The 144,179-nt window shown below is 43.2% G+C and overlaps 2 protein-coding genes and 1 long non-coding RNA gene across 7 annotated transcripts; 1 reads left to right on the forward strand and 2 right to left on the reverse strand.

Annotated features, from left to right (window-relative positions):
- The first annotated feature begins 2,898 nt into the window (after positions 1 to 2,898).
- On the forward strand, positions 2,899 to 83,306 carry RIN3 (Ras and Rab interactor 3). 3 transcript variants are annotated; one of them, XM_021531960.3, is made up of 10 exons: positions 2,899 to 3,722; positions 22,232 to 22,418; positions 25,328 to 25,442; positions 42,933 to 43,005; positions 46,469 to 46,560; positions 50,417 to 51,895; positions 54,703 to 55,011; positions 63,558 to 63,689; positions 66,767 to 66,930; positions 68,844 to 83,306. In XM_021531960.3, the coding sequence occupies exons 1-10, from the start codon at positions 3,676 to 3,678 to the stop codon at positions 69,150 to 69,152; spliced, it is 2,907 nt and encodes a 968-aa protein (XP_021387635.3). In that variant the 5' UTR covers positions 2,899 to 3,675; the 3' UTR covers positions 69,153 to 83,306. The 3 variants fall into 3 exon arrangements, with proteins under 3 accessions (XP_021387635.3, XP_085438398.1, XP_085438399.1); XM_085582272.1 differs by lacking the exon at positions 46,469 to 46,560 and having other exon boundaries at positions 2,900 to 3,722; XM_085582273.1 differs by lacking the exons at positions 2,899 to 3,722; positions 22,232 to 22,418; positions 25,328 to 25,442; positions 46,469 to 46,560 and adding an exon at positions 25,449 to 27,268.
- On the reverse strand, positions 14,263 to 20,214 carry LOC146767390 (uncharacterized). Its single transcript, XR_014956077.1, has 2 exons — positions 16,813 to 20,214; positions 14,263 to 16,722 (listed from the first exon to the last, which is right to left on the reverse strand). It is a non-coding gene; the product is annotated as an uncharacterized LOC146767390 (long non-coding RNA).
- LGMN (legumain) lies at positions 75,778 to 102,453 on the reverse strand. Of its 3 annotated transcripts, none has more exons than XM_085582290.1 (14): positions 101,912 to 102,453; positions 95,722 to 95,899; positions 87,988 to 88,085; positions 87,082 to 87,163; positions 86,483 to 86,568; positions 83,819 to 83,894; positions 83,305 to 83,367; positions 82,360 to 82,426; positions 80,639 to 80,757; positions 79,905 to 79,994; positions 79,016 to 79,213; positions 78,260 to 78,430; positions 77,319 to 77,386; positions 75,778 to 76,543 (listed from the first exon to the last, which is right to left on the reverse strand). In XM_085582290.1, the coding sequence occupies exons 2-14, from the start codon at positions 95,857 to 95,859 to the stop codon at positions 76,504 to 76,506; spliced, it is 1,296 nt and encodes a 431-aa protein (XP_085438416.1). In that variant the 5' UTR covers positions 95,860 to 95,899; positions 101,912 to 102,453; the 3' UTR covers positions 75,778 to 76,503. The 3 variants fall into 3 exon arrangements, with proteins under 3 accessions (XP_085438416.1, XP_021387627.1, XP_085438415.1); XM_021531952.3 differs by lacking the exon at positions 101,912 to 102,453 and adding an exon at positions 101,744 to 101,809; XM_085582289.1 differs by lacking the exon at positions 101,912 to 102,453 and adding an exon at positions 98,057 to 101,809.
- Positions 102,454 to 144,179: the final 41,726 nt, after the last annotated feature.

Consider the following 144,179-nt stretch of genomic DNA (forward strand, 5'->3'; position numbering starts at 1 on the left):
TTTGCAGCAGTTCTGAAACACACAGTTTGCTCTTTTGGGACTAGAAAACTGAGAACTCAGTTTGGTGAGAGCACAGTTTGCTGTACTGAGGCACTGATCCAGAAGCAATTCTTGCAACCTCAGAAAAAAAACCCTGATTATGAGCATTTTGGCTGCCTCATCCAGTGATATATTGGTGTCCAGCACGTTCACACTGAGTACTGCATGCTGATGAGAGGCTGGAAATAAGGTCCAAAGGCCACACAGTGCTATTTTCCTTTCCCAGTTCCTCAGGCTCTCAAAATACTCCTTCTTACCCTTGATTTCCCATTTCCAGCATGCCTGTAGTCCATGTCAATGTGTGCGGAGACTCCCAAGATACTGTGTATAGCCTGTGGTGCAATCTGTGCTGGACTTAAGAAAAACTTTAAATGCAGTTCTTGGAAAAAGAGGAGCTAAGAGTTTACCTCATTTCATGGCATAGTGTGTTAACAGTTTCATTAGATAAGTCTTCTCATGAATACTCCTAGCCAGTTTACTACCAGGAGATGCAAGTTAAAACAAAGCTTGATCTTCTTTTTCTTAAGCACTGTGCATGAGACTGAAATCCCTACTCCTGTATAAACCTGGCATTAGCCACTGTGGGCTTTTTGTGCATCTACAGAAATGTCTTATGGGAGTGGAGAAAAAAGATATTCTGCATTGTCTGAATTTTGAAAAAGATTTCATTCTTTAGTGTATGCTAGGCTAAATTTTTCTAAGCTGGGGACAGAAAAAGATTCCTTCTTTTACACAGAATTAACTTTTAAACATCAGAATCTGAATGTGAAAAGTGCCTCTTCATTTAATCCTTCCATCCTTGACACTGTGACCCATCGTGATCTGTTATGTAATAGGCTCTATAAAAGGCACGTAATCTAAGGATTAGTGACACAACAGGCACAGCAGTTCCTCAGGGCTCCTGTCACAGGCCGTGGTATTGATGCAGCCTCTCCCTCCTGCATGGAAAGCAGAACTGTGCTGTAATCTGGGCATATTCTGAAAGCCTTTTACTCTAGCTCAAGTGCTCATTGTACTTAATGGCTTCCCCCATAAGCCATTTTTAAACCTTTCCAACCCAGCTGCATGAAACTACAAAAAAAGGGCTGCAGGATGCTGTGGCTTAAGATGGAAAGAGTGAATCAGTCCTAGAAGAGAAATGAATTCCTCCCATTTGGCTTGGCTTTATAACAGAGGAATGTAAATTTGAAGTAACTGGATATTATTTTGTCATTTAGCTTTTTTGTAATTGTTTCTTTCCAAAGCCTGATTCTAGAACACATTGTCAATACTAACCCTGTCAAATCTCTGGCTCAAAACCACACCTAGTAAAGCTTGAATAAAATGTGTCTTCTTTATAATATTTTAAATATTTTACAGAAATACTGAGTGTTTTGCAGTTAATATGGGACTTTTAAGATTTAATTTGGTCAATATCTTTAACAAAACAAATTTCAAAACTTCAAATTTCTGAAACTGCATTTTTTACATTAGAAATAGCATGAAAGATTTCACTCAAATCACATTAAACTGAGATAGCACAAAAATACTGGAATTTTGTATTTGGCAATTTTTGCCATTTTTTCCTGGACCTTTTTAGTTGTTCTAGTAATATTTTTTCTTCTTCCCTAAAAATATGATTGGAATTTTCTAACTGTTGTGTTCTGCATTTGTAAAATCTTAAGTCTTTTCCAAGGATGGCTGCCTATTTGTGTGAACAGTTTTTGTGTGAGCAGGTCCATGCAGACAGCACAACTTTGCATTTTTTTGTCTCAGAAAACCTTTTTTTTCCAGCAGAGCAAGGGCAAATGCTGAGTGGGCTTGGTCCCTGCTAAATTGTGAGGAATGGGAGTGGAAACTGGGGTAGAGTTGAACTTGTGTGATGCATGTAGGAGATTGTTCTCATGCCAATACCTGATGTGCATTTCAAAGGTGTCCAGCTGGTGAATAAATCAAGAAGATTTTTTTTTTTCTTAGACCTCTGAGCCCAGAATCCACAGAACGATTCAGAGTTGAGATCTGACAAGTCTGGAGTAAGGGATGAGTGAATCTCAGCCAACCAGTTTGTCTAAGAGGACTAAATTTTAATGAATGAGTTTGTTGTTGCCTGAAAATTACTCCAGGAGTTGGGGCAAGGAGATTCTTAATACAGTAGAAAAGAGCATTAGAAGATACAGTAATTGAAAATTAGATAAGGCAAAAAAATCAGGTATTAATTTAAATAATGTCAGCAATTAAGCACTAACATGCCTTACTTAGAATGGTGGTGAATTTTCCATCATGCAATCTTTCAGGAAGGCTCTTTCTAAGATAATAGAGTTTCTAAGATAAATCCTTATAAAAGCTAGAAGATAAATTTCCTAATGTGAACTGAAGTTACAGTATTTATTAAAAAAAAAAGTGGGAAAATTTTGTCTTATGTTACATCGAAGGTGTGACTTGGTGATGGTGGAAGTCTCTCTGACTCTCTAGCTCAGTGCCAGCAGAACCGGCTCTGTGTTCTACACTGAGGTCTAGTTTCCCTCTTGCCAATACACTGCAGCTCCCAGGCATTTGCATTTCTTCTGTGAACTGTATGGCACTGTCTATTTTCAGAAGGCTGAGAAATTCCTTCTAAAGATAAAGGGGGCAAAAAATTACTTTTCGTCTACCATGCATTCCATGCAACTGCTTTTCTCCACCTCTCCTTTCTACTTTTGCCTTATTTTTTCCATTATGTATTCTCCTAACATCAAGTGTTTCTGGAGCCACGGGGCTGCCAAACAGGAGTGCCACCAGCCCTGCCTGCCAGCACATCTGGCAGCCCCCAGCCTCCACAGCTGGAGCGTGTTGGGTCGTGTTTCCCGCACGGCGAACCCTCGATGGCTCCAGTCAGGGCAGGTCAAACGTGCGCCGAGCCCGGCGGGAGCTTCCCGGCGTGCAGAGCTGCTCATCTGCCAGCAGCCACACAGCCTTATCCTTAGCTTTTGCTTTAACTGGGAATGCTTTGGAGAAGCTGTCCTCTGCCAGCGTTAGACATTTCGTTTTCTCAGGTCCTGTGTAAATATAAAGGTTTCCAAGCTCCATCTGGTTCCAGTTACTCAAGCAGTAGAAATACACATGCTTCAGGAATTTGCAGACGGAGACTTACTGCTTTGCTGCCTTACAAAATCCTTTACAAAGTTCACTGTGCTCTGTTGCCTCCTGATATACCTGTAGTCTGTAAAATTATTTCCCCTGAAACTTACTTAGGTTAGAGAAACAAATTAGTTGAAAGTCTCAAGCCCTTCTTTCTAATAAGGTTAACCTGCCTGCACTACTAAATATGGCTTTATAACACACACACTCTCACACACACTCACACCCTTGACCACCGAAGACTGCCTCTTCCTGAAATCCCCCGTTCATATAAATACAGGAAGTAGAAATAAGAGAGGCTAAAATCGGATCTTCTTGGTAGTTTGCTTTCATTTCAGTGCTTGTTTAGTCCTCTGCCCTCCGACACTACTGAGCCCGAAGCTGGTTTTAAACATCTTCCCCCTCATGCCCTTGAAATACCATCTTCACTGCGAAACCTGAGGATGTGGAAGTTCTGCTCAGCGATGGGAAGGAATTGCTTTTCTGACCGAGGAACTCTCAAGCCACTGTGATACAGAAAGTGACCTAAAGTTTGCTGTAATGATGAAAACATCAGCAGGAGAGAGGGGAGCCAGGGATGACTCAGGGTAAGTCCTGAATCTTTAGTGACTGTTCATTTTTAATAACTGTTGCTTTCCTTTTCCTACTTAACAAAGAGTTCTCGGCTGCATTTGTGAGCTGACTGCTGAGTTACACAGTCACAATGGTGTGGCATGACTGTGTTGTAATTTACAGTATTTCCTTTAACTGACATGTTCAGCTAAAAGCAAACTGCAACAGCTTTATTTAGCTTGAGCCTCAGCTATTTAAGCAAGAAGGATGAATCCAAATCTATAGTTTGGAACAAGGACAGAAAAAGGGACTTTTTTGATTTTGGAAATGTGACAAAGGTGTACTGGGAGGCTTGCTTTGTTTCTGCTCAAATGCAGAAGTGGATAAGGGCTCATCCTTATGAGCTGATGGTCACTGCAGCGCCTGCACACTGGGGTGTACACAAACCCTGTCCCCATGCTCCCAGGAGACTTCAGGTGTACTTTTTGTCAGGAAAAGACTGCAGGCTTCCCTTGCTTCTGGCTGAAACACTGCACCCTGCAGGACCAAATCCCAGGAAAACAGTGGGAGAGAAAATGGGGTTTTGACACAAAGGACAGTCACCAAGCTACTGGGATTCCAGGATAAGGCTGGAATCCTCCCAAGGCTTGGTTGTATCACAAAGCCCATGCTGAAGCTGGGCATTTCTGTTTCCTGTTTTAAACAAGCAAGGGAAAATTACATAGCTTCTGAAACTGTCAGTCACACACTCCCCCCTTCCCGCTTGGAAAACCATAATAATACCAGATACTGAGACTTTTCCTTATCTGTCTAACACAGACTATTTTTTGTGAATAAAGGTTTCAGATATTTCTGTGATGCATTCAGTAGAAGCAGCTCTGTGGATGGGTGGATAGATATGGGATAGTTGCACTTCCAGTTGCTGAGGGTGCTGCCCTACTTGGGGTAAAATTTTCCCCTACAAACAGTGGAAAATTGCTGCTGAGAGGCTACTGTGTGATGGTTTTACTGTAGCACTGTTCCCAAATAACACACATGGAGTGAGGGGATGGAGGCAGAACCCTGCATTGCAGTTGTCACTGCTTTCGCCTTGTTCAATTGTTTGCATTAAGTGAAACAATGCCACTCCTGTTTCAAGGTATAATTCCTCAGTTCCATGTAATGTTAAACACTGAGGGACAAAGATCACACAGCTCTCAGGAAAAAATTTAATTATCCAATCCCTGTGGACTGGTAAGAGGAACTTATTATTTGCACTTTGCAGATACTCCCTGCATTTGTGACAGTTAAGATGTTAAGTATGATAGAGTGGAAGATACATTCCTTTATCTCTTTCTGAGATGTCTGAAAGGAGTCACATGCTTGCAAAGGTTTGTTTTCTGTCTAGAGTTGCAGGAGAAAGTAAATAAGCTGTACACCCTAGGTCAGGACTGTAAATCAAGTGGTTGGAGGAATATTGAAGCATCAATGGGTATGCTGCATGCATTCTTCATAGGTTTTTGAGTATCTGAACAATTTAACAGAATTGTCTTTTATTTTATTAACTGATTGTCTTTATTTCCAATCTATCTTCCACTTATAAAGAGGAACTTGGGTATTTTAAAATCTATTTTAACTCTGTTTACATGCTATAATATTGCTGAAGATCCTCAAAATTACATTTTAGCATGCATACGTTGTGGTTTCCAACACATTACAGAATTAGAAACATTTCTAAGTTGTGTTTAGCTGATTTCCTGTTATGGTTACACTGAATTAGGCACAAATTATACAAAGTATTTGGAGTTCATGGCTTTCAAAAGAAATGATGACCTAAGGCAAGGTGTTGATGGAGAACCTAGATCTGATTTTAAAATTCTTTGCACCAAAATTGCATGAGAAATTCCTGAGATTGCCCCTCTGTTCACCATGGTTTTAACATTAGTTAAAAGGGAAAGCTTACTCACATGCACAGAAATGTTGGCAGTGCAAACTATCATGGAAGTACCCCAGCAACTTGGATTCCTAGTAGAGACTAGGGTTTATTCTCCATGTAGTGAAGCCATAAACAAGTTCTGCTGATTTATATCTGTCAAATGTCAGAAGGACACTGGGGAGAAATCTGCCTCCAGAATTAGTAGCCACTCAGAGGGAAATGAGGGAGAAGTGCAGCTAGGGGCTGGATAGAAATCAATCGAATCAAATTCTTCCAAAATGCTATGAGAGAGAAGCAGGGAAATTTAACCATTAATTCTCACCTAGAGTCAAGCTAACTCCTTGGAACATTAATAAGTGGTGAGATCACAAAACATCTGGAGAAATGTGAGCTGCTTGCCTGTGGTGACCATAGTTTCATGTATAGATACATGCCTTCACTCCAACATCTGGCAAATGTATGGGGGATATGATGAGCAGAGCAGGCAGGAGCTGAGACAGAGATGGTATATGCAAATACTGAATCCAATTTTGGGAAAATGGCTGTTTCGGGTAGCTGGTTTGGGTTACAGTGTTTCTCATTTCTGGGACACCAGATTACCTAATGAGGTAATGATTGTGCATCTTATGGTGACAAGTATTTTTTGGCACAAAACCCACATCACAGTTGACAGATTTCATGTGATGAATGTAGACATAAAGAGGTCAAGCACTGGAAGAATCTGTAAATTGAACCACTTTCATTGATTCACAGATTTTAGCTTCAGAAGGGAATGTTTTGATTGTCTAGTCTGATCTCCTGTGTAGAGCAGGCCATAGAATTTATGAAGCATGCTATGAAAATCATGACTTCTGCTGGAATGGGCGTTTTCACAGAATCACAGAGTATTCTGTGATCCCACAAGGATCATTGAGTCCAACTCTTGAGTGAATAGCCCTTACAGGGACCAAACCCATGACCTTGGTGGTATTAGTTGGCCACAAGACCCTTGTTATCAAGAGGTCTTCTACCCAGACTATACATATGTCTCTGCAGTGCAATAAATAAATCTTATGCCAAATTTTACCAGGTTCAGGTTTGAACTGAGAAAAAAAATATTTAAAACTCAAGAGCCATCCTTTGTAAAGGACTAATTTGTTTGCCTCAGGAATTCTTGTAAAGCACTCCTCATAGAAAAGAAGTACTTCCACCAGAACCTGAGAGATGTGGTGTTTAAATGTGGAAGGGACAGTTCAGGCAACTGGAAACAAATCAGTGTTTTTAAATCCCTTCTGTTTGTCAAGCTCTCATAAGGGATACACTTTCCAGTTCAGGGGGATGGTGCTTCTCAGGAGGGAAATATCTGTGCTGAAGATGCATTGCACCAAGACTGGGATATCATTGTAAAGATACAATAAAGGAAGAGCTCTTCAAAGCTACCTGAATTTGGCAAGGAGGAGACAAAAATCTCCTGAAATTCATTTCACTGAAAAGAATGTTTACAACCACACTGACTTGTTACATGGTTTTTTCAGCACTTCTAGTACGTGAGTCCTTGCCAAGCTTAGTGGATGCTTGGAACACGTTGTGCAGTGGTTCTGGTGGTAGCAGAGAGGGTAGCAGAGACCACACTGGGAATATTGCCCCTGTGCAGGAACCTCTCAGCACTGCAGTCTGATACCAGTGCTCACAGGAATGGAGGCACAAATGTAAGCAATATTCTCATCATCTACTTTCTACTGCAGGTTGGGCTAAATATAGTTTTTCACTTCCTGTCCTAAATGGCTACGTGCTGGTTTGTATTGTTGGCTTTACAACCTAGAGGCAACACAGGCTGAAAAATGTGCACGTAAGTTGCACACCTCTCCCCTGCTCTGTGTGCACAGGTATTCATGTAAAGCAGTGGGTCCTGGAGACCAGCTGGGAGGGTTGCTTGACACAAATTTGGGCTGGCTCCATAACTTATCAAACCATGTGTACATAGTCCAGGTACTTTAGAGAGTATCTATTTTATAGCATATTTCCAAATGAGAGTAGGACCATATTTCCACTCATTCATTGGTAAATATAAATTGTTTCTCTGAGACCAGCAATATAGGATTGTGAGACTCATAAAAATCTTCAAAAATACCTGAATAATAGACATTAAAGAAAACACCTAAACCAAATCCATTAGGAAGAAAAAAGATGGAGAATTTTAAATGCTTTTCTGGGTCAATTGATAAAGAGCACAGAAACTAAAGTGCCATAGTGAAACTTAGAAAAAATATTGTCCATCACAGACCTTCAACCTTTATAATTTTGAAGGGAGAAAGTTTTTTGCATTTGGGAATATAAATAAATAGCATTTTGGAAGGCAATTAGAATGAACAGGCAGCTGTTTGGAATGACTGGTCAAATTCTAGTGCAGATGGATCTGTGGGCAGACTGATGATATAGTCATCAAAAGCCCTTGGTGCCCCAGAAGCTTATCACACTTTTCCAAATATATCAAGAGGCATTCCCCATACATTCTGTATATTTGTGATTGTTTCAGTTGCCCTTTGTGAGGAATTACAAATTAATAAAAATTAATTTAGGTATTTAATATGGCATTATGATGCCTTGTGAAGGCTGACCTAGACAGAGACTAGACGGAGCATAAGAATCAAGTAGGTATTTATTAGGAGGCCTCAGTAGATCCACCTTGGGCAGCACAAGAGCCCAGCCAGGACTACACCCCAGGTGAACCCAAAATGGTCATAAAATGGACAACCAGTCACAGGGTCTCACACTTTTATAAGTTCTGGTCCATTTGCATGTTGGAGTTAATTGTCCAATTACAGCTTTATGTTATGAAGTCCCATCCTTCTTGTTTTTCTCTCTTCAGTCCACGATGTTTATGCTCTTGGGCCTGACATCTGGATTGGCTATCCTTGGGTCCCCAGCTAGAGAAGGAATTGTTTTGTCTACCTACTCTGTGAAGAGAGCTTACTATCCCCTTATATGAAGCCCAGACCCACACACTAAAGCAGCACAGAATCTGAAAAATATAAAAGCTAAAACCTGAGGCTTCAATTATAATCTTTATAATTATATTTAGGATTAGAAGGAAGCAGTGAAAAGCATGTTTAGCACATGGTCTTCTGTAGAAGACCAAAGAGAGGTATGATGTCTCTTGCTATAGTGTCATCAGTTCTGGGTGCTCCTAAAGTCACAGGGGATGGAATGTGCTGGGAGGGACCTGCTCTTGGCAGTCCCAGTGTTCAAAGCAGTAGCTGAATCACAGATAATTTTGCTGATCTGGAACCTTTAATTCCTTCTGAGGAATAAAAGCAGAAATAGTTACAAAGCTGAGGTGTTTGATCATTATTAAAGAAAAATTAATTTTAAAGTATTCATACTACCAAAGAAGTCTTTCAGATTTCTCTAGACCAAAACTGAGACAATAAGAATGGAAGGAGGCTGCAGAAGAGAGTTCAAGAACCAGTGGAAGCAGTTAATGCAAAATCATGCTGCAAGGGCAATGAAGTTGTAATTCTTGGATCTCAAAGCAGGCATTGGTCTGCAGTGGTCTGCAATTCAGTTTATGTCCTACATTTATTCCTAATCTAAATTTTGAGATTAGTTTTTTTTCTGTGGCACTGTGTAGATGTTTCATGATCAGCCAGAAGCAGAATCTCTAAAGTAAATCCTCATCTGGAGCCAGGTAGGAGCTAGACAAAATCATTCATGCCTGTGTGCCTGTATGAGAAAATGTATTTTTAAAATGTAGGCACAGATACATGAGAGATTTAGTGAAGGTGCTTTCTTCCCTAGGATTTGCTGAATGAGAGGAGGCAGTGCCCACACAGCCCTGGTAAGCATGGCCTGGGTTCCTGACTGTGTTCTCTGAGCTGTAGAACTTGTTCAAAGCTAGGTCAGATTACCAGAAGAACTGGCCATGGGTCACAGAGGACATTGTATGGCATTTGTGGGGTGAAATCACTGGGGGCCACCCATGGACGTGAGGAGCAAAGTGCCTGCAGGGCCTATATGTGACTGAGTCCTGTCCTGGTTACAACCACTTGAACAAGGGTGCACAGCTGCTCCAGGAGAGCCAGCCAGCATTCAGTGTGATGAGCTGGGACGTGTCTATACTGCAAAGTGGGAGATGCAAGGGTGCTGGGCACACCCTGGCTCTGACACTGACCTAGCTGCACAAAGGTGAGAAGACAGCTGAACAGGCAGGCAGGTACCCATGGAGAGCTATCCACCAAAAAGTTGCACAGGGTCAAAATCTGTCAAATGATTTCTATGCTTCCCAGCCAGAGAGGGCTGCCTGTGGTACACGAGGGAGAGGAAAGCTGTCCTTGTGCAGCGGTTGCACCCATCTGCTGTGGAGGGCAGGGCTGTTGCACAGGGTTGCTGTGTCTGTGCTGTGTTTTCTCCCTCCACCACTCTGTTTGGCAGCCCTGATCTGCTCATACAATGCAGGAACACAAGTGCCATTCCCTTCCCCCCATCTTGGAAAGGGGAATTCCTAAACCACACAGATGCACACGGCTTAGTTGGAGCCATGCTCTGGTGTCAGTCTGGAGTAACTCTGCAGAGCTGGAGCTGGCTGAGCTCAGAATCCATCCCAGGCTGTCAGGTGGTTGTATCTTGGAAAGGTAATGCAAGCTTTCAGCTGGTGTCCTTTAATTGTCCAGTTTGTGGGGGAGGGAGGGGAAAATGTGTCTGTGAAAATACCTGGTAACACAGCCTTGTGAAGCAGCTGTGGTCGAGGGAGCAGTGCTGTTCAACCTGTGCAAATGAAATAGAGCTACAAGCATCACCCAGTATGGTAAATATTGTAGCCACAAGCCTTTCCTCTGTCCATTATGTATCTGTCTAAACTGTCTAAAGTAATTCTACCTACCTCCAGAAATGAGATGCCTCTACCCTGCTGAAGGGGACCATGAAGGCAGGGTTTCACTCAAGATAATCAGTTGCAAGAATTTTGAAGTGCTTAGCTCCTCTTTGCCTGCACCCAAAGTGGTATAAATCTTTTTGCAAGTGAAGATGATTACTTGAGCAGTAAAGGATTAGCAGATGTGAGCATTGCATAGCTGGTTGTGCTAGTCACATTTTCCTAAATAGATATTCTCTTAGATACACGCAAGCCAGGGAGTCCTATGGAATGCAGCTCTTTTCAAATAGATGAATACATGCATGCCTGTGTGTGTGTGCATTTCCCAGACTTTCTATTACCTTTTTGCTAAACAGAGAATGTAGCTGTGTCTGCGTAAAGGATTTCTGCTTTCTGAATTACTGGTACTTTTAAAAGGGACAAAGTGTTTTCAGTAACTGTAATCATATTGTGTGATTAATATAAAGTCCTTGTCTTTATGAAAGGATCTCTGGGTGTTTCATGGATATTAAGCCTCCCAACAACCAGCTAAAGACAGATGCTGTTACTATAGGAAGGGAAACTGAGGCACAAATTTATGGAGCTGATTTGATTCTAGTCACATATGTCATAGCCCAGTCCCCTGGATCTTTGTTAAGCAGTGAAACTCTGGTCTTCCTCAGATCATCCTTTAAGTTTGGGTTGATGCTAGGAGCAGAATCCATTTTTCAAAAACCTTTTCTCTTTGGTGAATGAGTTCCCTGCTGGCTTATGGAGCTATACCAGCTTCCTCAGTGATTACACACCTCTACAGCTGAAGCAGAAGTGGTATGTTGGGAGGATGTGGAAGTGGTACTCTTCCTGCAGCATTCTCCATTGCCCTGGATGAGGAGGAGCACAAAACCCCACCCTGAGAGCTGTTCTCTGAGGCTGGCCTGGAATCCTGGCTCTGAGAATGATCCTGCAAGAGGTGTGGCTGCTGGGATTTGCTCTAGGTGACCCAGGGTCTGTGTATCAGCACTGCTCCTGGTAGGGTTGGAAGACCTGTTTTACTGCTTGAAATTATCTCCTGACCATGTTAATTAATATGTTCTCTTTGCTTTTGCAAGGCTAATGAATTGTTGGGGAATTTCAAGTGCTTTGTTGAAAGCAACTGAATACAGACAATCTTCTGGATGCTGAAATTGCCAAATACAGGGAATCTGCACAGCTCACATACATCCCTCCCATGGCCCTCCAGAGAAAGCCAGTCTTTTGAAGTCTCTCTCTTGTAAAAGCAGCTGTTGGGCAGAACAGAAAGCAGCTGCAGCCCCTTGTGAACTGGATTAAATTTTCTGCTTCTTGGAAAAATTCACCAAGGAAACAGAAAAAGACCAACAAATAGCAGAGTCTGGAGACGGACAGCACTGCTGGCTACCTGCACCACTGTTCTCCAAATTGCTAGCAGACTTCTAGGCAAAAAAAAGTTGTCACACATACTTGGCTAAATGACAGACTGGGACCCAGCCCAACCTTTCATCTTGCCTGCCAATAATCTTTCTCTTCTCTCTTTCCTTTTATGCCCCCCTTAAGTTCTCTTCAAGGACTTTGTCACTACTGATACCCTGCACAAAACAAGAAACCAAGAAAAGCTCAAAGCTTCTTCTGCTGAATCAACAGGCAGGAAAGAGCCTGGCTTTGGCCAACTTTCCTATTTGTCTGTAAGACAAAAATGTAATACAAAACATTTTTGTGTAATTGTGTCCTGAACTTCCATTCTAATCCTTTCTTACGATTAGAAAGTAGTTAATTTTAGGCTGGATCTCACTGATAACCTTTCCAGCCAAAAGGGAAAACAACTGTTACCCTCCCAGCAGGGTTCTCAGTGCTGGAAAACCAGTAGAGATTGCAGGAGGGGCACTGTGAGCAGCAGCCTGAGACAGGGATAGATGATGGGCTTAGTCCCTTAGCCTGGCATTCTGCTGTCTCCCTTTTCTGTCAGAGCTAGCTCTCTAGATCTAGTCTGGATTGCCCCTGCCTGACTTTAGGTGTTTAGTTGTGTCCATTTAGCAACCCATGCATCCATGGTGATCTCTGGTCTTACTGGAGAAGCAGCAGTTCCAGGGAGTAATTCAGGGTGACTGGTGCCAGTGGGCTGAATCCAAGTCTTAAATTTGTTCATGCCTCACCAAGCTGAGCAGGGAGCCAGGCCAGAGAGCTGTGTCCAGCACTAATCCTCTTTCTTTCCCCCTCTGGCCCCCTGAGTCAGAGTGCCCCAGTGTCAGACAAGCAATAGCAGCCTGGAGGTAAGGGTGGCTGCAGCACAGATGTTTTGGGCAGGACATGACCAAGACAGCCATGTTGTGGATTGTCTTCAACTACCTTGTGGTCTTTGAGCACAAAGCTTGTGGCTCATGACTTACCTACATTTTAGCCCAGGCTACGCAGTGACCATAAACACAATTAAATGAACAAGCTTAAGGTCCCAGCAGTGGTTTGGTGGGGTCTGGGGGAGCTGAAAGTTTAATCTTGCTGCTTGGCAGGATCTGTAGTCACATGCTGAGCTGCCAGTCACTGCAGGGACATTTTAGCATTTTCTGACACTGCTCCTCTAACCAGCCCTTTGGTCCCAGGCTGTCCCACCAGCACAGGAGGACGAGGGCCATGCCTACCCACAAGACAGGTTGCACAACTTAGCAAACTAGAACACCTCTCCCACTCTGAGTTGTTTCCAGGTGTTCTGGAGGTGTTTACCACTAGAAGGGGGTGAGAGATCATGTCATTTCACCACCTTTCTGTATCCCTGAAATACCCGAACGAGTCCTTTTCTTCTTCCTCTCCTTCCCTCAGGAAGGCAGATCTCTAACCTTGCCACAGTGTAAATGCAGGCAGGGCTCCCATCAGGTAATAAAGTAAGAAATAAACCCATTTCTTTAATGCCTAATCAAAATTAGAGGCATATGAAATTGCTGGAGTAAGGCTTAAGGAGGACAGACAAAGGATAGGTTCACAGATTTAGATATTTGTTTTTTTTTCACTAAGAGCACTGCATATTTAAATCCATTCACACTGAAACTGGAAGGAAATCTTACCCAAAACATGAATATTTGTGTGTGAGCAACCCACTTTGTGTGGTGCCTTATGAGAGGGGAGATCTCAGAAGTCCTGTGCTCTGCTCCTTCAGATGCTGCAGAATGAAATACCAGTGGATTTATTTCCCTTGGCAAAAAAATCATTTCTAGTTGCAAATTATGACTGAGATAAGCATTTGCAGATATTTCTTAGTGGAGAGGAAAACTGCTCAGTGCTATGCAAGTTTGTGTGGTTAGCCTCATGTCTTGTGTGCCTCATAGCTACACTCAATCCCCCCACAGGGTGAGCAAGGCCATAGCTTTTTATCATTAGTCTGACGTTGCTCTAAATATTTTGCCCAGGTTTTTTGCTTTAAGACATTATGCAGATTTCAAATAATTTTTAATATATAGGGTTTGAAACAGAATGGCTTTATGAAAGCTAAACTGCAGTCTATTCTTAATGAAGTTTGAATTAGAAATTTGTCCCTCCCCTTTATTTTCCGTTTCCTTTTCCCCCCTTTGTTAGGTGATTACAATATAGAAAAGCATTCCCTGGGTTTCCATTGCCATCTTCCTTCCTGTCCAGATGAGCTGGAAAGGGGCAAAACCTCTGCCCATCACCTTGACCCCGCAGTAAAAGCAGGGGTGCTCTGTTCTTCCAGCATTCAGGTGTTTTTGGAACGCAGAGAATGATCCTTTCTCTCCAGATCGTGGCTCAGCTGGGCCCTATTGTAAATGCAGGTGAACCCAATGGGAAGAAATGACAATGTCTGACTCAATTCAGAAGGCTGAATTATTTCTTTATTATAACTATGCTAAAATACATTAATATACTACATAAAAGGAGGATACTCAAACTACATACTACTTTCTCTGACTCTACCTCTCCCACAGCTTGTGACCCTATCGTGAGAGTCCAGCCACAGGTGGGTTGGATTGGCCATCAGGCTCAAACAATCCTCACCAAAATCTAATAAAGAAGTCACTCCAGGTAAACAATTCTCCGAACACATTCCACATGGGAAAAACAAGGAGCAGAAATACAAATTGTTTTCTCTTTCATTTCTCTCTGTGCACCTCTATGAAAAATCCTGAGAGGGAGAGAAATGTGCTTGCCACAGGGCCCTCTTGAGCACTGATGTGGGGGGTGAGGGAGGTCTGGGGTTTCCTTATGCTCTTAAAGCCTAGGAAGCTGTTTTTCTCCTTCACAACATTTGCTTTTGGTTTCTGCACTGCACAAGCCTTTCCAGAGAAGTTGGATTATCCAGCAAACATGTTTGCAGTTTTTTGTTGAGGAAAATGTCTGTTCTCTAGCCACTCTGACCCTGCCTTGGCTGGTGTTTCAGCAGTTCTCTTCTCTTTGCACTGAAAGGGCTGTGCTGAAATATAAATGATCCTTCCTTGCCTGCACACAAAGAAAGATCTTCAGTTTTGCTGATATGCTGACATTCCTAAGAGAATAATTTGGGTTTGAAATAGGCAAAGGACAAATGCCCTGAATATCTCTGATTGTAAATATGGGGGAGAACAACTGACCATTAACTGATTGTTGTTAGGAAAGGAGTACAGCTAATAAAACCTGCAAAGTGGTTTTGACTTGACAAAGTATGTTTTGGCTGAGTAAAAAGAAAAATACAGTTGATGTTTGTGAGACAAATTGTTGACTGCAAAATATGTATGTGAAATAAATACAAAATAAATTTGCAAAAATAAATATGCAAAGTTACATAATGGCAGCAGTACAGTTTGTGAATACTATCCAAGACATATTATACAAATAGGATATAATAGCCCCAGCCCAGTGTGGGGCCACAGGCAGCATATTCCATTGGTGTTAATAAATGCAGGAAATGGCTAGACTGAAAGGGGAAACAAAGCAGGGGAATCTTTGAAAGAAGGGTTCTTCCTTCAGGAAATGTTTGGATGTCTGTTTTTTATGTTGTTTCTGTCCATGCCATGGCTGTGAGTGTGTGAGAAGGCTTGTTTGTTAGCAGAGCTGACCTGGGAGCTATCAGTAATGAGAATTAGCTTGTACTTTGTTTGGGGTTTTATGCATATTTATGTGGTTCTTTATAGTATGCATGACTTTGTGTATTTAAACATAGGGGCATTAGACCTAATGAACCTAGGAAACACAGAGAAGCTGGGAACTTAATAAGCATTTAGTTACAGCATCCCACCCCTTGAGAGAACTCTTTGCTGAAAGATTGTTGACAAGGTCAAACAAGAGGGTCTGACAGGGATATTGCTGCTGCTTCTCTATAAGCACTTACAATTAAGCTTGATTAATTTAGGAAGAAGAAGCATTGGAGGGTTCATGGGAAGCACTGCAGGCACCCCTTAGTTCTTTGTTCCTGAGTTACTTGGCCCTGCTGCTCCTGCCCTAAGAGAACCACCTGGGCCTGAGCACCAGGTCTGTGCTCTGTGAGGGACAGTGGTGACATGTCCTTCACAACACCAGCAGCTCTCACCCAGCCAGGCTTCTGCAGAGCTGACCTGGCTCCCCACCTTCCAGTGGGGGCAAGGCTCTACAGAGCTCAAAGGCAGATAAGCTGCAGTCACCTCCTTTGCCTGCATTATGAAGTAATGAGGAAAACACATGTGTTAGCTTTAAACCTGGTGATGGCAGCAGCCAGGGCACCAGGGCTTAGCAGAGCTCAGTCACTGTGTTTGTGCAGAGCCTGCTCCTGAGGCTCAGCTCCTTCAAGCTAGCCCAGCTGTCCTTGCTGTGCTCTGCAGTGCATGGCCACACAGCTCCTCCAGTGTGCTGCTGACCCCTCAGACCTTCAAACCAAGCCATGTACTATAGAAGACACCAGTCTGGTGTCACATGTGAAGAGAAAACTCTGTGGCCATTGTTACTTAATAAATTGACACATGATTTAGAGCTCTTCTACCTGCACAAGTGACCATGACACCTTTTTGCCCCATGAAGTGTAGTAGAACTTGTTCATTTTTGTAACTTCTTCTGTTGGTTTTCACTGGTGAGTGGTTTAAGGGTAGATGAGCTGTCCCACACCTGATTCCTCTGTGCCTTTAATGGAGCTCCCTAACAGGGCAATGACTTGCTCTGCTTTGGCAAACTTAGATGAACATGAGCAAACAGGGCCCAGATGCTTGCAAACCTGCTAGTCCTCACAGAAGTGGGCACTTGGGAATCCCTGGCAGGTACAGAAAAGCTCACTGGAACTGAGACTTCAATTGCAGAGTGCAAAATTCACTGCTGAAATTGACAGCACCTGTAACAGAAAGCAGAGGAGGTGGGAGACAGAGAGTTTTGCTGAGCTGTGAGGTGTCAGGATATTTAGGAGACCCTTGGTTTTTCTTACCTTTTGGCAGCTGGAACAGCTGCTGCATTGGCTATTAAACTTGGTCCATCCCAGGCTGAACCAAAACTCCTGGACGTGCAGAGCATCAACTGTAGACCAAAGACCAGAGGGTGGAAGGGTGGACAATTCAGCAGAGAAGGAACAAGGGGACCAGTGAGCAGGAGGAAATGCTCTGCCAACCACAGGCTTTCCACAGACCACAGGCTGAGAAGCACAACTTCCTGAGCTATAAACCTGTCACCAGGGTGGACCAGTAACACAAGCATTCTGCAAAGTAGGGAGGACACTGGACAGGCAAGCCTGCCTCATGGGACATGCCAAGCTTCTCACATCATTTCCATGATCCAATTTTTCTGTAAATCCAAGAAGCTTGCAATTCAGGAAGATCCCATGGCTTGCTTTACATCCTACTTCTTTTCCCCCTTTTTCTGCCTGTCAGACAACAAGAAATTCGTTTATTTCTTATTAGAGGGTGACAATTACCTGAAGATCTCAAGAACATCTCTTTCTACTTTTGGGTTTTTCATTGTTGGTCATTTTATTCCAGTTTGTTGGTTTGACTTAAGTAAGATCCTTTGGCTCTGTTACAAAAAAGCACTTATTAAAACCTGAATTTTCTGCAATTCACGGTTCACATTTGGTGCACAAAATTAGCTTTCGTGCTATGGGTTTTTTAATATATCACTTTGCTGCCCTCCCATCTTCCTAATACTCTTTTTATGATGAAACGAGAGAATTTCAAAGATGTTGGAGCTCTTTCTGCAGGTAGGTTGGGTTCAGGGTCTCACTTCCAACACCAGTTGGAAGAAAGAAGAACGCAGCAAAGTGACCAAAGGCAAATCCAGAGGGTAAATGAATTCTTCCCCTCCATCTCAGATTAATTCTATCTGAACTGATGAAGTGATCAACGATGGACTGGCTTATGAGAGTAAGTAGATGGTATAAAAAATTGGCCATTTCTAGGATGGAAGCAAAATGAAGCTTGATGTCCTCTAGCTGTGGCACTGCATAATTTCTCTCAGCTAACTGAAAGTAACAGCACATGAATTCACATGTGTCTGAACAAAGATTTTTAGTAAGTCTGTGCAGTATGGACACCAAGATCCCTCCATTCAATGTGTCCCTCAACACCTGTCTAATCAGAAGTGATACTAAACCAAAGAAAGCCTAGGCAGCTCTGTTTTGTGCAATGGGTAAAACCTTGTACTTTAGTTTCTGTTCATGAAACTCCTATTCCTGGAAGGAAAGAAGGTGACCATGAAAAATAAAAGGATACAGAGATCTGCCTCTATTGCCAGTGGCACAGAGCCCTGCAGCTGAGTGCAGCTGGGTTGGTTGTGACACAGGATGTAAACCAGCCCTGTGAGTCTTCTCCCAGTCTCACCCATCTCAGCACTGTCATCTCCCCCATCTCCATGAAGCTCCACGCTCCCAACTGTCTCTTTTAAACACAGGAAATAACAGCACTTCCTATCAGTTCCATCAGGACTGCTCTGTTGGCTTCAGCAGCTTCTATGTTTTCCTCCTGTTTCAGGTGCTCCTTATAACCATTGGGCTTGAAGGGTTTCCACATGTCAGATTAAGTCACAAGCTGGTTTATCCCAAATGATATCCCTTCAGGTACCAGGTAGCTTTGGTGTAAAAAGTTGCACCTGGCACATGGAGTTTGTGACTGGGTGTCTGTATTTCTCCCTCAGTATCAAGCCAGCTTGCACATATTTTAAGATCTGTGGTTCCTGCTTAAATATAAATTAAATAGAAATAGAAATATGTCTCTCTCTCCTTGAGGACAGCACAGCAAACCCTTGCTCTTGCACTTTCTTGATGTCTTCTCATTTTCAGAGGGAGAAGCAAAAGCAATAAAACATAATAAAAAAAGACTAGCTCCTAAATCTTAAATTGGGTCTGTTTAAACAATACTAAGGCACTCCGTCATTACTTTACCAGTGCACTACAGAGCATTTGATTTACAATTTAAGATTTAATTTTAAAAACACATTATGTCTCTTCTCAGAACAAATGTGCAGGAGTGAAGACTTAAGTGAAGTGTCTTAAGTGAAGACTTGGCAATCCCTGCTGCTGTTTCACACAATTGCTGTATGTCCCAGCTGCCTCAGGGAAATTCAGAGTGACCAGCCACATATAGTCCAGCCAGGAAGCCCTTACTATCAGCAGGTTTGTTGTGACAATATTTTTGAAACGCCTTGCTCAGGCTTTTACCTGCACAAAATTCAGTGGATTATATCTCCTTGCCAGTCTGCTGATTTCTGGGAATATTCAATTGGCAAGTGTGGCTCCTGGATTTTAAAGCAGTGAGTCATGGTGGTCATTACTGCAGTGTACAGTCACTGTGCTATAATTCAAACCACCATTGTCATTATTATTGCCTCCAACAAGCAACCTGATACCTTCTGCAAGCCCGGGGCAGGTGTGTGAATGTAATCACTGTGTAATTAATTAGCCTGTGCTGCCAATCAGTATGCAGCACACAGCTCCCTGCTTCCCAACTGAATCTAATTTAGCCTAGAACCACTGTAAGATTTAAAAGAACTTTGCATTAAGAACTCAATAAAAGGAAAGCAGTCAGCTCTAGTGACAGCTTTTCAGCTTCATGTCACACCTAGCAAAATGAGCCCCTGCCTCTATCAGCCAAAGGGTTTTGCAGGACTGTGGGACAAGAACAGAGTTTTATGTATTTTTGAAAATGGAGGCTTTAGAAATCATCTGATGCATGAATTCTGAGTGAGCAAACCAGAAAGGCCAGCTGCTCACCATGGTGGCCCTGGAAATTCCTTCAACTAGCAGCACAGCAAGAGCCCAGGAGCTGCCTGGGCTCCCTCCTCTCTGTGCAGCCACAGAGCTACCCCAGAGCCAGATTAAATTGCTGGATTAAGCATTCCCACAGCCCCATCCAAATCTTTGTGACAGCTGTGCCCAGGACAGAAGTCAAGCGTCGGTGCCATAACTGCGTCAGCTGCTGTGTCATGGGTCAGAGCATGACAGCTGAGGAAGGTCTGGGAGGTCATTCACTCCCTTTCCTTAGCCAGTACAGATTTGATTCAATAAAGTATGTGCTACTGCTCCAAAGCCAGCATTTTAAGAGATTTCAGCAATGCAATCACCTTCCTCTTCTTTTGGGAATTTATCCATCATCTCTTATAACTCACTCACAGGAAACGTCTCACCAAATATTTCCCTGATTCCATATGATCCCCTTAATGACTCTTCCTGACTCTCCTTTTGCCACAGTCTCCCCTTTCACTCATCCCTGCTTTCCTCCTTTGCTACAGGTACAAGAGTCTGCTTAGCTCCTTTCAAGCTGGTCTGGCTTTTGGGAGAATACCTCATCCCTGAGGGCTTACAAAATATTGGACTGGCTGTTCTGCCAAAAAAAAAAAAAAAAAAAAAAAAAAAAAAAAAAAAGCCTTATCCACTGCTCTAAATTTGCTGACCTGAAAGACTCCACCCACTCAAATAATGAGATTTTCCATTAGGGCAAGCACTTTCAGGCTCTTACTTCTTAATCTTGTAAGCCTGAGTTTGGAATTATTTTCAATTTTCTATCCATTCTCCAAAAATTTAGACCTTGCATGCAGGCACATGTATTGGAAGGTCAGTTCTGTTATTTTTCCTCACCAGTCTGTTCTTGTTGCCAAACTGCAGCAGGTGCTGTGAGCAGGGCTCTCACAGGTTGTGCCCGTGGGAGGGAGCAGAGGGCTGGATGCCTGCACCTCCTGTGGGGAGCCCTGTGCCAGGGTCGCTGTGTGCCTGATGCTCAGCACGTCCAAGCTGGTTTGGTACTTTCCTGACTTTGTTAATAACCCTCATTTCCCTCCAGGCAACGGGATTCCTGAGCATCAGAGCTTTGCTGACCCCACCTTACATAATTAATGGTAACAAAGTTCCTCAGGACAGGAACTAAGGCCATAAATGCACCTTTTGGTGACACAGCAGGACATTATCAGCATTGACCTCCTTTTGACTGAGGTTTCACGCATCATTCAGATGTGATCAGGTTCATGTCTTTGTGACTAATTAGGGGAGTAATTTTTGCTGTTATGGAACATTTCATTATATGTCAACTTTCTTTCCCTTCATTACTTCTTTCCCACTACAGAGTATGAATATTGCCATCCAACACATATTTTCCTTTCAGATAATTAAAAGGCTTTTTTGGTTGTTTCTTCTGCAAAAAAACCCGAAGAGATGACTGAGGGTAACTTCCAAAAGCTGTATTCCATTGTTTTTCTCAATATGTTCAGATGATATTGATTAAAATCACATGCTGTTACACCTAAAAGAAATTCCCTCACCTATGTGACAAGCTGGGCTTTTATCACAAGTAGGGAGAGCGTTTCATTTATTTCAATTTGCTTTTTTTTAAAGGACAGTTCTCTCATTCCTACTGTCTTGAATATGATCTTTAAAAAGGATTGATTAAAATCAAGATTCTGTGAAATAATACCCTTAATCTACAACCTGAATTACAGAGGCACCTGTATTTTCTGAGAAAGCTGTCTGTGAAGGGCTCAAAAAGAAAAAAAAAAACCAGCTAAAAATAAAATCTCTGTGTTGCTTTTGGGATTTGAAAGGCTATTTTTACACAAACTGACTTTTGGGACAGACTTGCTGTGTTAGGTTAGGCCTTTGAAATTACTCTCTTTTAGAATTTTAAGACTGACCTTATTTGAAATGTAGTACCTTAAGATCTGTATCTTTAAAAATAAAAGGAAAAGGAAAAATATTTGAAGTAAGACCAAATAAAAAATGAGAGTCCTATTTTCAGTTCTGACCTCTAAGCAGGAAATTAGAGCAGCAAAACACTTTTTGTGTATGTTCCCCTACCTTTTCTTAAAATATAAAATCAATTAATCAAATGAATGACAAGCCTGTATCCCCATGAGTCCATGGTCTTATCCAGCAGAGCTCTTGTGACCAGACTTTTCAGCACAAGTATTTCCACTGCCTGCAGAGCTAAGCACATGTATAAATTGACTTCATCAAATCAGCACCATAGCTTGAAGCCAGTATTTAACGCCAGTCTGCCATTAGACTGCAGGCACTCCTCTGCTGCATCACTCCTTTTGAAAGCACGAAACATCTCCAGGGGACAGGCATGCTCAACCCTCTGTGGCCCTGGCCACCACTGTGCATCCCTTACTGTGTCTGTGGGCACCTGGACTTCGGCAGCATCGATGGGCGAGCCAAAACCAGCAGAGCTCAGCACAGACCCTGCCAGCCTGCTGTCAGAACAACGTGCCTGTGCTTTGATGCCCCTCAAGGAGCATTCCTGATGCCTAAGAGTTTGCACTTACAGTCCTTACATCCTTTGATGTCTGTGTTTGCACTTACAGTCCTTACTCCCCCCAGTTTTCTGTTTGCAGCTCTGCTTACCAGGGACTCCCTTGCTGTGTTTCAGCCCCGTTGGAGATACCAGTGAAGAGGGGAAAGAGACACATCTCTGCCAGGCCAGTGCTGTGCGAAATTGCCTCCAGCTTCCAGGGATCAGCATCCTTGACAAACTCATCAAGACGTGTCCTGTCTGGCTTCAGCTGAACATGAGCCAGGAAACGGCTGGGGCGATCCTTGGCAAAGAAACAGCAGGGGTAAGTCCAAAGCAATTTCAGTTCAGACAACCACATTTCCTGTCCTTGGTTAGGAGAGAAGTGCTTTTTTTAATGTGGAAGCAAAAATATTTACCAGACTGTTCTCTGTTTCCATTACCATTTGATGCTTTACCTCTCTCAACAGCACAAAACAGATATATTGGCTTTGGGAAAACAAGGAATATTATCTCCGGTTTTATTTGTTTACCACATAGATTAATGGAGATGGCTTCCCATTAAACACCATACCCACAAGTGTGGTGATTATCCTGATATGGAGCAATGAAAAAAAATCTGTGAAGGAAAGGACCTTAGATTCAGGGAGCTGCTGGGAGTAATTTTTAGTGCAACAATTGATATTTGGTTTGCATAAACTGAGTAATAGAGAATTATACACTTGTGCAAAGCTTAGAGCTTGCTTAAGGAAAACAGCTCTGTGCTGAAGGGAGCTGCTCCCCTTTCCTGAGAGGTCTGAGAGGTGAGGCACAGCTGGCTGTGGATGTCCTGGCTGGATCCTTTGGGAAGGGCAGGTGTAAATGACCTGAGCTGATGTCAGGGCACAGCTGCTCTGAGGAAGTTTGGACCTGTCCCTTGGCCGAGTCACTCTATCCCAGGGCTAAATGCTGGCACAGCCGAGTGACACCCTCCAGTGGGATTCACCTGAGCAGCCCGGACTGTGCAGTGCGCCTCACCCTGAATCAGATTTCTTCATTAGATGAAGTAATCCTCTTTGTTTTTCTGCTCTGTCTGTAAGTGGAGATGTGCATGACTGTGCTGGAGCCATGCGTGGCCCCAGGCCTCCTGAGGCACTGTCCCTTCCCTGCAGGCAGGGATTCCCAGCGCTGAGTGCTCTGGGGGAGCATCTGCCTCTGCTCCTCCTGCTCCCGCTGTCCTTGGGCACAGCCTCCGGCACAGCCGGCAGGAGAGGCGGTGCATCACCGCTGTCCCTCGGCAAGGGCAGAATCTCCTGCCCTCTGGGAGCCCACCTGAAACTGGGCAGCACCATTCCCACCTGTGGTGAAAACAGAAGAGGCTGGTTTCAATCCCAGCCCTGACCCAGGGGAAGTACAGTACTCCGGGCTACGTACAGCTCAGAAAAACCATCTCCTACTTCTCTGAACAGCCAGAGTCCAATTTTAGCCTCTGGATCCATGGCAACCAGGCGTGCCGATCAGGAAAAAAGAAGTGATTCATTTCCAGGTTTCATTTCCCTGCTTGCTTAGATTAAATTTCAGATGTAGCAATATAAGATGGTGTTGTCTGGCAGTCGTGGGGACAGCGCTGCCATGTGGGTGGTAGGACCTGGCCAAGGAAGAGCCTCTCCCTGCAGGTACCTTACCTGCAGACATTGCAACAGGAGGTGGGGACTGTCTTGCACTAGAAATCAGCCTGTTTAGGGCACACACCTGTGCAGTTATTTGCATTTTTCTCTGCCATGATGGTGGACCTGAGCCCCTGAGGCTCCATTTCTCCTGAACTCAGAGGCCATGTTGACAGCACCGTGTTCACACATCCTGTTGTGAAGCAGCCCCAAAGCTGTGTGTTCAGCATGGGTGCTTCAAAGTGACTGGAAACACCCTTATGGCTGGGACTCATGCAGAGAAAAGTCCTGGCTTCTAGACAAGCTTTTTAAACATTCCTCTGCCCAAGAAATTAATGGTTTTTTGCTAAATTTGTATATATTACAGTTGATTAATGATTTTATCAACTCGCACTTCTCTTTCTAAAATTAATATCCAGGCTACAAAATTAGCTTGATTTTTTTAATTCAGTTTTTTAAAAATTTGACTCCTTTCTCCCTAAGCTTACTGTCAAAGAACAGATGAAAGTGAAGATTATTTTGTCTTTGTATTGGCACCTTCAAAATAAAAGCTAAAAATATCCCTGACAATGAGCTTTAATTAGAAACACACTTAGGATCTCACATAATAGATTTCACATAATACAAAGAATGAGGCATTTTTTCCTTTTGCTTGGTGGAGCAGCTCTGTGGGAAAGGGCCTGTAGGGATGGTGGCCAGCGAGCTGGGCACAGACCCACTGAGGAGAGGCTGTGGAACCAGGGCTTGTTCAGCCAGAAACACCTTCAGGGAACCACACAGCAACCCCTGGTACCTGCAGGGAGGTCACGGCGAAGATGAAGCCAGGCTGTGCTCAGTGCTGCAGGGTGGGAGGACAAGAGGCAGCAGTGTACATTGAAACCAGAGGGGTCCAGACTGGGTGCGGGGAAGCATTTTGTCCCTGTGAGGACAGTAAGTGGTGGGACAGGTTTCCAAGAGGGCTGTGCAGTCTCCAGCTTTGGACACTCTCCAGACTTGTACATACAAATCCCTGAGAAACTTGGTCTGGCCTCATGGCTTCACCCATGGCTTCCTTTGGAGAAGGATTCTCCCAGGATATCTGCCAGGCTGAATGATCTTATAGTTCCATAAAAAGCTCTGCCATGGACACTGTGGCCACCAGAGCCTTTGGCCTTATGTTCCTCTCATGGACATTCAAATCCCTACCAACTAAATGTACAAGTGACTCCCTTGCTTTAGACCTGGACTGGGACATTCTAGGGTGACTCATCTGTGATTTAGGGCACTGGTGTGAGGACCATCACTTAACAAACTGGGAGTGCAGTTTTAAATCTTCAGTTAGTGAAATAGTTTGCTTTAGGCATAAGTGGGACATCAGTGATGCATAGAAATTTTGTGAATCCCTTCACAGGTCTGAATTTCACTTAGATGAAATGTCCCTTTCTCCATTATTTTTTGTTGTATAAAGCTTAGCTAAGTGGAATGAAGCTAAAATAAGGCTATTTAAAGGTGGATTGAACTGATAAAATCTACATTGCCAATGATCTAAAATAAAGTTTAGAAGCTCATATAATGTAGCTGAGCTCTTGATTTTTTTCTCCTTTTTCAGATATTCTTAGTTAGGAAAGAGGGCAATGTGAGCAACATGGTCCTTGCAGTCCGCCTGCCAGTGCAGAACGAGGCTCCTGGTGTGCTGGAGTACAACATTAAAGAAGAAAAATCAAGTAAGGTCTTTACATTTTCTGGTCTTGCTCTGGTTAAGGTACTCTGTCCTCTTGTGATCACCAATATTTATGTAATCTCACTTGCTCTGAAAAGGTTCCTCTTGTGACTGGCAGCAGGTCTTGCTTTTATGATGTAGTTCAGTTAATATTTCCTGCAGATGCTTTACTTCAGCTCCCCTGTGGTTCTGCACCTTCTGTTATCATTTACAGACTCACAATAGGGAAATAAAGCACCTCCAGATGAGGAGGCCAGTGCTTTGATCCAGTGAGGGGAGCTGCCTTTCACCAGCTGGAAGTCTTGAGGGAAGTGAAAAGCATTGGCAGATTAAGCCTGGTTAACTCACTGACTCTCTCTATTTAAGGCACTGAATTTGGGGGTCACCAGTCATCTAACATCTGCTACGTTGCCTTTTCATGCACCTCAAACAGTCACACTGAACAACAATTCACTCCTAAACTGTTTCCAACCAGGGAAGCAAGTGGCTGCTGGGATCGATGCTATTCCCAGCTGGATAGCCAAGCCTGCCATGAGCAAGTGAAAATTAACCCAGTTCAACATCAGCCACGTCTAATCCAGCCCTCTATGTAAATGGATGTGTAAGGTACATGATTTCCACTTTCAAAGGAATATTTGGAAATACCTGAGTTTTAGAATAGTCATAGAAACACACACTCAAAAGAGTTAATAAAAATAACTTCATGCTATTTATTTATCTGAACACATTTAAATCATCTGCCACTGAGCTCTGTCCCAAAGCCAGCTCTCCAGTGAAACTGTTCTATTCTTTACTAAAAACCTTGTGTTTCTGCAGATCAGTGTGCAACATCACTTTCCCCTTGTTCAAATGAACTTTTACAGTTCCTCAAATAGTTTTTCCTTCTCCTATATTTCTTCACATACCTCTGCATTGTAAACAGACTTTAAAGCCAGAATCTCTTAAACTGTTCTAATCTCAAGACCAGACAACAATCTGTCACAGCACTGCTCCTGCACAGGGTGCAGTTCCCTGGCTGCTGCATCCCCCTGGGAAGCTTTCTCTCTCATCTGCCTGCTCCTGGGAGCACCCAGCTGCAGAGGAGTTCAGTGTTCAGTGCTACCGTGGGAGGGCAGGAGCAGTAAACCTTTTGCCACAACTTCAGGTGTTCAATTAAGAATACAAGGGCAAGGGCTAGCTGCAGGGTAGAGAAACCTTTTCTTTATTTAGCTATTTGAACTCGGCTTAGGACTTAAATTTTTCATGGTGGGGAATTGGTTTTTGATGATCCAAGTTTTCCTTTGGATAAAAGTTTAAAAAATCAAAGCATGTAATCCTAAAATATGTAATTTATAGAAACGTTACATCTTCACTCATGTCCTGTGCCATAAAATCAGATTTCTTTTAGGACAGGCAAAGTAAAAGGTAGTACAAAAATGTCACTGAGCTAGGCTATCTAGAGAGATTTTGCTGCCATGCTTTTCCAACTTGCTTGCATTTTCTAATTTATCACTACCTTATTGCAAAGGATGTACTGGGACAAAAGCTTCCTGGTGGAAGCAAGAATTAAATCAGTTTCCACCACATTCATACATGTTGCAAAGTGGAGGAGGGTAGTTAAAATTTATCTCTCATTTGTAAAGCAGGAGAGCTGCCTTCACATGCAACAATCCCAGCAGCCACGAGGCTCATGCATTCCTGTGGTGGATATTCACATTATTTTTAGCTTGAGTTCTGTCAGTGTTGCACGTCAATTGGTAGAAAGCCTCTCAGTTCTCCATCCTGCACTGTGTTGACAAGAGCACACTAGGTACAGAAGTGGTCTCTCCTTTGCTTCCTTTCTCATTTAGGGTAAGTACCCCAGATTTTAAGTTTAAAGGAAATTGAATTAATTTGTGTTAAAAAAGCCAAAGGATTCTACCTAGTACAAGGGGAGATGGTAAATCCTCTGTGTCACAGAATTAATTAGTTTTTTAGCTTTTTAACTACATTACTATACTGCCTTCTAAACTATTTTCAGAAATAAAATTAAAATATATCTAAATGCTTTAAAATAATTTGGAACTTGACCTTCCTTGACAAGTAAGCTGGTATGTCTGGGTTGACTCAGACTGACGATGTTACCTTCACTCATCCCTGGTATTCTGTAAGTGTCAGGGTAGGAGACCTCTGAGCACCCCCAGAGATACTCTCTTGCTGTGGAATGCAAGTAAATTGGAAGTTGGGTGTTACACTCCTGAAAATATGTGAAACACCCCAGCTGAATAACCTGATGACCACTGTGGACTGGCAGGGTTTTTCCAAACATCTATTCTTTAACTTCAGAAAATCTCTTTCCTTTCTGGGCTGACACATCAGCAGTGATCTGTGTGCCATGCTGCAGTGACAGCTGCTTGTCCCTTTCGGAGAGCTGGCTCCTCCTAAAGCCTTCGAAGAGCAGGAACAAATTCCCCTCCTTACCTCACTTCAACTCATTAGACTCCACACAGTTAATGCATTCAGATGTAAACTGAAATCTGAATTTGCCTTGACATATAGAGTTTTGATTTTATGGAGAGCCTTCCTTCAGTTAAAATTCAAGTTGCAACATAGCAAACTTCAAGTTGCAACCAGCTTACTATTTTGAATAAACTTGCCAGCTGCTTCTTGTCCCTGGATATTTTGTAGAGCCATTCTCATTTCATCCCGCTTTTCAGTCAGGATTCCAGGATCATGATGATGGTACAGAGGTTGTGCTCCATATAGACAAAAAAAATTTCTTCAGAATCTTCTTGGCATTGCACTGCCAAATAAGGGTGATTCATTGTTTTACTATTTCTTTTCCTCATAGAAACTCTGTTGATATTTGGTGATTTAGGGAAGTATAGTTTTCTGATGAGAAGACTGTATTTCATTGTGATTTCTCTTTTCAAATGGAAATCCCCAAAGAACCCACTAGGTAAGAGAATAAAGAAATGAAACCTCTTTCCCTTTTTTGGGGGAGAAGTTTTCACCTCTCCTGTGAAGTAGCCCTTAGAGTGAACAGGAGACTGGACTTTAAAATTTTTCTTCTGCATCTTTTTGGTTGTAATTCTTCCAGAGACAGGAAGGCTAAATACCAGTAGTATCAGTGGTATAGAAGAGGCCAAACAGCTGATACCAGGTACCATGTGGTTCATCAGAAAGCTGAGAAACCTGTCAAGTTTCAAAGCCTTGGATCTCTGTGGTTTTGCACTTCGCCTGAAGGATCCCTTACTTCTCACTCAAAGCAGTGAAAATCTCCCAGAGTTAAAGCTTGTTGCAAGATTTCTACCATTTAGAGATGCAGTATTGCCAAAATATTGACTACTTTTTGCACTTTCTGTTCTAAGAGTTGCCCCTTACTTCTGCTTCACTCTGAGATAGAGCCCCAGCCTCATAAACTGAGCACCCCTTCCTCAGCTGGCTTCTGCTCTTGGCTCTTCTCAGCAAACTGGTGGCAGCCTCAAGCTGTAATTCCCTCTCCTTTTCATGGATATACCTTCAGAAGTCATCCTGCTGACCTCAGCTCCATTGCAGCAGTATTAAAAAGGGATGAATCAGAAGTTTAAAGTACATGTGCACTTCTGAAGTACTGTATACTAAGAGTTTGGAAGAAGCATCTGAGTACCACAGACGATGTGGTGCAGGTAGTGACAGTAGCTTTTACTTTCACAAAGAGTCATGAAGGCACCTGCACAGGAGTAAATTTCTCCTTTAATAGAGGAATGCTCCATTCCTCCTTTAATAGATGAATGCTCTATCACCATAAACTGAGGTTAAGTTTCTTTTTTTCTGGGAAATTTTGTGAATAATATCTGAAGATAACTTGATTTCACAAAACATATTAATTGATCACATGCTTCTCAGGAATCTTTTACATATGCTTTGGTGTGGGTTGTGTAGTAATTGTTTTCCAAGCTCTTCTGTACCAAGAAAAAAGGATGTGATTCTTTCCAAGTAAACAAAATGGCACTAAAGAGAAGTATCTGCAATTTCACAAAATAAACAACACATTGCTCATATTATTAAATTTTTAAAAATAGAAATAACAATGACATTTATTTGCTAAGTCCATCTTGAACTCTTCATGTCATAAGGACTTTGAGGCTGGTCTGATCTTGCCATAGCTGCCCATCTCCTGTAACCCTGCTCCTGCCTCTCCCATTGCTGCAATGGTTTAGCTCACTTGGAGGTGTATTTTTGGAGGCAGTCCACATGAGCCCATGTTGTGGAGCTGCTGTGCTTCCTCTTTTAAGCTGTACCTGTGGGGGGCAATCTGCCACCAGACACAGTTGTTCAAAAGCATCTTTCAAAACACATGGGGCCAAGGCTGGGTTGAGCCCCCAAAATCAATGAGTGCACAACTGAAGGAGGGGTTTGTAGTGAAGCCTTGGCTTTATTGTGGCTATTTCATTTATTAGGAGAAAATTATGAGACTTAAAGTTCTCTGTGCTCTGACTCTCCAAGCTTCTCTGCAGACCAACTCTGAATAAGCTGGAATGTAAGAGAGTCTTGAAATAACCTTAGCGAAATCAAATAGGAAAACTGAAATAAATTATCTCCAAGTAATACAAAAATGTCCAGAACATGATTAATATCTCCTTTGAAGGATGAGGCACGGTGCCATTGGACGCAGTAGCTCAATTTCTGGTTTATGGACAGCAGCTGTACTCCAGGCTATGTGGTATGAGCTTGTGGTAAGGACCTACAATATACCTTGACAGAAAAGGTGCAGGCAATTACTGCACTCCAAAGCAGTTTAAGAGCAATCACTGAGTGTTGCTGCAAAACTGCAAGCCTGGTAGCAAAAAACAGTGTTGATAAAGAAATCCAATGTCTGCCCTGGTCACCTTATTTGACCTTTCTTAATGTGAGACTGAGCTCAGGAAGTGCAGATGAGTTTGGTATGAAATGCTCGAGACAGGAGGAATTTAGGAAAGGATTACAACTCAAGTAAAACACACAGCAGTAGTTTAACCTGACTGATTAATTCTCTAACTGCTTTTACCTGCTTGTCATGAAAGTTTGTGAGGATCTGACCACTTTGTGCATCCACCAGTGAACATCTACCAGCAAATTCTATCAGGACAGAAAGAAGTTACACCAGATACAGAGGAAGCAGGAAGGCAGGCCTTGCTGGGGAGGCCAAATGTAAATTCAGATGAACAAAGATGTTCCTTTCTATGTTGGATGTTAGGAAATGTGAAATCAACAGGAAAAGACTACTGAAGTGCTAAGATTTTACAACATAATTCCTTGGCTTAATGATCCCAAATAGATGCAGTCTAAAGATGTGAAAGCAAGCTTGATTCTCAAAGTCAACTTGGCCAATCATAATAAAGTCAGTTCAGTCACTTCAACACTGCCATTCCTCCTTCCCAAGCATGCATGGGAAAAACTCCACAGTTTTTTATCTTATATATTTATATTTTATATATTTTATATATTTTATATAAAATATATATTTTTATATATCTTATATATTTTATATATAAACTATATTTTATATATATTATATATTTTTAATATTTTGTATATTTTATATATTTTTATTTTATATTTTATATATTTTTATTTTATAGACTAATGCCATTTGCACAGATAAAAAGGGCACGTGCAGTCATTCTGACTCTCCTGTAACAGTAACAGAAATTAAACAACAGTAATCAGGCAGCAGCATGTTTACAGAGGGGCATTAGAGCAACAGGGGGATGGACACTGCTCATCTTTGCAGGCTTAGCTCTAAGCAAAGCTGCTGAAAGCCCTGGTCTTTACATCCCAGCCAGCCTGAGGAGAGGGCTGTGGGCATGCCTGGCATGATGGCAGAGCTCAGGCAAGCAGGAGACAAATTCCTGTGCGTGCCTGCATGGGTCAGTGCATCCCAGCTCTGTGTGAGGGCATGCACAGGGCAGGGAAGAGGGGCAGATTGAGTAGGAACAACTGTTGGCTCAAGCACCTCCAGATGCTGACAATAGACTGGCCTATTGCACTCCTCTGGCACCCAGCTAACATGGCCAAATATGGTCATTTACGGCAGATTTCCCTGTTCAATTTTGTTAATGTTTATTTTAATACATCATGCTGAGGCTGGATTAACAAACTCAGACTAAAGTACTTGCTGCTAACATGTCACACTATGGTCAGGTGGCATTTTCCCACGTGAACTGCATTGTAGTTCCACACAAATGAGGTCATGGGAAAAAACAGGAGGATAGCTTGGTTGCTGCAAGCTATTAATACACTATTTAACTCCTTCAATGCGAGGGGCCAGTCGTGTTGATGAACTTAGTGATATGAATATTTTTGTGCAAGTGTTGACAGCTCTTGCAATAGCTTCCTCAGTTTTGCAAGTCTTCTTGCTAACACTCTGCCTCCTGGAATCAGGAAGTAGAGTGAAGATAGGCAGAATTTTTTTTTCCAGAAAGAAAAATAACCATCACAAATGCAGGGAAAAACCTTACAACGTTGGTAATGCTCAGAAAACAGAAGATTCCGGAAAACAACCAATAAGAAGACAATCTGCCATTAAAAAATTAATTTTAATTGCATTTATTTTGTATCCCTTCTGAACTAAAATGAAGATGGAGATAGAAATCTGCAGTACAGACTGAGGTCAGAAAGATGGGATCCTTCACTTCATAGCTAAAGGGAATAAACTGGTGTATGTGCTGGTATACCTGGCCCTGACTTCTAAGATGAAGACATTTATTTGGGTAGCACTTGCAGATTTTTTTAGGAGGTGTTTTGGGCTGGATGAAGCCTTGAGTGACTTGGCTTGACCTCATGGTCCTGGTTTTAGCAGGATTTTGGGTTAGAGATCTCCTGCTGTCCCTGCCAGCCTGAGGAATCCCACAAGTGATACTGAGCCAGGCTGTGGGCAAGCTGAAGGGCAAACAGCAGCTCTCAGAAGAGATGTCTCAGAAGAGCAGCATCTCTTCCCGATCTCTAAGGTCCAGGTTCTTGAAGAAATACTTCAAAGATTCACAGAGGGATAGTGGTGAAAAAAAAAAAAAGTAAAACGAATATTTTCTGTACTAGTGTGTCATCTGTGATCTCCCCAAAACCCATAACCTTCCTTTCTTCAGCTTCTTCCTCCTTTGTGTATAAAGATAGAATGTGTTCAGTTTATTTAATCAGTGTAGATCTACAGTCAACTCCTATCAGGTACTTAAATGTACTTGAAAAGGCCCAGCAATGTTCCCACAGAGGCAATTATATGCCCCTAGGCATATTGGAGAGCTGAGCTTTTTGCAGGCTGAAATAGACTCCTCATGTGCCATTAATAACACTGCAATGCTCCTAGACTGTTGTTACACTGATATTGAAGGGAATTTTCAGTTGGCATGGCACAATCCAAGGAGTAAATATACACTCCACCCTTCCCAAGTCAAAACTCTCAAAACAATCTCTGGCTCATCAGACTGCAGGCAGAAGGGTCCATCAGAAAGTGTGTTTGGTTACTTCTGTTATCACTGTAATGGAGCCGCAGTTATTTTTTAAATGGTCACTTTAAACAAAACAGTTGGCCTCTTTCAGTGGAAGCCCTGAAGCTTTCAATACTGGAAAGAAGAATTCTTAATTCTGTAAACTAAGGCATGAAAGCAGGGTAGGACTATTTATAGCTTTGATTTCCTCTGAATAGGTGAGAGGCTGAACCTGACATTACAGAGTGAAAAGATCAAGGTGATGCTTTTTTTGGGTTTTTGGTTGTGTGTGTTTTTTTTTTTTATAACCTATTCTGGCATTCAGTGATAAACAAAGAGAGGACTGACTTGGCAGCCACTTCCTGAACTGCCCTGGAGACTTGTCTACCAGTCAGGAAGGTCACTCAGCATCTTCAAGTTCACTACAGAATATGACTTTACTAAATATATATTTGTGTGTATAAGGAAAAAAATGTCAGCTGTCCCAGCAGCTAGTAGTGAAGGTACTGCAGGCCCATGAGTACAATAAAGTAGGTGGAAAACAGCATGGGCCCTCTTCTGAGGAGAAAGAGTCGGGTTTTATGTGAGCTCAGGCTGTAACTGTGCTGCCACAAGAAGGGCTCTCACCATTGCTCAGCTGTCAGTCGCTCGTGTCCCTGCCCTCCAGCCCCTCTGGTCCCTGCATGTTCTGGCTGGGAGGGAGCGAGCAGTGTGGATGTGGGGGTGTGACAGGACAGTGTGGTGGGGCAGTGCTTCCTTAGAGCTGTTACCATATGCTGGGTTACGTGGAATAAAGCCTGGAATGCAGATAAGAAAGTGGTAAAGGGCTGAGGGGCTGCGGGTAACTCTGGGAAGGGCTGGTGGCAGACTGTCTGAGAACAAGTTGGAAAAGGGCAGCAGGTGACCGAGGATGGAGTCACATCCTGTAGTGCTGAATAATTGTATGAGCCTCCAATGTGTTCTAGGCTGGCCACAGAGGCAGGAGCCCCTCAGAGCTGCTTCATGGTGCCAGGAGAGGAGGCTGCAGGCAGGGCAAGAACGCTGGCTTTTGGGATGCCGTGCAAAACTGTGGCCAAATTGCTGCATAGCAGCCAACCTTCCCAAGGCAGAGCATCGTGCCAGCAGGAGGAGGAGCTGACCTTTCCCTTCCCTGCCAAGATTAATTCAGCTGACTTTTGCAAAGGAAGGCACTGATTTTACAGGCTGAGGGCTGAAGCACAGGTTGCTGAAGGGGCTTGGCCTGCTGTGCATCACCAGCTCAGAGCAAGCCCATTCTGGCCAGCATTGTATTTACTGGGCTGCAGAGAGACCTTTTGCGTGCTGAGCTCTTGACAGTGTCCAGCACTGAGGTAGCAACACAGCTATTCAGACTCCTTTTGTACAGCCTAGCAGGCAGTTCAGCTGCTGTAGTGTGGAGAGTCAATTTTTCCAATTTACTTAAGAGGAATGTTTTCCTTTATTGTTGCATGATGGAGCGTGTGATTGAGGCAAAGCAAGAAGCTGTTGTCAGCTCTGGGCCTGACAAGTCTGAAAAAAGAAGAAATGTGCTGGAAAAAATAACAAGTTATCAACACCCCTGGGACAGAAGATCCCTCTTTCCTTCTTTCCCCAAAACTGGCTGATTCCAGCTCAATTAAGCAAATAATACACTGCAACAGAAAAACTTGTCCAAGACTACTTTTTTTTCAAGGATTAGCAAATTGATGAGTAAAAGTTTGTGTATTTTTAGCAGGGGAGACTGGAAAAGCTGAATATGTTGTTAACCTTCAGGTTCACATTTTAAGGAGTTTAATTGCATTTAAGGAGGCCTCTGGGCAGACACTTGCTATTAAGGAGAGTAGACTGACAAATGTTGCTCAACATGGTTCCTGTTGCTGCCTGTGAGATGTAGAGCTACCCTAGTTATCTTCAGATTAGCCTCTCTCAGACACAGATAACAATCTGCCTGCATCACCCAGGGCTCTGCATGGGCTTACTTCCCCTGTTTATGCATGTTTCTCATTAACAAGAAAAGTCTGCTATCACCTACACAGCTTCTTGGCATGAAAAACCTCCCACTGAGCAAGTCTGCTCCATGGCATGGCATAACTGGGCAGCTCTGCCCCAGCCCTGACCTTCAGCTCTGGGGGTGCTCTTTTGCTGCTGCTTTCTGCTGGAACTCATCTGCCTCCACAGGCAGTACCAGACCAAAGGCCACCGCTATGTGGGCTGTAATGAGGACATAGGAGACATTATCTTTGTCTAGCCGGCTGTCTGTGGTTTGATTCAAGATAAAACACTGAATGATTTCTAGTCCCCTACGCATGTCTAACCTAGATGTCTTCCCGAGATCAGTCTGTCTGTCAAGGATGAGTTTCTCCATTATCCACATCGCTATTAACCCTGAAAAGTGGGTTAGAGTCAAGGAGTTCCCCTTCAGGAGATTACTCTGAACTAGGAGCCCAGAATTTTGGTTTGGCAAGAGCAGTGACCACAGGCCTGGGGGATATTGTAAAACACTGTATGAAGACACATTTTATAACCTGTTTTGCAAGTCCATCATTTCTCTCCTAAATGCAGACGTGCACAAGGAAAGCAGAAATTCTCACCAAGTCCTTCTCATGTGAGCTGAGTCCCACATCACTTTGACACATTGCTTATTTAAAAACATTAAACACTTGTGCAGCTGCTTTTTCAAGATTGAACAGTGCCAGGCTTCTCTGTGATTTACAAGTTGTTTTGGAAACATTCCAGTTGCTTATAGCGGGTAGCTTTATTCTATTTTTTTTTTAAACTCTCATCCTGAACAGTTACCTCTCGTCTCTCCATACAAATACTTTATTTTTACTCTAGGCTTTAAACCGATGGGATTGTAGGTAAAGCCTTTTGGAAAGAAGCCCTCGGGGTCTTGTTAGCTTTGTTAATCCTTACTTTGGCTTTTTTTTTTTCCTTATTTTTCATTCCCAAGAGGCATAATGCAAATTCTGTGTGTAATCAGAGCTAGAGACTATGCGTGCTGTTCTAGGATAATATTGTCTTACCCTGCTCTGCTTATTTCCTTGAACACAACCCAAAAAGCTTACTGGCTCTAAAACAGCAACTCTAAATCAGTACCCATAATACAAGTGCCCTTGTCTCAGAGGCTAAACTGAAACAAATGATAGTTTTTTATCCTTGACCAGTGCTATCTAAAGATCTTATAGAGCTTAATAAACATGATTTTAGATTTGTAAATGAGGTAAATAAGATACTGTTTGAAGATAAATGAGGGCATTAAGAAGGACCTCACTCTTTGACCCTTGAATAGGACCCTCACAGTCAGTGACAGTGCAATCTATCCCACTCAGAAGCAGGAAACAAAAGAGGTGTTTTCACCAGGTTGTCAATTAGGTGGGATTGCAGCTCTTGGAAGCAGAAGTATATTTTTTCCCTTTTTTGTCCACTCTGTTGACCTCTGCCATTTCAAAGTGGGTTATTCTCTTTAATCACTCACCCTTGGAAAGTGTCTTGCTTGTAAAAGCTTTTCTTCCTGTAAGTCTCTCTTGCAGAATGTGATTCTGAATACTGAGTGTCTTCCCTTAAAACACTCAGCAAACTTCCTTTTTCTGTATGATTAACCTCAGCACTATGGTACTTCACAATGTATCTCAGAGCCAGAGAAATAAACTATCCTCCAAAGTAAATGGAGAAAAACATTTTTTTAATAAAATACATCTGTATGATAGCATACATTTCTCACATAAGGATTGATTCTCAAGATTTATCCATATGACCTGGAGACTGTTGCTCAGAGCTAAATCCCCAGAATTTAAAATCATAGCACTGTTTCCTGTTACATGAGGCACAGGGGAGACCCTTTATATATCTGAATGTTTTGTTTGCTTCACAAAGTTTTACCGAAGAAATTTGCCTTTTGAGAGTAACTTACAAGTGGCTATATCAAGTTTGTCTTGTCAGCCATGAGCCCCAGCCCTGACAGTTTTAATGAGCAGCTGGGCAGCATAAATCTTGTACTGCCATTGTAATGTACCAGTGGCTGCTGAATGACCTGCAAAAATGTGACTTCTCCAGCAATGATCCCAACTCGTGCTCAGCTGCTTAGTGCAGGGTTCACATCGTTTGAGTATGTTATCCTACTCCCCTGGGTGTCCCCCTCAGCCCTCAGTATTTCAGAAAGGCCATGTTTCCTCCCTTTTTCCTGAAAAAACAGACCCTATGTGGCTACACCTAGAACTTCAGCTGTATCTCATATTGACATCTGTTCCTGGGAATTCCCCTGGAAAGAAGTCCTGGATCTCCTCTAGCTGAAGAAACACTGGAATTTCCACATTATTCCATCCCTGGAAAGGGGATATGGGGTTGAGGACCTGACAAGTAAGGCAAGTGCTTTGAAACTGAACAGCCACTCTCCAGCATGTGCTCCGCTCTTAATCCCTGAAATAGCTGGCAGTGCTATCCACATAGATACCTTTAATGAAAGCACTGAGCACTGTGACACTTTTCTTTTAACTGAGTTGGCTGTGCTTGAAGTACCTGTGAGAGGCACCCTCTCATCCCCTGCTGAAACACTGATCACAATGAGGAGGAAACAGAGCAGCAAAATGCCTGTAACACATTCCTGCTTGAGCATCCTGCAGCAGAGACAACGAGACCAGGCAGAACTGGGATTTTAAACTGAATTAAAGGCATTAAGTGTCAGTGGACACCAAGGTGCTGCCCATCTGCTTGGGTGAATGTGGATGAGCTGAAGTATAATGGAGTGGCCAAGACCCTGTGGCTGTTAGGTGCGAGGACAGCTCCTTATCTTAGCAGCAGAACAGGCACACAGGGTAGAGGGGAACTGTCATCTCTACCGAGTGTCCCTTCTACTCAGCTCCGGCCTGAGAAGAGTAGAAAAGCCTGGGATTTGCATCTTCTCTAATGACACTTTGTTCAGCACAACATAATTATATTTAATGAAGAACATACTTTAAAAATAGATTTCTCTTATACTCTACAACCAAGCTCATTAACACTTTATCACTTTCATAATTCATTAGTTCCAATTTCCCAGGAACTGCCATGAGCAGTGACTTTTTTCATCATAGCCAGAAAAATTAAACTCTGTAGGAAGCCACAAAATTGAAATCTTTTGAAAAAGGAGGAGCTGGATGCACAACAGGAGACTCGGGCAGAAGTTCAAATGGGTGAAGTTTCAGCACTTGATGAGGGAAAAAACCAGAAACAACTGGCAGTTAAATAAAGCACATTAGGAAAGATAAGAAAGACAAAACAGACATAGGTTGACTAGGACAATCTAGAATTGTGCAACCAAAACTGAAACTACAGCTTTGAAATCATGTGGAAGAAGCAGAGGCATCAGATTACAGAATAAATAAAAAGACCTTGAGAAGAAAAAAGAAAAACAGAAGAAAAAGATAAACAGTGTCAGTGTTTTAGAAAAACACAGCATTAGAAGGCCATATACTTCTATCCACAAGGTCATCAAGAAATAACACACTAAACAATGCTAAAAACAAATACTAGGAACTTCCCAACAGAGATGTTGCAGAAAGGTACCTTAAACACACTAAGGACTTCTGCCAATGAAATCTTAGTTTCCCTTCTTTAGAAGCATCCAACTGAGGATCTTTCTCTTAAAACCACCACGAGCCAATTGCATGAATAAGGGTCAGAACTGGGGAACTGAAACAATAACCTGAAGGAATTACATCACACTCTCACACATTTCTGCAGAGCACAGCAGGTAGGACAAGCACAGTGTATCGTGACAGACACAACAGCCTCAGCTTTGGGGCTACAGCAGTCACTGTAACACTCCACTGAAATACTCAGGGCTCCTTCCTCAGTGGCAGGAAACTGCTAACCTGCTAACCTGAGCTGTCAGTGTCTGGGAGTAAGAATTTTGGTAGCCTCTGCCTTGGAGTGATCCCATCCTCACAGCTAGGTTTACTCTCTGAGGGTAGAAGAGCAGCAGCAAAGCTGGCCTGTGCTGCTTATTGCAAAGGTTGGCCACTGTGGTATCAAACCACAGACTTGTATCAAAGGAGAAAAACAACTCTTGTTAGGAGACTCTGGATTTATAATCTGAAAATAGAAATAGAAAACTGGAATCACATCCATAATGATAAATCTCACAGTTTCCCAGATTTTGGAAGAATGAGAACATCTAAGCACATCCAGGCAGGACTTCTGAGGATGGGTGTTTTCTCAGTAGTCCTCTGTCGACATAACTGCTGCAGAATAAGGAATTCATGTCTTTGAATTCAGATGTCTCTGAAGGACTACACAGATACCAAAAACAAATGAAAATACAATGGATAGCATGAACAGCGCCACTAGAGAAGAAGAAGCTGAAGTAATTGAGTCCCATGAGCCTGTGTAAGCAATAAAATGGAAATGTCTTGGTCTGTCCATGTACCAGAAAAATGGAACTAGCAAACACAATTCTGTGGGGAAAAAATCAGAGAGGAAAGGAAAGCTCAGGGACAGTGTGACTCAAAGATATCTGCATCTGGATGGAGAAATTATGGGGAGATTCAAAGAGTAAAGGGAATATGAATACAGATCTGAGACAGTGCCTAAAGATGGCACTCTTCAGACCATGCTGGTGTTTGAAAGAGGAAGATGAGACAATCATAAATATATATAACAGCTCATAACCTAGCCAAGTTCTGTTCATTTACTGAGTTGCCAAAGAACTCAAAAAGAGAGTATAGTCACCAATGAACCACTAATTCATGTTGCAAATGCTTCTGTCACCCATAAGAAAAATTCAATTAATTCTTATCTCTTTGTTTCAGACTACTCAAAATTGCCCACTGATCTACACATTTCCCCTTTTATTTCCTGTAGGTGACATTTTTCAATGGGTTTCTAAATATCAGGTAAAACTCAATATGCTGTGGCAATATGTTTGGCTCACAGAACCCAGCCTATTTTTTCTCTTGCTTTTGATCCTATTCTTGACATTCAGGCACTGCTATGGTGAGATGTAGATATTTCCTTGCTCTTAAGGTGTCCTGGATCTAGTTTTACAATCCCAAGAAAGGTGAATTTTTTTTCTCTGCACTTTTCATCAGGATTACAGCAGTCTGGCAGATGTCTGCTTGTAGATTCTGCAAAAGTCATGAGTTCCTATAAATGGCAGCATCACGATCCCTCCCTAAGCAGCAGTTCTCATGTCAATGAAATGTCCCCAGCTACCCACAACACACCCACAGCCAGAGAATATCACCTCTTCCTGATTGTCTTGTCAGAGCAGGGTGACTTGAAGGCAGCAATGGCTCTAAGGGACAGAAATATGGACCCAAACAGTCAGCCTTTTGGCTGTTCAAGATTCCTATTTTCTGTGTCTTTCCAAGAATTAGAAACATGCAGCAGGATGCACAAAATGGTCTCCACAGGTGAATGGCAACCATTCCCACAAGACAAGTTCCTATCATAGCCATCATCTGCCATCCAAAAGAAAAGCACTTCTTATCAGTGATGTCTGCTGATGTCAGCAGGTGTCTAGAAAAAAAAAATCGGCTAAGAGAAAAGTGTTACATTTTCTCCCAAGGAAGATGTTCCCACAGGAGTTTGCAAGGCAGAATTTCCCCATGGGTGCTGTGCTGGGAGCAGATCCAAGTAGCCATGGCAACCCTGTGCAGGCTGCTTGACATGGCCACTGCTCAGAATACATTTTGGGCTGAGTATTGGTCCTGATGGTCTTAGTACCTCGAGTAATGACACATCTAAAGCACTATTCTTACTGTTCTTCCATCTGTTCTTACTTGTTTGCAGGCTGCCCAGAAATGTCCCAGAAGAGCTATAGGTCTCTGTATGATGAATTCCAGTCTGCCGAGAAATATGCTTGGTTTTGTTACCTTCTGGGACATCCCAGAGCAGGGACAGTCCTATTTATACATACCACCTGCAGAAAACTTCTGTCCTTGAGCTTCAGCAGCTTTTTGTACCTAGTCTTCCTTAGCAGTATAATTCCTGGTCATTTGTGGTGTTTTATGCAATTTAACTATATATGTGAGGAGAAGTAGTTGTGCAATGGCAAGGCACTTATATGTGGAAACTCCTGACACAGAGGCACTCGGACTAATATTTTTTTGTCTAACATACAAGCTCTCAAGTGGCAGAGCTTCCTGGCACAGAAACAATCAGTAGTCCCAATCCAAGCAATTTGCCCATATATGTGAGCATGTACAGGTGCAGCCTGGTCTGTTATGGACACCTGCAACTCATAATGCCAAAGTGAGCATGTAGCTCTTGACAGAAAAAAAAAAAACTCTCTTAAAACAATCATCTGTACAAAGGGCTTTATTTAATAGCTGGAGATTCAAGCAAATTCAGACTCTTGGGATTTGGTTCATTCTCCAGAACAGGACTGGGTTTTGTCTTTATTTTTGTTTCCTGTATCAGAACTGCAAAGCAGATGGGTTTCAAACTACAGAAGTTGTTCGTGGTAGATGTTCAATGAAAATCCCTGACTGAAATATGATTCTTATTATGAAAAAAAAAATAAATTGCCAAATATGATTTTTCCAGTTGTGAGAGAAAAGTGAGGGAAAGGGATTGTTTTGCTTGAAGTATGTTTTAAATTCCACATTGCAGTCTGGTATGGGTGCATACACTGTGGTTAAACTGCTCATGCTGATCCAACATAAACTGATGCTAGGAATGACTATTGAGAATTACATGGTCTTTGTCTCTATAAAAAATGCCTACATTGGAGTATTCAGCCCAAAATAACAACCTGCTGGGCCTGAGCTAGAGCAAAGGGAGAAGCAAAAGGAGGAAATGCCTGATTTGGGGGAATGAGATATGAACCTGAACAAGAGACAATCTTGAGCATTTCCTTGCTGGGAGATTATCTGCTGTCTGGAAAACAAAGCCAGGCCACAGAGGCGAGGGAGAGGAGAGGAGAGCCAGGAGGATGTCTGCTTCCTGCAGGTGCTGGAGGCCTTTCTTTGCAGGAGACCAACCACCAGGCAGGCAGGGCAAGGGGCTGGAGACAGCTCACAGGGCTGTGAATCAGGGCTGACTGAGGAAGCTGAATCACAATAGCTCAGCTTTGAATCCACAGCTCTGACCTGTGGCCTAGAACAGAGAGAAGGAAGATGCACAGCATCTGTGGGCAGTGCCATGGGGGTGGGAGCTGGTGCTGCTCCCCAGGGACTCCTGGCATGCTCCTGTGGCAGCTCTGGAGTGCAGCTTTGAGATAGTTGTTTCCCACCAGTAAGTGGGCATTTCTGAGAATCCACCGCAGATTTCCTTACCCTTGTCAGTGTCTGTAGTGGGGCTACAGACAGGCATAGAGTTGGTGAGATTGTAAGGCTGAAGCAAAGATGGACACATCTCTCCTGCACATCCAGGTCTTTATCTCTGTCTTGGGTTCTCAGTCAGTGAAACATTCTCCGCTGGTCAATGAATTTTTTCTAGTTTAAAAGCCAAAAGCTCTGTAGTAACATGTGAGATTTGGGCTACACAATGCCCAAATGCATGTCTTTAAGAAAGGTCATCTTAAAGAACTCTCTGATATGGTGGATTGTATTTGGGGAGTGCAGTCACTGAATAACACCATGGGAGGGAGAAGACAGAAGAGATACAAACAGGCTATGCTCACACTGCCTGTGTGACCCAGGTCAGAGCCCACACACACAGTAATGAAACAGTAATTCCTATTTTTCTTTTTCCTTCAAAGCACTTTGTCCATCCAGTCCAAACCAGATTCCAGCATGGGGAGCCACAAGGTCAGCCCTGTATGTATTGCAGATATGCACTCCCTTAGAGACAGATGGGATTGTAACGATCCCTTTGGAAGTGAGCTGGGAGGTTTCTTTCTTCCCATTGTTTCTGTTAATGTCACAACACTTGGATATCTTGAACTAACTTTTCAGAAAGCCAAGCTGAGCTATTTCTTCTCTAGTGTCTCCCTGAAGAATCTTGTTGCATTTGGCCATCTGAAGCCAGTTCTTACAATTTGTCGTATTAGTCCATGAAATTACTGGACTGTCACAGAACACAAGATGTGCTAGCCAAACCTACCTGTTTGGTTTTTTTTTAATCATATAGCTCAAATAAATCAGCTGCTGCTTTTTTTTTCTGTTTTTTACCAGTCCTGTACCTGGAAGGATCTGTCCTTGTATTTGAAGATGTTTTCAAATTGGTCGCCTTCTACTGTGTCAGCAGGTGAGTTGGATTCATTGCTTCCTGGCACAGCCATTTTGCCCTCCCCTCTGGTCTGCCCTTCCCCAGTCCCCAGTCCCAGCACAGACCCCTCTGTTTCCTCTGCTACCCTCCAGCCTGCCGGACCTGAAAGTATTTCAAATGCACAGCAGCTGGAAGCTTGGTCCATAGGGCTGCTTCCACAAAGAACAGAGGCACAGAACTGAGGCTAGGAGAGCAAGGAGGAAGAAGGGCCCCGAGTTAAATATTTATTTAGAGATTTAAGCACACACACACACACACACACACACAGACATACACACACACACCCCTGGCAGCATCTTAGCAAACCTACTGATGGACTGTTGCCTGTTGGTGACTCAAAGCACTTAGTCACTGATGGGGAATTTGTCAAGGGAAGTATTCCTGAAACAATATATTTTCTTAGGTAAAATTTGAAATGAAAAGTGTTTGTTTGCTCAGCACAGAAATACCAAGAATAATTGGTACAGAGATGGAAAAGGCCTGTAATGTAATTTTCACTAGTGCAAGGTTTGATCAGCAGCTGATGATGTCTGAAGCCTTCTCTGATCTGTGTCCTTGTGCTTAGCACACTGCAGCAATACCTCCACCAATTTACCTCATCCCTACTGCAGCCGGCCCAGCTGTGAGTTGGTTGTAGACTTTTAACTTCCTCTATATAAACTTACATGACTCTTAAAGTAGTTATTTTCTTTTAAGAGAAGAAAGCAGATTCAGGATATGTTTACAAGGCAGTCACATCAGTCACTTGGTTAGGTCACACAGTAGGAACAGTCTCTCTGGGGTAGGATACTGTGTGGTACAGCTCACCCAGCCAGTCCCCCACTCTTCTGAGAGCTGCTCCTGCAGCCAGCTGAGTTCAGCACTAGGAGCCACAGCTCCTGCCTGCACAGAGGAAACCATGCTTCACCTCACCCTGATCAGTTAATAGACATTTAGCTACCTAGATGTTTATAGACCCTATAGAATGGACATAAGTTAACCTCTGGATCCTTATAAAGATTTCTTTCTCACTAAAGCAACGAACAGCCCAAATGCAAAATAGAATTGGGCATTTCTAGTAAGTGGCTGGTGATGCAGAAAATATGCTCACTTCTGCTTTCCTGCAAAAAGGATCATGGTGAGAGAAAAGAAAGAAAGAAAGAAAGAAAGAAAGAAAGAAAGAAAGAAAGAAAGAAAGAAAGAAAGAAAGAAAGAAAGAAAGAAAGAAAGAAAGAAAGAAAGAAAGAAAGAAAGAAAGAAAGAAAGAAGGAAAGAAGGAAAGAAGGAAAGAAGGAAAGAAAGAAAGAAAGAAAGAAAGAAAGAAAGAGTTATTAGATTTGATGCCTCAGGTTTGAGCTTTTATATTTTTCAGATTCTGTACTGCTTTAGTGTGTAGTTCTGAGCTTCATATTAAGGGATAGAAATCTGTCTTCACAGAGTAGGTAGACAAAATAATTCCTTTCCTAGCTTGGAAACAAGGACAACCAACCCAAATTTCAGGCCCAAGAACATAAACAACATGGACTAAAGAAAGAAAAGCAAGAGGGATGGAACTTCACAACCTAAAGCTGTAACTGGGCAATTAATTCCAATATGCAAATGGACCAGAACTTTTAAAAATGAGAGGCCTCGTGACCAGGTCCATTTTGTGACCATTTTGGGTTCATCTTGCGTGTAGCCCTGGCTGGGCTCTTGTCCTGCCCAAGGTGGATCTACTGAGGCATTTTAATAAATCCCTACTTTATTCTTTGACTAGCCTCTGTTCTAGGTCAGCCTTCACAAGGCATCAGTTCAGCTCCTGTTATAGATATCACTGCTGAGTGTCAAATACATATTCAGATGGTTCATGTGATTTTCCAGGCTACTGTCAAAAGGCAAGATAAAAAGGGAATAATTTTCTGAGAGAAGCAGGTAATAAAAGGACACTGACCTACCATTTGCTGGCAGTTCATAGGCGCTCTCTGGGAAGGTGAATGCAGAGCCCTGAGAACAGGGATGTAGTAAATTGTCTATGAATAGCTGGAAACAGCTTTTCAGGGCTGACAGGCTCTTCTCAAAAAAATTTTGGCCTGGATATATTACCTGTCTGTAGGTAACAGATGATTTGGTGGCTGGTCTGCAAGCTTCTGCCCCGTTAACTAAACCAGATTTTTTTCTATTAGGGCAATGTCCTAATATTTCCTGATCTTAATATGTTAAAAAAAAAAAAAAAGAAAAAAGAAAAAGAAGAGAGCTATTCATGCATATAAAACAACAAAGAAAGCAGAAGGTACATGGACCCTCTTCCTCTTCCTCTTCTAAACCTCATATCTGCCATGAAAAAATAATAAGCCAGGGATTCCATCAGTTTATGTGAGTGACAGCAGAGTGCTCAGCAGTGCACAGAGAACCCATGGAGAACACAAAACATCAGTAAGGTATGTGTCTGTCTAAAAGGTCAGAAATAGGCCCCTTGCATTCATCTGTCAACAGAGAGGTCTGCAGTTACGTGCTTTTTTGCAGTGTGCATTTGTTTAGCAGAGATCTCCTACTCACAAGGCCAGTTTTTCTGTAACAATTCCTTCTATCATGTATATTTTGTAGAGCTTTTTATGTGTAAGATAATCCTTCACCATTCCTTGCTATCACTTACGGACTGGTTTTCTAGTCCTTGTTAGAATGGGAATTGAGGCAAGAGCGAGGTCAGCAAATTCTCACTGGGCAAGAGGCAAACCTGAACAGCTCACTGGCAGAGCAAGGGCTCTGTTAAATTGAGACAGGGTGTGTTTCAGTGAAACCCACCCAACATCCTCTGAGAAACTCTTATCTTTTTTGTCATAGAAATACAGCATCTTTCCAGAAACCAAGTACTCAGAATTCTGAGAGTAGAGAGTTAGAGGGATATGTGTGTCCTCGGTGTCATGCAGCACTTCCTTACTGTCTGTCTCTTCACCCAGGGTTTACCCTTCCCCAGGTAGGGCTTTCCTTTCACAATCCCTCTGTGTCTTGCTATATAGCCATGCCTCGCACTTACAGAGATTTTCAAAAGAGGAAGTAGAGTAGTGAGAGAGGGGTAAACAGAAAGAAAAAGGACCTCAAAACCTTTCCACATGAAAAAGATTGGCTTTTCTAATAAAAATAACTAGAATTTGCAGCACCTCACTTTTAATGGGAATGTATTTCTCAACCCTTGTGGCCTTCCCTGAGGTGGAGGCATTTCTGCTCTTTTCAGAGGACAGAGCTAAGGCACAGTGATTAAGTCAGTGCTATAGCATGAAGCATCACCACAGAAGCTGGTGATCTTTTGTGAAATCAGAGTAACCCAGGCTGGCACAATGTCCATAATTCCTTACCAGCCATGACTTCGCCAAACACAGCTGAAATTGTGAGCCAATGCAATCACTAAAATCGAGTGAAGTCTGGAGTTCCTAACAGTTGTGGGGTTTATCCTTTTTCCGTTTTTTCATTGTGTTTATTTCTACAGGGATTTGCTGCCCTTTACCCTGAAGCTGCCACAAGCAATATTAGAAGCCAGTAGCTTTCAAGACCTTGAAATTATTTCTAGTCTGGGGATAGGTAAGTCCCTCAAAGCAGTCAGATTTTCACTTGGACTTGTGAGAACAATAGTGCCTTGCACAGACTAATAATGCAACTGGAAGATAGATGAACTATTGTCTTCAGAATAGCTAAAGGGGTCTGAATGCAAGAGGAAGATGTTTATGAACTTTGTGTTCATAGCAGGATGCTGACAAAATGGTCACTTTTCTCTTGGCCATAAACCTCCACCTGGATCTCTGTCCAGGGCGTGTTCCCTCCAGTCTGGGTAAGCTGAAGTGCAGCACAGCCTCTCGGGATAACTTCTACATGCTGGAAGTGGCTGGTATCTGAGCTATATGGAAAACACCTTTGCAACTTCTCCTTCTGATGTGTGGGGGCAATGCTGATGAAAGTGTGATATTTTTGAATTTTGATATTTTTGCTTGCTCCTGCAGGATTTCTAGTTGGTAGAGAAATATGTATCGTCCCAATATGTTCTCTCACCTTACACAAATCACATGCAAAAGGGACATTATTTTTAGTGGCACAACCAAACAAGCAAATTTTAGATGAGATGTATAAAGTTACAGATAGAAAAAGCAATTGTTAATGAAAGGAGATCTCCTTTCTATTCCTTTTCATTTAACACACTCCTCTTGAGACAGCTACTTCAGTAAGCCACTTCCATGCTTCTTGGTTTTTCAGTTTTCCTTACGGTGTTGAAAACAGCCAAACAATGGAGAAAATTGAAGAGTTAGCTCATTTAGAGATATTTATTAGAGCACTCTCACTATTTTTGGGTCTTCTGCATCATATCTCCCAGAAGGCATGGGCAAACCCCACTGGTTTCAGTTCAGGTGGCTTTGTTGAATTTCACCAACAGATTTGCCTCTAACACTTTCATCATCCTCTATTTTGAGTATGTTCCAATTTGTCAAAGCATCCTTTTATATGGATGTCCAGCCAGCACTTATTGCTGATAAAAGGGTACTTTTCAGCTTGAGATAACAAGTTGCACGCTTAATTTTTTATAACAAGTCAAAAAATTCAGATTAAAATTAAGGATGTGTATCATGAATCTGCAACCTTCAGTCTAATTTGAGTCAGCAGAGGGTATCTTGATTCAGGCAACTGTTTCCAGCAACTTGTGAAAGAAGAGATAAGTTAAAGCACAAGCACTAAAGCAATATTGGTTGTAATCTTTTTTCTTCTCTCCTGTACTGGTGGTCATAAAAGTAGCGAGGCTTGAAAATTTATTTGTCATGGTGTATTTCATACCAGTCAAGTTTCTGACAATAGAAGAAAACCTGCTGTTGTGTGCAGTCTTCCTGGGAAATGATACTAGAAGTGCAAATTTGTCTTAGTGGAATCAAACAGGCTCAGCTGCTTACAAATGCTGTTTATTGCTTCCTGGAACAAAATTTTTTGAATACGAGTGTGAACACAAACTATTACATGCTGCCCAAAGTGGCACTTCCAAAGGAAACAAAGAATTGTCTGAAATTCTTATATGTTTCTTTGTATTTATTTCAAAATAATATGTATTTCAAGGCTATAGAAGTAAGATGTCTATCTGCAAAATGAATTCTTCCACAAAGGATCTGGCTGTTTTGTATGTTGTCACAGAGGATGTACTGCAGGCTCTCTAGTCCTGACCTCACTGGTACAGAAGTTCTTTTAGGAGGAGAATTAGCATGATTGCACTGCACTAAAAGCATACCACATACCATCATAGACATGCCAAAGACTCCAAGAACTTCTTAATTATCCTTCCCAGAGTGCAAGATAAGGTAAGATCCAGGACAGCAAAGGGAGATGATCAAACGGCCTCCTCTCCAGTGTGAGACAGCGTGGCTGTGCTGGGAAATGCCTGCTCTGAAGCAGCTGTGTTACTTGGTAGAACCACATCTGTTCCTTCCCAGCCTGAGTGGAGCTTTGCATTTTCATCACAGTGCCTTATCCTGACCACTACTGAGAAAAATTACCAACTTCCCCTCTTAGATTGGTTTACTCACCATTTCCTCAGCCCATGAGACTTCACAGCATTATATTCTGGCTTGAAACAACTTCCTCTGTCCTGCATTTGCTGATACTGCGTAGAGCTGGAGAGCTTAAGGAAAATGGTACCCCAGTCAGTGTCAGATGTGAGGGGGTTTGCAGCTTGGTATTAGTATGTGCAGTTGCATCTGCATGTCTTCTCCCAAATTCTGTTGTCAAGAGTGCTGTTGTTCTTAGCAACACTATTATTTTAAGCTTCTTTGTTGTCCTCCCTCTCACAGTAAGAAAAGAGAGAATAAAGCTGTTCTAATGTCCATCACCCTAAGATAACATGCTGACATGCTTATAAAGTTGAATTTACCATGGGCACTAGCCTAGGCTGCGAGAAGCTAAATAGGCAATTTTATCCTGATGGGAATAGACTGCCTTTTAGCTCACTTCTTGACCTGAGAGCTGTACCCCATGCTCAGCACTGAGGGTCATCCCACATGTGTGCAGCCCCATTCATCCTCTCTTGGGTCCAGCATGTGAGATTTTGGCAGGGAGACACTCCTGACACCAAGCACCAGGCAGGGTTCAGACATTGTGTGGCAGCCCCATGGTGTCCCCTGAAATCCACATAGAAGAGGGTGTCATCAGTGTCAGCTCTGTGTTTATGGACCAAGCATGAAAAATAGTTATTTAGTTGTCTGCATCTTTGTGTTTACAGGATTTCCCATCTTCCCCTTATCCCTAAATCTATGGGCATCTATACAGCTTTCATCCAGTGAATACTATCAGAAGTTTATACCCTTTTCCTTGGTCAGAACATATGAGGTTTGCCAGATCCTGTTTCTTGATGCTTCCAGTACTGAACCCTGGATCAGCAGCTTTAATATTGATTGAAAGCAATCAGACCTGTAAGGCAGATTTGAAGCCTCACCTTCAGGGAAAAGGAAAAAAGTTGGATATGATACTGAATCTATTTTAAAAAAATGTACCAATGCTTTGTAATTTTTAAACAAGTTATTAAAAGACAAATTATAATAAGAGATTTCTGACAGAAATAACTGCTTGTATGTGAAACACCATCTTTCTTTTTCAGTCGTAGTTGAAGGCACTGAAGTAGTTAGCTGTTCCTTGGTCCTTCATCATACATCTTTCCTGTGTAGTCTTTTGCATCATCCTTTCTCTCTGACACCTGCAGGAAGACAGTCTCCAGGCAAGGTGCAAGGCAGAGTGGCCACGACTATAGATAACAGTTATCCAGAACTATAGACTTTAATGGTAATACTAATCTGGGGAAGGTGTTTAAAATCATGTGTTTCCAGACTGGAGGGAATCCTGCCAGGTAGGATCAGACCCTCTGTAGAACAGAATGCCACATGAGCTTGCTGCATAGTAGAGTTATGCTCAGCTGTCTCCTGGTGCATGTTGGATCCTGGCTGCTATCTCAGACCTGCACCTCACTTTTGTGAGCAAGAGGAAGATGCAGTTTGCCTGGGGTCTTCACATCCTCTCCTGGGGCAGCCACAGCTATTTGCATTTGGAGGGCAGTGATCACTGAACAAGCAAAGATCTCTTTTCACAATCCTTTATATTTGTTACTTGTACTTTCCTGCTTGTACTGAAAATGCTGAAGAGCATTAATAACTTCCACTAGGTAAGTGTCCTAAAATTGACAGGGGAGAGAATTCTGGTGAAGCTTCTGACTTGAAGAATTTTATATGCATAAAACAGGTAACTCTTTCTTCACACTGTTTTGGGCAGAGGTTTGAAAGTTTAACATTGAAATTTGTGTACCATTTATTTTAAAAATAAGTAGATTTTCTACATATCAGTAGCAGCTAAAATTCTTTCAGATATTCTTTTTCATTGTCTTTTTGTCTTTTTTTTTTTTTTTTTTTTTTTTTGACAGATTTCTGGGATTCCTATTTAAACCATAGAAGACAGGACTTATCCCACCCTGCAAAAGACTATGCTTTCAGCACTGCTCAGGCAGACAGTTTAAGACCAACCCAGTGTTTTGCAAGTAGCACAAACCACTGCTCATGTGAAATTGAGCTGTCAATAGGAAATGACAGGCTGTGGTTTGTGAATCCTATTTTTATAGAAGAGTGCAGTAATCCTTGCCCTCCAGATATACCTTCTCCTAAAGGCCACTCTGGGAGCACTGAACTCCCTCCTGCCACCATGATTACTGAAAGGAGGTCTCCTCGACGGCCTCCTCCCCCTCCACCTTCTCATTCTCTCATTCAGAAATCTTCCCTGAAGCTCTCACAGGACCCCATGACTGTCTGTGAAGAAAACAAGCTTCTTATTAAGCCACTAGGAAAGAGCTTCGAGGAAATGAAAATCGAAGGCAGTGCCGATAAAGAAGAAAGGAAGCAGAGCTGCTCGGCCAACGCGCCCTCGGCAGTGAGCCCCAGGAAGGGCTCCCAGCCCTCGGTTCCCCCGCGGAGGCGGCTGAGTGAGAGAACCTCAGAGGAGAGCTGTGTGGGCAATCCTGAAAATTGTGAAACGCTGAAAGGGGAAGGGACAGAAGAAAACCAAGATACAAGTGCAGAGGGCAGAGATAAAACGCTGCTGTGTGAAAATGCTGTAGAAATGCCTGGGGAGGTTCCCAAAAGGGCTGTATCACAGTTTCAGGAGACAAAGCCTGAACCTGCAGAGAAGAAGGAGGACATGCCTAAGACACAAAGCAATGCCACTGAGAAAGGAAAGTCGCCTCCTATCCCACCACCGAGAAGGAAGAGAGTTTCCCAGGTACCAAGCATCCCCAGCTCCTGCCAGCCGAAGCAAAGAACAGCAGCAGAGACGGCCGTGGCCACAGGGCAGGCTGTGTGCAAGGGCAGTCCAGCTACAGTGACATGTGGTGCCACTTGGGCACACAGCAAGCCTGAACAGGGACATGGCCACAAATCTGTCAGCTCAGCTGAACTGGAAGGGTCACGCTTGTCTCTGGAGGACCTGGGAGGCAGCACCATGGCTCAGGCATCAACATCTGAGCCAGACTCCTACTCCACCAGCAGCACAGAGGATGACCTGGAGATGCTGAGTGGTTCATCTGGTAAAAAGACACGCTCCGTGATCTTGGCCAAGGCCAAAAACAGGCTGTCCTTGGTGAACCTGTCCAATGTCTTCACGGTCTTTTTGTCTAGTGACAGGAAGCTGCAGAAGAAGATAGTGGAGCTGGCACAGGACAAGGAGTCATACTTTGGCAACCTGGTGCGGGACTACAGAGTGTACAGTTTAGAGATGATGGCAAAGCAGAGCTCCAGCACAGAGATGCTACAAGAGATCCGGCTGATGATGACGCAGCTGAAGAGTTACTTAGTACAGAGCACTGAGTTGAAATCGCTGATAGACCCAGCCTCCTACACTGAGGAACAGTTAGGTAGGTAACTGTGGTTTATTCATCCTTGGGCATGGTTTGGAAATGTGAGGAGGGAGAAAGAATTATGCAGGCACAGGCTCTGCTTTACAGATTTATAAACCATCTCCTAAAACCTGAGCACCATGAATTGAAGTCTGCTCTGTTGTTGCCAGCCCTTGGAAGAACAGCTCTAAAACCTGGAGACCAATAAGGAGAAAATCCTTTTATGAATATTTTAAACAGAAGAGTTTAAGCAGAAAAGATGTGTGCATGCATGAGAGACATACATGTATGTGTGTATTATAGATATGCATGTGTGTGTGTGTGTGTGTGTATGTTTATGTATACACATAGGTTTGCACACACAGAGCTGAATTCACTGGAAACACAAAAAGCAAATTTCCCCTTCACAGCTGCATTCCCATGGCCTTCCACATCCATTGCTCTGCTACAAGGATGGAGCACTCCCTGCATGTGACTTACAGCTTAGTCAATCACTGTTCACAGGAAGGGACAAGACTAGGATGATTTGATTCATCTTTGTGCTCCTCAGAGCTCAGAGGTACAGAAGAAATGTCTGTTGCAAGACTACTGCGAGCTCCAAAATTAAGTGTTCACCTCGTTGCCATAGGTATAATAATATCTATGGGGATAAATAATGCCTTTGGGGAGAAAAAATATTATTTTAAACTGTTTACAGGTGCTTCATTGCTTCTCATTCATGTCCTGTGAGGGAATAGTGTGCTACTTCTCTCCTTGCCAAGGATTGGACTGTTCTGTTTAATGTACATCCAAGAGGGAATATAAAAAGAGCTGTAGGACTTTCCATCCCAGTGAAAGCTGTGCAGCCAGAAAAAGCATGCATGCACACACACATGCTCCTTTGAATGCTTGAAACTGTTTCTTGAGGACCTGAGAACCAATGCAGAGCTATTTGTGGATTCTTAAATTGGCTTAAAACAAGCTGAGAGTTGGAAGACCCAGAATATGGAGTGAACTATAGGAGTGACCAGGGATTCCAGGAGATCCTGCAGTTCCAGTATTAGGTGGGACTCAGCTAAGTGGTGAGCCAGGAGTAAAGGCTGTCCACTGTCAGTCTCAGTGGGTTCTGCTGATTTCATTCTCCCACAGCAAAGGCTTCACATGATTCTGCAGATCCTCAGCAGAACAGACCTGCAGCCAGCCCCTGCCATAGCTAGGAGACGGAACCGGCAGTTTCACTTCTCATGCACCTTGTGTAACACCTTCAATCTTTGTCCCAATAACCAACCTTTCTTCAAGGTGGGGAGCATGGGGGCAGCACAGAGAAGTTTGTCTTGAATCTTGATTAGTGAAAGTGGAAAGGGGGAAGAAAGAAGTGTCCTTGTTCTGTTTGGTGGAGCTGTATGTGTGCAAGTATCCCACCACCTTCCCACAGACATGCCTGGATGTGACCCTGCATCTAACCCTGTTCACCGACAGTTCTTTAACAGGAGGATGTAGCCCAGTCAACCTTGACAGGACTGTCTTCTTCTGTGGAGGAAAGGGATTCCCACTGGAGGATTTACCACTTGAATTTGCCCTGCTTCAGGCTGATTTGTTCTCTGGATTTTTGTAAATAGTTGCATTTGGGATACATAAATATTACTGCTCTCTGTTTCATTCCTCACTCACTGCCTGAGCAGATGAACTCTTTTGCTAACGACCTTTTTGTCTCAGTGCAACAAGAGAATCTCTTGCAGTCCCCCTAGTTTTGCCTCTGGTTTTTAGGTGTTGGACAACAGACTTCCTCACAGTCTCTTAAGCTTCCTTTCATCTTCAGCCAAATATTAAGCAAATTTTCAACATACTCATACTGTAGCAGCCTGAACTGCTACAAGTAAAGTCCGGGGTAAAGAAGCAGAAAGGGCCTTTTCATGGTATCCACAGATGTTTAATTCAGCGTGCGGTGAGATGTTCAGAGCTGCCCCAGCACTCACATGTCTCAGCTCTCCCTCCTCTCTCCACAGGGGTCCGGGGGGTGAACCTGGTCTCGGGACAGTACCAAGATGAGGCCAGTCAGGGAATAGGGAGGGAGTGGCTCAGGGACATAGGAACAGACATAGGAACAGGGAAAGGAGCAAATAGGGTCTAACAGCTTTTTGAGGGAAGCTTCTTGTGTCTTATTAAACCAAGGTAATGCCCCCCAGGGTCCTCACATCATACTATGTCCTCCTCCACAGGTGGCATAAGAGGTGTCTTAAAAGATCAGCAATTTAGAGTCCCTTGGGCAATAACAATGAGAAGCTCTGACCAGATACTGGTGTCTGTCTCTGAGCTGGTGGCTGCAAATGCTTTGAGGAAAGAAAGGGGTTCTTTAAGGATGCAGTTAATTTCATCCCAAAGTGAATATCTCAAACAAGTCAGAAGGAGAGATCAGAAGGGACATGAGATGAATTGCATCTGGGCATCTGTAAGTCCAGGGCTGTGAAAAAAAATCGGTTAGGTGAGATTTCTCTCCCCAGAGTTGGCTTTCCTGCTGCCTGGCAATGCCATGCTGGTCAGCCAGGGGTCAGGCAAAGAGAACAGGGACTGCTGGTAGCAGGAGGTCTCCTACAGCTCCAGTGACAGAGACCACACACTGATGTTCATCTCAAGCCCATCTAGGACTTCTGAATAGGGTTGGTAATGAAATGTTTACTTACTGGGTTTCTGTTCCCTTCTCACAGCTATGTAGTAGTGCTTGAATAACCAACCACACGCTTCCTTGGGACTTTTATTTGCGCCTGTACTACTGTAATAAAATAAATTTACTGTAATAAAATAAATTGCTTATTTATTATATGCTTTTGTGTTCTTTCTCTATGCAGAAGTGATTGCTGAGACAGCTTTGTACAAATGTGTCCTGAAACCTCTAAAGGAAGCCATTAATTCTTCCTTAAAAGAAATACACAACAAAGATGGATCTTTACAGCAGCTGAAAGAGAACCAACTTGTGATACAAAACACAACTACCACTGACCTGGGTGTCACAACCAGTGTGCCTGAAACTGCTGTGCTGGAAAAGATCCTTCACAAGTTCACAACCATGCACAAGACCTATTCTCCAGAAAAGAAAATTGCCATCTTGTTGAAGACCTGCAAACTCATCTATGACTCCATGGCTCAGGGAAATCCAGGTACAGAATTCCTACTGCAATGGTATCCACTGTGGGTCTTTCTCCATGTATCAAAGGAACAACGTTTATGATACAGCTGGCATGGCAATATTCACACTGGAGGTAGCAGTGATGGTTGATATGTTTGGTATCAGACATTCACAGGCTGTGTTCAGAATGGAATAGTTAGTGAAGTTCTCTGCACTAATAACTGGTATAAGATGTTACCTGGTTAACTTTAAGCTCTTTAACTTCAAAAACAAGTTACCTTTAAGTGTGTGTTTTGTGGATAATATCCTTTTTGCATGGGTCTTCACACAGATCTCTGAATATCCTCAGGGCTCTGTCCCAGCTTGCAGCAGAGTAATGGTAAATTCTAGGAATGGGTCTTTGGTAAAAAGCTCTTGATTTGGCCTTTACAGAGTTTTGCCTAAACTGAGGAGGAGACGCAGAATGCTAGTTTGTTACTAATTCCTGATGCTTCAGTAAATTCTAAAAGCCACTTCTTCTGTGCGAGGCAGTATGTGCTCTGAGTATAAACACAGCACTGGGCCTCAGGCCAACCACTAATGCAGAAATTAAACCCTAGGCCTGTAGGCAGGATGCATCTTTGCAGATACCCATCAAGTCCCTTCCTCCAGCAATCTGCCTTGCCAGTTTAAGAGCTTTTTTTATATACTGTGAACTGATGACCAGCCATGCCTGAATTTGGAGAGAAGCCAGGTATTAATTTGCAATAACCTGAGGTTGTTCAAGAACTCACCATCACCAAAGGTGCTTTTAGCTGTTCTGCTTTGTTTTGTACTGGCAACAGCCTTGGAGCATTCATACAGGGATTGTTATGCCCCTGCTGAGCCTCACCTCAAGGTGATCTCTTGGATGGTAAGCAGTAAGGTTCAGCAACCAGTCTAGACACATTAATAGCAGAGCAAGAAACCACCCTAGCGCTGAGCCTTAGCTGCAGGGTGGAAAGGACCTCTCACTGTCTTCAGGTATTATGAGATTTGGACATATGTAGGGAGGGGAATTTGCTGTAACTTTGTTAAAACAGTTGTGTGAAGTTTGAGAATAAATTTGGTTTAGATCAAGGACTTGCAAGCCTCATTAAAACCCACACGGTCTCCTTCTGATGCTGCTGGTATGTTACGTATACATCACACCTTAGCTCAGGGATTTCTCTGTTGAAGGAAATAATGTTGTATCACTTTCTGTAACAGAAATGAGGAGTCAGGAAAATAATTCAAAAACCCCTACATGCTTAAAATATTGACATTCATGAAATCAGATGGTTTCATTGCGCTTCTCTACACTAACCAAAGCAGTGCATTTCAGCCAGTTCAGCTGTTTCCTCATCCTGAGTGCTACTGCCAGCAGGGCATAGGTTGGAAGCTGATTTCACCCCTGTGCATCCAGTTGCCTCTCCCTTATATTGAGTTCCCTCTCCCTTACACATGATCAGTGATGTATGCCAAGGCTTGGCCAGAAGAAAACTGGCCTGGAATTATGGAAATGTACCCCAATGAATTCAGACCCGAAAAAGAAGCTAAGGGGAGAAGAATGCTGTATCTAACTCCAGGAAAACAGCAGACTTGGAGAGAAATTGAGTGAAATACCCTGTAGACCCACTTAGAAATGTGTGAAACCTCTTCCACAGAATGAACCAAACCCAGATCACCTTCATTTTCCAGTCGCAAAGACAAGTTCTCAGCAACTGAAACATTTTTCTGACAGGGAATTCCAGCAGGTGGCATGCAGAAGAGCATGCTGTGAGGTCTTCAGAGCATATTTCAGCAGGTGGGAATTTTCCTGCTCTCTGCCCATCTCAAGAGCAACAGCACAGGACCCCTTTTGCTTTCAGCTAGCCATGAGGCAGCACAGTGTTCTTCACACAGGAAGAGCAGAGGCCATGCTCAGCTTCCTGTGCAATAGCTTCTTCTCCTTTTTGTTCCTTTTCCTAACTGCTAAATTAGAAAGGTCCCTCCTTTTCCAAGATCAGAGCAGGTGAAGCACAAAACTAGTAATTCCCTCTGCTACAGGATCAAAATCAGTCTACCTCTGTCAGAAACATTACCTGTTCAATAATATGGAAACTACTTGTGTTGTCTGGCTTAATTTGGAATTTGTCAGCTCAAACCAGGTTTTATTCACTTTAGGCTGCCATAGGATGAGCTGGCCTAAGAATATGGTTTCATTTCTCAAAGCAAAATGCAAACACCACCTAATCAAGCAGCTTTTCTTGTCAGACACATATGAAAATACAAGTTTTTTAAACATATTTAGACTCATGTACAGCACTCCAGGTTTGGCCAGGATGTCCCAAGAGGTACTAAGTTTCCTTTAAAACTAAGGACAGGCATACTCAGGAACATTTGTACCTGTGGTGGTACCCATCTTTGCCCTGCTGAAAGAGACATGAAACTTTGAAGTCTGCCTTGACAGACTCCATGTATATCAAGATATTTTAAGAAAGGAGGAGATTTTTAGTTTGATTACAATTCATATTACATGAAAAATTCTGCCTGATAAATTGGCTCTGGTTGAAATCCCTGATACTTAAGGCTAAGAACTGAATGGGTCAGATCCTAAACTGGTTTAAACTAGCATTTCTTCCTCAAGTTGGAGGCAATCAGCTTTTGGAAGGGATTCATCACAAGGAATCAGGAAGGTAACAGTCTTAGTCATATACCTTTCTCTCAAGAGACCACAGAGTACAGCTCCATGACAGAGTTGAAGTAGCACCAATCTCTGGCAACATCTTGCTGTAGGTGGCCACAGAAGGGTATCATGCCCAACTTCCCATCACACACATTGTGGATTCAGTCCACGGAGTCCAGATGATTCATCTGGCTGCATATGGGTTTCTGCTTTAGAGCAAGATGACTCAAGGCAAACTCTAGTGGCAATATTGATTAATTCATTACAGGCTATAAAAGAAATTCAGGGGCCCTGGTTCAGATACTCATATGTACTATGTAGGCAGTGATATTACTAAGTGAATCCTCACCAAAGGCACAATTACGACAGTATTGAGGTGTCTCACTGAGCTTTTCCAACTTCTATGCAAACTTAAATAACTGAAACATATGCCTCCAAGAATATAACTGACAATCTGAAAATATGTAACCTGCCTGCTAAAAATACTAGAAATGGTTAGTAAGAATAAAATGCATTAAAAAATATACTTTGGAAACCCACACCCCACAAAATGGCTGGCGTTTTTTTAGCACTAGAAAAAGTAAGAGGCAGGAATCATGCAGCTCTTAAATTTGGAAGGCATGCTGCAATATGCACAGGGACAACTGGGCACATAGCCAATTTATGTAGAAACACAGTAATGTTATATAGGAAAAAAAAACACTTATGTGTTTTTCAGAAATACCTTTACTCGGACAAAAGATTAAAGGTATATTTTGTGATATGAATAGAATGAGAATCTCTGCTTTTCATCAAAAACACAAGTGACACCTGTAGAGTGAGAAAAGATGCAAATCTGCAATACATGTGGTGTGTACTGGCAGTGGTGAGCCTGGGTCACCCAGCCTTGTGCTGCCTGGGAGCTGCCAGTGTGGAAGAGAACTGATGGAAAAACAAAGCAGCAATAGGTATTCGTTTATGGAGACAGTCTGTGAGACAAACAGGCCAAATTTAGTGAGACCATGAGTGAGGAAGATCAGGGATGGAAAAGCTCAAAGTTTAGGCTAGAAGTTTGAAAGATGGGCAGAATGCTTTCAAAGGAAATTCAAGAAGAATGGAGGTACAATTTTCTTACTGCAACATTTCTAACTTGTAAACTACTAAGATTATGAAGTTTCATTTTTGGACTATCTTTGAACTGCACAGGCAGCTGGACTATATAGTTCAAAACTATAGTTTGTACTAGTTGAGGTAGGTGACCAAAACATCTGATTTAATGATTTCTATTGCATAGTTTTAAATGGATAATGTGCATAGTCTGCTTTTGGAAAAAGCAGATAAGATAAAAGATAAGCAGATAAGATAAAAGAAGATAAATAGGACATATATTCCATTGGAATATTTCTCTTCCTTAGCTTTTAGAATGAAGTTTATCACCCCTACAGAACTGAGCAGCCAGATATTACCTGCCCGGATGCACTCCTATAAGGCTCTGCAGTTGGCAAAAGCAAAGCTGTGTCTTTAGTGGGATAGCTGAGCTTGTAGAAAGGAAACTGGACTCCAATACTTCTGCAGTCAGTGAAGAGCCCATGCTAGAAGATCCTAAAGCTGTCAGAACAATCCTATTACAGTGCTTATTATCATAGCTCACTTCTGAGAAGGAAAATAAAGCTATACATAACAGGTTTACTTTGATATCTTTTGAAAGAGGATATTAGTATTTAAGTTACTTTTAATGAAGACTGATGGACTGGAGATTTTGGGGTTTGTACCATCTAGCACAATTTCTATATTTGAATCAAAGAGCCAGTTCAAATTTTTCATGGGGAGCAAATTCCTCTGATCTCTAAACCATACATTTTTGAAGTGAATTCATGCTGTCTGCATCTATTAACTCACTTACTTCACTATATCACAAATTAAACCTTGATGAAAGTAGTATGGGATAGACAAGAGACAGCAAAATGCTACTGTATGGGAGGAAGGTCACAATCTTTTCTTATGATCTTGAACAAATCCCAGTTAGCCTTCATGCACCTCAGGTTTCCCAGATTCAAACTGAGGCTAAAATTCATGTTTTGTGGAGATCTGCTCCTAGACATCAAGTTAGTGTTTGTAAAATATTAGAGCAAGGTGCAGGGAATCACCCCTATCTGCTGGTTTTCAGAATATACATAGAGAGAAAAGAAATGCATGAATGTGTTAAAATAGGCTGTAATTTCTTTATGGAGGCTTGGGCAGAATTCCAGTTGCTTTAAATCGTGTATTTAATTAATACTCATCTATTCAAGTGCTGCATCCCAGCCAGGAGCTGACGTTGTATTTGCTTTGCTATAAACATAATAGGATGAGTTTGCGGGAGAAGTCTTATTTTAAGCTTCTTAGAGATATTTATGAAATAAATGTTTCCTGACCCCAGAGGGAAGAAGGGGAAATAAAGCAAGCAAATCGTATCTGGAGTAGGACACCACCACCTTGAATAGGCAAAAACTGTCACTGAGAGGAGTGGCAGGGTCAGAGCAAGGTTTAACTCTGTCAGCTGCAAAAATTCCCCTCTGTGAGAGACCACAGATGGAACAAGCCATACAGGTTGAGGGATTTGGCTCAGGCCCAGCTTGAAAATAGAGCTGAGGAGGCAGCAGCCTGCAGAGAATACCTCTGCTGCAGCTCCCAGATGGACACTGGTTAGTGCCCTGGTCTTTTCATGGCACAGGAAGCATGGGAGTTATACAGTGCTGAGGCAACCTCTCAGGTGTCTTGGTTCATAGGCATTATTTAATCTATCTTTGTAGACTCCTGTTTCTGGTCATATTTGAGTTGCTGACAGCACCTATTTTCCCCATGGATGGACTGAGATACGGAGCACCTCAGGGCCATGCTTGGTCTGATGGCTGTAGATGTCAAAGCTTGTCCCTGTACCTGGAGGGGCCAGGAGAACAGGGGAGAATCAGAGTCCTGCCCTCTCAGGCTCTGCTCCGTGCACAGTCAGTGCAGAGATGCTATTGAGATGCTTACAAGGTGCAATAGATGATGCCTGACCTCCCTTGGCCACACTGGAAGTTTGTGGCAACACAAAAAAACCACCAAATGGAGTCAGAACTAGATCACTGGTGATTAGTTTTGCTTTTCCTGTGCTGACACATTCTGCTCCTGCTGACGTCAGCTTTTGCTATGGACACGGGTATTTAAAGTTGGGTGTCATACAGCCACGGGTGGATTAAGGTGGTGTCTAGAAATCTACACAGATTGTGAGCATACAAGATATGGAACACGTGTTCTTTCCTTTATTTCAGTCAGATATCCCTGCTCAGCATTTATTACTCAAAAAGAAACTGTACATCAAATTTTATATTTAAGGCATATAAACAGCTGCGAGTCCAATAATATTTCTGTGAAGTCTTAAAGTTGAGAAGAGTTTATACCAAGGACTGGAGGGCAGAGCAGCTAAATCAACTTATAGAAATGAGATAAACAGCATGAAGAAGAATTGTCTCTATGCATGATTGTACATACAACCACTTCTCAGACAACAAAAAAGAAATGGAGAGATTCTGTAGGCATTCTTGAGAATTCTCCTCTAACTTTCACTTCTTTAGCCACCAGAAGTTGATGAATGGGGACATGGAATTGTTTAGTTCCAAGCTGCTGTTTCCATTCTGCATTAGTTAGTCTGTTCTCTGTTCATGATCTGCTTTGGTGACATGCAAAAAACCAGCAACCAACCAACCAACCAACAAACAAACAACCCCAGGGTTTGTTTTTTTTTTTTTTTCCAGTGAGGAATAATCTATACTGTGAAGCAGCAACTTTATTTGATGCCCTATCAGACATTACATGAATTAGTCATGAAAGAGAAGTAGAAGGGGAAATTCTGCTACTGGTGTTGTACTGGAAATCCCTTGGCCTTCAGGAAACTAGAATCATTCTATCCATGCTGGTCTGTAACTACTAGATCACAAAGAAGAAGTTTTCAATGAAGGGAAAAAGGAGCCTAACAAATCTTTGGTATTTTGTATTCCTTTATACTAGTCTGAATTAGAACTAACTCTGTTGGCCTCTGATGCACTTGGAGCAAAAGGAGATTAGGGCTTTTTGCTGTGAAGTTTTTCTGTTACATTTTCATATTCCAGTTCTGTAATTTTTTTTTTCTACCCTGGAAAATATTAAACTGCTGTAATACTAAGCTGCTTGTATTAAGGTAATGTATATGACAGTAATGAATTAGACCCTTCACAGAGCTAAAGCTTTCACAGAGACATAAGCCAAGGGAACAACAGACAAAAATATGTCCCTCCAGATGTTAATGGAAAAATGAAGTCCATTTATAGTTTTGTTGAAGACCTAAGGCTGTGTCTTTTAACTAAAGGCAGCCATAACAAAGCAATCAGAATTTGAAAGCGTTAATCCAGCTTTCATTAAATAAATAGTCTATGTTGTGGCGTGTGTGGGCTTTGTTAGAAACAGACTGAATTACAGCCCTGATGACCTCTCATTCTCTAACTCTTGGTTTTAAATGGATCAACTCTCTGTTCACTCGATGTATTACTGGGTTTATTTCAAAGCCACACTGTTTTGTTTTTTTTTAAATCAGGGGCTAAGCTCATGTTTATTTGAGGCTTCAGAAGAATATCTTTCTTTGCCAGTGGAGAATCTGCGTCATCTCTGAATGACAAAAAAAGAAATCTGACTCATGGCAAATATCTGAAATAAGTCAGTGGGAACATTTGAGAATAGGAATGTATGCCCTGCCATGGAAGAGGATGTGTGCTATGGGCCAAAAATGGCTAGAGCGTAATTTCACCAAAACTACACCAAGGGTAGCTTTGATTCCTTGAGGTGAGACAAGCAATTCCTAAATTACACACACATAGTCCGTGAAATCAACATATCCAAGTTCTGCACAGGTGAGAAAGAACTCCCCACAGTCTGGGGAAAGACATTCTGAATGAAAGCAGAGTAGATTAAGAGGAATGGTCAATTCTGAATGTTGGTCTGGTAAGAAACTTGCTGTTGTGGGTTTTCCATGATGACTTTATGACATGGTGGTTGAAAATGAAAGTATCTTTCAAATGAAAAAAGTTATCCTTGTGTTCTTTGTGGTTTATGAAGGGAAGCCTCAGTGTGGATTCTATTTTAAATAGTAATTATTTATAATTATGATGTTAACATGCATTTCTTTTTTTGTCCTCAGAGATCCCAAAGAGCTCTTAAAGCTTAAAGACTGTATGCTAGTTCACTTTGTTAACTTAGTTGATATGAATGTTTCAAGAATGGGAAATATTGAGTATCTGCAGCACACCAATTCCAAAGACTAGGTTAAAGTCCAATGTAAAAATATTTCTGCTTTCTTAGCTAGACTGCACAGTTAGAAAGATGACTCCTCTTGGATCCTAGCTCTTGAGAGACTGTTTTAATTAGGATCGTGTAGTGTGATGTTTTGCCTTCTGAAGGGGCATAAATGTGGAAGTCCCCAGTCCTAAAACCACTGTCTCAAATTCTATTTTCTGTTTTTTGGTATCACACATAGAGTAAGCCTAAGAGAATAAATACCCCTAATGCATGTAGACAATTTCCCTACTAATATTGCCAACCTGAACTACAGTCTTGATGTCAGTATCAAATCAGAGGGACAATCTGGAAGCCTTGGCACTCTTCAAAAATTGCCAGTTGTTTGTGATCAATTAAGTTAAGATTGTATTTCTCCAGTTAATTTTCAAGATCCTATTTTGGGCTCAAAGCAAGCTTACTTACTTTCTAAGTGATATAAATTTTTGGTTTTAGCATTTTTTTCTTTGCTGGGGCTTTTGAGCTGTAATTCTTCAAGTAACATAAGCTGAAGTCTACAAAGGACTCACTGTATGACAATCTGACACCGTAGTGGGAACATGATTTTGTGGTGTTATTGGGACCACGTTGTGTTTCTCTTTGCTCAGGGAAGCCCTATGGTGCAGATGACTTCCTCCCTGTGCTCATGTATGTGTTGGCCCGCAGCAACTTGACTGAAGTCCTTCTTAATGTGGAGTATATGATGGAGCTCATGGACCCTGCTCTGCAGCTAGGAGAAGGTAAGGGTACAGTGTTTGGGATATTCACTTTGGAAATCATCATTTGTCTCACTTCAGTGTTTGTGAAAGTAGGGCAGCAGGGCTCTGGCTAGAGTTTGTGGATAATTTTTAGGCCAATCTTCAAATCTGAATCTCTAAAATTATTGCCAAACACTTTAACTCCTTTTAGCAGTGCAGTGCCTTAAGACACAAGCTAGAAAGGCAGGCACTCATCATAAATGATAACTGAGGTGCTGGATTAGCAACCTAAACAGAGACATCTTGTGTTCCTTGGTCCAAAGGCTGAAAAGCTGGAAAGTTTTTTGTTAAAATTAAACATCTGCTGCAAAAAATTGGGCAGATACTTTTATTTATTTCAGTGAGGAGAAAAGAGCACAATTTTTAAGCTGCATTGTATGCCTGAGGGCTATATTCTCGTGGTCACTTAACTCCTAAATTTGAGTGAACCTTCTGACAATGTTCTCTGACTGAGCATCATAGCGAGACAGAGAAAATAAAGTTAGGTTAGAGAGGAATATTGAGTGAATATTGGAAGTGACTAAAGACCTCTGTTATCAGAGAGATAAATGCCCCAGGGAACTGTGGGCCCCTAGTTTCTTAAATATAGCTTGGAAAGCACATGCTTCCCAAGTGAAAATTACACACTCTGAATTAGGAACACAGATCATTTATCACCAAGTAGTCACTAAACTAATAAAATGGGGTTTATTTTAGACTTTGCTTTGGTAAGTACTGAGGTTCTAGAAAGGAGTCTTGGATGAACAACAGCAGACTAATTTTATTTACATTAAATGAGGATATAAGTCTGAAAGTAAGCATGTCATCCCAGCACAGTGCAGAGTGGGACAAAAATAAATACTAATAGGATGATTAGCAGCAATACAGTACATTAATAACGTGTTTCTGCACAGGCTAGTTTTTCTGCTGAAAAGAATTCTTAGCAGAAAAAAAAATGTTAGCTGAAACACAGCATTTTGTGGACATAACCAAGCTGCTTTTGGTGACTACTGTGCACACAGGTTCTACATTCCAAAGGGGCACACTGCCAGGCTGGCTACTGAAGTCATCTGGGTTGGGGAGTTCAGGATATCAAAAGTAAAGCTGGCTGGAAGTTCTCTTAGCTCAAAGATGCAAAGACTTTGTGAAATGTGCACTCAAGTCAAAAGGGAAAATTTTGTGAGGGAGTTACAAATCAAACTGACTGAATAATCACATCAGAAAGGACAGTGAGCGCAACTGCAAATATGAGGAATGGGGGAAAAAAGAGAACATTGCAGTGAAGACAGTTCTGAGATTGCAAAATGTAGAACTGGCAAAAGTTAACTTGAGTTAGGCCTTTCAAAGTTGAATACCAAAAGGTGTTCAGGTACAGAAATTAAAGGGAAAGAAGTAAAACAAAAGTGAAAAAAACTGGGAAATTTCATAAATCAATTTATAAAATCATTTCAATTTTGCCTCCAAGTGAAAAATACCCTTTGAATTCATTTAATAGCAACACTGACGCTGAATACTGGGGCAAAGATATGGACAGATAGTAGGCAACAACTGGATGGAAATAAAGAAATTAGAAGTGGGCAAAAACTTAATTCTTAAAAGAAATGTGATTAATTCCTGTTGTGGGGGACCCAGAGCACTTCCTCCTAGGGTTCTGAGGGAAGGGATACACCCTGCTCTGGGTCCCATTACAGCTACTTCTGACTCAGCCAGAAGAGAAGAAATATTGAATGACAGACAAAGGAGGGTAGTAACCATATTTAAGAGAAGAAAAGTGGCACTTTTAGATTTCTTAGTCTATTCTCAACACCTCTCTGGGGGAGACAGTAAAGAAAAATGAGTGGTTTGGGCAAAAACCTTCAAAACTGTAGGATAACCCCCTCGATCCACCAGAGTACAGGAAAAGTCAGTGTCAGTGTCTTGGTGGCAGTGTCTTGGTCTCTCCTCTCCTCCGGAACGCTTTCATGGTGCTCTAAAAATACTGCTCGCAAACCAAGCGCTGTCTTTGCTGCCCGGAGCAGGCGGCCGCGCCGCCCACGGGCCGAGCAGCGCCGGAGGACGGGCGATGTGCGAGTGCCATCTAGAGTCACTGCGGCCGGAACGAAGCCGCCCAGGACAGCGCTGGGCTGTTCCCGTTCGCCAGGCAGCGGGAGCCGCGGCCGGAGCAGGGCATGGCCCCCGCTGCCCTGCCCTCTGCCGAGGCCGGAGCAGCCCTGCCTCGGGGCTGGCCTGCGAGCGGGGCGCTGGCTCTGTCCCTGTCAGGGCTCGCTGCACCTCTGTGGCCGCAGCCGGGTTTGGCAGGGCCCGGCCGCCGCCCCGTGGCGGCACCCGGTTATTTATTTATTTATTTATTTATTTATTTATTTATTTATTTATTTATTTACTGCTGCAAGCAGCGCCGCAGCAGCCGCGGCGTTCTGAGGGAACTGGGCTTTTGCCACTTTGCCCTGTTTCTCTGCGTTACCGAGATTTATCCCGCAGCCCTGAACAGTCCAGGAATTACAGATGAATGGCTGGGATGCCTGTGTAGTCAATAGAGAATGGAGGGGACAGAGGATGACTTGTTCCTGCAGGTCTGATATGTCCCTCAACAGTGTTGAGCCCAGACATGCGAGTAAGTGTAGGTGGAGCTGGGGGACTGGACCCAGGCTTTGTGCCTCTCCTGCAGTAATCTACTATTATTTCTATTTCCCCGCATTGCGTGGGGTCTACTCAGGAGCCCAAGTTACAGACCTGTTGTATGGACGCTGTCAAACACAACAAAAAAAAAAATGGACATGGCTCAAAGAATAAACATCTATGGCTAGGGCTTGTTTGTGAAAGCAGTTTTTATAGCTCTTTCCTTTCAGCCTGTGTCCTCTCCCAGGCCATCTCCTGCCCCAGCAGTCTGGGCAGCAGCACTGCTGTGGAGCAGGAGGGGCTGAGGCTGGTCACAGGGTGTCCATCACTCGTTAACACGCGTGACCCCCGCGCCGCCTCCACGTGGCACAGGCAGTGCAAGGTCGGACAGCTGCCCCGGGTGGGAGCGGGACCGCATGGCCCATGAAGGTGTGATGTTCATACAAAGCTTTCACCTTTTGCAGGCTCCTATTATTTAACCACCACCTACGGGGTCCTGGAGCATATCAAGAACTATGACAAAATCACTGTGACCCGGCAGCTGAGCGTGGAGGTTCAGGACTCCATCCACCGCTGGGAGCGACGGAGAACGCTGAACAAGGCCCGGGCTTCCCGCTCATCAGTGCAGGTAGCCAGCATTATTATTTCCACCCTCGGGGGAAAGCCTGCATGCTTTCTCCATACTTAGAAATCTTTAATATGGTAATTATTTTAAAATTAAATTAATTGAAATCACTATTAAAAAAAAAGAGTACATCTGGGGCAAGGTTTCCAGATCTTAAAAAACACACCACATTTGAAATAGATACTACTTATGAAATAAATTTTGAAATCTTGAAGTACACTTATAATATTGTCATTTTAAATATGACTGCAAAGTGATTTTTTTGTTCATTCTCAAAGGAGATGTGCTTAGGAGCCTTTGCATGTGGGAACTCTGGTGGGGACTCAGAAGCCCCTCTTAATCATCGCCCTTAATGCCTGGGGAAATCATGGGCTAAACTGAGATGTGAGCAGGCTATGCAGGGCTGCTTCTAGATGGCATAAAGCTGTAGGAGGGTCTGAGGCATCCCAAGAGCCAGTCGGTCAAGCATCTTCCAGAGCCTGTCTGGCAGCCAGAAATACCCATCAAGGTCGGGCTAGTTTTGAAGCCCATACTGTGCATGGCCTGGCAAATATCTCCCCGTGCACTAGTGGGAGGGGGTCCCAGGACAGATGAGTGCTCTGGGCCCGTGGTGAGGCTGGTCCAGGCAGGCAGGATACCCTGCCAGCCCCATGTGCTGTGATCAAATTGTCACCCACAGGGAGGCAGCAAAGGCCACGTCTCACGTTCTGCAGCGTTCACAGCGCAGAACTGTAAATTGTGCATGCCGAGGGGAAAGCCTGGGGAAAGTCTCCTGTGGGGGAGAGTAGTCCATGTGAAAGCATGGAGTTGAACAGGTTTCCCATATTTCAGTCAAACCAGTCCCTGATGACCTCAGAAACTGTAACTGGTGTATGGAGGTACAGCAAATATCCATCCAGCCCTGAGTGCTGCTCTGGCAGTAGCTCACAGAAGTACCTAGCATGGAGCATAATAGCTGAGCGAACAAATGACACATTTCCCCAGAAGATTCCCACCATCTCCAGCAGCTGAAGGGCAATTTTCCACCCCTTTGAATGAGTGGTAGTATCAGAAACATGAAAGCCCGTTCTGACAGAGCTAGACCAATTGCTGATATGTTCAGCAGGCCTCTGTCCATCCTTTTGCCTGCCTTAATCCACTGCAGTGATACTCCTTAAATGTGGTTTGGAAGCCCATAGTGCACGCATTTGGAAATTCCCCTTCTGCCAGGGAACCTCATTATTTTCTGAACAAAATGGTTGGGATTTGTTTTGAAGTTCACAGATGCAAATAAACACACAGGTTCCACTGTGACCAAAAGCTCTTGCAGAGTCTGTTCCTTATGTGTTTAGCAAGATGAAAGCTGTCACAACAGCTGTTACTGCCTGAAACAGGATACAAGTAAATCAGCCTTCTCAGCATACTCAGCATAACTTGTGCTATTTCCTTACTGATGGAAGGAAGTTCAGAGGACACACTCTCAAGATGCTGTTTGGGTGACTGTGAAGTTGCAAGGCCACAACACTGCTAGCCCTATCCCATTTTTGTGAAACAGAGGGGTTTTAGGTCAGATCTGTGACATTTGTGGTCTGTTTTTCTTGTCTGTCACTTCTTTGCAAATTCTTTCTTCAGGAGCTGTAAAAAGGTGGGAGAATGAACTATTGCAGATAATTCTCTAAGGATATTCAGTAAAATCAGAAAAAAACACTTTAACTTCAGTGTCGTTGTGGTGCTAATTATTTGGTAAAGTGCTTATTTAAGTATTTTCTGATTCAGAGCCTGACAGAGGAAAGAAAGGAGAGAATAACTAGGACACTGGAGAATGACTGGAGGATATTTGGGAGCTCTAGGCAGCTAGAGCTTTGTGACTGAATTCTTCCTCCTTCAGTCCCAGGTTACTGTGTTAACATTAGGTCTCTCCTAATGTTTCTCTTCAGGATTTCATCTGTATCTCCTTTCTGGAAGTCAGTGGTCAATCAAGGACACTTGCTTCCCGTCGCGACACCACAGCTGAGCAGCTGAGCCAGCAGTGTGCCGAGAAGTTTGAAGTGTCTCATCCCAAGGACTATGGACTCTTTGTTTATGTTGATGACCAGTGGCTGCAGCTGGACAAAGATGCCCTTCCACATCATATCAAAGCCTCCCTTCTGAAGAGTGAAACCAAGAAAGATTTTAATTTTATTTATAAACCAATTGACCATAAAACCCCACCAATTCCAATTGTCAAAGAGTCAGACTTTTCCTAAGTGCCATGCTGGTTTTTTTCCGTCTTTGCTGTCATCCTGGAAGAGCTGGATATTTTACCTTGTGAGATCCTCTGGTATCTGCAGACCTTGGAAGTTCTCTGGAGTGTGGCCTTCAACATAGGGCAGATGGGCTAATTGTAGATGGTGTCTGAACACACGGCATTTCTCGGTAGAGGTCATTTGCAGAAGTAAAAGAAGCATTCAGGAGAATGTTCATCCTCTGGAAAACTTGAAGTATCAAGCCTCAGAACCTCTCAGCTGCAACCAGCCAACACTGCAGAATGCAAATGAACAGTAGAGAAAATACAGAGAGCTTGCAAAAAAGTGGACATTTACTTTATAAAAACAATGGCAGGTGTGAACCACATCTGTGCACAAGGCATTTGAAAGGCCTGCACACACCTCAGTCTGTTTGAAGGTAAGACTGTGTTTGTGCTTGATGGTATCTGTTTACCAAGTTTGAATAAACTGGGTCTTGTCTGATGTATTCAGTGGCATAAGGGTGCCACCTGTAGAAGAACTCCATCTCTGTCTTGTTGTCAACAACATGTCTTTGCCTTTGAAATCCACATAATTACAAGCAGTGCAAGATGACCCTGTACTTTTACTAAGAATATGGTTTTTGCATTCTATCTGTCACGCAAATCTGGTAGCAGGCATTTTCATCAATGTATTTTTACTAAAGATTCAAAATCTTCACCATCAGTTTTAAATGTACAGCAGTTTTATTCATGTTGGTTGTTTGATAATGTCTGGTTAATTGTGTATTTATTATAATGTATGATATGGTGCAATTATTTTAAAATAAGTCTTTGTAAAGAACTTAATAATTTGCCTCGTGTATCAAAACAGATTAAAACTTGAAAGTCAAAAGGAGTTAGAATTAAATACAAATCCCTTTTTACATGGCTGTCATTTTCACAAGTGTTATCCTAGCTGTAATTCCCACCAGGTTATTACTTCAATAAATTCAGGCTGTTGCAGACAGAACTTTCTATTTCTCCTTTCTAAGTGTGCTTTTAGTCATTCAGTCATTACAGACTTAAATTTCCCTGAACAAAAAAATTCCCACAGAATATACTGAATCAATGCAAAAATGCATTTCATTGAATTTGAAAACAATTTTTCAGGATTGGAGAATGGAAACAGGAGCCTTAACTGCAAGACAGGTCTGTGTCTTCTGGGTGCCTTGACACAGGCAAGATTCCCACTGCAAACAGAAAATACTGGGTTGTTTGCATGCAGGAAGTCAGTAACCTCCACTGCAGCTTCAACAACTTGGAATCAGGCCTAGCAAAGCTCTGATTACAAAAAGGTGTTTTACTCAAACTTGATATTGTTTCCTCCCAATAACATTAAAAAGAGATTTAGGGCACCTTGGGCCCAAGGTCTCTGCCTTATTCCTGAAGCTCCAAGGATAAAAGGGTGTTACATAAAGCTGGTCCCTCTCTCAGTCTCTGGGGTTGAAATAAATGTCCATGTCTACGTGCCCCAGCTGTAGTCAAATCTGCATACAGATAGCAAACCAGTGTTGTGCACTGCCAGCATGGGCTGTGTGCACATCTTGTTGGGAAGGGACAACAACCAAGAATGAGGAACAGTGAATAACAGCAATCTTGGTTTTGAGGGTATCACGTGCAGAGCTTGCAGTGCATGACAGCACTGCTGACATGGTTATTTCTGCTATGTGCAGCTGTTGGCACCTCTGCCTTCCTCTGGGCAGCACGTCTGCAGGATGCCAGAGCTGAAGCCTTCTGTCATGCTGCCATCACCCTCCTGCAGGGCTCTGTGCTCCTGCTGGGAGCCTGGGCTGCTCTCAGGGTGGCACTTGGCATGCTGGGGCTAAACCTGAGACACAAGTTTCCAGATCTGGGAGGTGATGCTGCTCTCAGGGCCCTGAGGGCACTCACACAGGTGTGGCTGTCTCCAGAGCCTCCCCAGTGCCCACCCACCTTGCCCATGGTCCAGGACCCCACTTCAGCCTGCCAGGGCTGTTAGACCCTGCCTCAGTGGTGCTGGAGTAGGAGTGGTCTCCAGCTCTCCTGCCCTCAGTCTGTCCCCCAGCATGTTGCCATTGCCAGGGATGTGCTGGAGTTCCAGGGGAGCACTGGGGCCTCTCCTGATGCTCCCCTAATCCTTGGCCTGATCAAGTTATTATATTATAACATTCACAGTCAATGAGCCTAAAAGTAATCTGATGGGTAAGAGGTCAAATTAGAAACATGGAAGGAAAGAAGCTAGGATATTTCTGCAGAGCAACTGGACTTTGCACCAGCCAGGGTCAAGCAACTGATTGATGAAGTGAAGCACTCCAGCACCTCACAGTGTTCTGGGACATCTGAGTCACCATCTGGACCTTGGGGCTAGGGAGAAGTATTGGACAGAGCAGGTCAGTGAAGCCTGTGGAAAGAGTGTGGAAATCATTGCAATCTGAATGGGCTCAGACCTAAATTTACTAATGTCCAGACTCAAAATCAGACTTGTAGATCCCAGTTTTTGAAATGCAAGGAGTACCATGCAACTTTATGCGGGTTTTTCTCAAATTGCACATGCAACATTTTCCTCTGGCATACCTACTGCAAAGCTCTAATTTGATTTGCAAGAACTGCCATGGCTCTCCCAAACCCAGAGATTATCGATAGTAATGCAAATTACTTTGCTTGGCTGTGAGCTGCCTGGAAGGAAGTCCCTGTGCTATGGCTCAGTGCAGAACAGAGCGTGCTCAGAGGCTGTGGGGCAACTGGCTTGTTCAGTCCCATCATATAAACCAGCAGCAACATTTCATTAAACATACATCTCTGAAGTACAGGGGTGACGTGGCCACAGTTTATGTCAGGGAACATAAGCTGGGAGATGACCCATATGATGGTATTTTGGATCACCCAGGATAAAGAAGGATGCTGCCTCTCCAAGCTCACAGCTTAGTGGTGGCACTTAGGCTCTGCCTGCACCAGGGTCACACAGAAACAGCCTGGAACAAACATGCCATTGTTTTGGTGACCCTGGCAAAGTGCTGATTCTCCAGCATGGAGATTGCTGCAGCAGTTCAGCATGTCCCTTGCTCTGGACCTTGGTGCCCAGGGTCCTGCACTGCTCTGGGCAGGTATCTGACATTTTGGATGGTGTGAAAAAAAGAAGTAAAATGTGGGAATGAAAAGGGTATTTTTAAAGACTCCATGGGATTTTGTTTATTGGCTTTTCCATGGGGCTTCCTCATGCTGCAGCCCAGGTGAAAAGGAAGCAGCCCAGCCTGGTGATCTGTGGCCTCCCCTGGTTAGTCAAGATAGTCACGCTGTGACTCATGTGCCAGCCCTCATGTGAGCTCTCAGCAGACAGGAGTGTTCCAGGAGGTATTGACCAAGCAGGGTTGTGCAATCCAGCCGAGGCCTCTTCAAACATTCATTTGCAGAGGAACATTGTGCAATGATCACTCATTGACTCACAAGGAATGAGTGAGAGAGAGGAACAGGGAGACCAGCTGAACCCAGCAACTCTGCACAGAAACAACCAGCCACTGTGTCCACTGCGTGCACAGAGCTGATTTAGCACCAGTTTGCACCCAGTGCCACAATTTGTCAATAATTCACTGAAATAGTGACACTGGCAGGTCAAGTTTATCCTAAAATAAGAGCCATTGAGATCAAACACAGCTTCTGTGCTGAATTCAAGAACTTTTGGGCCTCTTCATGCTCCAGTCACCAATTGTACTTTGAAACCTGGCACAAGACTGGCTTTTTACTATGGGCTTCTAGAGTGATTGAGGCTGGCAGTGACCCCTGGAGGGCACCAGTCCTGTCACTGTTCAAACAGGGCTTTCTCCCAAGATTGTTCAGAGCCTCATCCTTTCAGTGCTGCAGTCTCCAGGATTATGCAGCCTTCCTGGGTGCCTAGTCCAGCATTTTAACACCTTGCACTGTGAAAATTTATTTCCTTGTATCCAGCTGTTGTGCAGAGCCTGCCTGTCCCACCAGCATCCTTCCTTGGATGGGTGCTGCTAGTGTGGGGTACTGGCCAGCTCTGCCAGTGGTGCAAGGCTTACAGAATTGTAGGACTTTTGTTGCCTTCCACATCTTTTAGGGTATCATGACCCTGGGAAGGAAACAGCTTCTGATTCAGAATTGCCTGAGCTCTTGGCACAAAATGCTGCTTTAAGTCAACACTTCAGCTTAAGTTTCCTTTTCCTCTGCTGCCCCCCTCCCCCCCTCCCAGTTCCCAGAGGCAGAGTACAAGAATGAGTGGCCTTCAGCCTTCTGCCCTGAGATGGCCACAGGTGCTCAGCACTTACCTTAAACTTTCCTGATGAGACAAGATGCAACTTGGCTTGAAGAGAGCTATAACCATACAGCTTACTGGAATATCTAAAAAAGTGCATTATCTCCAACTCGGGTGAACTGCTTTTTCTTTATGGCTGGTAAGGAAGGGAGGGTGGTTACTGGTGCTCTGAACAAAGCTGGTGCAAAACAAAGTTTGCATTATACAGGAGTAGCCAGCACACAGTGTACCGTGGAGGCTGATCATGGACCTGCCCTCCAGGCCCTCTCCAAGGAAAGGCAGAGAACTCATGTGCAGCAGATGTTGGGTAGAAACACACAGTGGATTTGGCACATGGGTCAGAAAAGAGCCTTGGACTCCATTCCTAGCAACAAGGAGGAGAATAGGAAACCTTGGCTGCAGTGCACAACACTCTTCCCTGGGGATATGGATCTATACAACTCTTCTGCTGTTTTTGTAAATAACACAGCCTCAACTTTGCCCTGTTTTCACTGGTGGTGACAACTTGCTAGAAGCCTGACAGTTTTCCATATTTTGCATTCCAGCATCCCAACATTCTAGGAATGATAGGCTAAGCAACTGCATGCCTGCAGGAAGAGCACGGGTGTCTGTACTTGTCCAACTCACCACAGGATTGGTGTAAGACTGACCTTGCACAATCCTAAAATTATTTTCTCATTAGATTCTATTACCATCACAAAATAAACAGCCTGCCATGCAGGTACTAAGTCTGTGTGATGCTATTTGGAGGCCTTAAAACAAATGTATTGATCAGTGAAGCAGTGTAAGTTACTGTATTTTTCTGTGGGGCTGTTTCCTGAGTGACTGAAAACAAAATGGCTCTCTGGATACGAACTGAAAATTCAGAGCATGCCATAGCATCACCATCCTAAATGGCAGGCCCCTTCCCTCAGATATGTGGCAAACTGAAAGACAGACACTGAAGATGTCATGCACCCACAATGCTGTCTGAGATGGAGCTATGGCAATCACTTGCAAGAGGAAAAGAGAACAAAATCCCACTCTCATATTTCAGCTTTGCATCCTCAGAGCTACAAGGGTCTGCAGGAGGGTCAAGGCACATGATGATAATAACACCAGGGTGTCAGTGATGTGTGAAAATAAAAACATGCTAGCAGCTGATTTCTCATCTGGTAATTACTTTTTGAGGTCTATGTACTATGGCTGGAGACTCTTGGTCATAGACTGACACCATCTCCAAGGAACATGGAGGTCTCTTTTTTAACCTCTGAATTCTAGATGTGAAAATCCAGAAGAACAAAAACCTCTTCTGAATACTTCAGCAGAAAGATGGGCATATATAAAGGGTGCAAAAAACGTTAAAATGTTAAACCTATGAATTGATGATGCTAAGTGCTTGAGAAGCACCCTGGATTTCTAAGGCAGAGAAAAACTCTAAAAGCAAAGATGAATAAAACACAGACTGAATGTATATATTCAATCAGGGCTTTGAAAGAGTAATTTCTCCTGGTCTTTCAAAGTGTTTGGGAACTCTTGGTATGCTTTCTTTCGTGACAGCTGTCAGAATGACTAAGAGCTGTCTGTGGGGCCAGCCCTTCCTCCTGCCATCAGGGAGACAACTGCAAAACATACAGGCAGTCATGAATTTCATACTCTTATTCTTAGATTTCTGCTAAAAAAAAACCCCAGATTTACAGCTGAGAAGAAACAAGAAGCAACTCAAAAGCAGCACATATCCAAACTTTCAACAATTCCCAAGGTGCAAATTTTCATCTATTAATTCAGTAAAGCCGAATTCCACAGGGTTTTACCTTTTCCATTCATCCTGACACTAGCTGTGCTCTGGGATCAATCTCTCTCTCAGCAGACAGTGTTCATGAAGCTGTTCATGCTGCTCCTGGCTTTACCTAGCTCTTCTTTATAAAAAACTAGCAGTTACACCTCTATAACCCCTTTCCTCTGTGTGGAGCTACCCAGAACTCTCCAGTTTTTGTCAGACTTCATTCTTTTCACATGGAGATGAGGTAATTTTGTGTATTTTAGCACACTGAAAATAACTCTGAAATATTTCTGTATCCCGTCTCCACGTATAAAAAGGTGTGGACAACCTGAAACTTTGTGAAACATCTCACAACCTCTAATTTTGCCATGCCTGTCCTTTACTGAGTCACCTCTAAGGAGTGGAACCTTCAATTGTTGCTTTTAGGCTGGAGTTTTGGGATTTCTTTCGGGTTTTGTTGGTTTGCTTGTGAGCTGTTTTTGAGTACCTGCCTTATCAAAGTCTTACAGGGACAGATTAACATTGTCATAGAGTTAATTAGCTCTCCTTCATTTTCAAGACACAACATGTCCAACACTATTACACTGTGGGTGGATGAAACTGTCAACTTTATTTTTATTGACAGGCAATTCCTGTACTCCATGACTTCCCACAGGTTTGTGAGTATATACAATTAATTACAGCATACTGATGCTAAATTTACAACATTAGATATTTCTGTTTTTCTTTGGGAAACAGTGCTTTCTACTCACAAAGATTTTTACTGTTCAACATTTAACTGTGCTGTCCACATCAAATAGCTCCCAAATGTAACTAATTTCTTTAAACTGTTAAGGAGTTAAAACTTAAAGAACAACCTTTGGTTTCTTCACTCTTCAACCAATCTGCAAATTAGTCACTGTAATGGAATTCATTAACTTTTTTTAAAAGTTAAGATTAAGTAAGAGTATTTAAAAAATCCATAATTAATGACTCAATGTTTAGATTTAGGATGGATTTAGCAATCACACAGATGGCTTGTAGTGTTCATCCAGAGATTCCTAAGAGCATTGTGCTTTGAAAAAAATTATCCATCTTGAAAGCTCTAGGTGGTCTGTCAAAATGCCTCTCTCAAAGCAGCAGGCTGCCAGCAGGTGGGGATGCAGGGGAGAGCACTGGCAAGTGCTGCACTGCTCATGGTCTGGTGCCTCAGCTCCCAGCACAGTTCCAGTACAGTGTCTGACTCTCTCCAGGTTGCATGCACATAAAGTCTGGATTATGACAGCTATGAAAAGTTATCACTTGTAGTAAGGGTTACATTCAGGACTGTTGTTTCCATCAATTCCCAAGGCACACCCGATTCATGGCCAGGAATATTCTGCAACAGAGAACAATAATGATGAATAACTTTTCAGGTACTCTGCTCTCAAACTATTTCCCAAACTGACTGCAGTGGGCTGCCACCAGGAGTGGGGGCAGCAGTTCTTCACCTCCTGAGCTGCATGTATACATTCTCTGAACTACCAAACCATCCTCACATTCCCTACCCTTCTGCTTTCTTCTCTCCCTTTTCTCTTCCATGACTCGCAAGCTGGGATCCCAACCTCTACCACAAATTCCTAAAACAGAATTCCAACACCATGCTACCCTTGGCTCTACTGCACCACCACAGGGGTCAGCCTGGACCATTACTTCCCTGCTTTCCTATCCCACACAGCACCATATTCCCTTTCATCACCAGAACCCAGCAGTGCTGTGGTGTTTTGAGCCAGCAGCTGAGGGGGAGGCACAGAAAACACAGCAGTTCCCTACCTGGCTTCAGTGTAAGTTCATGCAGGAGCTACAGGGCAACACCCTTACACCAGTTGTGCTGTTTTGTTTGGTATTGTGTGGTGCAGTGGGATCCCCTGACTGGCTGTCATTTTCCCTGAGGCTCAGTATGGAAATTAAAGGGTTGTGGAGACATGGATCATTATGAGTGGGAGGGAACAAATAATGTTTGTCAAAACAAACATTTCTAAATTTAGAGCAATTTACTGACAAAATGATAACAAGAGCAGAACAAGTGAGAAGCTTTTAGGATTATCTGCCTATTAGCTTTTGTTCTTCTAGCCACAGTTAAAACTACAGGGCCTATCTGGGAACCTCATTACCTGTCAATGGGGTATCCTCCTTCACAAAGGTTGACCAAGGCATACAGCTGTCTCAGTGCATACTCATACTGAAATAAACAAACATTGTTAATAATTTCTGTGATGAAAAGCAGATATTGTTTATCCAGGCTAAATGGTGGAAATAACTTAAGAGATGCTATAATATCCAAGGTGTTCAATTGATGATCTAGTAGTGGGCTAAATGGATCTTTTTTTCACACTTTGCTCTTTGAACTTCAGGCAATTCAGCAATTCAACTTCTTTGAACTTAGGCAAATTCAGCTGTGCTGCACATTGACCTCATACTCAAGACTATCTAATCCATTACATAAAATCCCACAGAACAAAAACAAAAAATCCACTGAAGAGGCTATCTTGCCTGACATCAGGACTTTTTTATTCTTACCTGAAGTCTAACAACAGGACTTGAATCCTCAACTGGCAACCAGGAAGAGCAAACAGTAATAAAGCCCCTAAACTAAAAAGTGGTTCTCAAGAATTCAGCAAGATGATGGAAATAGCAGTGAGGCTACTGCAAGGAATTATGCATAATACTATATCATAATACAGAAATCTGAATGTACAAAGATTGTGAATTCACAGTGGTGGTGGTTGTGTTTCTGTTTTGTCAGCAGAGATGTTTCAAGCAGAAATGCAACATGACTTTTTTAAAATTGGGATTTCTGGGGAGAGAACTGATGGAAGCAACAGCACTAACTAATAAAAATACATATTATTTTTGGGATTTTTTCAGTAAACTTCTTGCTTACCTAAGGTGTAGTAAAAATTGTTTTCAAAAACATTATTTACCCTTCTTCCAAATCTAATCTGTATGACTGCCCCAAGGTAGCTTTATAATAAAAGCTGATTTTTGCAGATGTGCCTATGACTGTGCTAGATTTATGGCCTGTTTATCAAGTTATATCCAATGAGTGACTTACCACAGGTAAGTGCCAGTTGAAGCAATGAGCTTTGAAGTAGTTTGCTGCTGACTGGTAACAGTCATAATTGCTGATGGTCAGTCTGTCTGACAGGATCTGCTTGGTTTGTTCTGTTGATCCTGTTACTACGGTGACTATCTTCTGCATGGATTCTTGGATGAATTCTTTCACCTGTATATAAACCAAAAGGAACTTAAAACATGCTTTTTCTAAATCTAATTTAAAGACTTTGAATGAAATTTCTCTTTCTTTAATCCTCCTTTAATATTTAGGCTCTTTAGGGAACCAAATTTTGCAGTTTATTTTTAGCATAGTCTCTTGCACTTGTCTCTTAACACTCAAATGAAAACTGACAGAAAGTCAAGATTCCTGGAACCCAAAATTACTTACTGTCCTTCCACTGTTTACCAGGAAAAGAAGGCACTGCCAACACCAATACTGACTTCCATTCTGCAGAAGCTATTTTATTTGGGATGTTTCAGTTCTACTGACACATGAGTTTCTCTAACACCAAAGATTAAGTCTTCCCCACAAGAATCCCTATGGATGCAGATGAGGAATTTCTGGTCAATAACAGCTTTGAGACTGACTTTTGCATTTGCTTACCTTTTGGCTAGATAATCCCTACTGAATTTTAAAGGAAGACCATCAGCTAGAGGTTACCAGTCCAAAGAGTAATTTTTTTTGACTTTCAGGGATTTTCCTCCTGCCATTTCTTAGGACAGAAATTAATCTGGCCTGATGAGATTTTCTTACCTCCAGGTATGCTTTCATCTGTGCAGCAATCTTCTTAGCCTCAGAAATGTCATTGGTAGCCATCAGCTTTCGTTTCATGATTGCAAAGGGCACATCAGGACTAGGTGTCAGGTCATAGTTTTCCACAGGTGGCAGAGAAATGGGCATGGCTTTCTTCCCCTTGCCCTGAAACTGCATCACCTTCATGGAGGAGATGCTCTGAAGGACAAAAAGTAAGCAGATGGAAACTGTCAATCACCCTCAATAAGTATTCTGTCTTTGCCTTCCATGCAAACCTAACTCTCTAAACTTGTTTTATTTGAGAAAATAAAGGAGATCACAGGGTTGTAGATATGTGTGTCTGTGTGTATGCATATGTTTTTAATACAATGAGGTAAAGGCTGCCAAAAATCAGGGAACTTTTATTTCCAAAACTCACTGTGGGGAAAAAGGCTACCAGGTTACATAACTGCACATTTTTTTAACAAGTATTTAATCTGTTGCATAATGTACTATTGTAAATGCTGTATCACCTCTTAGCTTCTCCCATTTGAGGGATCATCGTATTTTTTAACATTTCACTAATTTTTATAATATGTTGGGAAGTGGTACATATCTTTCTTATACTTTACTGAAGTGTCAAATCACTGGCAGAGCTTGGAGGACAACTTGTATCCTGATTTCTTGGATTAAAGCATATAGAAGGTTGATTTCCTTTAGCATCAGGATCATCACCTCTTAAATGCTAAGAGGTCTTCTAAGAGAAATAGCTCATGTCTAAAAATTACTAAATCAACCCTGCCAGTTTACAGTTCTTTTTAGTTTGGATTTGTTTGGTTTAAGGCATGGAAGTATAGGGTAAGAAAGGCTGGAAGATATATTTGAGCAGGAAGGCCTGTCAAATACATACTCTGTTTCCATACTGCATCACATGGCTGGTGTTGGTGCGTTTCTTCACCAGCTGAAACTGCTTGTGCAGTGTTTCTTTTCTTAGATCCTCCTGCATGAAGAAAGTTCCATGAGGTCAAAGATAGCTATTCTAAAAATGCAAGGGAAGCTGCAAAGGGTCTTAGCTGCCAGTGAGTAGAAGGATGTATAGGGCAAGAGCTATACAGTCTTTGAAAGATACAGAAGTAAAAACTGAAGATTTGACAGCATATTCTCATATTGCTTTTAGTATTCTCATCTCCCAGCAAATGGGCAAAAAAGGAGTGGACTAGCATACAAATCTCATATTTGTTTCATTAACACTATTTCCATTATACTAACAAGTGGATTAGCCACAGCTCTATATTTAAGCAGCCCTACAACTTACTGAACTGCCCAATTCGTTTTAAGATGTTTGGAGATGTGGTCTCAGATTAGCAAATAAAGATTATGTGAATTTGGAACTAGAAGTTAGATATTTTCTATATTATAAATAACAAAAGACAATAGTATTTCTCAAAGTTGGTATTGGAAGTAAATTCAGTGGCCCAAACAAGTAAAGATTATACATATGGTTCTGAGTAGTAGATATCTTTTGCCAGTTTAATTTGTTGATTTTATTTTCACATAAAGCCAAACATTTTCACAAATCTTGTAATAGAGCTATGTTTATCTTTTTCATACATGAAATGAAAAAAATTAATTTAAGTAACTTACCATATCTGAATCTTCCATCCAATTCACACTGTACCAGTCCCCAAGATAAGTCTGTCTTTCATCATCATAGTAACATGCATAAGATGACTCCTTGGGATTAGCAGCTGTTGTTGCATAAACTATAACACAAACAGTAAGGGGTTTTTTTAATCGTTTTTTTTAAAATCTCCCCTCACCCCTCCATGATTTAATACTTAGCTGCACACAATATATTTGTCTAAGTATTCTGTCTTTCAATCATTTACTTCTAAATAGCAGGAAGGAAAGAAGTATATTAATCGTTCTGTTCAGTCATCCTCAGTGCTGTTCTAAGAACCCTCTGTGCTTTTTCTTTGCTGCCAAATGTGGTCTGGGGTGTTTAAAAAAATGCCTGAAGGAAAAATCTACTATTCAAGAACTGCCTGAGAGCATTATGCACTAACAACTGTCTATACATTAATTTTCTTTATTACAATAATGAGAACTTCTCTCCAAACTTGACTAAAAATCATCTTTATGTCCACATAATGCCACCTTATAAGTAATATACTTTGTTGGATAATGCTCTACACTGAGACAAAAGTAAAATAAACCTACATCTGTCCCAAGTACAGTGTTCCCAGTAAGTAACCTCTAAGACAACAGAAATACTGTAAACACATGTTGACAGGTATTAAGACAAAAGCAATTTTGGCTTTTTGCCAAAGTTAATACATAGCATAGTTGTGTAACTGAAGGAAAATTTATATTTTAAACTGAAAATGTTCCACATGATTTTATAGAGCTATTGTGTTGTTTCTACTCAGAATGTACCTAAAGCTCAAAAGTAAAAAAAAAAAAATCTTGAATCTTAGCTGTGCAGTAAAATGCTCCTCTTAGAACCCTTCAAAATGCCTACTAAGTAACCAGTTAAACTTCTTAGCTTATCAGTGAAAGCTGCCAAAGACAACTTTGTGCTCTAATACATAAAATTGTCAATTTTCTGCCTTTTTAAGTTCTGTGGTAGAGCTGTTTGTAAAACCAGAGTCCTCAGACTGGAAATTTCTGACAGAATAAACTACAAAAAATACTAAGCATTTGTCTGGGACAATCGTCATCATGAAACTTCCTGTAAAAAAGAAAAATGTTTTTAAGAAATCTTGGTGGATGTCAGGCAGCATACCCAGGGCCAAACACCCAGGACAGGCACATCACTGGTCTTCTCTGCAATCACATCTTCAAAACCATAGGAGCAAGCACTTGTCTCCCTGATAAGGAAATGTTTCAAAAAGTTGTGATTCCTCACCCCAGTCAAGGCTGAGCTTCCAGCTCTGCAGCAGAGACCCTGGAAACCCTGAAAAATCTGAGTTCCACATTCTGGGCTGTTGTGCAAATGTCCAGCAAAATCATCTGGCAGTGGTGTCTCACAGCTGCTTTGCTACTCAATGAAACTGAGAGCAGCAACTTCACACCTATTGGCAATGCTGAGGGTGAAAAATGTTTGTATAACCAGGGCAACCACCTGGTTCCTGAAAAGAAATACATTTTCAACTACTCGTTTCCAAGAAACTGAAAGCCTTTTCAGTCTTTTGTAAGACTCTACTAAAAGAAACTTCCTGTAAATGGAAAGTATTACTTCCTTGTGCTCCCCCACTAAAATTCTACATAAACATGCCTTGAACCTATTCTTGTCACAGTCAGTACTTGTTAAGGTCTGTGACAAGTTGTGATATTTAAGTCCAGTAAGTTAACTGATTGCTCACCATTAATATTATCTGCCAAATGATTCATCATAGATCCAGACTCACATGCTTCAATGTAGAACACCATCTATAAAATAAAAAAAATAAATCAGAGACCTTAAGAAATTCCAGGAGGAAATGGAGAAAACTTGTTTATCGCTTTTTAGCTGTAGCTAGCTGTCCTGTACTGCTATTCCTGGAACAAAAGCTATGCATAACGCTACAAAACAAAAGATAATTTTTTATTTTCAGGAATTAAACTCTGTAGAAAGGGGAAAGAATACTAACGAAAAGGTGTTTTTCATTTCTACAAAATCCACAGGGATCTACTGGCTATTGTACAAGCACAGATCAAATACACAGTCACTCTATAGGCACAGCAACATGTTAGTATTGAATGCAGTACCTCTGGAACTGATGCCAGCTGTGTGTTCTTAAACACAGCCAGCCATAGCAGACATTGCCACAAAGAACTGCTTTAAAAAAACACCAGTAAAATGTTCAAAACAGTAATTTTTCTGCTGTTAGCACATGTGATAAAATAAATTCACAGAATTTTCTGACAAGAGGCACAGTCTTTTAAACTAAATAAGTAACTGTAATAAAAACAAGAGGTGTATACAAACTTCCCATCTTAATAGTGAAGTCTGAAGTGAACAAAGCACAGGAAGAAAGTATCAGATCTAAATTATGGGGGTGCAACACTTACAGATATTGCTTTTCTAGCCAGCATATGTAGCATTAGCAAACAGCAGTTACACTGCATATGAACATTGACTGCAAAAACAAGTAAACCATTTACAGAAAATTTGGAGCAGATCAATCCTTTTAACTACAAAATTCCTAATGCAAATTTAACTGCATATAACAGATTCTTCCTACTTTGAGCCAACTCTCAAAATAAAAACATCTCTCTTCCATGCCAGCTGCTCTTTTAATTTCAGAATTTCTGGTATGCTGGTTTACCTTCTGGTATTTCTTGTGATGATACATGTACCAAATAGTTTTATTCAAGTCTTTCACATGAAGCTGTAAAAAAAGAAAGCTTGTATTAAAACCACTTATGTTCAAAAGACATACAATTCACTTAAGAATAAATACTAACTGTTGTGAATATGTACACTATTTTCCCAATAAATTTATCCATGCCTTTGCCATTTTGAAGTATAACATTCTAGCATTTACCACTGTGGAAAAGATGAATAATGGTTCCAGAGGATAAGTATAGTGCACCAGAAAGCCAAGTCATACCTGTGTGAAACAGTCTGGCTATGGAATGACATAACTTAAGTTTCAACTGAATGTTAAGAGATTCTAACTGGAAAAAATCCAAAATATAATGATGAGAAGAATAATGCTCTTTTTCAGCCTCTTCCCTCAATATAGCAGTGCATTAATATTCTCATGTTTTACATGTATTAGTTATTATTTTAGTATGCCACTAAAATGATGGGTTTTGTGTTATTCCCAAAATGCTTACATCATCATCAGGAAAAGCCAGAAGTCCTGGAGCTCCATGGTCAGTGAAATAAACAAACACATGATCCTTGGGACCACTATAATGAAAAAATTGCAAACAAAGTGTTTTTAACTACTCTGACCTAATCTTCAATGCAACAACAATCATCTGCTTCTTAGTGCCAAAACATGTCAATATCTGAAAATAATAGAGCTGAAGCACCTCCTCCTCTTGGTAATATTTTTTTTCTCCCAAGCATATTAGTTTGGATCCTTATTAGAGGAGATAAGTGTCCGCAAAAGGAACAAAAACAAAGATACAGGCTAGTCCCTCAAACATGGAGAATATGGCAATCACACTTCACATTCCAAACTGTAAACTGATTGTGAGACAGTGGCTGTTATGTAAGGTACAGTGGAAACACAATTGGTTTTTCATGGCTGTGGGAAGAATTGGTTATCCTGTGGCATTTGTAGAAATCTGGTAAAAAAGGAATGCTTTAATAACTAAATTATACCAAGGCATCAATAACACAGGGATAAATAATAAAAACCTCTTTGCTAAGACCCTTAGGTATGTGTAAGGACTACTGTGGCCATGATTAGCCACACAGGTCATCAAGCAGGGTCAGCCTACAGCTCCATGAGGAACTGATACACAGGCACCCACGAGGCCAGACTGGCATTTGCATCCATGGCTCTGCAGTCAGCTGAGCACTGAGCACTCACAGGCTTTGACACCCTCACATTGGTGCAGTACAGCTTGCTGTACAGTCTGATTCCCCTCTAAATCAAACCGATCATGTTTGGGTGACAGAAAGGCCTCACCCTAACAGCCAGATCTGCAAAGGAATTTTCCTTTTAAACTGTATTCAGGGACAATTAAATAAAAAATGTGCAAAAAGATCAGAAGGAGTGTCCAGCCCCTCCTCTGTTCCTCTGTACCAGAGTCCAGAAATCTTTACTTGCTTTTGCTCTTTCCCCACAGCAAACAGGTACAACTGCAGCAGCTCAAGGGAACACTGTCCAGCCTTCTGTTTGGCCAGGAACCTACTGGTGAGGGGGGCCACCATCTGGAAGCCTCCCAAGGAAAGGATAATTGAGTTCTTGTCCCACCCAATACCAACAGTCAGACCACTTGAAAATTCAAACAGAGCCTAATAAAGAAGGGTTGGCGTTTTTTGCTTCCTGCTCTTGATCCTAAATGCAAAAAATTTGACCAAGGTGTAATGCAAACAATTAAGACTTTTATTTGTGGGTTCAAGTTGTCTTCCTGAGTACATTAAGAGACTTTGGCCCACTGCATAGCTACTCCCTTATTTGAATGGGAACATCAAGCTTTCACAGGTGAGGTGTGTTCAGAGGTACATTTTATTAAAACAAAAATTTCTTCATAGTCAACTCTTGACTCATTCCAGATACTAGAGGAGCACAATCTGGTAATGTGCAGTTATTTATTAATGTTTTGCCTATTTGTGCTTCATGTATAATTTTCAACCTCAGCTTTTCAGGATGAAGTTTAAACAATTCAGAGCAGTAACTTATTTGACTACTGTCCTGCTCCTTCTCTTTTATTGTTCTCCTCAGTGTCAGGGTGGGATTTTTCTGTTCTGCTTCATTACTATGCCTCTAAAATCAACTGTCAGATGAAGTCAGACTTCACAGTTTTTCTTTAACAAGGTTAGTCCTTCCAAATGATCAAATTTAAATTCTTAAAGGTTTTACAGTAATTCCTGCACATAGAAAAACATAATATGATATAGCTCTTAACCAACAGTTAGAAATATATACAACTTAGTAAGGAGGCATCATACTTTCACATTTCAAAGTAGAAGCAAGATGAATAACTGACATCAGGTATCCTTCCAAGAAGACTTCTTATTAGGCCCTGAAACACATTAACTACATTCTTGAATCATCTAAATTATATAAGCCTTTGTAACCTACCATTAATTTTAAATCTTACATTCCATTTAGGCAATCTATAATTTATTATTCTTCATATATTAGAGTACTGCCAAACTTAGAATAATTTGTGTAGCTTAGTTTACAAATAATTTAAGCATAATACATCACTTACAAGTGTAATTGCTCATATTACATACTTTTTCAGACACAAAGATTTTCATTCATTAATTCTGAATCATAATTCCACTTCATTAGGAATAGAATTATGTATAACTGTACATGTGCTACAAAGACCAAGGCTGGGATTAGACATGCAATTCTTCCATCTGATGAGCTAGTTAAGCTCTCTCTGTCCCTCTGCCACTCACTGCTAAGTCTGGCCTGAGTCTGACCTAAGTCTTCAGCTGATCAATGAAATTGTTAATGTACATTAAAACAAGTTTTAGACAACCATTTCCAGAGGTTTCCAAAGTTTAGCCACACTCTCTCAGAACTGCCATTCTTGCAAAAGACAGTAGTCTAATAATAAATAGTAAATACAGTTAATACTACCCTCTAGAACTTTTATACCTTAATCAGTCAAATATCAACAGTTGCTTTCTTGTGATGCATACTTTAAGAAACTAGAACCACTATATTTGTAATGTGAAGGACCCGAAATTGCCATAAATAATTTTCTGGATTCTCAAGTTGCTCTAATTTACCTTACTCTTTTGTTGAAATCAGTGACAATTTACAACTACACATGTAATTATTTTCTAAATTAAACTTCTCTTACCTTTTCAATACTTTTCCTGATCCCACCCCCTTTACTGCTTCCTCATCTCCTCTGAGAACCGCAAGAAAATTCTTAGGAGTAACATCCTAAGGATTTGAGAAGATTAAAGTTAGATTGGATCATAAAACAAAAAAAACCTTCTTTTAGAAAGATATCATTTTAAAGTTAGAATCCATGCATGGATGACAAATTTAGCTGACCATCCTTTTCAATACATCTTTATCTAATGACTCGGCTGCTGAATCACAAAATCACTGAGTGACTGGATTACTGTGCTGATTTAATGAAACAATTAGTTTTACATAGCTGTTTCTCAGATGGAGTTACAACATTTACAATCCAAGACCTTTCTTCCTTTTATTTCATGTGTCAGCATGGAAACAGTGTAAAGGCTCAGTTTTATGACCAATGCTTCACTTCAAAGAATCTATTGTCTATATTCATCTTATGAACACCAAACTTCATGCCAAATCATGCAGGTGAATAAACTTGATGCTTTATATTATGTGCATTATGGAGTGTAAACTACAGGGTGAAAGAATTTATTCAGACATTGGGTAATGCTGAATTTTCCCCAGGGAAAGGGGTTTTGTTCCTACCTCCTTTGTATAGTCCTTGGGCACTCCAGCATACACATCTGAGCCATTAGGTCTATTGATGACAATGCCTTTGGTTGGATTTCTGAAAGGTTAATGGAACATAAATAGGAATAATTAGCCACATGCCATGCAATGATCATAGAAAAAGGAGCTAGCTTGCCTGAGAGTACAGGAACTTGCACCATATGTCATCAAGTGATTTCAGAATATTAAGGGCTTTGCACTTCAGTCAGTTACATATGTTTGTCTCAGGTGTCCTTACCCTCAGAGTACATTCAAGCATTCTACCTCAAATCATGTCAATTAATCTGAAGATGTAGGTGGACGGTCTCTATCATCTCTCTCCTTGCAGCCTTGCCTTTATTCCCCTTAACATTTTGCTCCCAGTGCTGCTGTACCTGTAATGTCTGCTGATTTTGGGGGAAGCTGTTTCAGAATTAGAGGCTGTATAAATCAATTGTGTCATGCACCAAGAAATTATATGCTCTAGACAGTAACCCAGAATGGGACCTGTACCCATCTTCATTGAATGTACATGCTGGGAATTAATCTGATAATATCCTCCCTAAAAAGCCCTGGAATTCATACACAGACCTCCCCTCATGAGTTTAGGTTATTTATCTGCTGCATACTGTTATACCTGGGAGTTAAAATCCCTTAATCTCATAACAGAGCTCTGCAGTCCTCAGTGCTACAGCTGATGCTGAGCTGTGGAACAAGGCTTAGAAAGCTCATGAGCACATTTCAAGGGAGAATTCTTGTGCTAATGGCTGATGTCTCTATGCATATCACAGGTGGTTTTAAGGGCTTTTCTTTCCAAACTACTACAAACTCAAGACACATGGGTGACCATGGCATGTTTGTAGTAACCATATAGTTTGTGACCAGTGTACATTCATCACTTACTCCTCATTATCAGCAATGTCATCATACATCATGACAATGATCTGCTCATCTGGAATTCCATTTCGGTGTACAATCTGGTATGCATGGCACACATCTGCCTGAAATTAAGCAAATTTTCATTACTAGTTTTAACAGAAATTTTACTTTTGATACTAGAAGCAAAATAGCTTTTGAGACCCAACAGCAGGCTATTGACCAAAACAAACTTAATTCCAATATAAGAGACTGAAGATTGCTAGAGAGCTGAAATGTACATGTTAAACCAGAGCTCACTGCCCTTCTCTAATTAGAAGCAGTTGCATTAATAGTAGAGACTATGATTAATATCTCTTCCTCATTACCTATTTTGATTTCTTATTTAAACAGAAACTGGCAGTTACTTCAGACTCGGTACAGATAACAAATTTAACATGAAGCTCTCAGCAATATTCTGCATTGTGTGAGAAAATCAAAATAAAAACCTTCTGCAATGACAGATAAATCCAAAGTGTGCCAAGCAGACAAAAGGAGTTGGATTTCCACCAATTTCCTGTAATTCTGTACCAAGTCTGCACGACTAAGCATTGAAGGCTGTCCTTGACTTAAGCAAGTATTGTTTACCAATCTCATCTATGCAAAAGTTTTATTAAATCTTGCTTTACTATGAGATAAGAATTTGGTTTAAGGAAGATTTTCTTTTTAATTATGTATTTCTTACTCTGCAGAGCAACTAACTCAGAGCACATCAGATTTGAGTGGAAAACAGAATTGCAGCATTTCTATTCAGGCTCTTTTGCTGATTTGTACAGGATATGAATAAGCAGATTTTCTTTACAGAACCATCTTCCCATGATGCAGAAATAACAATACTCATTAAAGTGGTATTACAATAAATGCAGACTTCTATCAGAATGCTAATTTCTTATTATTTATTATTATTCTTATTATTTTCAGCCCAAATTATTCTCTCCTTTAAAACTTACAGTCTCTGCGTGCCCTAATGAGACATTAACAATAATTCCTGAACTTGAGAACTAGAACACCACATACTAGGAAAAGTTGTGCAGGATTAATGGAAGAGATCTCATCTAACAAATGCACACTACAAATGCAGGCAAGAAGCAAGTTTTAAAGCTTACTTGTGTTGAACTAATCTAACTTGCTAATTTGGAAACCAAATTGATGTGGGTTAAGAGGAACAATGTCTGTTCAGATTACTTAGGAGTACTAGTGATTTTCATTAGTTTAACCAAAAGGACACTGTAAAATACTGTAACTTTATAATCCTTGGTCTTCTAAGTGCAGATAAAACTGAAAAGAGAAGATACTTTGACAAGATTTTGTGAAGAGTGAGGTACATTCAATGCTAATCAACTCTCCAACAGTAAGATCTCTTTATGTGATTAACCCTAAATGCTAAACTGTTCGTATTAAAGCAGTTCTATTTCCTACTTCACAGGTCAGCAGCCTATGTTCTCTTCCACCTATCCCAGACAATCTCCCAGTTAGTTTTCCATTTCCTTCTATGTCATTATACCAGCTGCTGCCTCAACAAGTCAAAACATTGAGGTTAAACAGAGTTAGGAAGATATTGCATATACTATAAAACAGAAGAGCACAGGTTTGACCAAGAACATACTTGATTTTCACAAGCAACCCAAGCAGAAGTAGAAGAAAACGCTAATCAGAGCTTCTCTACACTGATTGATAAGTAGATCATAGATCCCTTCTCACTCTTAAAATATCACACACTTCTGTGATGCTGACAGGAACCTTTACAGGCTGGCTGTGTAGGGAAATGCTTGGGCATGCAGTGACATAATATCACCATATTAAATCAGCAAGTGTCTGTGCTCCCACAGACATGTGGCTGGCCAATAGGGACAGTGGAGGTATTCCAACTGATGCCAAGTACCCAAAATAAGTTAAAATTTCTAAATGCATATTATCAGCTTTTTTGTTTCCTCTCCTTCCTTCTGGTTCATTCACTGTTTGCTCAATATGTCCTGCTTAGCAAATAGTAGTCACTAGCAAAATCCCTAGTGTAAAGGAAGACAGATCAATGCAGTCAATTCTCTTCAATCTCAATTTATGCCTGTTTGGGGGTTGTCCCAGCCTTTTAAGGCTTTTGCTAAATGAACTGTACCTGCTAGTAGTATAATGGTATCACCAGCAAAGGCTAGAGCAGAAAAAGCATGTCTTCCTTCTGAAACTCCATTGACTAAAGTAGGACTCTTATGAGTAAACAGTTAGGGTTTATTGCATAGGATTAGCTGACCTAGTTAGTCACCTTTGATATTGCTCATTATTGGTTTCTGTGCATAAAAAACTCATCAGTCTCTACAGAACCAGAGTAAAAAAGTTTGCAGCTAGAGCAGGGAGGTGTATGTGAGTCTAAAGTATTTCCTGTTGATGTGTAACTGCCCCTTAATACTGCTATTTGACCTTGTTTATCTCTGAAATATTTCTGTCATATCTGCACTCTAGAAGAGACTGTTCACTTGTTTCAGATCTCTTATTTGTATTTTTCTTGCTGGTTTAACATGTGAAATGTGTGCTATGAACATTCGCTGGACAAATTGCTACTAAATCATGGTTCTGTGACTGTGGTTTGGGCAGCAGCTGCCCCACAGAGCACAGGAAAAGGTGCAGCTGTACAGCTCCTGCTGCACAACTGGCTTAAGGGTAGCTCCACAATGGACACTGTTAAGGGCATGGTTTAGACCTTTCACCCCCTGGTTAGTCTAAACCCTTTGCTACATCAGCAAATTCTGACGGAAGATCTGCTAAAATAATTAATTCCTAGATTTTGAAAGCATGGGGATCAGAGAGTGAACTACTCTGTTTTCCTGGAACCCCTATTTTCCTCTGCCATACAGCTGTTTACACATTTGAATGACACAGCTTTTAAGCAAATTGCCTGGGGGGATTTTTGGAAAAATCAAGTTGTTTATGACACAAGCTTGCATAAATAGTTCCTAAAGGGAACAGCTTGGACTTGTGTGAAATTGGTTACTTCTTGTCTTATGACTGCTAGGTTAATGGCTGAAAGGAGCTGTCAGCTTTACCTTAAAGCAGCACGATTCCCACTATGGCTGTGCTGAAATGTCACAACCTAAACAAGAATGAACTCTAATATATATACAAAGTAGAAGAATATGTCTGATAGGTCAGTCATGTCTTACTCCTTTGCTTAAACATACATCAGTGAATCTGCCCAAAGATCTAACTCTATCAAGAATTTAGGAAAACTTTCCTGAGAGTTCAGTTTAAATGTTGTAAGCACAGTGAGGAAACATTAATTGAAGCCATGTGGCCAAGGCAACCTTACCTACAAGACAAGAGAATTTAAGATTGCCCTGGAATAAGATACTGCTCTGGCTGGTAGTGTCTAGAACTCTGATTAAATATAGTCTCTAACCCACAAAGCTCCATAAGTCTAAGACTAAAAACAACAACTGAAAACAGACCCATGTATACAAATTCATATTCTTTTAGTTTTAATATCAATTTTGCCACACTTTTTCAGTCTGGCATTTCTCTTGAGGATGCACTCCATCTTTAATAAGACTCTTGTTTCACATCAGGCTTTTCCACAGACTATGTGGGTTTGAGTATCCAGGAAGCATGAGTCTGTCTCTTTTTCTGATCTGAAGTCAGCTTTAGATTTGAGTTAGCTGGTATGTTCACCTCACAGAACAGCCAGACTACTTCTTCTAATGAGAACTAGTTTGTTGAGTCATTCTCTAAATCTGTCATAAGTATTTAGTACTGTATTGGCTCATGTATGCCACCAAGCTTTCCAGAGGTATTTTATCCAGCTCTTTGTACAGCAGAGAGCTGAGCCACTTTCCCTAGGAACAGGGGGAGTACTCTTGAACAGCAGCCAGTCTCATAATAGAAAAGCTGCTACAGAGAAGCCAGAGTAACTGCTGAGGAGCAGAGGAGCACACTGATAGCTCTTCCAAAGCCCAAGCGACTCCAATCAAAACCACTAAAATAAGGAGAAAACCACCAAAGAACTGAGAAGCCATAAGCATAAAGCAATGTACAAGCTAACCCCGCAATGACAGTAAGCCTATCACACTGGGCTCTATACTACACAAAACACTTAAATTTTATTTTAGGAACTGGATGAGATAAATGTGTAAGACAAGTTTAGGTCATCCTGATTAGGAAGAAATCCCAGTTCAGCCATCACAGTGGAAGCAACTGCCTGCAAGGTGTGACTTGCTCATATTAGTGCAAATGGTGGTTTTATTCCTTATCTTTTCTATCCTTGATTTGTACTGATAGTGGATCCTGACCACTGACATCTAAATAACCAGTCTTAGGCAGAGTTTCAGATTACAGATTAACATTACAGGTGCAAACTCAGTGTTTCTTGGGTCTGCAGTCTTTACAAACTTATTAGTCCTGGGGTCTGTACAGCATTTCATGAATAAAATTAGATATTTTTGAATATGTAATCTATTTCTTCTGCTTTTGTGGTTGCTCAGTTAGATGAACACGTTACCACCAGATAACTACAGTGAGAGACAATACAGTATGTTTTGACCCTGTTGAAGCAGGCAGCATGCAAAACAACTGGAGCTCACAAAATAAAAATGTAATACAAATATGCAACATCGTGTATTAACTGTACTCTGGACAGCTGAACTGAGCAATTGAAACCCAGAGAAGTGTCTGCTGAGTTCTCAAATTACAAAGGGACATTATGAGTGCTTAGTTGCATGTAGGGAATATCAACGAGTCCGGAAATAAAAAAAACCACATTGAATAATTACTTACTGGTACACATCTACAAATCCACTTGTACACAGGCTAGGTCAGAGAGGTTCTGAGGAAGAAGGGTGATGGCAGGAGTGAACTGAATTAGAGTATAGTATCTTTTCCTCTGCAGTTTCTCCCTTGGAAAGCAAAAAATTACACAAACGTGTAATTCTGGAGTGCTGCTTTGATTTCTTATTGTACAGGCATGATTCTACGGAACAATAATACCATGTGTTTCTATGTGTGTTCACTATGTGTTCTGAAGCATAGAAATCAAAGACCAAGTCCTACTCCTGTTTCCACTGTAAGTGACTTGGGCAAATAATTTAATTACTTAAAATGTTTTTGCTTCCACCTCTGGAAGGTAGGGAACGCTATAGTGATCAGTCTGCATAATAGTTTCAAAAATCTGTTAGAACACCTCAGATTTCTGTAGCTTCTTTTCTTCTCTGAATAACTCTCCTAAAAGTCTATCATTCTGCTTGTTTTACTGGGAACAAATTTCTCCAATTTTCTAATACCCAAGGCACCCTTGTGTGGATGACACTTGATGGCACACATGAGAGGATTTCCCATGACTAACTGCTGGGTCTGTCTCACCACGTGTCACTGCTACCACATGTGCTCTCTCCCACCAGGCCCTTACGATTGGCCACAAAAGGCCACTAGGCAGAACAGCACAAGTTGTTACTGTGCTGCACCTTGTAGGAATTGAGCTTTTTCATAACAAGTTAAGATGCACAGTATCCTGCTCAGGACAGGGAAGAACCCAGCCTCACTCTGAAGGATCCTTTGTACAGACCCTTTTATGATACTGCTTTTATAACTTCAATAGGGTTATTATTAGTGCTCTAACTTTCTTATTTCCAGATATTAATACCTGAAGCAAGTGGCAGTTTAAAATACAGAGATTCCTAGTATTTAAATTCAGAACAATCCAACACAGCAAACGTTGCATATTGATGGTTGACATTATCTTCAAAATCAAGGTATTTGAAGAAATCCTGTTCTCATTTTTCTAACATGGAAAAGGAATTATTTAGTAACTATCTGCAAAGGATGACCACACTCAAAAGTTAATGGGCTTCTGTGAAACTGGCATGTTCCAAAGATTCACTCACTGTTGGACACAAATATGTAAGTGTGAATCCTGTGTTCTTCATAGCCCTATTTTACCTGGCAGATACACTTGCCATTGCAGGCTCACTGACAGAGAGATTAAAAACTGTGCCCAGGCAATTGAGAAAAGGAATTCTCATGAGCCACAGCTTCAAAATTGTAGTTTTATTTAAAGAATTAATGTTGTGGTATTAACTCCTCCTAGAATGGAAGGGAGCCAGCTAGACTGGTTATACAGCAATAGCAACAAAAAGAGCACAACTCAGTAATTAAATTTAGACATTCCAAGACAGGCAGTAATCAAGTACAGCAGTAGTATTCTCATCATTGTTTCCCAATTTCAACTTTAAAACTCTTCTTCAAGATTTAATTTGAAATATACATAGTTTATATTAAGGCTGTAATATTCCAACTATGATTATCAGGTGATATCTACAATGTAAGGAAAGTCCCTAAAACCTGTTTGTCAAAGTGTTGAGCTAGCACTTGCTAGTGACAGGTTGTTCTTCAGATGCAACAAGATTGTCAGTCTGATTTAGTTTTAAGCTCATCACTGTGCTGGAAGTTACAAACTGATTATGAGCTGAGGAGAAGAAACATTCACAAAACCCAGGGTGCCCAACACACAGAAGGCTCATTTGTTCCTCAACCAAGAGGATGAAGCCTCTCTATATTTTACAGGCAGTTACATTAAAAATAATAAATACTTTAAAAGTTCCAGCATTCAGCAATTCAACCAGTACATTTCATACAACTCAGTTTTAAAAATGCTAACCTTGTACACTAGTATTTAAACAATGGTATAAAAAACTATTTTTCTAACATTTAGAAATATATATATGTACACACAAATCAGAATTAAATTAATCCTGTTCTCCAGGAAAGCCAAGCTGCAAATTTAGAGCAAAGTTAGTATTTGCATAGATTAATCTGTTTAAGGGATTGTCCAGCAATTCCCCAAGGGAAAAGTGCTGCAGAAGTTTCCTGACTGCTGATTATAAATCTTGAACTTAATCAGAGTTAAGTCACTTGAATTTAATCCTGTCCATAGTGACACCCACACTCAGCCCACAATTTCACAACACACTGACTTTCCCAACAGTGTTAGACTCAGGAGTTCTAGTTCCCTTTCCTCCTGTTTCTGCCACCCACTTTGCTCCCTGCACCCTGGTGCACCCTATCTTTGTTGTGCCAACATAATTCTGAGGCCATGCTGTTGAACACAGTCAGCAAAGTGATTCATGTTAAAAAAAAACCCTTTCCACATGTCCTCCACTCTTCAAAACATAATAATGCATTTGCAGCCTTCTGAGATTTTTTTAACCAGAAAAAAAGGAAACTTCTCAGAGCATATGAAAAGAGGAAACAACTGGAAAGAAACACGCACGTGTCTCAAAATTATGTTTACCTCTAGAGATCATCTGTAGAACTGCAAGTTGGTGTTAGATCCTCTAGTCTAGTTAGTAATAGAGTATTTACCCTAAAAGGCACAGGTCTCCCAGAATGCAGAAGTGTGATTAGAGGAAGAATACTTCTCCTTCTGTAATGACAGCTTTTTCAAGAGGTTAGAAACTGAAAAAAGTTGTATGCAAAAAAAAAAAAATCACATAGTAAAAAGGAGCAGTGGAAGGGAATTCTTGGGGTAGTAACAAAAATAACTAAGAGCAGGCTCTGAGCGAATCTTGCTGCTGTTTGAAAACTTCAGACACACCTGGGAGTCTAGAAGTAGAAGCACTTGCTCAAATGACAGAAGGTCTGAACTAGTCTAGATGATAGATAGGCAGCTATCACCTTCCTGCAAGTCTGGGAGCTGGCATTTTCAGGAGCATGGACAGTATCAACATGGGGAACAGTGGTCCTTACCTGGTGGCGATAGTTGTACCAGCCATTTGAACCTGCAACAATCACCACCCAGTGCTTGCCTCCATCTTCTGGTTCTTCCATGGGGAATGTGCTGATGCCCAGAGCACAGCCCAGCAGCAAAACTGCTTTCAGTATCATCTCTCTTCTTTATTTACTCCACAAATGGGAGAAAATACTCCTAATGAAGAATTTTGAGACAAGTAAATATCAGCCAGTAAAAAAATGCAGAACAAACATCAGCAGTATCCCAGCTAGAAGCTTTTCTCGCTTGTGGGGTTTTTCTGTTTGTTTTACAGACCATTTAACCCACAGTACAATTTCTGGTCATATCTTCCTTTAGCACCAAACTACAATAGCTTTTTGTCAGCTTTCAAATCTGACTGAAAGCATATCTGAATAGGACAACCAAGTTGTTCAGCTCCCTCTGGTTGTTTCACTCTATAATAGCTGGCAATGAGTAAGTCTCAAATACAAAGCAAGCCTCACTATCAAGTACTTCACAGATAAAACTCTTCCAGAAAGATTAAAACTATTCTCTTGGTCTCTGCTTAGGTGATTCCCTGGTTTCCACTCACTGGCAATTAGCCCATTATTACTGAGTCAAATCCCAGGTGATGTAGGACACTAAGACATGGAAAAGTGCTGGGGAGCTGGAAGGTCAGAGTGTCACAAAAGCTCTCTGTGCCCACAATACCAAAGAGGGTGGAAAGAGGCCGTGCCACTGTTCTGCACAAGATGGGAGGCTGGGCTGGGGGGGGAAGTACAGGCTGTGAAAGCCTCATGCTATTTGTGCAACCTTTTATGCTAGTGGAGAGCAAATGTGAACCAGTACCACATGAAAGAGCTGCATTTTTGCCCCCTTTCCTCAATGGTTAAGTGTTTGCACAAGGTGCACAGTGAGAAAAAATGCGTCTGAGCCTGTGAATGACAAATTTAGATAAGCAGATCACAGGGAAGGTTGCAGCCCATGCAGAAATGGCTCTTTCTACTATCTTGAGAGGACTAGAAGTAGGGTCCTTGCTAGTGAATGTCCTGAGCATCCTGAATGTCTGATAAAGCATTTACTCTACAAGCAAACTATCTGGCCATATCCAATCACAGGTTTAAGGTCTGCTTTTTGAATTGGGGTTGCAGGGGTAGGCAGGTGCCATTTATTGGTCATAGTCTCAGGTCTGCTTCATCCGATGTGAACTCTAAAAGCAAACTCTCCTGAAGAACTGCACACTCTGGCACATGCATAAAGATTACACACTTCCTCATGCACTGGGAGATGGGATTTTACACCTGCCTCACAAAACTCAAAAAAATGAGATCCTGGAAGTTAACCATTTCTGCTAGGTATGGAAGAGGTGTTGTAGTAAGAGGCAGAGTAGTCTACTTTATCATGGCTTTCTGTGGGATAAAAGCTGGAAACCCCCAAGCCATTCAACACAGTCACAAGGAAAAATGTCAAAACTACCACTAAACCTAGTGAACATTATCTAAGTCAGCCTCAGTACCCCAGTGAAAATCACTCATCTGCAGCCACTCAAATGAGGCTGGAACAGCGAAGCAGCCAGATCCTCTCCAGCTGTGTTCACAGAAGACTATTTACCTAACACATAGCATGGGTTCATGGGTCACTAAGATTTAATCTTGCAGGCAGTAGTATGAAAAAAATATATATGCATATTTTATACTTGATATACATATTGAAAAGTTGGGGTTTTTTAATCCTTTTTAGTGGAGTTAGCACAAAGTAAGGAAGTTTTGGCAGTCTAAACAGAACCAAACATTAACTGTTATGAAACTGCGTCTTCCAAAAACTTACCTTTCAGGAAGAAACCACTCCTGTCACTGCCTGTAACACTTGGACCAAGAATAATACACAGTACCTTAACAATTTAGGGTTTGTTGACTTACTAGCTTCTTCAGCACTCAAGCAGATATGAAGGAAGAAGCAGAATTTTTTATTAGATGGTTATACTCTCCCATGTTGAGCTGGAATTGTAAAGTTTTGTCACTGTTGCCACTGTTGCCAAAGAATGTGGCTCTGTATGGCAACTCTGCCTGATCTATCTTGTCACTTCTTCAGATGACATGACAAATAACATACTGTGCACTGTGTGTACAACATCCATAAAACCTGCCTATTTTGTTGCCTACAGCCTAGCTAAGATTCAAATCAACCTGTATAGAACTTTCGTAAGGTGCCACCATAAGCCACAGGCCAATGAGCCTGTTCATTTCTAATATTCAATTTCAGGTATATCTAACTCCTGAAATATTAGGCAAGAAAAGAAAATCAGGATTGTTTAGACAATCTGCTTATAAATCTTAACTGAGTTTGACTTACTGGAATATTGAGTTAGATCTCCTGCACACAGATGCCTCAAGAGCTCAGTGTCTGTCTCATAACATTTCTCCAACTATAATATGAGTTACATATATAAAAAAAAAAGTTAATGGTCCAAATAATTGCTGGAGATGCTTTCACATGATGCTTAGCTCTTTGAGATAGCATTCATCAGAATCCAGGGCAAATCAACAGAAACTGCATTGGTGCCAGCTGTTCACCAGGCCATATAACATGATAGCTAATTTCAAGGGAGGTCCTGGCACACAGACATCCATCACATGGAAACAGTCCCTGCCACTATCAGTTACTGATATACCAGGCAGCTGGAAACAGTTTGATGGGATTGTCTTTCCTGGTGAGTTTACACTCCTGACTCCACTAACAAGGATCCACAGTTGTCAGCAGCCCAGCCAGAAGCTGTGAGCAGGCCTGTGCTGTGCCACACACATGCACCACAGGCATACCACAGCTGTCAAACACACCAGCACTGCACTCTGTCTGCAAACAGCCCCACCACAGAAATCCCCGGGCCACAGCAGGGACAGAGACTTCAGCTACCAGCCCCTCAGGCAGCCCCTCCATGAGGGATTCCACACAGTACAAGGGTATCTAGGTCTTCACATTTCTCTCTTCTGCTGAGACAGACGTGACTGATGCAGAACACCCAGGAAAAAAATATGAACACCAACAAACATTGCACTGTACTAGCAAATCATACATGTTTTGTCATGGACTATTTAGAATAGAAAAGAACCTCCTCTTTGCCACAAATTAATGACATAAAATCTCTCTTATCTGTCTTTTCCTATACTATAATTAAATCAAATTAACACCAGAAAGAAGGAAGGAAATAAAAAAACTCCAGATGTACCACAATGGACCAATATACCATAACTAATAAATGCTCAGCTCCCCAAAGTTCTCTAAGCAGCACTAAAAATAGGTTTAAACATGTGCAGTGGGAATGGGTCATCATCGTCTGTATCTAAGTACTGCTTTAAAAAAACCCAAACCAAACCCAACAAACAAATAATGATCAAACAAACAAATACACTCATGCACGCACATATACTTGTTTTAAAAAAGGCCTCTGAGTGCAAGTGGGCAATTTAAAAGGCTGTGTTCAGGGTTGTGTTGTACAAGTTCTTGACCTACAGTTGAGAAGAGAAAGCTACCCATCACATGCTTTGTCTTCAAGTCATATTAAGAGAAAGCAGCTCAGCTGAACAGCTTACCACAGGTACAGAAAAAGCCTTTCTCTGAAGATCTGTCACATGCAATCAATCCTACATCACATGCAGTTGAAGACTGTGTGGAAAAACTAAAAACTTGCTACAAGATCATCTTGGAGCTTTGGTTAATCCAAAAAATACCATAAGATTTGATCAGCTCTGCCTAGTCTTTCTGACAGAAGAGTTAATTAACTTTGCCTGGAGACCATGCCAGGATAAAGCCCATCAATGCAGTGGGTTCAGCATCAGACCACCACATACACATGCAGGTAAGGCTGCTGCACAGTTTGCACAGTCTGTGGAAGAAGCACATGCAGAATTGGGTGTGAACAATTCACTCTTAAAAACAGTCTGTCCTGACAGAGGCTCTTTGACCATTTCCCACTAGCAAGCTGGCATATATCTCTGACTTGATAAAAGAGGGATGCTTAAGAGAGACCATATCTGGAAATGGCTGGCTGCCGCTGGAACAATTTTTCCAGCCAACTGCCTGTTCCCTCAGTCCACAACTTTCCTTTGGGAAACAGTCCTTTAAGGTCAATACTCTAAGAAGAGGAGAGCACTCCAAAGAAAGGGGTTTGAGTTGATCAAAGTATTTTTCACTAGATTTTAAAGCAATATTGACACTTCAGTAGCTTGCACTCCAAATACCTTAAGCACAGTCTCCAAGAGCTATATAAACAGAAAGGATATCTCTATTTTACTTGCATGAGAAATACACTAACAGTAACCTTGCTGAAAAGTAACAGCCTTAAGCTGATCAGATGACCATTAAAGCTCTTCTATGAAGTCTTTCTAAACAGCTCACTTCTTGTAACCACTAGCCTCTCAGATTCCCAAATCAAGCTACAGTTCCTTCCTCCACAAAGTGCTTGCACATTGCCTGCCACTTAGACACCGATTTCCACAAAATATGTGACATTCTTCCTTACAGGAAACTGATGTCCACACTTCTGTCAGCAATGTTCCACCCACATGCTGTGCTGCCTGCTACACAAACAGAAGCACCTAAACCTGTAATTAGGCCCCTATACAAATAATCTGATTTTCTTTCTGCACTTGTAAAAGAAATAAAAAAAAAAATTAACACTATAAATTCTAATATGGTACATTTTGAAGAAGATTATGGCCCTTCTTGCAAACATTTCCTTACAAAGTCTGCTAGTAACCATTCTATGAACTGGCTTAGTATGATTAGAACTTGTAGTAAAATATTCTGTTTAGCTACTGAAGATATACAAGCCATTTTTACTGTAAGAACCCATGATTTTTTAGTTAACTCAGAATGATTCTTGATGTTAAATAAATGTATTTAAAAGTAATTACAAATAAAGTTCATTCTCCTGTTTGCAGGTTTACTTTTCTCAGTAGCAGAAATGGTACAATTTACCTGAGAGTAAAAAAACCCCAAAATCATTGGTGATAACCTGGTTTAGAGGATTTCTTTTTTCCTCTACAAGTTTCAAAATATTCAAATATGGCAAACCTTAAAGCTTCGATAAAACTACTTCTGCTATTTACTTTCTTATCTGTCTGCAGAAGTACAAAGCCTCTGCCATCACATTCTAAAAAGAAAAAACAGATACTGCAGCACTGCATGAGTAATAATTTTGTTAAATTGCTTGAGTTGGCATAGGGGGTATAAGGGTGAAAGAGTAAGCCAGGTAAGGATAAGAATATCTGCTCAGCAAACATGGGAATGTTGGGAGCACAGAGAGAATGAAATTCTGCAGAAGTTATTACACAGAAATTCCAGTGTAATATTACACAAGATTCCTGCACTCCACATGTCTTCTACTATAGTTTATCTTAGCATTTCAGATCTGGCTACAATATTTACACTAACTCCCAAATACAGACATCCAACACAGTGTTGTTCCATCCTACTCGGGAACTAGCGGTGCTACTACCTTCAAGCAGAACCTCATGCTACAGCAAGGCTGTCTAGCACCTATAAATAACCAACTGGCCACAGCGCCTTTCAGGCATCCGCAGCTCTCGGCAGAAATCCCCTAAATAGTCACTCCATCCCTTTCTCCCGTTAAAAGCGTGTTACTGGTGATTAAATCTGAGCTGCTGCCACTGCTTCCTCGCCCACTCGCCCATCTCCCTCCTCTGCCAGCCCTGAGCAGTGCCTCTCGGAAGGAGCCGCTCTGACCCCCGTCTCTTTTTCAGCACGGAGGGATCAAACGCAGTTCCCAGGCCAGGCGTGCCCAGGGCCGGACGGGGCGCCGGGCGGAGCGCCGGGGGCTCGGCAGCGCCCGGAGCCCGGCAAGGCAGCCGGCGCCCTCCGCCGCTGCCCTGGGAGGCGGCGGGGCCGCTCCCGCCTCTGCCTCAGCGGCCGGGCGGCGGAGCGGAGCGGGCCGTGCCCTCACAGCTCCCTTCGCTCAGGCGTACCCCGCCTCCTCCCCCCGGCCGGAGCCCCCGGCCAGCGCAGCCCCGCCGCCCTCACCGCGTCCCGGAGCGGAGTCGCGGCCGCTGCGATTGCGGCCAGCGCCGTGCGGAGCCCGGCGACCGCGGCGCGCGGGGGGCGGGCCCGGGCCCGGCCAATCGCGGCCGGGCGCAGGCGGGGCCGGACATCCCCCCGGCCACACTACGGGCCCCAGCAAGCCCGGCGCACCATTGGCTTAGGCGGCCGCGGGTCCTGCGCGCAAAGCTTTTTGGGACTTGTAGTTCCGCGGCTGTGGGGTGAGTCGCGTGGTCCCGCGTGTCGCAGGAGTCCCGGGAAGCTCCTCTCGCGTTGGCTGGGGCGGCGCGGCGGGAGCCGCCGGTGCGGCGGCGTTTGCGCAAGTTGTCCACGGGACACGAGCCGGGCCGCGCCGGCTGCGCCTTCTCGCTGGAATTGCCCTGTGCCTTCGGGGCAGGATGGAGGCAGGAGTCCCAGAACGGGAAGGCAGAGGAATGTGCCAAAGGGAACCCGTGGAATGACGGAGGAGCACGAACGGCCCCACACGGTCCTGGCGTGCCTCAGCCAGGGCGGCCGGCGCGGCGCCGCTGCCGCGCGGGCCGTGCTGCCCTGCGCCCGCTGCCGGGAGGGCTGCGCACCGACACCCGCCGCTTTTAACAAGAGAAGGGAAAGAGAGAGCCCTTGTGAAAAGTAGAGGCGCGTGTTCCTCTGACTAATAAACCACGTACAAAGAAACACACCAGCTTCCTCATTGCGTACTATAAAAAACATTTGCATATCTGTGGAAAAAAAACAACAAACCAACAGCTAACTTTGCATTTTATGGCCAACTGACTGTTTTTTAATGTCTGCAGAAAGTCATAGTTTTGCTCTGACTCTTCCATTTGCATTGTCTGCACTGGCTCAGCTTTGCTTATGATCATAAATGTAAAAGTCATTACAGGTTAATCATCAATACTTCTCTGGAACTGGCGTGCCCAGTGACCTGCTGTGCCTCCTGACACAGTCTAGCTTTAGAATTCGGGTCATTCAGGAATCACCTTTTTGGACTGACAAAGATCGTCATGCTGATTATCCATCAAGAAAAAACAAGGAATCTTAGTTTCACCTCATTTAACTCCAGCCTAGTAGCCAAGTGGGTTATGCTTATGTTTTATTATCCTTCTGCTCTAAAAGATACCACTTAAAAGCACTGCTGACCCATCCAAGTCCAAAGGTGTTTCTCATAGCTGGGCTACATGAGGTAAGTACACCTTGTGTCAGCAGTCAGTTCTGAGAAACCTAATACATTGCCAAATAACTTACCTATAACTTCTGCATTAGTAAACATCAGCAGAATGTTCCTTTTTGTGAGATAGATGGGAAGGCTGCTACAAGAATCCTGAAAGTTGAAATGCATCAGGCAGGTAGTAAAGACACTCGAGTAATACACAGATTTTTACTACTGAATTAAATTATTTCTTTGATTGTGGTAGAAATGTAGGAAGCTGTCTTGGATTGAGTAGGAAATTTGTCTAAGGGAAAAATATGAAAGGTGTAACTGAGTATATGGGCTGATGTAAGCAAAGAGGTTGCTAAGGTACAGTTGTGAGGCTCAAACAGAAGCAGCCACATCACCTGCAGCAGGAATCCAGCATGATACTCGTAACTGCTGCTATCATGGAAGAGAGGAAATGGGCTATGACTGTGTGTCCTGGTTTGTAAGATAAGCTTGTATTCTATTTGCCATCTGTTGGAGGTTGGGTAGGTTTATTATCTCTTCCAAGAATGATGGTTTGCTCCGAAGAGGTAATCTTTTGTTAATGGGCCATTGACTGACTCACTGCAGGCCTGGTAACATTACACCATCCCATTGTGAGATGCTCCACCCAGAGGGGGAAGCCAAGCACTCTTTTATGATATAAAGTGGTACCTTCTGGGGAGACAGGGCAGCTCTCTCTCTCTTTGCGGGATTCCCAGAGAAGCAGCTCCTTCGGCAGGATTCCCAGAGAAGCAGCTTTTTCGGCGGAATTCCCAGTGAAGTGGCCCCTTCGCTGGATTCCCAGAGGAAGACCGGCCCAACTGCCACCAGATCTTCAGAGAAAACTATACCCTTCTAAAGATCACCACTTCAGCTGCAATTCATCAGCCACTGCAAAACGAGCAGCTGTCATTTCAACTGGACTGCTCCCAACAGCCTGACTCCTCAGGGTTTCAGGTTGTGGACTTTATCACTCATTCTCTTTGTACCAATTGCATTTGCCTTTTTAAATTGTTATTTAGTTTCTCCTAGTAAAGAATTGTTACTCCCATTCCCATATCTTTGCCTGAGAGCCTTTTCATTTAAAAATCCTGGTAATTCGGAGGGAGGGAGTTTACCTTCTCCATTGCACAGGAGGCTTTTGCCCTCCTTCACAGACTTCTCTCTTGTCAAACCAAGACAGATTTTGGCTCCCAAGGTGGGGCTCGTGGTCATTGAGAGGGAAAAAGGATTTGCAGTTCTTAAGTAATTTGTTTTTTTGTTGTTTGTAGAAACATCTTTAAGCATCAGCATGTGGTCTAGTTTACCTTGGTTTGGGTGGCATGTGATCGTAGCTATGCTTTTCCCATTTGCAGACCCTTATCTAAAAATGGGTCCTATAACTAAGGCTACTGTGTCTGTTATCAAGTTTGGCTTCTGGGTTAATTGGGTGAGGAATTAATGGATCTTTAATTTCCTCTGGAAGGCAGGTACATGGATTCATAGCTATCACACACTAACTGTATGTTTTTGGGGTTACTTTAATAACGGTACCTACTGCGAGGAAATAGCACCTGGGGAAACTTTCTCCCAACCTTTTAACCATCTTTTTGGGTCTGCTCCACCAGTTTTCAAATGGTTAAGATCCTCTCTAAGTGCTAATGATATCATACAATGGGTGGTGTTGCTGATAGGCCTGTTATATTTAGCACTCAGAGATAAAGGAAGATTAACCTGGATAACTACCCTCACTCCTACACCAGAGGCTAGGGATGCTCCTGCAGAACCTGAAACTGCCCCAGAGACTCGAGATGCTGCTGCTCCAGAGCCTGACCCTGCCCCACAGCCCACCTCAGAAATGAACCACCCAGATTGGGTGAGGGTTCTGGTTAAGGAGATATGAGAGATGCTGAAGGAGTGCATTTCCCCAGCTGGTGAGAAACCCGCCCTTTGCCTTGAGGAGGGACAGTCTAATAGTACAGCTGTGGAACCCACAAATGTTACAACTGTCCAGGTTCCAGCTGAACCACAAAGGCAGTCACGGTCAGCAGCAGTGGCCCCGGTAGAAACAAGGAAGTCTAAGGTGAAAGCAGAGCACCCTGCAGATAGGGACAAGAATGGAGGAACCTCACAACCCACAGGGGAGCCAGAGATTGCTATCATCACCGAGTCCCTGACGTACGAAAGTCTTTGTAATCTGCATAAAGACATTGTGTGACGAGGGCGTGAGGCTTATACTACCTGGTTACTCCGGGTTTGGGATCTTATGGGTACAGGCGTGCAGCTGGACGGTGGTGAGGCAAGGAATTTGGGACCCTTGACCCAGGACTCGGGTATAAATCAGATTTTTGTAAGGGAACCAGGGTCCCTTTCTCTCTGGGAGCGGCTCTTAATGAGTGTCAGGGAGTGGTTTGTCCACAGGGAGAGAATGCAGGAGCACCATCATAGAATGCACTGGAAGACCCTCGAGGAAGGGATCCAACAGCTGAGGGAAGTGGCAGTATTGGAGGTACTCTTTGGGAGGGATGGACGACACAATAATGACCCTGACAAGGTCAGGTGTACGGGACAAATGCTGTGGAGTCTAGCAAATCTTGGGCCATCTCAATACACCACTTTCATTGCAACAATCAATGCTGACGCTTACCGAGAGACAGTGGGCTCTGTTGCCAACAAACTTAGGAATTATGAGAGTATGATTAATGGCCCAATGCAGGCTCATATCTCAGCTGTGATTATGGAGTTTAAAGAGGAGATGAGGGAGGAGATAAGGAAGGTTAATGCAGCACCCGTGAGAGTCACAGGCCCCAGAATTAGTGCCCAACAATCCCCAGCTAGAGAGAGAGGGTACACCCCAAGGGCTAATCTGTGGTTCTTCCTGCGTGACCATGGGGAAGACATGGGGAGGTGGGATGGGAAACCCACTTCTGTCCTGGCAGCACGGGTCCGTCAACTCAAGGAGGGAAACTCTTAACCGGGGGAGTTCCACCAAAGTGAAGGTAGCCTCAACCTCCTGTGACCAAGATTGTGGGTACGATCTGTCAGACCCCCTTGAAGGGACCTCTAGTATGTATGCCCAGGAAAGGAATGATAACCAGTGCTAGAGGGGCCCTGTCTCTAGCCAGGGAGAGGCACGGGAAAACCGGATCTTCTGGACAGTGTGGATCTGATGGCCTGGCACACCAGAGCCACAAAAATATGATGCTTTAGTTGATACTGGTGCACAGTGTACTCTGATACCATCGGGACATGTGGGGGCAGAGCCTGTTTCCATTGCTGGTGTGACAGGGGGATCACAACAATTGACTGGTGGAAGCCGAGGTGAGCCTGACTGGGAAGGAGTGGAAGAAACATCCTATAGTGACTGGCCCAGATGCTCCGTGTATCCTAGGCATAGACTTCCTCCAGAATGGCTATTACAAAGACCCAAAGGGACTCAGGTGGGCTTTTGGAATAGCCGCTGTAGAGGCAGAAGACATTGAGCAATTGAACACCTTGCCTGGACTGTCAGAAAACCCCTCTGCAGTAGGACTCCTAAGGGTGGAAGAACAACGCGTGCCAATTGCGACCTCAACAGTGCACCGCCGGCAGTATCGGATGGATCAAGATGCTGTGATCCCCATCCACAAAATGATTTGGAAGCTGGAGAGCAAAGGGGTGGTCAGTAAGGCCCACTCACCCTTCAACAGCCCCATCTGGCCTGTGCACAAATCTGACAAAGAATGGAGATTGACTGTAGACTATCATGGCTTAAATGAAGTGACTCCACCGCTGAGCGCTGCTGTACCGGATATGCCGGAACTCCAGTATGAGCTGGAGTCCAAGGCAGCAAAGTGGTATGCCACCATTGATATTGCTAATGTGTTTTTCTCCATTCCTCTGGCAGCAGAATGCAGGCCTCAGTTTGCTTTCACCTGGAGGGGCGTGCAGTACACCTGGAACCGACTGCCTCAGGGGTGGAAACACAGCCCCACCATCTGCCATGGACTGATCCAGGCTGCACTAGAAAAGGGTGAGGCTCCAGAACACCTGCAATACATTGATGACATCATTGTGGGGGGGGGCACAGCGGCAGAAGTGTTTGAGAAAGGTGAGAGGATCATCCAGATACTACTAGAAGCTGGCTTCGCCATCAAGGAGAGCAAAGTCAAGGGACCTGCCTGAGAGATCCAGTTCCTGGGAGTGAAATGGCAAGATGGACGGCGCCAGATTCCCACTGAGGTCATCAACAAGATCACAGCTATGTCCCCACCAACCAGCAAAAAGGAAACACAAGCTTTCCTAGGTGCCATAGGTTTCTGGAGAATGCACATTCCCGAGTATAGCCAGATTGTGAACCCTCTTTATCTGGTTACCCGAAAGAAGAATGATTTCCACTGGGGCCCTGAGCAGCAACAAGTCTTCACCCAGATCAAGCAGGAGATCGCTCATGCTGTAGCCCTTGGCCCAGTCAGGACAGGACTAGAGGTCAAGAATGTGCTCTACTCTGCAGCCGGGAACCATGGGTTGTCCTGGAGCCTTTGGCAGAAAGTGCCTGGGGAGACTCGAGGCCGACCACTGGGATTCTGGAGCCGAAGTTACAGAGGGTCTGAAGCCAACTACACTCCCACAGAGAAGGAAATCTTGGCTGCCTTTGAAGGAGTTCAAGCCGCCTCGGAGGTAATTGGCACAGAAACACAACTCCTCCTGGCACCCCAACTACCGGTGCTGGGGTGGATGTTTAAAGGAAAGGTTCCTACTACCCACCATGCCACTGACGCCACATGGAGCAAATGGATTGCCCTCATCACTCAGCGCGCCCGTATTGGAAACCTGAATCGCCCTGGGATTTTGGAGATAATTACGAACTGGCCAGAAGGTGAAAATTTTGGTCTCACTGATGATGAGGAGCAGGTACAAGTGGCAAGGGCTGAAGAAGCTCCACCATACAACCAACTACCAGCAGAGGAGACCTGCTATGCTCTTTTCACTGACGGTTCCTGTCGCATTGTAGGGATGAACTGGAAGTGGAAAGCAGCTGTATGGAGCCCCACACGCCAAGTTGCACAAGCTACTGAAGGAGAAGGTGGATCAAGCCAACTCGCTGAACTCAAGGCCGTTCAGCTGGCTCTGGACATTGCTGAAAGGGAGAAGTGGCCAAAGCTCTACCTTTATACTGATTCATGGATGGTAGCCAATGCTCTGTAGGGCTGGCTGGGAAGGTGGAGGAAGGCCAACTGGCAACGTAAAGGAAAGCCAATCTGGGCTGCTGATATATGGAAAGACATTGCCTCTCGGGTGGAAAAGCTAACGGTGAAAGTCCGTCATGTAGATGCCCATGTCCTCAAAAGTCGGGCTAATGAGGAGCACTGAAACAACAAGCAGGTAGATCAGGCAGCAAAAATAGAGGCGTTAAAGACAGACTTAGATTGGCACCATAAGGGGGAGTTGTTCCTGGCTCGATGGGCTCATGAGGCCTCAGGTCATCAGGGCAGAGATGCCACCTACAAGTGGGCACGAGACCGAGGGGTGGATCTAACCATGGACAGTGTTTCCCAGGTTATCCATGACTGTGAGACGTGTGCTGCCATCAAACAGGCCAAGCGGGTGAAGCCCCTCTGGTATAGTGGGCGGTGGTCCAAGTACAAGTATGGGGAGGCCTAGCAGATTGACTACATCACACGGCCCCAGACACGCCAAGGCAAGCGCTACGTGCTGACCATGGTGGAAGCCACCACTGGATGGCTGGAGACTTTCCCTGTAGCTCATGCCACTGCCCGGAACACGATCTTAGGCTTGGAAAAGCAAGTCCTGTGGAGACACAGGACACCTGAGAGAATTGAGTCTGACAACGGCACCCATTTCAAGAACAGCCTTATCAACACCTGGGCCAGAGAACATGGTATCGAATGGATATATCATATTCCCTATCATGCTCCAGCTGCCAGCAAAGTTGAATGGTGCAACGGACTCCTTAAGACTACCCTAAAGGCACTTGGTGGGGGAACATTTAGAAACTGGGAAATTAACCGGGCAAAAGCAACCTGGATGGTCAACACCCGAGGGTCTGTCAGTCGAGCTGGCCCTGCCCAGTCAGAACCCTTACACACAGTAGATGGAGATAAGGTCCCTGTAGTACATATGAAAGGTATTTTAGGGAAAACTGTTTGGATTAATCCCACCTCAGGCAAAGACCAACCCATTCGTGGGATTATCTTTGCTCAAGGACCTGGTTACACTTGGTGGGTAATGCAGAAAGATGGGGAGACCCGCTGTGTACCACAGGGAAACTTGGTCTTAAGTGAGAACTGGGTGAAGGATTTCATTATGTGCAGATGGAAATAGAATAAGGGGTATATAATGTTCTGGTTTGTAAGATAAGCTTGTATTCTATTTGCCATCTGTTGGAGATTGGGTAGGTTTATTACCTCTTCCAAGAATGATGGTTTGCTCCGAAGAGGTAATCGTTTGTTAATGGGACATTGACTGACTCACTGCAGGCCTGGTAATGTTACACCATCCCATTGTGAGATGCTCCACCCAGAGGGGGAAGCCAAGCACTCTTTTATGATATAAAGTGGTGCCTTCTGGGGAGACAGGGCAGCTCTCTCTCTCTTTGCGGGACTCCCAGAGAAGCAGCTTTTTCGGCGGAATTCCCAGAGAAGTGGCCCCTTTGCTGGATTCCCAGAGGAAGACCGGCCCAACTGCCACCAGATCTTCAGAGAAAACTATACCCTTCTAAAGATCACCACTTCAACTGCAATTCATCAGCCACTGCAAGACGAGCAGCTGTCATTTCAACTGGACTGCTACCAACACCCCGACTCCTCAGGGTTTCAGGTTGTGGACTTTATCACTAGTTCTGTTTGTACCAATTGCATTTGCCTTTTTAAATTGTTATTTAGTTTCTCCTAATAAAGAATTGTTACTCCCATTCCCATATCTTTGCCTGAGAGCCTTTTCATTTAAAAATCCTGGTAATTCAGAGGGAGGGGGTTTAACTTCTCCATTGCACAGGAGGCTTTTGCCCTCCTTCACAGACTCCTCTCTTGTCAAACCAAGACAAATAGTGGGGAAAATCTTATATGAAGTCCATTCCTCCTGGCTCTGTCCCATAGGAAACTCATTTCCTATCAGTTTGTCTATTAAGAAAAAATAACCAAAAAACAAAACAAAACAAAAAAAAACACAAACAACAAAAACCAAAAGAAGCTTGCTTTAATGTTTTCATTTGCTACAGTATTATTGCAAACACATAACAGAACTCTGTTGAGCCTTCCTCCTACCATAGCCCCCAATGGAGGCACTCCATGGCTCTTGGCTTTCAGTGCTGTTCACCTGCTTCTCACAGCTGTACCCATTGGGTAGGAGGCTTGGCTGCAGCCCCACTCCCAATTACCACAAAAATCCCCCCCACACTTTTTGTTTCTTTGTTTGCTTGTTTTTGGTTTTGTTTTTTGGGTTTTGTTGGTTTTTTTGGGTTTTTTTTTCTAATAAAACTACTATTTCTCTACAGGACTCTTGCAGAAGAAATTGTAAAAACGGTACAAGTATCTCTTTTGTAGATTTCACTAACTCTGGAATGTGTCCATGTACTGACCTTGATTCACTCCTTCAGGACAGGAATTCAGGTAAGAAGGAGTGAACAAATCTTCCATCTCTGACTCCAGTTTTAAGCTCCAGTTAACCTGCTCTTGCTGTGTCTGGTTATAGCAATCCAGTTGTTAGTAAAAATATTAACTGGGCTTATTTGGATCAGTGTAAATGACCGATTAATACTGTTATAGGAACACAGTAGCTCCAGCAAGAAATTAATATGGGTTTTTTCCCATGAAGTACACAGGAAATTTACATGGATTATTAATCAAATAGGGAGCATTTGGCAGCTTTCAGAAGGAAGTGAGGTTGGTAACAAAGCTCCTTTCACAGAACATGAGATTGATTTGAGTTGCAGGAATCAGCTTGTGAATTCTTGTTGGCATCATGAACCTGATAGCTTCACACATACTTCTGATGGAAAGGTGTGCAAAAGCTGCACTTTGCACACTTGCTGGAAGCTGTACCAAGGGACTGAGGACTGAAAAAGGAAATCAGTGAGAAGGTTCAGATCTGGAGAGGAACTAGATTTGCCTGCATGGTGCATTCAGAATTGTGCCCAGTTTTGGGCTTCTGTGTACACAACAGACATGGGCTTACCGTGAGCCCAGCCAAGGGCCACAAAGATGATTCAGGGATTAGAGCACCCTCCATATGAAGGAAGGCTGGGACAGCTAGAACTGTTAAAAGAGAGGCTCAGGGGGAATCCATTTGGAAACAATCCTGTGCCATGTGCTCCAGGAAAACCTTGCTTGAGCAGGGAGCAGATGACCCACTGTGATCCCTTCAACCTGACCCTTTCTGTGATTCTGTGATCTTACCAGTGCATCTAAACACCTGATGGAAAGGAATGAAGGCAAGGGAGTCAGACTCTTCTCAGTAGTGCTCAGTAAAAGGGGAACATGGGCACAAGTTAAGCCACATCGAATTCAAACGGAACACAGGTTTTTTTTGTTTTTTGTTTTAATTGTAAGGGTGGTCAAACAGTGGCAAAGGTTGCCCAGAGAGGTCATGAAACTCCATTTATGGAGATCTTTGAAACCCAGCTGGACACTGTCCTGGGCAATTGGTTCCAAATGACCTTGCTTGAGCAGAGGGGTTGGACTAGATGATATCAAGAGGCTGCTCCAAACTTCAACCATTCTGTGATTCAAAACCTTTATTCAGTTGCTCTTTAAATTCAGCTGGTACATGCCCTGTCATCCTGTGTACATTTGCATCCCACAATCACTTTGCCTCTTTTCTCCTTGCAGTGCTGCCAGTGGAATGCCAGGAGCCCAAAGTGTGCTGCTCCACCCTATGCACGGCATCTCAAAGGTACCTAATTCCTACCTCTGCTGATGCACACAAGTGCTTCAGTAGTCAGAAGCTTCAGAACCTGGGTACAGAAGATCACAAACACATGGCACACTGTGTTTTACAAACAGGGATTCTTTTCTTAGCCCAGGGCACTCTTTTGGGGCCCCCAGCATAAGGCACGCAGGGATCCAAGCAAAGCTTCCATGAGAGATGTAGGCAGGTGGATACTGCCCACCCCCTTTTCTTTCCACATGCCCTCAATCCCTGCTGCGACACTCACGCTTCCCATTCCAGCTTGGCTGGAGCTACCGGGTATGATCATCAGTCAATCTGCCCCTACGGGGATGGAATATCCAGAAAATAAAACAATAAAGTGAAAAAACAGATGAACTTTATTCAAATTGAATACTCCAAAAATCTAAAACTATGGGGTGGGAAATCTACATGGGGACAACCTAAGACCTAAATGAACTTGATAATATCTTAGAACTAGAAAGCTAAGGAAAACTTCATCTTGGGAAAAAGGTTTTGGGGAACTTATGGCTATCCTATGGGGAGCTATAGCTAACAAAGGGGATCCTCACTAAAACCTACAGTCTAAAACCTACATGCCCCAGCTCTGCTCTGCCAGCCGAGAGGCGAGCTAGAGCTGGGGACCTCAGAGCTGGGGGGAGAAGTGCAGCCGCCTCTTCTTCCACAGGCCCCATTTGGCTGTGGTCTTCTGCCGGCGCCTCTGTGGAGAGCTGAGGCGCAGGCACAGCCGCAGCAGGGCATCGTGCTGCCTCAGCAGCTGCAGCAGCTCCTTGCTGCAGCCGCGTCCCTGGCAGCAGCGCTGCCCTGCGCAGACCGGGGGGCTCTGGCTCTTCTCCTGCAAGACACAGAACGGGGAGAGTGTGGCGATGAGCCATCTGGCCATCACTTGGGACGCCCCAGGAGACACTCTGGCCTGGCCAGGCTGCCCAGGGCTGAGGCTGCAGGGAGAAGAGCTCTGAGCAGCTCAGCTTGGTGTCCCTGGGGCTCAGCCCCCAGCCCTGATTCCCTCCCTGGGCTGCAAGTCCCCCTCTGCCTTGGGGCCTTGGGCAAAGTACTGCCAAGAGGGCCAGGACCCTTGGGATCTGACCAGCTTTTCCCCTCCATGGCGGCTCTCAGGCCTCACCCGACGCAGGCTTGATTCAAGGCCTTCTTTCATGATTACCCCTGCCCCCATCCCAGCTGCCTGACACCCTTCCCTCACCTCTCCCCACCAGCTCTTCAGCCTGCTGCCGAGGCGGTCCACAATCGCCGTCAGGAGCAGCTCCACGACGGTGGCCACCACGGCCTCTGCCACCACCGGGACCCACCAGGGGGTCGTCTCAGGGCTGGTGGCTGGCTGCTCCCTTTCCTCAGGGAGCGAGGCCACGGTGCCCTTGTGCCCCTCAGGGTAGCTGGAAGGGTTGAGGGGCAGGGCCAGTATCAAGAGCATGGTGACGCTCAGGGGCAGCCGGGAGCCGTCGCCAGCCATGGTGCTGCTGTGGCGGGAGCCGTCACCTCAGCACCACTCTGGCTGTGTCTCCACACTGGCTACTGGGCGTTCTCTGGGCACCGCAGCGACAGGCTGGGGACAGTTCCACGCCACCCTGCCAGCCCCAGAGGCTGTGATGTCACAGAACTGTGGAATCAAGTGGCCTGGGAGGATCCATCCCCAACATGGCAACCCCAGCAGAGCCCTGAGGGCCACGCCCGCTCTTTCCTTGAGCCCCTCCCCCAATGGGGACCCCACCACTGCCCCAGGAAACCTGTTCCCATCTTATTTTGCCCCTCTCTGGGCAAAAGTTCTTCCGACTGTCCAACCCACACGTCCCACGTCCCTGCTCAAAGTCTTTGCTGGCATTTGCTCTCTCATGTCCTTCCCATCTCTGAGAATGCTCAGGCACCGCCTCATGAGAAATTGCCTCTAGGCAGGAGAAGAGGCTTGGCCCATGATTGCTGCTCAACCTTCTGGCCATCCCAAGGGGCTGCTTCTTCTTAATCTTTGATGTCTCTGCCATCTTGGCAGTCGGAGCACCCTGCAGGCCCAGAGACGGCAGTGGTGCTCAGTGAAGCCTTGGTGGCAGCGCCAGCTGGAGCAAGTGGCCCTGGCACAGGAGGGAGCTGGAGCCCTCACACAGAGCCCTGCAGGAAAGAAGGACTGGCCTGGAGCTGCAGGGGGTTCTTGTGGCCCAAATGCAGGAGCCAGCCCTTGGTTCTGTCCTGATAAAACCTAGCAAGTGACCTGAGAGCTATACTAAGGGACCAGCTATGTGTCTTCAATACCAGCTGGTACTGTTTTCTATGAAATGCATCTACAGAAAGAGTAAGCAGTTGCATGTTTTCTCTGCAGTAGTGGCTATCTCTGTCAAGGAATCCAAAAGTTAAATTATTTCCTCAGGCAGATATATTCAAACCCAAAGCACCAGCTACAAAACTAGTCTATTGCAAAGCAGAAGCATTCCTCAATTTTCCTGTTGCAATTACTCAAGGCACTTCAAATAATTCATACTTCATGGCATCAGACCTGGAGGGTGACAAACTGGCCTAAAATTGGAAATTTTTCCTTGGAGGCACAGCCCTTATCTAAGAGTTTGTCTGGTAAAGCATCTACCTCAAAGTAGACGACAGCCATGTTATTGGGGTATTCCTGTGGGAGGCAGGAGCTGTGAGTATAAATCCTACCTAGAAAGATATAATTAAGACCTTGCAGCACCAGAACTGAACCATACTATTCTTCTAAGCCTTCCCTATTGTGGTGACCATGAACTCTGCATGCAAGGTGTGAATGTTGCTGCAGATGTTGAATTCTGCAGCTGCAGGGACTCCACTGTGGAATGTGGAGTCCTTAAAAGACAGGAGAAGCAGCAGTAAATGACAAGTTCCTAAAGCACTTGGTCCTTATGATCTTTGCTTTGGTAGCTTTACCTCCAGTGTGTTGCCTGGATCAGAGCTGAGGAACTTCATCAGAGATGCCCATGGAGGGACAAGGGAGGAAATGATATTGCAGCGTGGTATCGCTATATTTGCTTTTTTGACAGGCTCTAGCCATTAGTGCTGTCACAACCCTGGAAAATCACTCCAAAAAGATATCTGAAGGAAAACCTCTTCCTTCCCAAGCACACAAACATACACAAGCTGAGTCTTTTGGATGATGCCTTCAGATAAACAGCCATCACAAAGCCTCAATTTCATTTTATCTCCATTTTAGCTCCAGGAAAAAAATTGCTTTTGAAGATTCATTGTGTGACCCAGACCTCTGTAGCATAGCCTGGTATGTGCTCTTTGCTGCCTGTCACTCGTGTGGGCAGGCTCTGATCTGACCAAATTCCACACGTGTTCTCTAGAATTCCTCCACTCACCCCTTTGCCGAAAAAACAGGATTTCACCATTTCCCCAGAGGTGTCCAAAACCCAGTCACTGCATCCCTGGCAAGTGTCTGACAATCACAAGTATGACAGCCAAGGAAAAAGAGCCAACTGTTTTCATATTCCAAGCAGAATTAAATGTAAAAAACAAACAAACTGCATAAATGATGAAAATTATATTATTCGATTTTTAGTTTTACTTTCATTATCTACGTAGTTTCTTATAATAAGTGTATTCTAAAATATGACTTTCAGACAGTGCTATTTACTATATTTAAGCAAGACTGATGTTATTTACTGTACTATTCTTGTTAGCTCCTCCAAGCCACTTTATTCTGTAATTTTGGGCTTTCTTTCAAAGAAAAGAAATTTGGCTTTTTGACAGAATAGTCCTTTAATAAGTCACAACTAAGAAACTGCCAGGAGCTGTGATGATGACTTCTGTCTGGTATTATTTTCTTCCAGAGAATGGAGTCATCATGACATGAATGAAGAGTTCTTTGTGTCATTTGTGAAAATAAATAACAGTAATAATGTAATATATAAAACGATCCAGCTTATCACTGCTAAGGGCCCCCAAAGATTTACATTTCAAGGTTCAGTAATACCAGTGTGATATAAAGCAGGAAAATGGTATAATGAGAACATGTTTTAAAAATGACATGAACAAAAAGAAAATTATACTGGCATGTACAGGTGTCAATTTTAAAAGCAATCCTCCACCCATATTTTTAAAAATAACTCAATCTGCTTTAGAAGCTGAACTAGTTACTTGCAAATGCCTTTTTTTTTTTTTTTTTTTTTGTTTAATTAAAAAAGCCCAGCTCTTTCCATATCACTTAATTTCTTGTTGGAGCCTTTTTTTTTTTTTTTCACTATCATTACCAGATACTCAGTACTGTGATTTTTGTGGGACAAAAATTCCAGCTGCAAAACTACGGAAGTTCACAAGTTCTTCATTGTAATGAAGAAAATGCTGGTTCCATGTGTCTCATTTCTAGAAACAGAAAGAAAAAATATTTCCTTCTGCAGATTTCACTGAAGTTAGGCTGTGATTTTACTGCTTGGTCCTGCTTGATTCTTTCAGTGGTTGATGAATATGGGACTGGGGTCACAGGCTGCAGAAATGTTGAGAGTCAGGCTGAGGTTCAGATGCAGCTTGACTTGGAGATGATGGTCATCACTCTCACAGGTTATCTGAAATGAGTTGATGCAGAAGATACTGCAGTTTTAATGCTGCTGGCAATGCAATAGATGCTGCTATTGACAGTAAGCAAACAGGAGACTGCTTGAAGTTTCAACAACTGGCCCAAGTGAACACTTGAATTCTTTTCCCACCTGAAATTGAGGTGTTTTAGCAGGACAATATGGTAGTATTGGTCCAGAGTCTGTTACTGGGATATAGAGCTCCTAGATTTTGACTAGAATAGCCCGAGGGTTCTAAACTAGCCACATAAGAGCAGTGCAGATAGGAATCAAGAAAAACTTCCATTACATATAAAAAGATTTGTGCAAGCCAGCAAAATCTGCCCATCACACCTGACATTTTTCACAGGAGGATGTCAACATAAAATGTAGATAGAGAAGTGTGACACACACCTTTCCAGGGATTCAGCTGAAATCAAATGAAAGAATGGAAGAGGCGATAATTCCCCTGCTCCAAATAGTGAAAATAACTGAGAAATTTGTAACTAGGACATGGCTCGTCATGAAATACGCTGGCTACATTGAAATTCCATATGAACTGAAATGGGCCTTTGTTCTTGGGGCTCTGAAAGAGACTGCCACACTTTTCTGGTCTTCCAATAAATGCCCAGTGTTGTTTACACAGGAATGTCAGAGTGAGTTGTTTCTACTCCTTACAACATTGCACTATGTAAAATTAAAAGATAGATGAGACAGATCCTTGCAATGATTATAAACCCAGGACTGTCTGAGATCATACTCAAAATGTTGATTTTTTTTTTTTTTCATTTTTAGGAAACCTCAATCTTACTTGTTAGTGGTGAGATACTGAATTTCACTTAAAAACCTGTTCTTGTACCTTTTCAATATCTAATATGATTTAATGTTAATATTAGGGTGTGTATGAATATTGTTCATATTTCCTGCTTCAGGATGGCTGAAGGATTCAAACTTTTGCAAAGATGCAAATACTTGGTCATATTTCCCAAAAGCCTCATGCAGCTATTATTGCAAGAGACATCACCTTAAAGTCTTGGAGAGAAACCACTGTGGTTAATGCAGTTTGGCAAGCCAGTGTAATATTCACTGCATTACCTTGACGTGGTTTAATGGAATGAGAAGCATGTGTGGCAAGGAAAATTACCTGGTGACCTTTGCTGTAGCTTGATGCCTGTTCTTAACTGGATAGCTATGAAATAGTGTCCTGCTTTGTAAGATAAGCTTGTATTCTATTTGTTGGAGGTTGGGTAGGTTTATTATCTCTTCCAAGAAGGATGGTTTGCTCCGAAGAGGTAATCGTTTGTTAATGGGCCATTGACTGATTCACTGCAGGCCTGGTAATGTTACACCATCCCACTGTGAGATGCTCCACCCAGAGGGGGAAGCCAAGCACTCTTTTATGATATAAAGTGGTACCTTCTGGGGAGACAGGGCAGCTCTCTCTCTCTTTGCGGGACTCCCAGAGAAGCAGCTTTTTCGGCGGAATTCCCAGTGAAGTGGCCCCTTCGCTGGATTCCCAGAGGAAGACCGGCCCAACTGCCACCAGATCTTCAGAGAAAACTATACACTTCTAAAGATCACCACTTCAGCTGCAATTCATCAGCCACTGCAAGACGAGCAGCTGTCATTTCAACTGGACTGCTTCCAATACCCTGACTCCTCAGGGTTTCAGGTTGTGGACTTTATCACTAATTCTGTTTGTACCAATTGCATTTGCCTTTTTAAATTGTTATTTAGTTTCTCCTAATAAAGAATTGTTACTCCCATTCCCATATCTTTGCCTGAGAGCCTTTTCATTTAAAAATCCTGGTAATTCGGAGGGAGGGGGTTTAACTTCTCCATTGCACAGGAGGCTTTTGCCCTCCTTCACAGACTCCTGTCTTGTCAAACCAAGACAAATAGTGTGGAAAATCTTATATGAAGTCCATTCCTCCTGGCTCTGTCCCATAGGAAACTCATTTCCTATCAGTTTGTCTATTAAGAAAAAAAAAACAAAAAAAAAAACAAAACAAAAAAAACCAACAAATCAAAACAAAACAAAACAAAACAAAAACCAAAAGAAGCTTGCTTTAGTGTTTTCATTTGCTACAGTATTATTGCAAACACACAACAGAACTCTGTTGAGCCTTCCTCCTACCATAGCCCCCAATGGAGGCACTCCATGGCTCTTGGCTTTCAGTGCTGTTCACCTGCTTCTCACAGCTGTACCCATTGGGTAGGAGGCTTGGCTGCAGCCCCACTCCCAATTACCACAAAAATCCCCCACACACTTTTTTGTTTGTTTGTTTGCTTGTTTTTGGTTTTGTTTTTTGGGTTTTGTTGGGGTTTCTTTTGTTTTTTTTCTAATAAAACTACTATTTCTCTACAGGACTCTTGCAGAAGAAATTGTAAAAACGGTACAAGTATCTCTTTTGTAGATTTCACTAACTCTGGAATGTGTCCATGTACTGACCTTGATTCACTCCTTCAGGACAGGAATTCAGGTAAGAAGGAGTGAACAAATCTTCCATCTCTGACTCCAGTTTTAAGCTCCAGTTAACCTGCTCTTGCTGTGTCTGGTTATAGCAATCCAGTTGTTAGTAAAAATATTAACTGGGCTTATTTGAATCAGTGTAAATGACCGATCAATACTGTTATAGGAACACAGTAGCTCCAGCAAGAAATTAATATGGGATTTTCCCCATGAAGTACACAGGAAATTTACATGGATTATTAATCAAATAGGGAGCATTTGGCAGCTTTCAGAAGGAAGTGAGGTTGGTAACAAAGCTCCTTTCACAGAACATGAGATTGATTTGAGTTGCAGGAATCACCTTGTGAATTCTTGTTGGCATCATGAACCTGATAGCTTCACACATACTTCTGATGGAAAGGTGTGCAAAAGCTGCCCTTTGCACACTTGCTGGAAGCTGTACCAAGGGACTGAGGACTGAAAAAGGAAATCAGTGAGAAGGTTCAGATCTGGAGAGGAACTAGATTTGCCTGCATGGTGCATTCAGAATTGTGCCCAGTTTTGGGCTTCTGTGTACACAACAGACATGGGCTTACCGTGAGCCCAGCCAAGGGCCACAAAGATGATTCAGGGATTAGAGCACCCTCCATATGAAGGAAGGCTGGGACAGCTAGAACTGTTAAAAGAGAGGCTCAGGGGGAATCCATTTGGAAACAATCCTGTGCCATGTGCTCCAGGAAAACCTTGCTTGAGCAGGGAGCAGATGACCCACTGTGATCCCTTCAACCTGACCCTTTCTGTGATTCTGTGATCTTACCAGTGCATCTAAACACCTGATGGAAAGGAATGAAGGCAAGGGAGTCAGACTCTTCTCAGTAGTGCTCAGTAAAAGGGGAACATGGGCACAAGTTAAGCCACATCGAATTCAAACGGAACACAGGTTTTTTTTTTTTTTTCTAATTGTGAGGGTGGTCAAACAGTGGCAAAGGTTGCCCAGAGAGGTCATGAAACTCCATTTATGGAGATCTTTGAAACCCAGCTGGACACTGTGCTGGGCAATTGGTTCCAAATGACCTTGTTTGAGCAGAGGGGTTGGACTAGATGATATCAAGAGGCTGCTCCAAACTTCAACCATTCTGTGATTCAAAACCTTTATTCAGTTGCTCTTTAAATTCAGCTGGTACATGCCCTGTCATCCTGTGTACATTTGCATCCCACAATCACTTTGCCTCTTTTCTCCTTGCAGTGCTGCCAGTGGAATGCCAGGAGCCCAAAGTGTGCTGCTCCACCCTATGCACGGCATCTCAAAGGTACCTAATTCCTACCTCTGCTGATGCACACAAGTGCTTCAGTAGTCAGAAGCTTCAGAACCTGGGTACAGAAGATCACAAACACATGGTACACTGTGTTTTACAAACAGGGATTCTTTTCTTAGCCCAGGGCACTCTTTTGGGGCCCCCAGCATAAGGCACGCAGGGATCCAAGCAAAGCTTCCTTGGAAGATGTAGGCAGGTGGATACTGCCCACCCCCTTTTCTTTCCACATGCCCTCAATCCCTGCTGGGACACTCACGCTTCCCATTCCAGCTTGGCTGGAGCTACCGTGTATGATCATCAGTCAATCTGCCCCTACGGGGATGGAATATCCAGAAAATAAAACAATAAAGTGAAAAAACAGATGAACTTTATTCAAATTGAATACTCCAAAAATCTAAAACTATGGGGTGGGAAATCTACATGGGGACAACCTAAGACCTAAACGAACTTGATAATATCTTAGAACTAGAAAGCTAAGGAAAACTTCATCTTGGGAAAAAGGTTTTGGGGAACTTATGGCTATCCTATGGGGAGCTATAGCTAACAAAGGGGATCCTCACTAAAACCTACAGTCTAAAACCTACATGCCCCAGCTCTGCTCTGCCAGCCGAGAGGCGAGCTAGAGCTGGGGACCTCAGAGCTGGGGGGAGAAGTGCAGCCGCCTCTTCTTCCACAGGCCCCATTTGGATGTTGTCTTCTGCCGGCGCCTCTGTGGAGAGCTGAGGCGCAGGCACAGCCGCAGCAGGGCATCGTGCTGCCTCAGCAGCTGCAGCAGCTCCTTGCTGCAGCCGCGTCCCTGGCAGCAGCGCTGCCCTGCGCAGACCGGGGGGCTCTGGCTCTTCTCCTGCAAGACACAGAACGGGGAGAGTGTGGCGATGAGCCATCTGGCCATCACTTGGGACGCCCCAGGAGACACTCTGGCCTGGCCAGGCTGCCCAGGGCTGAGGCTGCAGGGAGAAGAGCTCTGAGCAGCTCAGCTTGGTGTCCCTGGGGCTCAGCCCCCAGCCCTGATTCCCTCCCTGGGCTGCAAGTCCCCCTCTGCCTTGGGGCCTTGGGCAAAGTACTGCCAAGAGGGCCAGGACCCTTGGGATCTGACCAGCTTTTCCCCTCCATGGCGGCTCTCATGCCTCACCCGACGCAGGCTTGATTCAAGGCCTTCTTTCATGATTACCCCTGCCCCCATCCCAGCTGCCTGACACCCTTCCCTCACCTCTCCCCACCAGCTCTTGAGCCTGCTGCCGAGGTGGTCCACAATTGCCGTCAGGAGCAGCTCCACGACGGTGGCCACCACAGCCTCTGCCACCACCGTGACCCACCAGGGGGTCGTCTCACGGCTGGTGGCTGGCTGCTCCCTTTCCTCAGGGAGCGAGGCCACGGTGCCCTTGTGCCCCTCAGGGTAGCTGGAAGGGTTGAGGGGCAGGGCCAGTAACAAGAGCACGCAGCTGCTCAGAGGCAGCCGGGAGCCGTCACCAGCCATGCTGCTGCTGTGGCGGGAGCCGTCACCTCAGCACCACTCTGGCTGTGTCTCCACACTGGCTACTGGGCGTTCTCTGGGCACCGCAGCGACAGGCTGGGGACAGTTCCACGCCACCCTGCCAGCCCCAGAGGCTGTGATGTCACAGAACTGTGGAATCAAGTGGCCTGGGAGGATCCATCCCCAACATGGCAACCCCAGCAGAGCCCTGAGGGCCACGCCCGCTCTTTCCTTGAGCCCCTCCCCCAATGGGGACCCCACCACTGCCCCAGGCAGCCTGTTCCCATCTTATTTTGCCCCTCTCTGGGCAAAAGTTCTTCCGACTGTCCAACCCACACGTCCCACGTCCCTGCTCAAAGTCTTTGCTGGCATTTGCTCTCTCATGTCCTTCCCATCTCTGAGAATGCTCAGGCACCGCCTCATGAGAAATTGCCTCTAGGCAGGAGAAGAGGCTTGGCCCATGATTGCTGCTCAACCTTCTGGCCATCCCAAGGGGCTGCTTCTTCTTAATCTTTGATGTCTCTGCCATCTTGGCAGTCGGAGCACCCTGCAGGCCCAGAGACGGCAGTGGTGCTCAGTGAAGCCTTGGTGGCAGCGCCAGCTGGAGCAAGTGGCCCTGGCACAGGAGGGAGCTGGAGCCCTCACACAGAGCCCTGCAGGAAAGAAGGACTGGCCTGGAGCTGCAGGGGGTTCTTGTGGCCCAAATGCAGGAGCCAGCCCTTGGTTCTGTCCTGATAAAACCTAGCAAGTGACCTGAGAGCTATACTAAGGGACCAGCTATGTGTCTTCAATACCAGCTGGTACTGTTTTCTATGAAATGCATCTACAGAAAGAGTAAGCAGTTGCATGTTTTCTCTGCAGTAGTGGCTATCTCTGTCAAGGAATCCAAAAGTTAAATTATTTCCTCAGGCAGATATATTCAAACCCAAAGCACCAGCTACAAAACTAGTCTATTGCAAAGCAGAAGCATTCCTCAATTTTCCTGTTGCAATTACTCAAGGCACTTCAAATAATTCATACTTCATGGCATCAGACCTGGAGGGTGACAAACTGGCCTAAAATTGGAAATTTTTCCTTGGAGGCACAGCCCTTATCTAAGAGTTTGTCTGGTAAAGCATCTACCTCAAAGTAGACGACAGCCATGTTATTGGGGTATTCCTGTGGGAGGCAGGAGCTGTGAGTATAAATCCTACCTAGAAAGATATAATTAAGACCTTGCAGCACCAGAACTGAACCATACTATTCTTCTAAGCCTCCCCTATTGTGGTGACCATGAACTCTGCATGCAAGGTGTGAATGTTGCTGCAGATGTTGAATTCTGCAGCTGCAGGGACTCCACTGTGGAATGTGGAGTCCTTAAAAGACAGGAGAAGCAGCAGTAAATGACAAGTTCCTAAAGCACTTGGTCCTTATGATCTTTGCTTTGGTAGCTTTACCTCCAGTGTGTTGCCTGGATCAGAGCTGAGGAACTTCATCAGAGATGCCCATGGAGGGACAAGGGAGGAAATGATATTGCAGCGTGGTATCGCTATATTTGCTTTTTTGACAGGCTCTAGCCATTAGTGCTGTCACGACCCTGGAAAATCACTCCAAAAAGATATCTGAAGGAAAACCTCTTCCTTCCCAAGCACACAAACATACACAAGCTGAGTCTTTTGGATGATGCCTTCAGATAAACAGCCATCACAAAGCCTCAATTTCATTTTATCTCCATTTTAGCTCCAGGGAAAAAATTGCTTTTGAAGATTCACTGTGTGACCCAGACCTCTGTAGCATAGCCTGGTATGTGCTCTTTGCTGCCTGTCACTCGTGTGGGCAGGCTCTGATCTGACCAAATTCCACACGTGTTCTCTAGAATTCCTCCGCTCACCCCTTTGCCGAAAAAACAGGATTTCACCATTTCCCCAGAGGTGTCCAAAACCCAGTCACTGCATCCCTGGCAAGTGTCTGACAATCACAAGTATGACAGCCAAGGAAAAAGAGCCAACTGTTTTCATATTCCAAGCAGAATTAAATGTAAAAAACAAACAAACTGCATAAATGATGAAAATTATATTATTCGATTTTTAGTTTTACTTTCATTATCTACGTAGTTTCTTATAACAAGTGTATTCTAAAATATGACTTTCAGACAGTGCTATTTACTATATTTAAGCAAGACTGATGTTATTTACTGTACTATTCTTGTTAGCTCCTCCAAGCCACTTTATTCTGTAATTTTGGGCTTTCTTTCAAAGAAAAGAAATTTGGCTTTTTGACAGAATAGTCCTTTAATAAGTCACAACTAAGAAACTGCCAGGAGCTGTGATGATGACTTCTGTCAGGTATTATTTTCTTCCAGAGAATGGAGTCATCATGACATGAATGAAGAGTTCTTTGTGTCATTTGTGAAAATAAATAACAGCAATAATGTAATATATAAAAAGAACCAGCATATCACTGCTAAGGGCCCCCAAAGATTTACATTTCAAGGTTCAGTAATACCAGTGTGATATAAAGCAGGAAAATGGTATAATGAGAACATGTTTTAAAAATGACATGAACAAAAAGAAAATTATACTGGCATGTACAGGTGTCAATTTTAAAAGCAATCCTCCACCCATATTTTTAAAATTAACTCAATCTGCTTTAGAAGCTGAACTAGTTACTTGCAAATGCCTTTTTTTTTTTTTTTTTTTTTTGTTTAATTAAAAAAGCCCAGCTCTTTCCATATCACTTAATTTCTTGTTGGAGCCTTTTTTTTTTTTCACTATCATTACCAGATACTCAGTACTGTGATTTTTGTGGGACAAAAATTCCAGCTGCAAAACTACGGAAGTTCACAAGTTCTTCATTGTAATTAAGAAAATGCTGGTTCCATGTGTCTCATTTCTAGAAACAGAAAGAAAAAATATTTCCTTCTGCAGATTTCACTGAAGTTAGGCTGTGATTTTACTGGTTGGTCCTGCTTGATTCTTTCAGTGGTTGATGAATATGGGACTGGGGTCACAGGCTGCAGAAATGTTGAGAGTCAGGCTGAGGTTCAGATGCAGCTTGACTTGGAGATGATGGTCATCACTCTCACAGGTTATCTGAAATGAGTTGATGCAGAAGATACTGCAGTTTTAATGCTGCTGGCAATGCAATAGATGCTGCTATTGACAGTAAGCAAACAGGAGACTGCTTGAAGTTTCAACAACTGGCCCAAGTGAACACTTGAATTCTTTTCCCACCTGAAATTGAGGTGTTTTAGCAGGACAATATGGTAGTATTGGTCCAGAGTCTGTTACTGGGATATAGAGCTCCTAGATTTTGACTAGAATAGCCCGAGGGTTCTAAACTAGCCACATAAGAGCAGTGCAGATAGGAATCAAGAAAAACTTCCATTACATATAAAAAGATTTGTGCAAGTCAGCAAAATCTGCCCATCACACCTGACATTTTTCACAGGAGGATGTCAACATAAAATGTAGATAGAGAAGTGTGACACACACCTTTCCAGGGATTCAGCTGAAATCAAATGAAAGAATGGAAGAGGCGATAATTCCCCTGCTCCAAATAGTGAAAATAACTGAGAAATTTGTAACTAGGACATGGCTCGTCATGAAATACGCTGGCTACATTGAAATTCCATATGAACTGAAATGGGCCTTTGTTCTTGGGGCTCTGAAAGAGACTGCCACACTTTTCTGGTCTTCCAATAAATGCCCAGTGTTGTTTACACAGGAATGTCAGAGTGAGTTGTTTCTACTCCTTACAACATTGCACTATGTAAAATTAAAAGATAGATGAGACAGATCCTTGCAATGATTATAAACCCAGGACTGTCTGAGATCATACTCAAAATGTTGATTTTTTTTTTTTTTTTCATTTTTAGGAAACCTCAATCTTACTTGTTAGTGGTGAGATACTGAATTTCACTTAAAAACCTGTTCTTGTACCTTTTGAATATCTAATATGATTTAATGTTAATATTAGGGTGTGCATGAATATTGTTCATATTTCCTGCTTCAGGATGGCTGAAGGATTCAAACTTTTGCAAAGATGCAAATACTTGGTCATATTTCCCAAAAGCCTCATGCAGCTATTATTCCAAGAGACATCACCTTAAAGTCTTGGAGAGAAACCACTGTGGTTAATGCAGTTTGGCAAGCCAGTGTAATATTCACTGCATTACCTTGACGTGGTTTAATGGAATGAGAAGCATGTGTGGCAAGGAAAATTACCTGGTGACCTTTGCTGTAGCTTGATGCCTGTTCTTAACTGGATAGCTATGAAATAGTGTCCTGCTTTGTAAGATAAGCTTGTATTCTATTTGTTGGAGGTTGGGTAGGTTTATTATCTCTTCCAAGAAGGATGGTTTCCTCCGAAGAGGTAATCGTTTGTTAATGGGCCATTGACTGATTCACTGCAGGCCTGGTAATGTTACACCATCCCACTGTGAGATGCTCCACCCAGAGGGGGAAGCCAAGCACTCTTTTATGATATAAAGTGGTACCTTCTGGGGAGACAGGGCAGCTCTCTCTCTCTTTGCGGGACTCCCAGAGAAGCAGCTTTTTCGGCGGAATTCCCAGTGAAGTGGCCCCTTCGCTGGATTCCCAGAGGAAGACCGGCCCAACTGCCACCAGATCTTCAGAGAAAACTATACCCTTCTAAAGATCACCACTTCAGCTGCAATTCATCAGCCACTGCAAGACGAGCAGCTGTCATTTCAACTGGACTGCTTCCAATACCCCGACTCCTCAGGGTTTCAGGTTGTGGACTTTATCACTAGTTCTGTTTGTACCAATTGCATTTGCCTTTTTAAATTGTTATTTAGTTTCTCCTAATAAAGAATTGTTACTCCCATTCCCATATCTTTGCCTGAGAGCCTTTTCATTTAAAAATCCTGGTAATTCGGAGGGAGGGGGTTTAACTTCTCCATTGCACAGGAGGCTTTTGCCCTCCTTCACAGACTCCTGTCTTGTCAAACCAAGACAAATAGTGTGGAAAATCTTATATGAAGTCCATTCCTCCTGGCTCTGTCCCATAGGAAACTCATTTCCTATCAGTTTGTCTATTAAGAAAAAAAAAACAAAAAAAAAAACAAAACAAAAAAAACCAACAAATCAAAACAAAACAAAACAAAACAAAAACCAAAAGAAGCTTGCTTTAGTGTTTTCATTTGCTACAGTATTATTGCAAACACACAACAGAACTCTGTTGAGCCTTCCTCCTACCATAGCCCCCAATGGAGGCACTCCATGGCTCTTGGCTTTCAGTGCTGTTCACCTGCTTCTCACAGCTGTACCCATTGGGTAGGAGGCTTGGCTGCAGCCCCACTCCCAATTACCACAAAAATCCCCCACACACTTTTTTGTTTGTTTGTTTGCTTGTTTTTGGTTTTGTTTTTTGGGTTTTGTTGGGGTTTCTTTTGGTTTTTTTTCTAATAAATCTACTATTTCTCTACAGGACTCTTGCAGAAGAAATTGTAAAAACGGTACAAGTATCTCTTTTGTAGATTTCACTAACTCTGGAATGTGTCCATGTACTGACCTTGATTCACTCCTTCAGGACAGGAATTCAGGTAAGAAGGAGTGAACAAATCTTCCATCTCTGACTCCAGTTTTAAGCTCCAGTTAACCTGCTCTTGCTGTGTCTGGTTATAGCAATCCAGTTGTTAGTAAAAATATTAACTGGGCTTATTTGAATCAGTGTAAATGACTGATCAATACTGTTATAGGAACACAGTAGCTCCAGCAAGAAATTAATATGGGATTTTCCCCATGAAGTACACAGGAAATTTACATGGATTATTAATCAAATAGGGAGCATTTGGCAGCTTTCAGAAGGAAGTGAGGTTGGTAACAAAGCTCCTTTCACAGAACATGAGATTGATTTGAGTTGCAGGAATCACCTTGTGAATTCTTGTTGGCATCATGAACCTGATAGCTTCACTCATACTTCTGATGGAAAGGTGTGCAAAAGCTGCCCTTTGCACACTTGCTGGAAGCTGTACCAAGGGACTGAGGACTGAAAAAGGAAATCAGTGAGAAGGTTCAGATCTGGAGAGGAACTAGATTTGCCTGCATGGTGCATTCAGAATTGTGCCCAGTTTTGGGCTTCTGTGTACACAACAGACATGGACTTACCGTGAGCCCAGCCAAGGGCCACAAAGATGATTCAGGGATTAGAGCACCCTCCATATGAAGGAAGGCTGGGACAGCTAGAACTGTTAAAAGAGAGGCTCAGGGGGAATCCATTTGGAAACAATCCTGTGCCATGTGCTCCAGGAAAACCTTGCTTGAGCAGGGAGCAGATGACCCACTGTGATCCCTTCAACCTGACCCTTTCTGTGATTCTGTGATCTTACCAGTGCATCTAAACACCTGATGGAAAGGAATGAAGGCAAGGGAGTCAGACTCTTCTCAGTAGTGCTCAGTAAAAGGGGAACATGGGCACAAGTTAAGCCACATCGAATTCAAACGGAACACAGGTTTTTTTTGTTTTTTGTTTTAATTGTAAGGGTGGTCAAACAGTGGCAAAGGTTGCCCAGAGAGGTCATGAAACTCCATTTATGGAGATCTTTGAAACCCAGCTGGACACTGTCCTGGGCAATTGGTTCCAAATGACCTTGCTTGAGCAGAGGGGTTGGACTAGATGATATCAAGAGGCTGCTCCAAACTTCAACCATTCTGTGATTCAAAACCTTTATTCAGTTGCTCTTTAAATTCAGCTGGTACATGCCCTGTCATCCTGTGTACATTTGCATCCCACAATCACTTTGCCTCTTTTCTCCTTGCAGTGCTGCCAGTGGAATGCCAGGAGCCCAAAGTGTGCTGCTCCACCCTATGCACGGCATCTCAAAGGTACCTAGATCCTACCTCTGCTGATGCACACAAGTGCTTCAGTAGTCAGAAGCTTCAGAACCTGGGTACAGAAGATCACAAACACATGGCACACTGTGTTTTACAAACAGGGATTCTTTTCTTAGCCCAGGGCACTCTTTTGGGGCCCCCAGCATAAGGCACGCAGGGATCCAAGCAATGCTTCCTTGGAAGATGTAGGCAGGTGGATACTGCCCACCCCCTTTTCTTTCCACATGCCCTCAATCCCTGCTGGGACACTCACGCTTCCCATTCCAGCTTGGCTGGAGCTACCGGGTGTGATCATCAGTCAATCTGCCCCTACGGGGATGGAATATCCAGAAAATAAAACAACAAAGTGAAAAAACAGATGAACTTTATTCAAATTGAATACTCCAAAAATCTAAAACTATGGGGTGGGAAATCTACATGGGGACAACCTAAGACCTAAACGAACTTGATAATATCTTAGAACTAGAAAGCTAAGGAAAACTTCATCTTGGGAAAAAGGTTTTGGGGAACTTATGGCTATCCTATGGGGAGCTATAGCTAACAAAGGGGATCCTAACTAAAACCTACACCTAAAAACATACATGCCCCAGCTCTGCTCTGCCAGCCGAGAGGCGAGCTAGAGCTGGGGACCTCAGAGCTGGGGGGAGAAGTGCAGCCGCCTCTTCTTCCGCAGTCCCCATTTGGCTGTGGTCTTCTGCCGGCGCCTCTGTGGAGAGCTGAGGCGCAGGCACAGCCGCAGCAGGGCATCGTGCTGCCTCAGCAGCTGCAGCAGCTCCTTGCTGCAGCCGCGTCCCTGGCAGCAGCGCTGCCCTGCGCAGACCGGGGGGCTCTGGCTCTTCTCCTGCAAGACACAGAACGGGGAGAGTGTGGCGATGAGCCATCTGGCCATCACTTGGGACGCCCCAGGAGACACTCTGGCCTGGCCAGGCTGCCCAGGGCTGAGGCTGCAGGGAGAAGAGCTCTGAGCAGCTCAGCTTGGTGTCCCTGGGGCTCAGCCCCCAGCCCTGATTCCCTCCCTGGGCTGCAAGTCCCCCTCTGCCTTGGGGCCTTGGGCAAAGTACTGCCAAGAGGGACAGGACCCTTGGGATCTGACCAGCTTTTCCCCTCCATGGCGACTCTCATGCCTCACCCGACGCAGGCTTGATTCAAGGCCTTCTTTCATGCTTACCCCTGCCCCCATCCCAGCTGCCTGACACCCTTCCCTCACCTCTCCCCACCAGCTCTTGAGCCTGCTGCCGAGGCGGTCCACAATTGCCGTCAGGAGCAGCTCCACGACGGTGGCCACCACGGCCTCTGCCACCACCGGGACCCACCAGGGGGTCGTCTCACGGCTGGTGGCTGGCTGCTCCCTTTCCTCAGGGAGCGAGGCCACGGTGCCCTTGTGCCCCTCAGGGTAGCTGGAAGGGTTGAGGGGCAGGGCCAGTAACAAGAGCACGCAGATGCTCAGAGGCAGCCGGGAGCCGTCGCCAGCCATGGTGCTGCTGTGGCGGGAGCCGTCACCTCAGCACCACTCTGGCTGTGTCTCCACACTGGCTACTGGGCGTTCTCTGGGCACTGCAGCGACAGGCTGGGGACAGTTCCACGCCACCCTGCCAGCCCCAGAGGCTGTGATGTCACAGAACTGTGGAATCAAGTGGCCTGGGAGGATCCATCCCCAACATGGCAACCCCAGCAGAGCCCTGAGGGCCACGCCCGCTCTTTCCTTGAGCCCCTCCCCCAATGGGGACCCCACCACTGCCCCAGGAAACCTGTTCCCATCTTATTTTGCCCCTCTCTGGGCAAAAGTTCTTCCGACTGTCCAACCCACACGTCCCACGTCCCTGCTCAAAGTCTTTGCTGGCATTTGCTCTCTCATGTCCTTCCCATCTCTGAGAATGCTCAGGCACCGCCTCATGAGAAATTGCCTCTAGGCAGGAGAAGAGGCTTGGCCCATGATTGCTGCTCAACCTTCTGGCCATCCCAAGGGGCTGCTTCTTCTTAATCTTTGATGTCTCTGCCATCTTGGCAGTCGGAGCACCCTGCAGGCCCAGAGACGGCAGTGGTGCTCAGTGAAGCCTTGGTGGCAGCGCCAGCTGGAGCAAGTGGCCCTGGCACAGGAGGGAGCTGGAGCCCTCACACAGAGCCCTGCAGGAAAGAAGGACTGGCCTGGAGCTGCAGGGGGTTCTTGTGGCCCAAATGCAGGAGCCAGCCCTTGGTTCTGTCCTGATAAAACCTAGCAAGTGACCTGAGAGCTATACTAAGGGACCAGCTATGTGTCTTCAATAGCAGCTGGTGCTGTTTTCTATGAAATGCATCTACAGAAAGAGTAAGCAGTTGCATGTTGTCTCTGCAGTAGTAGTTCTCCCTGCAGTAGTGGTTATCTCTGTCAAGGAATCCAAAAGTTAAATTATTTCCTCAGGCAGATATATTCAAACCCAAAGCACCAGCTACAAAACTAGCCTATTGCAAAGCAGAAGCATTCCTCAATTTTCCTGTTGCAATTACTCAAGGCACTTCAAATAATTCATACTTCATGGCATCAGACCTGGAGGGTGACAAACTGGCCTAAAATTGGAAATTTTTCCTTGGAGGCACAGCCCTTATCTAAGAGTTTGTCTGGTAAAGCATCTACCTCAAAGTAGACGACAGCCATGTTATTGGGGTATTCCTGTGGGAGGCAGGAGCTGTGAGTATAAATCCTACCTAGAAAGATATAATTAAGACCTTGCAGCACCAGAACTGAACCATACTATTCTTCTAAGCCTTCCCTATTGTGGTGACCATGAACTCTGCATGCAAGGTGTGAATGTTGCTGCAGATGTTGAATTCTGCAGCTGCAGGGACTCCACTGTGGAATGTACTTAAAAGACAGGAGAAGCAGCAGTAAATGACAAGTTCCTAAAGCACTTGGTCCTTATGATCTTTGCTTTGGTAGCTTTACCTCCAGTGTGTTGCCCGGATCAGAGCTGAGGAACTTCGTCAGAGATGCCCATGGAGGGACAAGGGAGGAAATGATATTGCAGCGTGGTATCGCTATATTTGCTTTTTTGACAGGCTCTAGCCATTAGTGCTGTCACAACCCTGGAAAATCACTCCAAAAAGATATCTGAAGGAAAACCTCTTCCTTCCCAAGCACACAAACATACACAAGCTGAGTCTTTTGGATGATGCCTTCAGATAAACAGCCATCACAAAGCCTCAATTTCATTTTATCTCCATTTTAGCTCCAGGGAAAAAATTGCTTTTGAAGATTCACTGTGTGACCCAGACCTCTGTAGCATAGCCTGGTATGTGCTCTTTGCTGCCTGTCACTCGTGTGGGCAGGCTCTGATCTGACCAAATTCCACACGTGTTCTCTAGAATTCCTCCGCTCACCCCTTTGCCGAAAAAACAGGATTTCACCATTTCCCCAGAGGTGTCCAAAACCCAGTCACTGCATCCCTGGCAAGTGTCTGACAATCACAAGTATGACAGCCAAGGAAAAAGAGCCAACTGTTTTCATATTCCAAGCAGAATTAAATGTAAAAAACAAACAAACTGCATAAATGATGAAAATTATATTATTCGATTTTTAGTTTTACTTTCATTATCTAAGTAGTTTCTTATAATAAGAGTATTCTAAAATATGACTTTCAGATAGTGCTATTTACTATATTTAAGCAAGACTGATGTTATTTACTGTACTATGCTTGTTAGCTCCTCCAAGCCACTTTATTCTGTAATTTTGGGCTTTCTTTCAAAGAAAAGAAACTTGGCTTTTTGATAGAATAGTCCTGAATAAGTCACAACTAAGAAACTGCCAGGAGCTGTGATGATGACTTCTGTCAGGTATTATTTTCTTCCAGAGAATGGAGTCATCATGACATGAATGAAGAGTTCTTTGTGTCATTTGTGAAAATAAATAACAGCAATAATGTAATATATAAAAAGAACCAGCATATCACTGCTAAGGGCCCCCAAAGATTTACATTTCAAAGTAATACCAGTGTGATATAAAGCAGGAAAATGGTATAATGAGAACATGTTTTAAAAATGACATGAACAAAAAGAAAATTATACTGGCATGTACAGGTGTCAATTTTAAAAGCAATCCTCCACCCATATTTTTAAAATTAAATCAATCTGCTTTAGAAGCTGGACTAGTTACTTGCAAATGCCTTTTTTTTTTTTTTTTTTGTTTAATTAAAAAAGCCCAGCTCTTTCCATATCACTTAATTTCTTTTTGGAGCCTTTTTTTTGGTTCACTATCATTACCAGATACTCAGTACTGTGATTTTTGTGGGACAAAAATTCCAGCTGCAAAACCACGGAAGTTCACAAGTTCTTCATTGTAATGAAGAAAATGCTGGTTCCATGTGTCTCATTTCTAGAAACAGAAAGAAAAAATATTTCCTTCTGCAGATTTCACTGAAGTTAGGCTGTGATTTTACTGGTTGGTCCTGCTTGATTCTTTCAGTGGTTGATGAATATGGGACTGGGGTCACAGGCTGCAGAAATGTTGAGAGTCAGGCTGAGGTTCAGATGCAGCTTGACTTGGAGATGATGGTCATCACTCTCACAGGTTATCTGAAATGAGTTGATGCAGAAGATACTGCAGTTTTAATGCTGCTGGCAATGCAATAGATGCTGCTATTGACAGTAAGCAAACAGGAGACTGCTTGAAGTTTCAACAACTGGCCCAAGTGAACACTTGAATTCTTTTCCCACCTGAAATTGAGGTGTTTTAGCAGGACAATATGGTAGTATTGGTCCAGAGTCTGTTACTGGGATATAGAGCTCCTAGATTTTGACTAGAATAGCCCGAGGGTTCTAAACTAGCCACATAAGAGCAGTGCAGATAGGAATCAAGAAAAACTTCCATTACATATAAAAAGAAGATTTGTGCAAGCCAGCAAAATCTGCCCATCACACCTGACATTTTTCACAGGAGGATGTCAACATAAAATGTAGATAGAGAAGTGTGACACACACCTTTCCAGGGATTCAGCTGAAATCAAATGAAAGAATGGAAGAGGCGATAATTCCCCTGCTCCAAATAGTGAAAATAACCAAGAAATTTGTAACTAGGACATGGCTCGTCTTGAAATACGCTGGCTACATTGAAATTCCATATGAACTGAAATGGGCCTTTGTTCTTGGGGCTCTGAAAGAGACTGCCACACTTTTCTGGTCTTCCAATAATGCCCAATGTTGTTTACACAGGAATGTCAGAGTGAGTTGTTTCTACTCCTTACAACATTGCACTATGTAAAATTAAAAGATAGATGAGACAGATCCTTGCAATGATTATAAACCCAGGACTGTCTGAGATCATACTCAAAATGTTGATGGTTTTTGTTTCATTTTTAGGAAACCTCAATCTTACTTGTTAGTGGTGAGATACTGAATTTCACTTAATAACCTGTTCTTGTACCTTTTGAATATCTAATATGATTTAATGTTAATATTAGGGTGTGCATGAATATTGTACATATTTCCGGCTTCAGGATGGCTGAAGGATTCAAACTTTTGCAAAGATGCAAATACTTGGTCATATTTCCCAAAAGCCTCATGCAGCTATTATTCCAAGAGACATCACCTTAAAGTCTTGGAGAGAAACCACTGTGGTTAATGCAGTTTGGCAAGCCAGTGTAATATTCACTGCATTACCTTGACGTGGTTTAATGGAATGAGAAGCATGTGTGGCAAGGAAAATTACCTGGTGACCTTTGCTGTAGCTTGATGCCTGTTCTTAACTGGATAGCTATGAAATAGTGTCCTGCTTTGTAAGATAAGCTTGTATTCTATTTGTTGGAAGTTGGGTAGGTTTATTATCTCTTCCAAGAACGATGGTTTGCTCTGAAGAGGTAATCGTTTGTTAATGGGCCCATTGACTGACTCACTGCAGGCCTGGTAACGTTACACCATCCCATTGTGAGATGCTCCACCCAGAGGGGGAAGCCAAGCACTCTTTTATGATATAAAGTGGTACCTTCTGGGGAGACAGGGCAGCTCTCTCTCTCTTTGCGGGATTCCCAGAGGAGCAGCTCCTTCGGCAGGATTCCCAGAGAAGCAGCTTTTTCGGCGGGATTCCCAGAGAAGTGGCCCCTTCGCTGGATTCCCAGAGGAAGACCGGCCCAACTGCCACCAGATCTTCAGAGAAAACTATACCCTTCTAAAGATCACCACTTCAACTGCAATTCATCAGCCACTGCAAGACGAGCAGCTGTCATTTCAACTGGACTGCTACCAACACCCCGACTCCTCAGGGTGTCAGGTTGTGGACTTTATCACTAATTCTGTTTGTACCAATTGCATTTGCCTTTTTAAATTGTTATTTAGTTTCTCCTAATAAAGAATTGTTACTCCCATTCCCATATCTTTGCCTGAGAGCCTTTTCATTTAAAAATCCTGGTAATTCGGAGGGAGGGGGTTTACCTTCTCCATTGCACAGGAGGCTTTTGCCCTCCTTCACAGACTCCTCTCTTGTCAAACCAAGACAAATAGCGTGGAAAATCTTATATGAAGTCCATTCCTCCTGGCTCTGTCCCATAGGAAACTCATTTCCTATCAGTTTGTCTATTAAAAAGAAAAAAAAAAAACAAAACCCAAAACAAAAGAAGCTTGCTTTAGTGTTTTCATTTGCTACAGTATTATTGCAAACACACAACAGAACTCTGTCGAGCCTTCCTCCTACCATAGCCCCCAATGGAGGCACTCCATGGCTCTTGGCTTTCAGTGCTGTTCACCTGCTTCTCACAGCTGTACCCATTGGGTAGGAGGCTTGGCTGCAGCCCCACTCCCAATTACCACAAAAATCCCCCACACACTTTTTTGTTTGTTTGTTTGCTTGTTTTTGGTTTTGTTTTTTGGGTTTTGTTGGGGTTTCTTTTGGTTTTTTTTTCTAATAAATCTACTATTTCTGTACAGGACTCTTGCAGAAGAAATTGTAAAAACGGTACAAGTATCTCTTTTGTAGATTTCACTAACTCTGGAATGTGTCCATGTACTGACCTTGATTCACTCCTTCAGGACAGGAATTCAGGTAAGAAGGAGTGAACAAATCTTCCATCTCTGACTCCAGTTTTAAGCTCCAGTTAACCTGCTCTTGCTGTGTCTGGTTATAGCAATCCAGTTGTTAGTAAAAATATTAACTGGGCTTATTTGAATCAGTGTAAATGACTGATCAATACTGTTATAGGAACACAGTAGCTCCAGCAAGAAATTAATATGGGATTTTCCCCATGAAGTACACAGGAAATTTACATGGATTATTAATCAAATAGGGAGCATTTGGCAGCTTTCAGAAGGAAGTGAGGTTGGTAACAAAGCTCCTTTCACAGAACATGAGATTGATTTGAGTTGCAGGAATCACCTTGTGAATTCTTGTTGGCATCATGAACCTGATAGCTTCACTCATACTTCTGATGGAAAGGTGTGCAAAAGCTGCACTTTGCACACTTGCTGGAAGCTGTACCAAGGGACTGAGGACTGAAAAAGGAAATCAGTGAGAAGCTTCAGATCTGGAGAGGAACTAGATTTGCCTGCATGGTGCATTCAGAATTGTGCCCAGTTTTGGGCTTCTGTGTACACAACAGACATGGACTTACCGTGAGCCCAGCCAAGGGCCACAAAGATGATTCAGGGATTAGAGCACCCTCCATATGAAGGAAGGCTGGGACAGCTAGAACTGTTAAAAGAGAGGCTCAGGGGGAATCCATTTGGAAACAATCCTGTGCCATGTGCTCCAGGAAAACCTTGCTTGAGCAGGGAGCAGATGACCCACTGTGATCCCTTCAACCTGACCCTTTCTGTGATTCTGTGATCTTACCAGTGCATCTAAACACCTGATGGAAAGGAATGAAGGCAAGGGAGTCAGACTCTTCTCAGTAGTGCTCAGTAAAAGGGGAACATGGGCACAAGTTAAGCCACATCGAATTCAAACGGAACACAGGTTTTTTTTTTTTTTTTTCTAATTGTGAGGGTGGTCAAACAGTGGCAAAGGTTGCCCAGAGAGGTCATGAAACTCCATTTATGGAGATCTTTGAAACCCAGCTGGACACTGTGCTGGGCAATTGGTTCCAAATGACCTTGCTTGAGCAGAGGGGTTGGACTAGATGATATCAAGAGGCTGCTCCAAACTTCAACCATTCTGTGATTCAAAACCTTTATTCAGTTGCTCTTTAAATTCAGCTGGTACATGCCCTGTCATCCTGTGTACATTTGCATCCCACAATCACTTTGCCTCTTTTCTCCTTGCAGTGCTGCCAGTGGAATGCCAGGAGCTCAAAGTGTGCTGCTCCACCCTATGCACGGCATCTCAAAGGTACCTAGATCCTACCTCTGCTGATGCACACAAGTGCTTCAGTAGTCAGAAGCTTCAGAACCTGGGTACAGAAGATCACAAACACATGGCACACTGTGTTTTACAAACAGGGATTCTTTTCTTAGCCCAGGGCACTCTTTTGGGGCCCCCAGCATAAGGCACGCAGGGATCCAAGCAATGCTTCCTTGGAAGATGTAGGCAGGTGGATACTGCCCACCCCCTTTTCTTTCCACATGCCCTCAATCCCTGCTGCGACACTCATGCTTCCCATTCCAGCTTGGCTGGAGCTACCGGGTATGATCATCAGTCAATCTGCCCCTACGGGGATGGAATATCCAGAAAATAAAACAACAAAGTGAAAAAACAGATGAACTTTATTCAAATTGAATACTCCAAAAATCTAAAACTATGGGGTGGGAAATCTACATGGGGACAACCTAAGACCTAAACGAACTTGATAATATCTTAGAACTAGAAAGCTAAGGAAAACTTCATCTTGGGAAAAAGGTTTTGGGGAACTTATGGCTATCCTATGGGGAGCTATAGCTAACAAAGGGGATTGTAACTAAAACCTATACCTAAAAACCTACATGCCCCAGCTCTGCTCTGCCAGCCGAGAGGCGAGCTAGAGCTGGGGACCTCAGAGCTGGGGGGAGAAGTGCAGCCGCCTCTTCTTCCGCAGGCCCCATTTGGCTGTGGTCTTCTGCCGGCGCCTCTGTGGAGAGCTGAGGCGCAGGCACAGCCGCAGCAGGGCATCGTGCTGCCTCAGCAGCTGCAGCAGCTCCTTGCTGCAGCCGCGTCCCTGGCAGCAGCGCTGCCCTGCGCAGACCGGGGGGCTCTGGCTCTTCTCCTGCAAGACACAGAACGGGGAGAGTGTGGCGATGAGCCATCTGGCCATCACTTGGGACGCCCCAGGAGACACTCTGGCCTGGCCAGGCTGCCCAGGGCTGAGGCTGCAGGGAGAAGAGCTCTGAGCAGCTCAGCTTGGTGTCCCTGGGGCTCAGCCCCCAGCCCTGATTCCCTCCCTGGGCTGCAAGTCCCCCTCTGCCTTGGGGCCTTGGGCAAAGTACTGCCAAGAGGGCCAGGACCCTTGGGATCTGACCAGCTTTTCCCCTCCATGGCGACTCTCATGCCTCACCCGACGCAGGCTTGATTCAAGGCCTTCTTTCATGCTTACCCCTGCCCCCATCCCAGCTGCCTGACACCCTTCCCTCACCTCTCCCCACCAGCTCTTCAGCCTGCTGCCGAGGCGGTCCACAATCGCCGTCAGGAGCAGCTGCACGACGGTGGCCACCACGGCCTCTGCCACCACCGGGACCCACCAGGGGGTCGTCTCACGGCTGGTGGCTGGCTGCTCCCTTTCCTCAGGGAGCGAGGCCACGGTGCCCTTGTGCCCCTCAGGGTAGCTGGAAGGGTTGAGGGGCAGGGCCAGTAACAAGAGCACGCAGATGCTCAGAGGCAGCCAGGAGCCGTCGCCAGCCATGGTGCTGCTGTGGCGGGAGCCGTCACCTCAGCACCACTCTGGCTGTGTCTCCACACTGGCTACTGGGCGTTCTCTGGGCACCGCAGCGACAGGCTGGGGACAGTTCCACGCCACCCTGCCAGCCCCAGAGGCTGTGATGTCACAGAACTGTGGAATCAAGTGCCCTGGGAGGATCCATCCCCAACATGGCAACCCCAGCAGAGCCCTGAGGGCCACGCCCGCTCTTTCCTTGAGCCCCTCCCCCAATGGGGACCCCACCACTGCCCCAGGAAACCTGTTCCCATCTTATTTTGCCCCTCTCTGGGCAAAAGTTCTTCCGACTGTCCAACCCACACGTCCCACGTCCCTGCTCAAAGTCTTTGCTGGCATTTGCTCTCTCATGTCCTTCCCATCTCTGAGAATGCTCAGGCACCGCCTCATGAGAAATTGCCTCTAGGCAGGAGAAGAGGCTTGGCCCATGATTGCTGCTCAACCTTCTGGCCATCCCAAGGGGCTGCTTCTTCTTAATCTTTGATGTCTCTGCCATCTTGGCAGTCGGAGCACCCTGCAGGCCCAGAGACGGCAGTGGTGCTCAGTGAAGCCTTGGTGGCAGCGCCAGCTGGAGCAAGTGGCCCTGGCACAGGAGGGAGCTGGAGCCCTCACACAGAGCCCTGCAGGAAAGAAGGACTGGCCTGGAGCTGCAGGGGGTCCTTGTGGCCCAAATGCAGGAGCCAGCCCTTGGTTCTGTCCTGATAAAACCTAGCAAGTGACCTGAGAGCTATACTAAGGGACCAGCTATGTGTCTTCAATAGCAGCTGGTGCTGTTTTCTATGAAATGCATCTACAGAAAGAGTAAGCAGTTGCATGTTGTCTCTGCAGTAGTAGTTCTCCCTGCAGTAGTGGTTATCTCTGTCAAGGAATCCAAAAGTTAAATTATTTCCTCAGGCAGATATATTCAAACCCAAAGCACCAGCTACAAAACTAGCCTATTGCAAAGCAGAAGCATTCCTCAATTTTCCTGTTGCAATTACTCAAGGCACTTCAAATAATTCATACTTCATGGCATCAGACCTGGAGGGTGACAAACTGGCCTAAAATTGGAAATTTTTCCTTGGAGGCACAGCCCTTATCTAAGAGTTTGTCTGGTAAAGCATCTACCTCAAAGTAGACGACAGCCATGTTATTGGGGTATTCCTGTGGGAGGCAGGAGCTGTGAGTATAAATCCTACCTAGAAAGATATAATTAAGACCTTGCAGCACCAGAACTGAACCATACTATTCTTCTAAGCCTTCCCTATTGTGGTGACCATGAACTCTGCATGCAAGGTGTGAATGTTGCTGCAGATGTTGTATTCTGCAGCTGCAGGGACTCCACTGTGGAATGTACTTAAAAGACAGGAGAAGCAGCAGTAAATGACAAGTTCCTAAAGCACTTGGTCCTTATGATCTTTGCTTTGGTAGCTTTACCTCCAGTGTGTTGCCCGGATCAGAGCTGAGGAACTTCGTCAGAGATGCCCATGGAGGGACAAGGGAGGAAATGATATTGCAGCGTGGTATCGCTATATTTGCTTTTTTGACAGGCTCTAGCCATTAGTGCTGTCACGACCCTGGAAAATCACTCCAAAAAGATATCTGAAGGAAAACCTCTTCCTTCCCAAGCACACAAACATACACAAGCTGAGTCTTTTGGATGATGCCTTCAGATAAACAGCCATCACAAAGCCTCAATTTCATTTTATCTCCATTTTAGCTCCAGGAAAAAAATTGCTTTTGAAGATTCACTGTGTGACCCAGACCTCTGTAGCATAGCCTGGTATGTGCTCTTTGCTGCCTGTCACTCGTGTGGGCAGGCTCTGATCTGACCAAATTCCACACGTGTTCTCTAGAATTCCTCCGCTCACCCCTTTGCCGAAAAAACAGGATTTCACCATTTCCCCAGAGGTGTCCAAAACCCAGTCACTGCATCCCTGGCAAGTGTCTGACAATCACAAGTATGACAGCCAAGGAAAAAGAGCCAACTGTTTTCATATTCCAAGCAGAATTAAATGTAAAAAACAAACAAACTGCATAAATGATGAAAATTATATTATTCGATTTTTAGTTTTACTTTCATTATCTAAGTAGTTTCTTATAATAAGAGTATTCTAAAATATGACTTTCAGATAGTGCTATTTACTATATTTAAGCAAGACTGATGTTATTTACTGTACTATGCTTGTTAGCTCCTCCAAGCCACTTTATTCTGTAATTTTGGGCTTTCTTTCAAAGAAAAGAAACTTGGCTTTTTGATAGAATAGTCCTGAATAAGTCACAACTAAGAAACTGCCAGGAGCTGTGATGATGACTTCTGTCAGGTATTATTTTCTTCCAGAGAATGGAGTCATCATGACATGAATGAAGAGTTCTTTGTGTCATTTGTGAAAATAAATAACAGCAATAATGTAATATATAAAAAGAACCAGCATATCACTGCTAAGGGCCCCCAAAGATTTACATTTCAAAGTAATACCAGTGTGATATAAAGCAGGAAAATGGTATAATGAGAACATGTTTTAAAAATGACATGAACAAAAAGAAAATTATACTGGCATGTACAGGTGTCAATTTTAAAAGCAATCCTCCACCCATATTTTTAAAATTAAATCAATCTGCTTTAGAAGCTGGACTAGTTACTTGCAAATGCCTTTTTTTTTTTTTTTTTTGTTTAATTAAAAAAGCCCAGCTCTTTCCATATCACTTAATTTCTTTTTGGAGCCTTTTTTTTGGTTCACTATCATTACCAGATACTCAGTACTGTGATTTTTGTGGGACAAAAATTCCAGCTGCAAAACCACGGAAGTTCACAAGTTCTTCATTGTAATGAAGAAAATGCTGGTTCCATGTGTCTCATTTCTAGAAAACAGAAAGAAAAAATATTTCCTTCTGCAGATTTCACTGAAGTTAGGCTGTGATTTTACTGCTTGGTCCTGCTTGATTCTTTCAGTGGTTGATGAATATGGGACTGGGGTCACAGGCTGCAGAAATGTTGAGTGTCAGGCTGAGGTTCAGATGCAGCTTGACTTGGAGATAATGGTCATCACTCTCACAGGTTATCTGAAATGAGTTGATGCAGAAGATACTGCAGTTTTAATGCTGCTGCCAATGCAATAGATGCTGCTATTGACAGTAAGCAAACAGGAGACTGCTTGAAGTTTCAACAACTGGCCCAAGTGAACACTTGAATTCTTTTCCCACCTGAAATTGAGGTGGTTTAGTAGGACAATATGGTAGTATTGGTCCAGAGTCTGTTACTGGGATATAGAGCTCCTAGATTTTGACTAGGATAGCCCGAGGGTTCTAAACTAGCCACATAAGAGCAGTGCAGATAGGAATCAAGAAAAACTTCCATTACATATAAAAAGAAGATTTGTGCAAGCCAGCAAAATCTGCCCATCACACCTGACATTTTTCACAGGAGGATGTCAACATAAAATGTAGATAGAGAAGTGTGACACACACCTTTCCAGGGATTCAGCTGAAATCAAATGAAAGAATGGAAGAGGCGATAATTCCCCTGCTCCAAATAGTGAAAATAACTGAGAAATTTGTAACTAGGACATGGCTCGTCATGAAATACGCTGGCTACATTGAAATTCCATATGAACTGAAATGGGCCTTTGTTCTTGGGGCTCTGAAAGAGACTGCCACACTTTTCTGGTCTTCCAATAATGCCCAATGTTGTTTACACAGGAATGTCAGAGTGAGTTGTTTCTACTCCTTACAACATTGCACTATGTAAAATTAAAAGATAGATGAGACAGATCCTTGCAATGATTATAAACCCAGGACTGTCTGAGATCATACTCAAAATGTTGATGGTTTTTGTTTCATTTTTAGGAAACCTCAATCTTACTTGTTAGTGGTGAGATACTGAATTTCACTTAATAACCTGTTCTTGTACCTTTTGAATATCTAATATGATTTAATGTTAATATTAGGGTGTGCATGAATATTGTACATATTTCCGGCTTCAGGATGGCTGAAGGATTCAAACTTTTGCAAAGATGCAAATACTTGGTCATATTTCCCAAAAGCCTCATGCAGCTATTATTCCAAGAGACATCACCTTAAAGTCTTGGAGAGAAACCACTGTGGTTAATGCAGTTTGGCAAGCCAGTGTAATATTCACTGCATTACCTTGACGTGGTTTAATGGAATGAGAAGCATGTGTGGCAAGGAAAATTACCTGGTGACCTTTGCTGTAGCTTGATGCCTGTTCTTAACTGGATAGCTATGAAATAGTGTCCTGCTTTGTAAGATAAGCTTGTATTCTATTTGTTGGAAGTTGGGTAGGTTTATTATCTCTTCCAAGAACGATGGTTTGCTCTGAAGAGGTAATCGTTTGTTAATGGGCCCATTGACTGACTCACTGCAGGCCTGGTAACGTTATACCATCCCATTGTGAGATGCTCCACCCAGAGGGGGAAGCCAAGCACTCTTTTATGATATAAAGTGGTACCTTCTGGGGAGACAGGGCAGCTCTCTCTCTCTTTGCGGGATTCCCAGAGGAGCAGCTCCTTCGGCAGGATTCCCAGAGAAGCAGCTTTTTCGGCGGGATTCCCAGAGAAGTGGCCCCTTCGCTGGATTCCCAGAGGAAGACCGGCCCAACTGCCACCAGATCTTCAGAGAAAACTATACCCTTCTAAAGATCACCACTTCAACTGCAATTCATCAGCCACTGCAAGACGAGCAGCTGTCATTTCAACTGGACTGCTACCAACACCCCGACTCCTCAGGGTGTCAGGTTGTGGACTTTATCACTAATTCTGTTTGTACCAATTGCATTTGCCTTTTTAAATTGTTATTTAGTTTCTCCTAATAAAGAATTGTTACTCCCATTCCCATATCTTTGCCTGAGAGCCTTTTCATTTAAAAATCCTGGTAATTCGGAGGGAGGGGGTTTACCTTCTCCATTGCACAGGAGGCTTTTGCCCTCCTTCACAGACTCCTCTCTTGTCAAACCAAGACAAATAGCGTGGAAAATCTTATATGAAGTCCATTCCTCCTGGCTCTGTCCCATAGGAAACTCATTTCCTATCAGTTTGTCTATTAAAAAGAAAAAAAAAAACAAAACCCAAAACAAAAGAAGCTTGCTTTAGTGTTTTCATTTGCTACAGTATTATTGCAAACACACAACAGAACTCTGTCGAGCCTTCCTCCTACCATAGCCCCCAATGGAGGCACTCCATGGCTCTTGGCTTTCAGTGCTGTTCACCTGCTTCTCACAGCTGTACCCATTGGGTAGGAGGCTTGGCTGCAGCCCCACTCCCAATTACCACAAAAATCCCCCACACACTTTTTTGTTTGTTTGTTTGCTTGTTTTTGGTTTTGTTTTTTGGGTTTTGTTGGGGTTTCTTTTGGTTTTTTTTCTAATAAATCTACTATTTCTGTACAGGACTCTTGCAGAAGAAATTGTAAAAACGGTACAAGTATCTCTTTTGTAGATTTCACTAACTCTGGAATGTGTCCATGTACTGACCTTGATTCACTCCTTCAGGACAGGAATTCAGGTAAGAAGGAGTGAACAAATCTTCCATCTCTGACTCCAGTTTTAAGCTCCAGTTAACCTGCTCTTGCTGTGTCTGGTTATAGCAATCCAGTTGTTAGTAAAAATATTAACTGGGCTTATTTGAATCAGTGTAAATGACTGATCAATACTGTTATAGGAACACAGTAGCTCCAGCAAGAAATTAATATGGGATTTTCCCCATGAAGTACACAGGAAATTTACATGGATTATTAATCAAATAGGGAGCATTTGGCAGCTTTCAGAAGGAAGTGAGGTTGGTAACAAAGCTCCTTTCACAGAACATGAGATTGATTTGAGTTGCAGGAATCACCTTGTGAATTCTTGTTGGCATCATGAACCTGATAGCTTCACTCATACTTCTGATGGAAAGGTGTGCAAAAGCTGCACTTTGCACACTTGCTGGAAGCTGTACCAAGGGACTGAGGACTGAAAAAGG

The sequence above is a fragment of the Lonchura striata genome, chromosome 5 (assembly GCF_050655825.1).
Source record: "Lonchura striata isolate lonStrDom1 chromosome 5, ASM5065582v1, whole genome shotgun sequence".
In the NCBI taxonomy this organism is placed as follows: domain Eukaryota; kingdom Metazoa; phylum Chordata; class Aves; order Passeriformes; family Estrildidae; genus Lonchura; species Lonchura striata.

Excerpts from the sequence above, each read along its gene's own strand:
- LGMN (XM_085582290.1), bottom strand. The coding sequence starts at position 95,859 with ATGATACTGAAAGCAGTTTTGCTGCTGGGCTGTGCTCTGGGCATCAGC. Across the intron at positions 83,368-83,818 it reads TGGCTTTTCCTGATGATGAT|CTTCATGTGAAAGACTTGAA; the intron begins GTAAGCATTTTG and ends CTTTTTTTACAG. Across the intron at positions 78,431-79,015 it reads AGATGAAAGCATACCTGGAG|GTGAAAGAATTCATCCAAGA; the intron begins GTAAGAAAATCT and ends GTTTATATACAG.
- RIN3 (XM_021531960.3), top strand. The coding sequence starts at position 3,676 with ATGATGAAAACATCAGCAGGAGAGAGGGGAGCCAGGGATGACTCAGG. Across the intron at positions 3,723-22,231 it reads GGAGCCAGGGATGACTCAGG|CCCCGTTGGAGATACCAGTG; the intron begins GTAAGTCCTGAA and ends GCTGTGTTTCAG. Across the intron at positions 55,012-63,557 it reads CATGGCTCAGGGAAATCCAG|GGAAGCCCTATGGTGCAGAT; the intron begins GTACAGAATTCC and ends CTCTTTGCTCAG.